The sequence below is a fragment of the Ictalurus punctatus genome, chromosome 2 (genome assembly GCF_001660625.3).
Source record: "Ictalurus punctatus breed USDA103 chromosome 2, Coco_2.0, whole genome shotgun sequence".
Lineage (NCBI taxonomy): Eukaryota > Metazoa > Chordata > Actinopteri > Siluriformes > Ictaluridae > Ictalurus > Ictalurus punctatus.
The window spans coordinates 13,819,749-13,963,927 of NC_030417.2; the positions used below are offsets into that span (position 1 = coordinate 13,819,749).

Consider the following 144,179-nt stretch of genomic DNA (forward strand, 5'->3'; position numbering starts at 1 on the left):
TGTGGGAATACACCTTACATTGGACAACAGTCCATCACAGGGCATCATACACACGTTTACTCATTGCTTCACATCGAGGGTCAACTTAGAGTAGCCAGTCCATCTACTGGCATGTTTTTGGGAGGTGAGAGAGAAACTGGAGACCACAGAGCAATCCCATTGTGGGCACATGCAAAACTCCACACCGACAACCTAAGCACAAGTTCAAACTGGGGATCCTGGAGCTGTCAGGTAGGAAAGCTACTCGCTGTGCCACCCCATTTAAATCATTTAGATTATTCTTGCTCAGCTGTTTGATGAGGTACATATTAACAACTCTTTTGCGCATTGAAATTGGCATTACGCATCTACAGCAATGTCATAGAATAGAATTAGGTTTAATAGAAAGAGAAATAGATGAGCAAAAACATTATTTCGCTGTGGACTGAACAGAGAAAATTCTTTGTTTTAAACCTATTAGTCCCTATCATTGGGAGAACACTGGGAGAAGTTCCCATCCATGGAGAATCCCAATTTTTCCAGAGCAATCCGGGAGCCAAGGGAGCAAAATGGATGGGTGGGGTGGTATTCTTTTTCTTCCCCGTCAATCACAGATACACCAGCCAATCATAGGCATCTGTAAGGTCATATATGCAGAAGAGGGCAGATAGAACGTTTCTCCCAGTGTGATATGCTGCCCTCTGATGCTGTATGAGTGACAGTACAAAAGATGAAGTTGTCCGGCTTCCTGTGACTCAGAGCAAGCACTTGCTAGCCTTCACTCTCCCTGGTTGGTATTTGTTGTATGATGAGGAGAACTGGCTGGGTGGTGTGAATTAGCAGGTGACCAAATTAGGGAGAAAAAAACATATCTATTAGTGTGGACAAGACTTCAGACCAGGGCTGGATTTGTCAGGGTGCTGGATTTGTCGAGGCTACATCTCCTCAGATTTTCCCTACCCTGCCCCATAACACTTGGATCAAAACTTCTTAAAGACTTTTCCCCTCATTGTCAAGTGCATTAATTCAATTCAAATACAGCTCGCTGCCTTGTTTCATTCAGCCTGCATGAGCTTGAAAATAATTATGTTGAAATCAACACAAGGTCTCCTGCGCTTTATGTAAGTCTTAAAGTCTTAAGTCACATCTTAAAATGATTCAGGAACATGTCGGGTCTGGGCAGTGGTGTAAAAAAATTACTTTCCTTCGAACGTATAGGACATATAGAAATTAAACTCATTATTGTTCACTTTTAAAATAAAATCTGCCACCAAACAATATTGCCATATTAACAACGTTGCCATAAAATATCATTATGACAGATCCACTAAAAAAAAAACAAGAACAAAAAACAGTATACCACCGTCCTCAAACATGGCTGTACAGTACTGAAAAGTAAAATGAAATGTAAACAAATCATATGGCAGGGAGCCTGCAGGTTCTCATTGTGATGCAAATAAACATTAGATTTCACTGGCAGGCATGACTATAGAAGACATTTTGACTGCACCCCCAATCAAGAAAGGCTAAATAGGATTCATTTATGTTTACATCATTTATCAAGCACCCTTATGTAGAATGACTTACAGAAGTCATTACACATCCTCATGCTAGTTCACTATGTCAGGGACTGAGAGTACCATCAATCTAAATCCCTGTTGGGGAGGATAGGAGAAAAGTACATTATGAATGACAGTACGGACAAAGAGGATTTGAACTCACAACCTCCTTTGTTGGAAGCCAGATGTTACAGATTTATGGCACAAGAATGCCATGCGTCTGACATGTTCAGCATCCAAATTTGGCCAGAGGTGATCCTGATCATCTCTGGACCAGGTACATTAACCTAAAACTCTCATGAACTCTTTATTCAGCACATACAACACATGAAGAGTTGCTTTGCTTTGTGTGTGTGTGAGAGAGAGAGAGAGAGAGAGAGAGAGAGAGCGTTTACAGGTAGTTTGCGTAAGTGCGTGCGTGCGCGCATGAGTGCGTACTTACAGGTAACGCGCGCGCCCCACGGTTTGCCGGTGCATCGCTACTGAAAGTCCGAACAGGCTTCCGGGTGTGCGTCCCTCTTTTACCACCGCAAAGCGAGAGTCCAGGTTAAAACCCGCACACACATCACAATACATAACCACAAAAAGCACAGTCCGGACCGTCCGAAGATGTGACGTCATTGTGCGGACCATCTTTAAATAACCCCAAGTGCCTGGGGAGCCTTCTTCTCGTAACAAGTGCGAACCGGTTAATGTCCAAGTCCAAGTACTGTGAAGAAGAGGAGGAGAAAGCGCATGCACACACGCACACAAGCACACAGCCCCTCCCACGTGTGTTTGCTATAGGAGGAGTTCAAAAGGATCTCTCACGGAGAGAAAGCTACGACTTACTAAATCACTGGGAGGGGAGTCGGGGGGCTACAGGTACTCGAACACCTACCTTTATACCCATTGATGTCCATAGTGCGCCTTTTAAAAGTCTTGTTTTTTATCCCCCAGACTTGCACAGTGTCAGAATACTGGAACACGTGCTAGGAGAAATTCAAACCGCGCCTTCAGGCTACAAAAAAAAAAGATCACAGTCACACCCGTGCAAAACGTGCTGGTGTGTAGGTGTGCATGTCATGCCTCCATCTATGTTTTCAATCGAGCTGTTGAAATTAATAATAAATAAATAATAATAATAGGGTGAAGTCAGCTAAAATGGGCCATCATTTAAAATGGGCCAGATAAGGTTGGAGCGTCACAGCCTTTTAGGTTTTTACAGCCAATCACAAGAACTGATCTTAAATTGTTTTTACAACATTAGTTGACATATAACAATAGTTTTGTTTGGTCTAAGGTTCTTAAAGTGGGCAGGGCACAGTGTTATATGAAGCATGTCAGAGAAATTGTATGGTAAGCCAGCATGGCATGGTAAATTTTATTCATCACTAATAAGGGTGATAGAACAATTATAAGTAAGCTTACCAATGAAGCAAACAGTCTATGAACAATGTTTTGACAGGCTATTTTAAATAAAACATTTACATTTAAAAAGAAACTTTGATTTTTGTGGAAAAAAAAGTCATTTTATGTAGTTAAGCTAAAATGGGCCACAATTTTCAGCTAAAATGGGCACATACACACACTCTTACACAGAAATTATACAGAAATTGAGGGTGAAAAATAGGTTCATAAGCCTAGATATATATCCATACAAAATCTTTTTTTAATACTTTGCATTGCAGACAGTATGGCAGGAGGACAGGCAAAGAAAGGAAAAAGAGAGAGGAGAAGAGAAAGGGAAAGGAAGATGTCAGTACAACCTGTGGAGAAAGGACAGAATGAGGCGTGCCATTAATGAATACCAGGAGACAGTTGAGAGAGGGCAAACATTAAATGTTCCTTTTTAGCAACGGCTTGGAACATTCCAAAGACCACTTTGCATAGGTGCATTAGTGGCAAAGTTGCTGGCTCTGGCTATGCATCTGGGAGGAAGCAGTACCTGTCAGAGGAATCTGAGAAAGAACTGGCCAGTCTTATCAAGCTCCTCTCCAAAACAGGCTTCCCCATTACCAAAAGAGATGCCCAGGGAATTGCATTGAATTATGCAAAGACCAATCATATCAAAGGCTTCTCTGAAGTAATTACTGGTTTCTAAATTTTTTTAAAGCAGAATCCAGACCTCAGCATCAGGACACCAGAGGTCTTTTCAGCAGCAAGAGCAGCAGGGTTGAACCCTGGTGTGGTAGGAAAGTGGTTTCAACAGTATGAAGACCTGCTGGAGGAACTTGCAATCAGAGATGTTCCATCACATCTCTGGAAATGCGATGGACTGTATTTGGCCTGCAAGACCAGTTTTGCTCTACCCCTGTGGTTGGATGAGGTGGGTAAACCCTGTGTAGAGGTAACTGCTGGGGAGAAAGGAGAGACCACGATAGCCCTTGCAGCATTTAATGCAGCGGGAAAAAATTTGAGTGTGTTGTTGTCAGTGCAAATTTGAAATTAATAATAAATTTTAAAATATAATAGGCTTCATCAAACAAGTAATATGCAACCGGGTTCTGGGGGGAAAGGAAGCAAATGGAAAATAAATGAATTCAAGCAAAAATGCATTGTACATCTTTGTTATGTTAAAAAAAGAACAAAGCAGTTAAATAATTCCTGCTGAAATGATGCATAAAAGACACAACACTACATTCACATTTGTGAGTGAAGACCTTATCCATCCAATAACTGTGGACTGTCGTTTTGACCTACTTAAAACCATTTGTGTCCTCAAATTGAAATGCAGAATTTTGTTTGTTTGTTTTTTTTCGGCAGGGGGGTTGTAAACAACAATGCAGAAAAAAGTCATTCAAAAAGAATAAGCTATTTGCACAGCAAAATCCCTAGTGTTGATTTAACACCCAGAGTATTGAATTTACACCCTACAGTATTTATATAAGTCCACTGGACACAAATAAACACTCCGGGTGTTAATTCAACACTGGGGATTTTACTGTGTACATGAACAAATTTGGATTCACATTGGGAGTGGCAAAAGCTACAAGGATTGTTTTTTTTTTTTAAAAAATCTCCAAATGTAGTAGCTGCAGTAATTCTGTAGGGTGAATTCAGGTAAGGGACAGTTTAACTTAGCAGCACTTGTGGCCTGATAAGTGGAAGTCCAAACTTATGTTACCAAGCCCTTGCAGAGGAACTGCTTGAAAGAAATGAAACGTCACGTGAGAGCATATAAGGGGATTTGGTCATCATCAAACAGGAAGATCTTAAGTGGTTTTTTTGTTGTAGTAGTTTTTTTGTTTTTTTTTTACACATACTTGCATGAAGTGTATGCAGCATTCATGAGGTGTACTACTATTTAAAAAAGCATTAATTTAGTATTTAGTTCCAAATCCCCTGCCTATGTTAATAACTGAATCATTTTCCAGATGTGCATGGTTTGGTCATTTGGAACAGCATGATTCAGGTTAATTGAGACATCCTTAAAATATGTTAAGTGGAGAGAGGAAAAGTGAAGAGATATAATGGATGAAACACCCAACTGTGGTTAAATCTGCATTAAATTGTATATGAAGCATCTTAATAAGCAGAAGAATAAGGTAGATTGGGAAATATATGCAGAGTATGCAGAGATTTTTACTTTGTATACCCTGTCCGTATAATTTTTGAGATTGTTGTTTAATGTGTGTTGTGTTAAAACTCCAGTGTTGTGCTGCAACTAAAACAAATGAATTTTGAAAAGTTTCTGTCCTTTTACTGGTGGGGTTTTACTTTGATTATTACTCAAAGTAAAACCCCAAATCTGTTCATACTGAATTTGAGAAAAGATTGGTTATGGATTTGTAAAATCCTGAAGATTTCCTAAACCCTGTTATTCTTGTTATTGGTGTCAGAAATAGAAGGTTACTTAATATTACCAACATCTTAATATGTAGTAAATTGTACTTAGTCTACTACGTTTATGGAACATTCGAATATGTTGATGATGAATTGTTTTTCCAATCCCGCTGAAATTTGATTTATAGAGTATATTATTAAGTATGCTACAAACAAGTAAAGGTTTAAACATGGCATTGAGGATGAAAGTGAAAGCCAGTAAATTGTGTTCCAAATCACCGAGGTGTCCGAAATGACCAAAAACCTCATTAAAAAATTTTTTTTTTCTTGACAAACAAGTTCGCCACCCCTTTTTTTTTCTTTTCTTTTCTTTTTTTAAGAATTTAATGGAAAAATGTAGCTAGAGTCAGTAACTTGAGAATTTCAGACTTGCATCAAGTGTTGGGTATTTTGGAGGGTTTTTTTTTTTTAATAGTAAGAAAGCTTAGACTGTCCCAATATTTTCTGTATTCATCATATAACATGAAGCATTACCCAAGGTTTTGCTTCTATAATAGAGAACCCAGGTGCTACTGCATCAAAAAGTTAACACACAGCCCTGTTTTGGGAAAGCACCGCCCAAAGAACAAGACAGGAAGAAGTGAATGGTGTTTGCCTTAACCCTTTCCCAGTTGGTAGAGAATCTTTCTTCATGTCTGTACAAATTGAGACACTTTTTTGTTTGCCACTTCTCCTACAGCATTTTGTCTTTTGGTTGAGCTACAAAAGATAAATGAGAAAAAAATCAAATTTGGGTTGGATTAAATATTAATAGAGCTGTAAGGTGTTGAATACAAAGCGGAACAACACTTCCTCTCTCCTTCTCTCTCTCCTTCTCTCTCTCTCTCTCTCCTCTCTCTCTCACTCTCTCTCTCTCTAAAGGGAAGTAGTGACTTAGCCAGTGTTAAGCAATACGATACAGTGTTGTTATGGTAAGGCATTATTATCTAGTTAAACATTCCATAAGTTAACTCACCACCTCATGTGGATGCTGTGAAATTAAATTGAGTTTTAATGTGGAATTTATGGCATACACAAGCTTTAATGGTGTATACTTGAAAAAGTGTGAGTGTATTTCATACTTGTCATGTCACAGCAAGCTAGTGACTCCATTTCCCAGAATGCACCACAAACTACAAACATGGCTGACGATGACTTGAACTCTAAAACTACACACAGACACCTTCACCTTCCCCAGAAGACTCACACACACCTGTTCCCAATCAGACTTGCAATCACATCACATTTTCAAAGAGACTGTTCATGCACTAGAACTTTGTGAAGTAAACCAACAGTTGATCCAGTCTCTGTTGTTACCAAGCCGTTCTATTGTGTTGCAACTCTGGTTCTGATTCTTTTTTGCCCTTGACTCTGATTATCTGCCTTACCTGCTCTAGTCTGTGTGCCTGATAGTTTGACTACTGCCTGTCCTTGTTGTTGATTTTGCCTTGCCATTTGGATTATATTCTCTTCAATAAAAGTTCTTAGCTGCACTTGCATCCGTCTCAACCTCCGTTACATGATGTTACCATGTAGCACACTGCGCATCTAAACATCTATTGAACAACTGGAAATTCAAACCTGAACATATCACATTTATACTGTATTATATTTTTTAATATATTTATGGGAAAAATAAAACACACCCTCCTTCAGTTCTGTGTGTTTATTAATCAGGGCCTAAATAGCAATTGTGTGGTCCTCACCAACTTCTATAAATAAACAAATAATCTCAGGTGACAACAACAACAAAAAACAGAACAGATTTCAATATATAGTAAACCAACATGAAAAAGCATGTAGGTGTGAAAAAAGTACACCCTATAATTCAGTAACATATAGAACCACCATTAGCAACAATAACTAAAAAAGTTTATCAATCTCTCAAATGGTTTTGGAAAAACCTTTGCTCAATCTTTTTTGCAACATTGTTTCAGTTCATTAATATTCGAGGGCATTCATTTATGCACAGCACAATTAAGATCCCACCACAGCATTTCAGTGGGGTTGAGGTCTGGACTTTGGCTTGACCATTCCAACACCTTCATTTTTCTTTCTTCTTTAGCCATTCCAATGGTGTGCTTGGGATCGTTGCCCTGTTGCATGACCCAGAGTTCATGGGATAGGCTCCAGATCCACTATGATCCAGATAAAACAGGTCCTGAAGTTGAATTAATGAATTTTCTTATATCAAGGATTCAAAGCTTGAATATGAACACATACCGTACATCATCACCCATTATTACCAGAATTATTGTTGGTGTCTCTGGCAGGAGATAAATGCAATTCCAGAACAATATGAGCGTGAGAGACAACCAAAATAAACAATACGCTGTGTAGTGATGGACCTCAGGAACTAGAGAAAAACAATTACTGCAGTTCTGTCTGATAGAATAATCAGAAAGGGAAAGATCATTAATTATTTTAAACAGGAAGTTGTTTAATCAGTGACTGAACTTTTGTGTGTGTGTGTGTGTGTGTGTGTGTGTGTGTGTGTGTGTGTGTGTGATTACAAGCACAAGAGTTACAGTTCCAAAATCACAGCACAATCTCAGAACAAAGGCTGAGGCTATAATTATACTGTGAGTAATGTCCTTTCTCTCTCATTGTAATCACTGTGTGTCACTGACAGGCACAAATAATCGAGCCCAGAGTCTTGCACATCATTCCTGTTTTATGGAATTTGTTCCCCCGATTTATGTACTTTTTTAATACTCTCATTACCCCCCACCCTACCCCACCCCACCCCCTACTCCATCACCTTCAGCTAACCCCCCCACCCCCCCCCCCCCCGCACCACCCCTCCCATTGCTCCAAGGAACCACCCCCGTGGGGCTATAACAGGAAGAAAATGAGAAGGAAGTGAGGGTGGTGATTGTGTTCACGTTTCCTGTGCTGCTCAGAATAAAAAAAAAAATTAAAAACCCTGCCAAACTTCATTAACTGACACACACACTGTAAACACATACTGTGCACACAACACAGAGCGTGTGCATGTGTAGCCTATTCTAAGGGAATATTTTATATAAAATGTTAAATAATAGTATTACTAATGTAATATACTACTATTTCTACTATACAATCACTGTTTTAGAAAGCAGTACTTAGACATCAGTGAAGATACCTGCAATAAAACAGTTTGAGAGAGATTTTGAAGGCCCACATCACAATATTTCCAGGATTCTGTCATATGCTAACAGTCACTAACACCAATGGGTTAGTATGTGACTACAGCAGCTATTCCTCATCATCAATATAATATCAAGTCAAAAACAATTGCAAATAATTTTTGTCCTCTCTTCCCCATTGTTGCCAATCAGTATTTTTTCAGACTGTCGCATAGGAATGATACATGAACAGTATGCTGCCTTCAGACATCTGCCAGATGAAGACATCTAAGAAATTAGCCTTCTATACAAACATTAAACTTTATTCAATAAAATAAATTATTTCATTCCTACAGAAGCCCTAAAGCCCTTAAGTTGTGGGGGGAAAAGTGTTATGTCATTATCTCAATTTAATATCTTGTTATTTTGACTTAATAACTCATTATTCAGATTATTTCGACTTACTTTCTGGGAAACAAATATTCAAAATAAGAATTATAAGAGAGTATTGAATAAATTAGTCCCATTTACAGATTGTAGGCTTTCAAATATTAAGTCGAAGTAGCAACATATGTCAAAATAGATAGTGACACGAAATAATGAGAAGTAAAAAATAATGACATGTTCTTTGTAGGGACACGCTGTTTTACAAAAATAATCCACGCCTGGGTGGAATTACCACTCCAAAGTATGATTTATTTTTGCATAACAGCAAGGCCTGAATTGTGTTATTTACTGACTGTTCCAAAGCACTGATAGTGGAAACTCCTCCCATAAATATTCATGAAACATCTCCTAACCTTTATGGTAAAGTATCTACCATAGAGAGCGCATGGTGGCTTACTGGTTAGCACATTCACCTCACAAAGCCAGGTTTGGGGGTTTGATTTACCTGTACTGTGGGGGTTTCCTCCGGGTACCTTGGTTTCATACACCAATCCAAAGACATGCATGGTAGGCTGATTGGCATGTCCAAATGGCTGCATGCTACAAATCTAAACTTTTTTAAAAACCATTTTATCATTTATCTTAGAGCCAGAACTACTGTCAGTGCTGTACTTTTATAGAAATGTAATGCACAATTTTTGAGTCTATGCCATCAATGTCATCCTGCCCTGCCACAATCTATGGTCACAAGCTGATGGTGTAGCTTAATGCATGTGTGATTTGCATGTGTGATTTGTGTGTGATGAACAGACTTTACTCTTAATCATTCTAATTCAGAGCAACAGTTTGTGTATTTATCACACACCCATATTCCCTTGTCTAGTGATCTGAATTATAAACTTGTCCTCTGCAAAGGACACAAGAGATGCTATGAGTAGTGACAGGCCACTGCTTGAAATATGAACATGGAAGCTGTATTTTTTAAGTACTACCCCTGAATAAAAAGAAGAGGAAGTCACCTTGGTTGGTAAAAAACCTCAGCCTGGTTCTATCTTTATCTCTCTCTCTCTCTCTCTCTCTCTCTCTCTCTCTCTCTCTCTCTCAACCTCTTTGTCTTGTGTGACTTTGATCTTTGCAGCCGTTTAACTCCCAGAAGGCTTTTCTGTGCAGTAATTACCCCCATAAGACACACACACACACACACACACACACACACACACACACCACACCACACTACAGTGGTTTAGATCAGAGATCAGTCTGATTGTCCTTTTTGTTTCTGCAGATGTGTCATAAACCTGACACACTGCATTGGTGGCTTGTATTAACACACACACACACACACACACACACACACACACACACACACACACACACACGCACGCACACACACAGGTGTTCTAAGGTCTGTTTCTGTCACAGAGGTGATGTTCAGCTCTTTTTTTTCATCTCAGAAGAAAAGGGGAAAAAACTTGTGAACCTGTGAACTTTACATAAAAATGTTCATGTTTGCAAAGATTAAGTAGCAGGTGGATGTTTGTGGTGTACAGTATACACACTGGTCCCCAATATGACAGACAAACCAAAGAGCTAGGCAATTCTCAGCGACATGAGGCAGGCAAATGGTCCAGTGAGCTTTAAACATGGAATAAAGTAGATAACAGGTGCATATCAATCAGCTCCCTAGCTCAGTAGTCAGGGAACTGGTCAGGGAGTCGGCCATTGTAAGGGCTGTCTCAGTCGCAAAATTCTTAAAGTGTGGTGTTCGCTCCCTAAAAAAATCCCACAGTGCACCCCAAAAACCAGGGAGCATCAATGCTCACTATGTTCCCTTACTGGATATGACGCCATATTTTCTGAAGCCTCTCAGCTTGAAAATAAAATGGCAGACGAACTCTCAGCCAACTGCATCTACAAATGTAGTTGTTGTTGTAGTTCTCAAATCATTTCTTAGAGTAGTTTAGCGATTTTGTCCTGTAGGCAGTTTGGTTGAGTCTTATGACTTTTAAGTGTTTAATGATGTTTAAAAAATCCACTAGCTAGCATACAATCCTGCTTGAAGGTCCATGACAGAAACACGTGCATTTAAGCTAATAAATTTATATGACATATAACGTGAAAAAGATATCGGTCCTGCCTGCTGTTGATAAACGCCAGTGGTGTCGTTTTACAAAGCGAGTATGTAGTCATGTCTCTGGAAATTGAGTCATAGGTGTCCCAATGTCTAGTGAGCCAGGAACCTGACCAGTGCCCAAACTTGTTATACTGATACGATATACTGATTCACAACCTGATTGAGACACAAGCTGATTGAGACACACCCAAGTAAATGTGGCTATGGTTAAAAAAAAAAAAAAAAAAAACAGTCCAGGTTATTTAAAAGGAGGTGCATGGTTTTAAACAGGTGAATCCCATTAGCATTCAGGTGATGTTGACTGTGGATAAGGAGGAGTGGAGGTCATGTAATAAGGTTGTGTGCTGAGGATCATTGATGTTTAAGTCTAACATAAGGAGGAAACCTAAGCATGATGGGAGTTTGGCGCATGATTTTGGTGGAAGCTTATTGGTTACTCAAATACCACATACAGGACACTAGGACACCTAAATGCTTTTTCCTCTGAGCTGATTTAAAAATAATCCCTGACACTGTGCTTATGTACATGTGCAGTATACACAGCGTAGCGTAGTCAACGTAATTAGTGAATTAGTGTAAGCCAGGAGCGGCGTAGAGATATCTGCGAGCCATTTGTTTTAGGTAATTACCAGATTGAGGAATGCGGATGAGCTGGTGATTACCGACGACAGGAAGTGCATAATCAGATTAGTTTATGAACAGAGAACAGAAAGTTTAACAAGCAGAAGAGACAGAGGACACAAGTGCTTATTCATACCATGTTTATTAGTGCATAAACACAAGTGCTCACAGGTTAAAAGAAGAGTTGGCAGGTGGACGGAATATGTCCCAGAATTACCACAGTCTATATTTATAAACCTCATCTTTCAGTCGCTCTCTCCTCTGAGACACCGTCATGCCAGAGTCCAGAAAATCATAGTGTTTATGGATGCCACACAAAATACGGTTTTGTATTTGGGTCAAATTTGTTACCACAGCACTCAAATTCACATTTGCATTTAAAACAGATACTTTCTCTGCAGTTATGTATAAAACTGATAAAACATGGGCTACAAACAAGCTTTGTGATGTCACATAAAGCCTAAACATCATGCTCAAATTATTCATTAAATTAAATAAAAATGTCCTGCACACAGCACTTCTAACAACAGACATTACCAGAAATCAGATTTACAGAAATTTGAGAAATTTCACCCAGAAAATCATTGAGTAAAACGGTTCTGCTTAATGATATTTTTGAAAACATATTTTTACAACAAATGTCTGTCCACATGAGCGGCGTTTTCAAAAATATCTCTCAAAAAAGGCAAAAATGATTAGAAAATGCGCACACAACCACACCAGCCCAGTGATCGCATGTCATATACTGTTATGTTGTAGTCCTAGCGCATTCATAACAAAGATGTGAGACTGAAACGTTTACGCTTTGACATGTCTTTTTTTAAACAGTAAAACGCGGAAACAGTTTTCAGAAACAAGAAATTCAGATGTCTTAATTGTTAGTCGCCTGCCAAACTACCACTGCTGGGCCTGAGAACATGGCCCTTAACCCTTAGTTGCTCAGTTGTACAAATGAAATAAAATGCAAGTTACTCTGGATAAGGGCGTCTGTCAAATGTTGTAAAAGTAACTGTGAAAATGGTGTTTTAAAATTCTTCCATATTGGAGGACCTTGAAAAAGCTTCATTTTCATTAACTTGTAAATACAGAAGCGCAAGAGGCCATGCATTATTATAATTTTTTTCTTTCGTGTTTTCTCATGAGCTCGACTTAATGTTCTCTGTGATCTTGTCATAACAAAAGTTCTTTTCTCATGATCACAACTTCATCCTTTTGTGTTCTCGACATAACAACATGTTGGTTTTATTGTTCTGGAGGCAGCAAAAGCGTATCGCAATCCCACAGGATGAAAAAAACTCGTTTTTAGTTTGATCAGGCACTCACTCAAGCTGAAACAGCTCTACGTCTGTCAGGGACTGACAACTTCCACATTAGTGCCTGACAATTGATCAGGGGATACGCTTCTCTCTTAATGCAGAGATAAAGTCCATCTCTACAGTAGGCAATTATTAAATTTATGATGGCTATGGTGATGGCGATGGCAATGACATCAGCCTGCATGCAACACCAGTCCCATTCACAAAGTATGAGATTTTCTCGTGATAAAATTACGTCATGAGAAAATAGCTTTTTGTTATGTCGAGATCCAAGAAAACAACTTTTTGTTATGTGGAGATTATGAGCAAATTCAGTTGTGATTGCAAGAAAACAAGAACAAAAAATATAATAATTCATGGCCTCTTAGGACTTCCATACATAAATGGCATGTGCACATCATGTGAATGTCAAGGACAAAGAGAAAAATATGTTTGGACGGGACCTTATACTATATAAGACAGGAGCATATACTATAAAATGACTTACATACTGTTTATCTAATTAGTTAGAGGATATACTGTATATTATGATTCACTTTGCGCTAATATAGCAGAAAATTCCATGAACACAATAGTCACAATGCCTAATAGTGTAATAGGAGTAACTGGACAAACAAAAGCTGCTTATACATACTCATGCATTATTCTTCCATGCTAATGAGGATGTTCTTGATATATATATATATATATATATATATATATATATATATATATATATATATATATATTTCAATATCCTTTGCACGCACGGTGAGTAAAGTGTCTCTAACCATCTTGTGTGGCAGGAAATTGTCACAGCACAGGGAGACAGTGAACACATTCACACGCAAGCTAATCATCAGCATTACTGACGCATGTGTAGCCTTGATAATGTGTGAAACAAACCACAGAGGGTAAAAAAAAAACCCACATCGTTGTGTGACACACTGGACACACAGACACGCGCACACATACACAAACACTTTTATACGCATGCAATATTAATACATACACTGTGTTTAATTGTCCTAACTTTAGTACATGACTGTCACAGTTACTAGGTGAACTGAGATTCAGCTGTGAAATAGGTGTGTGCGAGGAAACAGAGAACTGAAAACAGCGCACCAGCATTTAAATCTGAAACTAACTTTTGTTCAACTAAATTCTGTCCCAACCCAAATAATAAAAACCCCTAACCTTCCTAATGAAGTGATGTATGGTGAATGGCAGTGGCTTTTGCCTCCATTGTTTATATAAAGTCTGATTTGCTATCCAAATTCTGACATTGTCACTGTCACTATCACCCGGTGATGTGGAGCGAAAGCAAAGAGTACAATGAAGAACTCTATTCACTAAACCACAGCTTGATCTCACTACTGTGCTCAAGTAAGAACCACAGCAGGAGAACCCATGCAGAACATTTCATGAACATGAAATAAATTTAACGAACTACTGAAAGTGCTTGTTTACCAGCACAAAAATCTTTGGAAAGGTAGGGTCTATGTGTAGGGTCTGTCAAAGTTACTCAGAAGTGTTGGATTTATTTATTTATTTATTTTGGACGGATTTAAGAAACCAGCATGTTCCATATATCCATCCATTTTCCATACAGCTTATCCTACACAGGGTTGCGGGGGAGCCTGGAGCCTAATCTAGGGAACTCGGGGCACAAGGTTGGGAACACCCTGTCACCCCATTGCAGGGCACAATCGCACACGTTTACACTCTACGGAGACCATTCGGAAATGACAACCAGTCTACAATGCATGTGTTTGGATTGGGTTAGGAAGCCAGAGTACCCAGAGGAAACCCCGAAAACAAGGGGAGAACATGCACACAGGGCAGAGGTGGGATTCAAACCCCCAACCCTGGAGGTGTGAGGCAAACGTGCCAACCATTAAACAGCAATAAAAAAAAATTCTGATTAATTTACCCACAATATCATCTTATTATTTCTATTTAGATTGATTTTACATTTCTTCCCCAAGATACATGTAAAAATTTCTGACAGAAATTTACACTAAAATAAATTTACCTAAATAAATTCCCATTTATTTATTTATTTATTTATTTATTTATTTATTTATTGCTTGCTTGCACCTTAGTGCCTCCCAAGAATAGTGCTTTTTTAAGAACATTTAGTTTGTAATTAAACTTCTCTGTATTTTCACAACATTTATTTATTTAAGTATTATAATAAAAAAAATATTGTCTTTTATTATTTTTTGATTAACTTTGTGTCACAATTCTGTTTGGGTGCATTGGGTCCAATCTGCACTATTTTGTGAAAAAGCGCTATTAGTTACCACTTCTAATTATAATCTCTACTTCATGATAGTGTGCCAGTCAGCCACTTTTAACTTACTTATAACAGCATACTGGTTGTTCTGAATGACTCATATTAAATTAACATGAGCCTAACAGACATGTGGTAAATTGGCTAGCTAGCCAATTTTCTGCGCAATGCTGCTTTTAGTCATGTGGTGTCTGATTTAATTAACACTGATCACTGAGGGGGCTATGAAACAGGCTAACATGAGAGATTCAAAAAACTAATTTATTCTTGTGCTATTGATGGCTAACAAGAGTTTTCTATTTGTTTTGTGTTATTGCTTGTGACTGGTTGCTATATTAACAACTGGTAAGGCTTATACATAATAAGGCCAAAAGTATGTGGACACCTGACCATCACACCCATATTTTGGGGGGGGTCTTCGACCAAAAAGTTGGAAACACATGTCTTTATGCTGTAGCTTTATACTTTTTTTTTCTGCAACTTCTGTACGTAAGTGGCCTACCAGTGCCCCTGTGCACAAACGGAGGTCTGTAAAGACATGATTTGCCCTGCACAGAACCCTGACCTCAACCCCACTAAACACCTTTGGGATGAATTGAATTGGAATACCAATTTCTTGCCAGACATCAGTGCCGGTTGTGCTTTTGTGGCTCAATGGGCAAATCCCAACAGCCACAGTCCAAAATCTAGTGAAAAGCCTTCTCAGAAGCATGGAGCCTGTTATAGCAGTGAAGGGGAAACAACTCAATATTAATACACATTGTTTTGGAAAGGGATGTGCAGTGAACAGGTGTCCACATACTATTTGACATATAGTATAACAATATTAAGCCCATGGGCTTGGTCAGGCCCAATAAAGGTTTATTCAAATCATCCTGTGGGCTAAAATAATAAAAGATTCAGAAAACAATTACAGTATATGGCCAAATGTATGTGAATACCTGACCATGACCCCCATGTCAGGGCCTTCCCCAAACCTTTGGAGTTGGACAAATATGATTTTCTAGAACATCTTTAGGCTTTAGCATTATGATTTCCCTTCACTGCAACTAAAGGACCCAGCGCAATCCTGTTTCAGCATGATGTGCACAATGCAAGATTCATAAAGACATGGTTAGCCAAGGTTGGTGTGGAACAGAGGATGAGGCTTCAACCTCATTGAACACCTTTGGAATGAACTGGAATGCCAATTGCATGCCAGGCCTCCTGTCCCAACATCACTACCTGACCTCACTAATGCTCTTGTGGCTGAATGGGCAAATTCCTACAGCCACATTCCAAAATGTATTGGAAAGCCTTCACAGAAGTGTGGAGGCTGTTTTTGCAGCAATGGGGGAGGGGGACCCATATTAATACAATGCCTTTGGAATAGGACGTTCAACATGCACATATCGGTGTAGTGGTCAGGTGTTAACATACTTTCATTGCCATGAACGCCTCTACTGACAAAACATACCAATGATAATTCTTCTAAAACTTTATTTATTTATTTATTTATTTATTTATTTATTTATTTAATCTAGCCCATGTGACATTTGACTAATTCTAATGTGGCTTGTTACATAAAGTGACCCCTGGCTTATATTCTGCACCCATATAAAGAGGCTTGTAGACACAATCTGTTTAAGCTTATAGACACAACCTGTTTCAGTGCAATAGAAAGAAAACCAAGGGTTTGCTTGACCATCATGTAAGCATTGTTGTATGTGCATATATGGTGTGTGTGTGTGTGTGGTTGTGTATTGTGGGCTGCAGTGAGAAGACGGGTGCAGACTGTGGCTGTCAGACTTTGTGACAAATGAGCAGAGACGACTCTGTTCCCAGGGAAGAGAGAGTATTTGTCCTATGCCTGTATTATATCACACACACACACACACACACACACACACACACACACACACACACACACACACACAGAGTAAAATAAAATAAAATGTGAGATATGGGTGCATGTAATTAAAATAGACAAGAGTAAGCAGTTGCATAGACAGTGCGTCCACTCACTAGACATCCTTAATGGATTCTAGTCGAGGCCATGTCCCCGCAGTAATGATGTCAGTGCCATTCTCTCTGTTTGTGTGTTCATGTGTGTGTGTGTGTGTGTGTGTGTGTGTGTGTGTGTATACGCTATTAGAGAGTCCATTATAAGGGGATATGGTGAATAAGTAAATAAGAGCTTACCATACAGACTCCATTCAAACTTTGTTTTGTAGTTAATCTGCCTATAAACAAAAACGGCAGTTTTAAAAATAAACTTTCCACAATAAACATTATAGAAAATTTCACCACTAAAATATTCTCACTGAAATCTGTTCAATTTAAATTCAAACAGCGAGCTGATGATGTCATAAAGGGCAATGACCAATCAGGAGGTTCAATTAAACATACATTCCACTGAACTACACACATCAAAACCTAATATATTACTCATTGTAATTAAACTCTTTGTTTCTTTCTTTCTTTCTTTCTCATGGTTTCAAACTTTCTAACTATTATTTTGACACTGACCTGCTGCAGTGCATTGTGGGAACTGAATACAACATTCATTGATCTGCATTCAGACAAGAATACAGTATAATATAGTGTAGAGTTGTAGATGAGGATTTTACATTAAAGTGCCACTTTTGTGTATCTGGCTCCACCTAATGGATACCACGGGGCATAACACTTGCTGAGGTAATTAATTATCCATCCATCCAGCCATCCATTTTCTATACCGCTTATCCTACTGGGTTGCAGAGAACCTGGAACCTATCCCAGGGAGCATAGGGCACAAGGCGGGGTACACCTAAAACGGGATGCCAGTCCATTGCAGGGCACACTCACACACACATTCACACACCCATTCATACACTACGGACACTTTGGACGTGCCAGTCAGCCTACCATGCATGTCTTTGGTCTGGAGGAGGGAATCCCCACAGAACGGGGAGAACGTGCAAGCTCCATGCAAGTGGGAATGGGAATCGAACCCCCAACCCTGGAGGTGTGAGGCGAACGTGCTAAACACTAAGCCCGGTAATTAATGCACCCAATAATTAATCAGTACACCTGAAATTTCAGGTGTCTTATTATATTAGGACTTGATTAGCATTCTACCATAGAAGTAAACTGAACCCATTGTCATGTTCATGGAACAGTATCATGCTGGAAATAGCCATTATAAGATGGGTAAACTGTGTCCATAAAGGGTTGAACATGGTCAGCAACAATGTTTTGGTGTTGAGGTGCTTGATTGGTATTAAGGGGCACAATGTGTGCCATGAAAGTGATCCCCACGACATTACACTACCACAGTTAGTCTGAACTCGACACAAGGCATGTTGGGTCCATGGTGACACTGTCGATGCCAAATTCTTACCATACCATCTACAGAAATCAACATTCATTAGACCAGGCGACATTTTTCCAGATTACTGTCCAGTTTCAGTAATCCTGTGCCCACTGTAGTAAACTATATTATTCCTGTTCCTGTTCTTTGCTGATAGGAAGCCAAGCCTGGCAGCTTTAAGGTTTGACGTGTTGTTTGTTCTGATATGCTTTTTCTGCTCACCACTATAAAGAGTGGTTATTTGAGTTACTGTACCCTTCCTGCTGGCTTGGAACCAGTTTGGCGCTCACTAGATGTTTTTTTGTTTTTTCATGCCATTCTGTATAAAAATTTCAGTTTCTGAAATACTGCACCAACAAACATCCTATGGTGAAAGTCACTGAAATCCCCCCCCCCCCCCATTTTGATGTTTGACGTGAACATTAACTAGAGCTCTCAACCCGTACCTGCATGATTTTTTGCATTGCGCTACTGCAAACACATACACACAAACGACAACAATACTGTGAAATCCTCTGTGTAATCACACAACCTAGAGAAAGATGTACAGTTGAAACAAGTTTACATACGCTTTGCAGAATCTGCAAAATGATCATTTTATTTTATTTAAAAAGAGGGATCATAAAAATTGCATTGTTTTTTTAAAATTATTATTTAGTACAGCCCTGAATAAGCTATTTCACATTACAGATGTTTTCATACAGTCCACAAGACACAATAATAACTGAATTTACACAAATGAACCAGTTAAAACGTTTACACGCTTTATTATTAATACTGTGTGTCATTACCTGGATGATCAGTGACTGTTTTTATGTTTTGTGATACTTGTTCATGAGTCCCTTGTTTGTCCTGAACAGTTAAACTGCCCACTGATCTTCAGAAAAATCCTCCAGGTCCTGCAACATTCTTTGCTTTTCCAGCATCTTCTGCATATTTGACCCCTTTCCATCAGTGGCTATATGACTTTGAGAACTTTTCACACTGAGGACAACTGAGGGACTTGTACACAACTATTACAAAAGGTGCAAACATTCACTTATGCTCAAGAAGGCAACATGATACATTAAGAGCCAGGGGGGTGTAAACTGTTGAGGAGGATGATCTGTGTAAATTGTTCTTGTGATTTTGTTTAAAGATAAATTTTTAATACTGCCCTTTAGAAGCTACATAAGATATTTACATGTTTCACAGAAAACAAATTTGTAACAATTTATACTGATCATCCTGTTCAAAATGTTACATCACTCTTTAATGTATTGGGTTGCCTTCTTGAGAATTAGTGAATGTTTGCACCTTTTGTAATAATTGTGCATGAGTCCCTCAGTTGTCCTCAGTGTGAAAAGATGGGACCTCAACTGTAAGTCACACAAGGCCATTCTGATGCAAGTCTGGAGCACAGGATTTACATTAAAGCCTTGTGGTTGAATTGATTATTGCCCAAGTTCAAATCATTGTGCTCATTGTAAATTGGCTGATATTAGCCTTCTATGAACCCCAGGTTTCATATAAACTACAGTTATATATGTAATGAGCATTATATTACCCACTGCCTTTGGTGCAGACTGCACTGGAACAACCGAATGGAACCAGCATTTTCACCCAAATCCCCACAGCTACTGGGCATTACGAGTACACAGTAATGCCAAATGGACTGGCCAATGTCCCAGCTGTGTTCCAGTTCCTGGACTACAATTTTTACCATCTTCTTTGACTGTCTTTATGTACTGCATTTATTCACTGTGTTCATTATCAGTTTTTATTCAGTCACTGAGTTCATTCAGTGAGTTTGTTTGCTGTGTTATTCATTATGTTGGTTCACCATATTTATTCACTATCTTTGTTCGCTGTGTTGGCTCATTGTGTTTATTCACTGTCCTATTCACTGCTTCATCACTTTTTCATACTTTGCAATAACCATTAATCCTAATGTGCCCTTTGAAGACAGCTGTTCTTAAGCAGAATTCCAAAATATACAGTATCCGTCATAAATAGGCAGCAAAGGGGGCCGTGTGGAATAGTGTATTTCAAAGCATCTATGATTATACCAGTATGGTGCATGTTGAACAACTAATTTTACCCGGGCATGACTATGCTGCCCAAACATGCTGCCTAACTAGTTAACCTCCAATCTAATGGAACAAAAGAGGAGCGGTGTCATTTTGAAGCGCTCTCAATAAAAATACAGGTATATGTGTAACAATATGTGTGTTAGATATTGTGATGCGTCATGTGAATACCTACGAGCTAACACGAATGAATTAACATTATTCTGATTCAGTTTGTGATAGTGATACAGATTCCCATTCAGTTTGTGATTTTGTTTTTGTTTGGGATACAAATTCAGGTTTGGGGTTGGCTGATGTTTTAGATTATGATTCATATTGCAATTCACACAATTCATTTTGACAGCTTTGCACACACACACACACATACACACACACACACACATACACACACTTGTGCAAAATAATGACAGTTTAATGACACTTTATTTAAATAACCAATGAACTAAACACTGTTCACCTGAATGGTATAAAAATATAAAACTATCATTTATGCAATAAAATACTGTAAAATACGTTAATACAGTAAATGGTTAAGGTCCTGATCAGATAAGAATAAACTGATACTTGCCTGATCAGGACCGTAAGCATGTAATAATTAATACTACAAATAAATTATTAACAAAAGGACTTTAAAAGTGTTTTAAATGTGACATTTGTCAAATAAAACACAGTTAAAACACAGTTTCAGTGATTATAACCATAATAATACTTCACTAAGTATTTTTGTAAAGGTGCCTGTGTGTCGAGATGTTTGAGGAAAGAAGGTGTTTTGAGAAACTACTCTATAAATGCATGTGGAATTAATTAATACTGGCAGCTTCAGAGACATTTGAGTGTCTTCAGCCTCATACACAAACACACACAGAGGCACGCAGAGAATGGTGTTTATCGATCAAGAAGTACTCTCTCACCTTCCCCTCTCTGACTCTCACTCTTCAGGTCAGCGAAGACCTGTGTGAAGTAGCGTGGATCAGCATTTAGCTTTAGCATGTTAGCACTGGTGCAGTGGATGATCTGCAGACACCTATCCCAGAATGCATCTTTGTCCTGTTGCAATAGAAAGGGCTTTAGTGGGTATGAGATCTCACTGCCCATGTAAGAATAGCTCAAGTATAGGCAGGTGAGCAGTTCTAGGCGCAGCTCGCGTTCACTCCCCACCTCCGCCGAAACCACTGCGCGGCACAGCATGTAGAGAAAGACCATGCTTGGCGGCGAGATAAAGGCCTGTTCCTGCCAGCCCTGCAGCAAGAGGGCACGGTCCACTGCATGCAGCCAAAGTGCAGGGTCACCTGGTGATAGACGCTTGAGTCGGTAACACCGACGGCACAGAAACTCACCCAGACTGCGCAGCAGCTCGCTTGTTGACGCCTGTACCAAGATCCGCTTTGATGATCTGGAACCTTCCGAGCCATCCTGATCCTGATCCTCAAGGGCAGCGCTCACAGCAATATCACTGGTGGTTTTTGAATTTGGAACATTTAGCCCTCCCTCTTGCGCAAACACTGACAGGTTAGCATAGGACTGAGACTTCTTCAGATTTAGGTTGCCATCGAGGCTTACACTAACCCTAACGGCGCTCTCCTCCTGACTCCCTCCTCCTGCATCGAGCTTCTTTGACCCTTTCCGTCTTGCCGAAACAGCTACAATTCGTTTCCATGGAAACACGCCAATGACTGATGAGCGTTTGGTGTTCCTGCTGTTCTGTGCCGCCTCGTCACACAGCGCTGCCTTACGGTAGCCTGGTGACACTGACAGCGTTGTTCCCATGATACTCAGCGCTCATACAGTGATGCAGGGGATGATTCTTGTCCCTCAGGCCAAGTCACAATGTGACTGCTGAACTCAGTCTGCACCTTAAACAAAGGTTGATTAAATTAACTCCCACTGATCATTAACATTCCAGGAGATATAGTGCAAAAATATGAACCATTTTTACAATCAGCAAAGACTGAATAAAAATCACAAACACCAATTGAAATCCCAGATCCCATTGATCGAGTGGTATCATCAGTCCACAATTAGTTATTTATAGAAACAGTGACAGAGCTGTAGTGAAATTGTTATTTCTGTAGTAACTGAATCAGCTCGACGCAGTGTGGTAACAGAGCTGTTGTGGAATTGTTGTTTCTATAGTAACTGAAAGTTTCTAAATTTCTAAAGTAACTGAAACGTTTGATTGTTATAATTCTATTAAGATTCTAACATAATTGAATCAACTCGATGCAGTGCGGTGGCAGAATAGTAATAAAATAGTTTCTAAAGTAACTGAAACTCATTATAGCAACGAGAGCCGCAGCTCTGTGAAGTTTAAAACAATAACTCGAAGCAGTGTGGTTTTGCCCGACGTACTGTGAAGGTGTTTTAAACGCGATAAATATTTTGTTTTAAGCTCAAAGTACTGTGGATAGGTAGACCATTTTAAAATATAATACAAAAAAACCTGACATAGTGTGGTTTTGTCTGACATACTGTGGCAGTGTTACATTTTAAAATTGTTCGTGTTAGTGTATTTGAACTTGAAAGGCCCGATGGAGTGTGGCTGTCCAACACAGACAGACATTCAAGTTCTGAAGTCCAACGTAGTGTGACTGTTTTGTTTGTTTACATCAGATGTGCTGGAGCTATGAATAAATAGACTAACAGATATCTGAAAGTAACTAGATAACGTGTAGTCATTGAAAGAATAAGTGAATAGCTATTGAATTACTGTACATAATTCAATAAGATTTTGAGACTGGAAGAGCTGATCGTTAAGTACATAGCCAAGCATGGCTCACAGGGAATGTATGACAGGATAGAGAATGTTGCTGAAAAGCCGTATGAGTGGACTATCTCCCGGTTTGAAAATTATCCCAAAATGCCTAGAAATCAAAAAGGAAAAGTTGCAACAGTGTGAGAGTGTGTGACAGGAATGTATAAAGACTTCTTGCCAACAGCATTCCTGAGGTATTATGGTGCTATAGCAACCAGCTCATCCACGGACCACCTAACAGAAGATCTACAAGTAAATCATCCCAGAGGAACCACGATCAGGCAGAAGTTATTGGGGTTAGTGGAGAGTGTGCTTGGAGTTATCTGGAAGAATCTGGGAATATCCGGTTAGATTAGTGCACAAGAACTCTGCAAGAATGAACTCAAGCTTAAGGACTTGTGGGGCTGCAGGTTTTGCAAACAGATGCTTATATACAAGAAGGACTACAGGAAGAAGAAGAGACTGTATTGGATGTTCACACCATTGCATCTGCCCTATCTGTCAACACTTGTCAAAAAAAAGGCTTGCAACAATATGCAACTACGACCCTTCTCTATCACTTCTCTATCCTTGTCAATTGTAGCCCGTTAAATTTCACCTCATTTTATATGAGACTAGAGCCAACATGGTCTATAGGAAATTAATACTATCAATATGTAAATGTTACCCAACAGACAAGGTAATTGAATCCAGAGGAACAACTAGATTTTGGGGAAAATATTCCAGAATTTGATTTTGAGTTACCAAAACTAGACAATATGCTAATGTCATTGATGCAAAAGAAAGATAGTCACATTGTTAAAGCACAGCAAGGTCTTGAAGAGAAGAACAAGGTTCTGACAAACTAAATGTATGACGGAGACTTAGCTATAGCCTATTTGGGTTTAATTTTGGATGTAACCTTCAAAACTGCTGTTTGCATATGAATTATCATTATTTGCCAATGCATTATATTATGCTGTTTGTGTTGTGTACGATGCCAAATTGCAGATAACTCAATAATAACCATAGGACCTTCCTACTGGCTGTGATGGTTCTTGAATGCCTCTCTTCCTAACCCAAGAAACATTTTATATAATACCAAATTATAAGAGTAATCCTGTGACAAGTTTGGCCTAATTGGAGGGAGCAGTAACCAGTGTGCATGAGGTGATGACTCAATGACAGGTAACATTCTCCAGTGGCCAAAGGACAACCTAACGCAGGGCTTCACTGCCACCGGGCACTTTCCCAATACGGGAAGTGTAAAGGGAGTGGATGTGATGCTTCTTTTGGGCCAAGCGCATCAAAGGCATCAAAGGAGGGACTGTAAGAAATTACAGCCTGCCTCTAAACAGATTCCCCTCCAAGGTAGTTGATGGAAAAAGCTCATCTCTTTAAAAGGCTGAATTATCAAAGGGACAATTTACCTCAATCTCAGCAATATATATATAATACCACCTAAAGTGACATTCACTCAGTTACAGCATGGGAGCGGCAGTGGGATATTAAGAACCATCCCTGAACAAAGGGTTATGTGACCGTAATTATCATTCAGAAAGACATCTGTCTTGACAATCCTATCACTTCACCATTTGGAGTTACACGTATAATGAAATCAGTACTATGAGAACAGAAAGTGCTCACATCAAATGATATCCTTAATTTTATATTTAGAGCAAACCTTCATTTACATTACGTAAAGTAAACCTGGGGTGAAATATAGTATAAAATATCTGTGCTGATATTGTTTGGGGTTCACTTTAACTCAGATGAACCCGAAGTGCTTCATGTACTGTGTCACTGCCATGCTGCAATAAAGTTATTCTTCATTGAGATCTTCAACAGTATCATAATTTTTTCTTATAAAACGTACTTATGAATGTCGCAGGGGTGTCGCAGGAAGTTCCTAAGGGGAGCAGGATAAAAGGGTGTCACACTAAGACGTCATATGGAACATCTCATTCGGCTCACGCTAATATTACATTTTGTGCAATTATACAACTGTAAACTAATTGACACTATAAGCTGCCATTGATGCAATTGAGGATAAAATCATAAATCTGACTCTGTTTTCTGACAAACATTGAAATCATCCAACTTGCTAGCCATCATGATAGATAAATCTATTAGCATTTCCCCGATACTATCGTCAATCATCTGAAACCTAATACCGGCAATACTTACAGCCACAGCCACGATCTGTCTACCGGCCAAAGTGTAAAATTGTAGTGTAGGTGAAATAGAATAAAGAAAGCAGCAATGGACACAAATATAATAATAATATATAAACAAATTTTACTAGATGTACAGTAACTGCATTCCTACAAGTATAGTGACAATACACAAATGTAGGTTCTCTTGATAAGCAATTACGTTCCAGTGGGCTAATCTACTTGAGCTATATTCACTCCCCAGGGTGGTGGAGTGTGGATGTGGGGGGGTATGAGTCACTTACTGACAGCTGCGTCCCCCTGATTTTCAAAATGGCTGCCACGGCATTGCTAGAAATATTATACCCATAACTATATTAATTGTGGAAGCCACTGCCATTTTCACAATCAGGTTTTATATATATATATATATATATATATATATATATATATATATATATATATATATATATACATATATACATATATATATATATATATATATATATGATCTGACACAAGCTGTGAAATCTGAGTTTTTGGAAAGTTTAGGGTACAACTGGTATTTACAGGTAAGATTAGCTCTTCCCACTTTACATACACACAGAAAAAAATTGTCATGAAGCAGGCCTCTGGAGATGGACACTGAAATTTGTATGACCAGTTATTTTTTACAGACGGTGGCAACGCAACCAACATTTTTAGGTTTCATAGTAGGAAGGCTTCATAAGACATGTATAAAATTATAACTTTTCTGCATTCATGACTAAGATCAAGTCCTTGATCTGTTAGAGCTAGGCCATAATAATAATAATAATAGGAAATGTGGCTAGTATATTATTCATTACTGTCTATTTATACACTATTAACTACAATAACATCTTTATTTTAAAACAAAAATCAATATTACATCTGTCAGTGGTGTGCTAACTTCACCTCCTAACTAAACAGAACAGTGCTAGCCACTAGCTTAGCTTGCTAATGCTAACTGGATTTATTACTCCAAATATTAAAAAATAGAAAGACTTTCATATACCAAGTATAATTTTGGCAACGAATAAGTATACTGTAAAACAAAAGAAAACAGAGTCAGCTATTGAAACTGCTGCTGTTGCAGTCAGATAGCGTAACTTTGCCTAGCTCATTTGCTACAGGGCCAAAAAAACCCCCAAAAAAAACAGCCATGTTGGATTGTAATTATAAGGATAAATGGGATGTTAGTTACACTAAACTTATTATTATTATTATTATTATTATTATTATTATTATTATTATTATAGTGAAGAAAATAACAATAACCACACAAACAGTAAACTGCATTATGTCTATACTGCACCAGCTGCATTATTTGTATATGATACAGGAACATTAACGCTAGAAAATTTTAATTATCTCCCTGAATTTAAAAATGTCTAATAAGGTAAGGTATATGTAATATAATGATTTTATACACATGTTGGTTTAATTTCTGACCTACAAATGTAACATGACCCTAAGTGCATGAACACTAGCATCATTTTGTGAGTCTCCTCAAAATTAGAAACACTGTTGTATACCACATTTACTAATAATATATTTAAGGCCTGGCTCTTCCAGTATGCTACCAGGAGTCATGTGGCTACTCACTATGGCAACACTGGAAGGAGTCGAGAGGCAAGTGAACAAACACGTTTGGCTCAGAATTACACCAAGCTTAACGTCAGTCGGGCTATACATAAGGTCTGGACAGTTACAGCTACCCCTATCATCAGTGGTGGAAGAGTTCAAGGTGGCAAAGTGCAGGGCTGTGATGGTGTACAGAGATTTTAGTGATGAAAAGATCAGAGGTGCAGGTGTCCCCACAAGATCAGGACAGAAGTGGGCAGCATCAGTGGCAGAGGCAGAAAGCATGCTGAAGTTGAGGGACATCACTGGGAACCTGTGCAATAGGAGACAAGAACTTGGAACTACCCACTTCCAGCAGTGGGGGAAAGCAGACCCAAGGCAGAGAAGAGACATGATCTAAGCTGAGGTTCGACACCTGGAGGAGGAAGGGCTAAGGTCCAGGGCTGTGGAACATGGAGTTCAAGGAGCCTGGACAAAGTGGGAAATGCCAAAATAGAAGATAACATGGCCTGAACTTTGGAGACTATAGCCCTTTCAATTCTCTTTCCTGCTCCAATCAGTGTACGATACTCTTCCAACAGCACAGGTGTGGAATGAGGTAGGACCAAATGTGCAAGCTATGTAGAGGGAGAGGCATGTTAATGCACATACAGGCAGGGTGTAAGATTGGGAAGATACAGATGGCATCATGAGATGACGGAAAAACTATCAAACCTACATGAAACCGTCTCCATCCATTAAGTTCATCAGGGAGGGGGAGAAAGCATCCTCCTCCAAAAAGACCAAGAAGAGCCTCCTGCCGGCAGAACAATCATGGGAGATGTGGGTGGACCTGGGAAGAAAACTACAGTTTCCCCAGGTCGTCCAAACATCCCTGAGCCCTGACATGTTCAAATGGTCTGTGGAGGTAAGGAGGATCATCCTAATGGGAAGACGGTCCCATGGGAAGACGGATGTGAAGAGACCTCGGAAAGGAAAGCCACCAAGTACCAGGACCTGGTCCAATAATGCAGGGATAAAAGATGGCCGGCCTGACTTTTCCCAATTGAGGTTGGCTGTAGGGGGTTCCCTGCACAATCCGTGTGGAAGACACTCACAGCCTTGGGAGTAGCAACAAGGCAGATGAAGATTTCTGTGTGCAGGTTGGGGGAGGCAGCTGAAAGACCATCTTGAAGACTCTGGAATAGACGGGAGGAGTTGAGCTGGAAGCCGGGAGAAGATGGGCAGTGACTGACCATCACTGCTGACCCACCAACTGGAGGGCGTTGAGGTTTATGGTCGAAACATCTGATGAAAGTTGGATAGCACTTGACGACATCTTCTCCTGGCTGAAAGCTACAGTCATAAGTAAATGACTGAAGGTGTTAGCATCTAGATGTATTCAATAGTTGTATACTATATATTTGAAAACTAATTATTAGTCTACTACTGCACTATTATTAGTCTACTGTTGTACTGTAAAACAAAAGAAAACTGTTGCTGCTGCAGCTAGGTAACCTCAGTCTTGCCTATCTCATTTGCATTAGCCTGTTTGCTAAACTGACAAAAAACAGCCATGTTGGAATTGTAATTGTAATTATAAGGATAAATGGGATATTAGTTACAGTAATCTATTATTATTATTATTATTATTATTATTATTATTATTATTATGTTTGCATATCCATGCAAACAGTAAACTGCATTATGGCATTTCTGCACCAGCTGCATTATTTGTACTCTAATCTATGGCAGTGTAACACAGGAACATTAACCCAATATATATATATATATATATATATATATATATATATATATATATATATATATATATATATATATATATATAATTTTTTATTTTTTTAACACAATTTCAGGCCTTTAAGCACATGGTGGTTTAATTTCTGACCTACACTCAAAAAAACCCTAAGTGCATGAACACTAGCATCATCTCCTGATTCTCCTCATGAATCATTAATAACTTTAATATTGAGGTCTAATCCTGCATTACACGTTGTCCATGATGTTGAGCAAAATAACAACAATGATGCAGAAACAATACACTCACCATCCAGGGGGATTTCCGCGATAATGTTCAGTTTAATGCTCGTGCATGTTCCCGGTTGTGTTCAAGACTCCTCTCACTGCAGCCTCGAATCAACGATCTGAAACCAGCAAAGCCGTTAACGTACGTGTGTGTGTGTATGTACGCGCGTGCGCTTCCACCAACTGCATTCTGCATTAAAGCTCTGCTTGCACGTGTCTCTATTTCTATTATCTGATATATGTTTTTACATCAGCACGCGCAGGATGCACATCTCATTTTGATGTCTGAAGCATAATTAAATCCTGCGCGCCGTTATTACCCATCCACATAATGACGACGACGATAATTAAATATGATGGTGGTGATGATGTTGTTGATGATGACGATGATGACGAACTGCTTAACGCAACAAACAATAATAATAATAATAAAAAATCCAGAATGCACGCGCTAAAAGGTAGAGTATTAGAGAGGAGTAAAAGATGTGACTCTAACAGAGAGGGAGGGGAGGGGAGGGGGTATGATATAGGGAGCAGAGGCAGGGGAGGGAGGAGAGAAAGAGAGGGATCAAGAGGAAAGGAGGTGATGGGGGATAGAGAAAAGCGGGAGGGGGGGGGGGGGGGGTTAGGGGAAGGGAAATAGAGCGATACAGGTGATGTTATTATTTATAACCAGCATCAAACTGCTGTAGCAGTTTGTGTATTAATCTCTCAGTTTAAATTTAAATGTGATGTCACATCACACAACCCCATTGTTGGATATTTTTCTATAACAGCACATCCCTTTGTGTTTTGTTCCTCTTATACCATAGCAGTTTGCCAATGATTACAATTCTTCGTTTATTAATGAACAATACATTGTATATTTTTCCCCATTTTTAGTTGAGGACATTTAATGTCATAGTTACAGTAGCTAGTAGTTTGCTATGTTGTTGTTTTTACATTCAAAGGAACCCTCATTCCATCAGCTGCCTCTGTTTTTTTTCTCTCTTTTGAAATTAATAAGACAAAAAAAAAATTGCAGTGCAGCTTGCATGTTATTGAGAAAATAGAAATTCTCCATACAGAAGGCTCTCCCGTACCAGAAATCTTACAGACAGTATACAGTATCTAACAAAAGTGAGTACACTGCTCACATTTTTGTAAATATTTGACTATATCTTTTCATGTGACAACACTGAAGAAATGACACTTTGCTACAATGTAAAGTAGTGAGTGTACAGCATGTGTAACAGTGTAAATTTGCTGTCCCCTCTAAATAACTCAACACACAGCCATTAATGTCTAAACCGCTGGCAACAAAAGTGAGTACACCCCTAAGTGAAAATGTCCAAATTGGACCCAAAGTGTCAATATTTTGTGTGGCCACCATTATTTTCCAGCACTGCCTTAACCCTCTTGGGCATGGAGTTCACCAGAGCTTCACAGGTTGCCACTGGAGTCCTCTTCCACTCCTCCATGACAACATCATAGAGCTGGTGGATGTTAGAGACCTTGTGCTCCTCCACCTTCCGTTTGAGAATGCCCCACAGATGCCCAATAGGGTTTAGGTCTGGAGAAATGCTTGGCCAGTCAATCACCTTCACCCTCAGCTTTAGCTAGGCCGTGGTCGTCTTGGAGGTGTTTTTGGGGTCGTTATCATGCTGGAATACTGCCCTGCGGCCCAGTCTCCAAAGGGAGGGGATCATGCTCTGCTTCAGTATGTCACAGTACATGTTGGCATTCATGGTTCCCTCAATGAACTGTAGCTCCCCAGTGCCAGCAGCACTCATGCAGCCCCAGACCATGACACACCCACCACCATGCTTGACTGTAGGCAAGACACACTTGTCTTTGGACTCCTCACCTGGTTGCCGCCACACACGCTTGACACCATCTGAACCAAATAAGTTTATCTTGGTCTCATCAGACCACAGGACATGGTTCCAGTAATCGATGTCCTTAGTCTGCTTGTCTTCAGCAAACTGTTTGCGGGCTTTCTTGTGCATCATGTTTAGAAGAGGCTTCCTTCTGGGACGACAGCCATGCAGACCAATTTGATGCAGTGTGCGGCGTATGGTCTGAGCACTGACAGGCTGACCCCCCACCCCTTCAACCTCTGCAGCAATGCTGGCAGCACTCATACGTCTATTTCCCAAAGACAGCCTCTGGATATGACGGTGAGCACGTGCACTCAACTTCTTTGGTCGACCATGGCGAGGCCTGTTGTGAGTGGAACCTGTCTTGGTAAACTGCTGTATGGTCTTGGCCACCGTGCTGCAGCTCAGTGTCAGGGTCTTGGCAATCTTCTTATAGCCTAGGTCATCTTTATTTAGAGCAACAATTCTTTTTTTCAAATCCTCAGAGAGTTCTTTGCCATGAGGTGCCATGTTGAACTTCCAGTGACAAGTATGAGGGAGTGTGAGAGCGATGACACCAAATTTAACACTCCTGCTCCCCATTCACAACTGAGACCTTGTAACACTAACAAGTCACATGACACCGGGGAGTGGAAATGGCTAATTGGGCCCAATATGGACATTTTCACTTAGGGGTGTACTCACTTTTGTTGCCAGCGGTTTACACATTAATGGCTGTGTGTTGAGTTATTTAGAGGGGACAGCAAATTTACACTGTTATACAAGCTGTACACTCACTACTTTACATTGTAGCAAAGTGTCATTTCTTCAGTGTTGTCACATGAAAAGATATAATCAAATATTTACACAAATGTGAGGGGTGTACACACTTTTCTGAGATACTGTAGCTCTGACAGTTGAGATTCCTTTCATAAATGTAAAGCAAACATCTCCTTACAGAAACTTCATCAAAACTTCAATAACACAATTTTTTTAAATCCCTTTATTATTAGCCTTCATGTAATAATTATGTAGAGCACCCCCGGCCACACACACACACACACACACACACACACACACACACACACACATACACACACACACACAAGTCCCTGAGAATTTGTTACTATACGCTCACCATCCACTTTATTAGGAGCGCCTGTACATTCATGCAGTTATCTAATCAGCCAATCATGTGGCAGCAGTGCAATACAAAGACATCATGCAGATACAAGTCAAGAGCTTCGGGTAATGTTCACATCAAACATGAGAATGGAGAAAATGTCTGATCTCTGTGACTTGGATCATGGCATGGATGATGGTTTACAACCGTGGTGAGCAGAAAAGCATCTCAGCATCCACAGAACATCAAACCTTGAGGTGGATGGGCTACAACAGCAGAAGACTACATCAGGTTCCACTCCTGTCAGCCAAGAACAAGAATCTTAAGCCATCATGGGTACAGGCTCATCGAAAGTGGACCATTGAAGATTAGAAGAAAGAAAAAAACACTGGTCTTTTTCCAGTCTTCAACTGCCCAGTTTGGTGAGTCTGTGCCCATGATAGCCTCAGATCCCTGTTCTTGGCTGACAGGAGTGGAACCTAATGTGGTCTTCTCCTGTTGTAGCCCATCTATCTCAAAGTTTGATGTGCTCACCATGCTTGTAAAGAGTGCATGTTTTAGTTACTATAGACTTACTGTCAGCTTAAACCAGTCTGGTCATTCTCCTGTTCAGTTTCAGGCTGCAGATCCTCCACTCCCAGGATGTTTTCTGCACCATTCTGTGTCAAATCTCGAGTCTGTTGTGAGTGAAAATCCCAGGAGATCAGCAGTTTCTGAAATATTCAAACCAGCCAAAGTCAAAGTCACTGATTAAGGTCACAAAGATCACAATAATTTTATTTATTGTTAATATAATTAAATATTATTTCAAAAATAATAGCTACAAGATTGATTTATTTCAGAGTGTATTTACTGTATCAGATTTTCAGTGGGTCAAATGTTTACATACACTTTCCTAGTATTTGGTGGAATTGCCTTTTAATTGCTTGAACTTGAATCAGAACACTTGGGGTAGCTTTCCACAATACTTGATTTCCCCATTTTCCACCCGATGTATTCCCCATTCATTCTGACAGTACTGGTCAGAGACACATTTGTGGGCCTCCTTGCTCAGACGATCTTTTTCAGTTCAGTCCATAATTCTAAGAGATTCAGGTCAAGGCTTTGTGATGGCCACTTTCACTTTGTTGTCTTTAAGCCATTTTGTTACAACTTTGGACGTCTGCTTAGGCTCACTGTCTTTCTGCAGCCCCAACTGCATCAAGTTTTAACTTTCCGGCTGATGTCTTGAGGTGTTGTTTCAGTATTTCTAGATAATCCTATTTCTTTATGATGCCATTCTGAAGTGCACCGGTCCCCTTACCAGCAAGACACACTCACAACTTGCACCCACCCTCATGCTTCACTGTTGAGGTAGTGTACTTGGGATTAAAAGCCTCACGCTTTTTTCCTCCATGCATAACAATGATCATTATGCCAAAACAGATACATTTTTGTTTTATCTAACCAGAGACCCCTCTAAAAGGCTAGGTCTTTGTCCTAGTCATAAACTGCAAACATCTGTCTGTAGTAGGAGGTTCTTCCTTTCAGGCTATCCTTTCAGGTCCTTTGTCGTTGTCTTGTGGTTCAGTTTAACCTTTCATACCAAAGTTTGTTCATTCCTGGGAGTTAACTTGTGCCTGCTTATTGAACAATTTAGTGATTTTTATATTTGCACACAATTGTTTTTACAGATGCTCATTGTACCTTAGATGTATGTACATGTACAGTAAATTAAACAAAGGCATTTTAAATATTAAATAAATCTTTTATGCAGCAGTATTCTGGGGTAGTGGTATCAAAGCAGGAGATACCAGCAAACTAAACAAACTGATATGGAAAGCTGGACAAGTCATTAGGACCAGTCTCGACTCACTGGAATCAGTTTTGCACGACAGGATGCTGGCTAAACAGCTGAACATTCATGAACATTGTCTCTCACCTCATCCATGAACACCTAGTCATGCAGCACAGCACGTTCAGCTCCAGACTGATCCAGCAACAGTGCAGCAATGAATGCTAAAGGAAGTCCTTCATACCCACCACTATCAGATTGTACAACTCATCCACTCTGTGTTAGCTGTGCAATAACATTTTTCACATTCTGCCACATTGTATTTATTATTATTATTTATTCATTTTCTTATGGAAACACTAATAATGATCGTAATGACGTATGATCATCACCTGCACAACAACCATTTTATGTACTTTTGTTCCTACATATATTTTTTTTTATCTTATTTTATACATATGGGTGCTATCATCTGTGTTCTCTGTGCATTGTCTGTTTCTCTGTCATTTGTTGCTTATTGTACTGCTGCAGCAAAACAATATACAGTATCTCACAAAAGTGAGTACACCCCTCACATTTGTGTAAATATTTGATTATATCTTTTCATGTGACAACACTGAAGAAATGACACTTTGCTACAATGTAAAGTAGTGAGTGTACAGCTTGTTTAACAGTGTAAATTTGCTGTCCCCTAAAAATAACTCAACACACAGCCATTAATGTGTAAACCGCTGGCAATAAAAGTGAGTACACCCCTAAGTGAAAATGTCCATATTGGGCCCAATTAGCCATTTTCCATCCCCGGTGTCATGTGACTTGTTAGTGTTACAAGGTCTCAGGTGTGAATGGGGAGCAGGAGTGTTAAATTTGGTGTCATCGCTCTCACACTCTCTCATACTGGTCACTGGAAGTTCAACATGGCACCTCATGGCAAAGAACTCTCTGAGGATCTGAAAAAAAGAATTGTTGTTCTACATAAAGATGGCCTAGGCTGAAACTGAGCTGCAGTACGGTGGCCAAGACCATACAGCGGTTTAACAGGACAGGTTCCACTCACAACAGGCCTCGCCATGGTCGACCAAAGAAGTTGTGTGCACATGCTCAGCGTCATATCCAGAGGTTGTCTTTGGGAAATATACATACGAGTGCTGCCAGCATTGCTGCAAAGGTTGAAAGGGTGGGGGTGGAGTGGGGGGGTCAGCCTGGCAAAGCTCAGACCATACGCCACACACTGCATCAAATTGGTCACATGGCTGTCGTCCCAGAAGGAAGATTCTTCTAAAGATGATGCACAAGAAAGCCCACAAACAGTTTGCTGAAGACAAGCAGACTAAGGACATGGATTACTGGAACCATGTACTGTGCTCTGATGAGACCAAGATAAACTTATTTGGTTCAGATGGTGTGGCAGCGTGTGTGTGTGTGGCAGCAACCAGGTGAGGAGTACAAAGACAAGTGTGTCTTGCCTACAGTCAAGCATGGTGGTGTGAGTGTCATGGTCTGGGGCTGCATGAGTGCTGCCGGCACTGGGGAGCTACAGTTCACTGAGGGAACCATGAATGCCAACATGTACTGTGACATACTGAAGCAGAGCATCATCCCCTCCCTTCGGAGGCTGGGCCGCAGGGCAGTATTCCAGCATGATAAAGACCCCAAACACACCTCCAAGACGACCACTGCATTGCTAAAGAAGCTGAGCGTGAAGGTATCCCTATTGAGCATCTGTGGGGCATCCTCAAATGGAAGGTGGAGGAGCACATGGTCTCTAACATCCACCAGCTCCGAGATGTCGTCATGGAGGAGTAGAAGAGGATTCCAGTGGCAACCTGTGAAGCTCTGGTGAACTCCATGCCCAAGAGGGTTAAGGCAATGCTGGAACATAATGGTGGCCACACAAAATATTGTCACTTTGGGCCCAATATGGACATTTTCACTTAGGGGTGTACTCACTTTTGTTGCCAGTGGTTTAGACATTAATGGCTGTGTGTTGAGTTATTTTTTAGGGGACAGCAAATTTACACTGTTAAACAAGCTGTACACTCACTACTTTACATTGTAGCAAACTGTCATTTCTTCAGTGTTGTCACATGAAAAGACAATCAAATATTTACAAAAATGTGAGGTGTGTACTCACTTTTGTGAGATACTGTATATCCATCTATTTATCTATCTATCTATGTGAAGGACTGTTGATGAGGGTTAGTGTTACAAATGGGATTAATATTGTATTCGGCTAAAATTCATAACTTGTCAATTCCACCCTTCTAGGAAAAACTAAGAAAATGCCCCTCAACTCTGAATTCTTACTCAGGGACTGGGGTCTCCTCAATTTCAAGCTTAGCAAGTGACATCAAATCAGCATGGCTGTACCCAGCATCAGCATTAAACAACGTAGCACTTCTTACCTTTAAATGAGCTGTGATGTATATACAGCCAATATCAAAATCGTCATACAGACATATCAGCTTGTTAAAAAAATAACATTGAATATACAGGCCATCGAAGAGAATGAAGGCACAGATTTAGCGCTATGTTCAGTGTGCGTGCAGGTGCGGTGGGGCGTGTTGAGACGTGTTGCGAACATCGAATTCAGAATGACCTTATTTTTTCCATAAAATGTTACATTTCCCCAGTTTAAACATTTGATATGTTTTCCATGTTCTATTGTGAATAACATATCGGTTTATGAGGTTTGCAAATAATTGTTTTCTGTTTTTATTTACATTTTACACAGCGTCCTTTTGGAGAGAGAGAGAGAGAGAGAGAGAGAGAGAGAGCGCCCTCTGCTGGCCTCCGGCACTCACTCATTTACGTCAGACATTAACCGGGTTTTACAGGCTGAAGTAGCAGATTCACAGCACTTGTTTTCTGCATGCATACTGACCAATCCAGTAATTCTGACGCTGTATGTGCACGTGCTATCTCCAGAGGACTCTTTTTTGAGGTGTTTCCCTCGTTCCTAAGGTCTTCAGCACTTGACCCGGAACATAGGTCGTATCAGTTGTTTAAATTAACCCAGACACCCGTATGTCACACATCTAAGTATTTTTTTTATTGTAGTGTGTGACGTAAGGGTACGTTATGGATACTACACAGACCCAAAGAAACATTCCGACAATAAATAATACGACAAACAACATTGGTCTGTTATAATGTATCTGGCCATTTGAGAGAGCTCTTGGACAATAATGTTTTACTCAGTGTTTACTCAATGTCCTAGGGGGTTGTTCTGTATTATTCGTCTCCCCCGTGTCCAGATTCAGAGTCGGATGTTTGTACTCTAACTTCCGGGCTCTTGCTACGTCATTACGCACCCGTCGGCTTCATCTGCCGGAGCAAATCTTTACTGGTGTCGCGTTTTAGATTGGACATTGATGACTGTTGCACTTTCTGTGGCTCACACCATGAGACTTTTCTTACTTTACTTTATCTATACTTTATTATTTATAGAACAATTCTTTGTGTGTGTGTGTGTGTGTGTGTGTGTGTGTGTGTGTGTGTGTGTTGTTCTTCTTTATTTTAATTTATTTATTCATTTATTTTTCTCTATATTTATTTGTCTTTTACTTATTAACCAAATGTTTGTATCATTTTATTTTATTTTTACTTTATTGCAATTAAATCTAAAATAACATAATGTACTGCTGGAGGTGACGCAGCCTCATTACTCGGTCTGTTGCTATTGTATTCCGGGGATGTATATATTTCCGCTATTCATGCTTCATGGCCTTGCGGGTGTCCTGACGTTACATCCTACCTGTCAGATTGTGCTACCAGGGATTACTGCGCATGCGCACATCAATATTGCGTCATTTTTATCCCGCTGAACAACACGCCCATAATTTTTTACTACTAGCGCGTGGATTTGGGATTTTTTGCACTGGAAAATCACCCTACCTGTTTATTTTATATTGGTATGACAATCTGATGTGGTATTTTGCACTGTACAATCATCCTACCATTGCCTAATAAGAATGCTCGGCAAAGTTACACTGAATTATTTTAAGTAGTCACAGACGAGAAGCAGAAACCAGCAGTAGGATTTTTCGATGTGGTACGATGATGGATCGATAGATAGAGCTATACTTGTGCGCTACGGTAGGAAAATCTGACTAGGTAGGACAAATCGACAGAACGAGGTACCTTCCTCGATTCCTAGTTCCTCCCTCTCTGAGGAAAGAAAGGCGAGGAAGCAGGAATAGCAGGATAGAATGATGAACTTGATATAATGATTAAAAATGGCGCATAGATGACACAGTGTCTGCTGAGCGCGTGCAATGCCTTCTTTCTCCGTGTGTGTGTGTGTGTGTGTTTCTCTTTCTCTCTCTCTCTCTCTCTCTCTCTCTCTCTCTCTTATAAACACGACATTAAAACAGTGCAGGTCAGGGCAGCATGCATGCGTGTGTCTTGATTAACAGGATCGCACGTACAGAGGCAATCTGGCTTCCCGTCTCGCGCTGCAGTTTTGTGTCGCTGTCCTTTCCTCTAGTGCTGAAAAGGTGCGCTTCACTTCTCTAGCGATGGGCCCGCCCCTCTCTGCACACGCTATGCTCTGATTGGTGAATGTCACATCTCACTTCACTGGAATAGACAACGCTACTGATAACGACTTTACAGGGGTCTAGACTAAATAAATACACTGCAGTAATTTGAGAAAACGTATTAAATTGTTGTTTTTTTAGGGTCGGAATAAACAGCAAAAAACAGTCAGTAACCGATTCCTAAAAGAAGTAGGCATATAGCAACTCAAATATCTAAAATAATAATAATAATAATAATAATAATAATAACACCGCCAGGGTCGGGGTTCGATTCCCGCGGCTCTGTGTGTGTGGAGTTTGCATGTTCTCCCCGTGCTGCGGGGGTTTCCTCTGGATACTCCGTTTCCTCACCCAGTCCAAAAACATGCATGGTAGCGTGTCTAAAGTGTCCGTAGTGTATGAATGGGTGTGTGAATGTTTGTGTGATTGTGTGCCCTGCGATGGATTGGCACCCTGTCCAGGGTGTACCCCGCCTTGTGCCCGATGCTCCCCGGGATAGGCTCCAGGTTCCCCCGCGACCCTGAAAAGGAGTAAACGGTTGAAGATGGATGGATGGATGGATAATAATAATAATAATAATAATAATAATAATAATAATAATAATAATAATAATAAAACACTCATAATGTTTATTTTTATGTTGTGCTTAATTAATTTCGATAAATAAAGAATCTTTTTCATTTTCATTTGATATCCTTTATACGTCTACAGCCTGTAAGTAAAAGGGCCAAGAACCTGTGTCTTGTGGACATAAGCTATAGACAAGTAAATACATATTAAACATCCATAGACAGGCTGAGTTATACATGTTTTAAAAATACAAAATTCATTTTCTGAAGTGTATTTGACGATAATTGAAAATGATTTGTAATCAAATGCTTTGTGTTCTGCATGTGTGCGTTTTCAAAATACCATAGGCTACATCTTGTAAACTGGCACTCTCAAAGTATTTTTGTAACATTATTTTTTCTTACTTACTTTCGACACATTTACACATCTGTAATGAAATGAGGTGTTCATAGTGTACAAATTACTATTATTATCATTACTTTTATTCTTATTTTTCTTTTCCTGTTATATAATTTTAAAGACATTTTTCTATTCTATTCCTATTTAATGTGTATTTTCTTATCTGTTGTGTGTAACTGAGCTGCTGTAACGAGGGAATTTCCCCAGTGTGGGATCAATAAAGTTGACCTTATCTTATCTTTATAATTTGGCTCATTTAATAAAAAAAATGTAATAATAATGATAATAATAATGCAGGCCTGTCGCGTATTATGTAAATACCGTTTCCATGCATTTCTGGCCATCCTCAAGAATCACATTTGTTATTGAGATAAAATGGTGTTCATGTAGCCTATGAATGTATTCATAGTGCACTTGTGTTTTATGATCCTGAGTGAAAGTATTGTGAGTCACAATGAACAAACAATATTTTGGTCAAATGTTTTGGTTAAAATCAGTATTTCACTCCTCTGTTTAAAAAAACAAAACCACATCCAGGGCAATGAATCCTGACAGCTCAGGGTGACATTCAGCCGCCTCGCGTGCCGACGACCAATCAGAACGGTGAAGGGGGTTGGGGGCGGAGCTATGCCTGAGAAGCGGTGCGAAGTGAAATAACGCAGGTGGAGCAGCAGCAGAGTCACTCAACGCAAAGATGGCGACCCGGGTAAGACCCAGAGCTCACTTCGATATTTAACACTCATCAGTGTGCGGGTGAAATCTGTTTACTGTAATATACTTGAGTGTGAGTGCGTGTGTGTGAGCGCGAAGGGAAGGTCAGTCATGAGCGCGCGGATGTAGAACGAGATGAGGTGTCGTTTCTGCCTCTCGGATGATAACGGAAGTGCGGTGAAATGCACATCAGTACTGTTTGCAATAATGACCCTTCAAAATGGTGTTATCATACTGTTAATGCTTATTGTGTGTGTGTGTGTGTGTGTGTGTGTGTGTGTGTGTGTGTGTGTGTCCATCTGCAGCCTAAACCAGGCGATACTGCTGCATTTTGTGCTTACCATTTTGTGCTGATAACGTCACGTATTAAGCCTAATTAATTATGAACGATTATTGATCAATTATTAACAGCTTTGTATTTGATCTGGTCAAATCTGGTTAAATCCCAAACCAACGCAATAAACTGTGTGTCACCTATATTGCACACTATACTATACAGCACACCTATACTGCACACTATTATTGGGACTGGGACACAACCTAAGTAAACAGATCCCTATTATGTAATCGTGGTTTACTTGACGCTGATGTGGGTTTAGTAACAGATCAGTCAGTGTGTGTGTGAGTGTTAAGTGGATTGAAACATCACATGGTTCAAGCCTGTGATTCAAGTCGGTAACCAGGGAAATAAACTGATATATAAACAAAGATTATGCCTTCATTTGTACTGTAGTCGGATTTACACTCTAATTGTAAAATGGGTTCCATTTTAAATCCTGTGTTTCACTGTGCTAGTTTTTTTTTTTTTTTAACTTGTCACACTGTATGAGAGCAAAATAAAACCTTAGACGTATGCGATATGATAACGTGTTCACCATGTCAGATTGGGCAGTGAAGATCCTCCGACGATAGACTTACGATTAAAGGAAATCAAATGAACAGCCTCTTTACGTCATCAGACAGCGCGATCCGGCGTTGCATAAACAAATATTGTTCAAATTGAGCTTGGTATTGAGGATATTTTCTGTCCAATAGCATGTTTTGTTTACATGTCGCCATTGTCACATAGTTGTCTCATGAGTTCCGCATAATTTTGCGCTGTCCTCCTCTTGGTGGCTTTTAGATGAGCGTTGTAGCAGTGGTCAAATTCTAAGATTTTATTTAAAAATAGATTTTAAAAAATACTGACACTGACAGTTTGCATTGGCTGTGTTTGGTCCCAAATTGGCCACCGGTGAGCATTTCACAGTGTAAAGCCAGTTTAAGTTGCATTACATGCATTTAATAAAACAAGTAAATCTGGTTTTACACTATACAACCTTTGGCCTGATTTGGCTTTAACAGTCAAAAATCAATCAATCCATCCATTTTCTATACTGCTTATCCTACTGGTTCACGGGGAACCTGGGGCTTATACCAAGGAGCATCGCCACCAAGTAGGTGTATGAAAACAATGCATAGTGAAGCGAGTGCTGTAGAGTAAAACATCCAAATATACAATGAAGAGTATTAAAGTTGTTACCATGTATGATGCATTGCATGATGACAGCAACACTATTTAAGATATCAATACTCCTTTTGCAATCTTGTCTCAACAATATTGTGTCCAAGTTTGAAGCGATTCGTGTAAATATAAGAAGACTATTTGAAAGCTTATTTTAAGTGACACACTTCCTGCTGCCAGTTGGTGGCGCTATGTGACTCACAATAGTCACATCCATGTGCTCAGCCACCAGTACCAAACATACAGATCAAGTTTCATCTAAATCACTCACTGCATGCAGAAGATATGAGACACTTCCTGTTTCCTTTTTTCACCATAAATTTATTGCCTTGCCATGGTGAAACCATTTGAGATATCAAAAATCACTTCGCAGTTTGCATATTTAATGTTTTGGCGTAATGTTGATCAAGTTTGGTGACAGTCACATGAATGCAATAGGAGAAGTATTTAAAAATGCAGAGCCTGCAATTTTCAAAAAAATCCACATGAAATCCAAAATGGAAGACTTCCTGTTGGGCAGAACTAATGAATTTGAAACTTGTCTGGCCTGATGAGAACAATATACTTGCTGAGTTTGGTGACTGTAGATAAAACTGACAACACCAATTTAGTCAAAAGGGGGCGCTACTGAAAGCCTCTTCCAAATAATTGTGTGTGTGTGTGTGTGTGTGTGTGTGTGTGTGTGTGTGTGTGTGTGCGCGCGCGTTATACTAAACAGCCAAATCATTTCTTTTATACAAACTGCAGGGTTTGCCTCAGCTGATCGATGCACTGTTTCCTATTTCAGCACTTTGTGTTTGTGTGTCTGTGTGTGTGTGTGTGTGTGTGTGTGTGTGTGTGTGTGTGTGTGTGTGTGTGTGTGAGAGAGAGAGAGAGAGAAAGAGAGAGAAATAGTATAGAGAAACCTGTATGGTGGTTTTTGTAAAGATGCAGAAACTGTCAGCATTTCTCCTATACCTCACACTACGGATTATACACAACAACTACACAACAACAGAACCACACAATTACAAAACTGTCCAGATATACAAATACCCTACTACACAACCCTACTACCCTACTACTGTCATTTATTTCCGGACAGTGAATGGATATTGCAAGACATTCTATACAAATATGTGTGTCAGACGTTTTGGCCACAGTTTAGGGAAGGCCCACACATGGGGTGATGGTCCGTTATCCACAAACTTTTGGCCACATAGTGTAGCTACACAACAATGCAGCGACAGTTCTGTAAGTGAACCTTGATAGCATCTCTTTTAAAACAGAGTTTTATTATAGATCTTTTTTTTTTATATACTTATTTGCTCACTCGCTTCTCTGTGTGGAGACACACAGTTTGGCATTGTAAACACATTTACCTTTTCATCCACATTTCGCTCTTACTGCTTAGAACAGTTGTATCTAATGTTTGCTACATACATTAGATCAGTCGTAAAAATGATATGTTTCACTTGAATATCACAATATATCATCTTATACATTGCATGTTGTGGTTTTTTGAATGTCTTATCTTTTAATAGCACTACATGCTTATTCTAATAACTTCATAAAGAAAAATGTTCAAATAGTCACACTTATTCACCTGTAAAATGACCTAAAAACTCTAAGTCATAATCCTAAAACCATAACCCCAAATTCTAAATTCTACCCACAGATTTGAAACCCTAATTTTAAACCCTGAATTCAAGCACGTGCTGTAAACCTATATCCTCACACTGAAACCTAAGCCTAAATTCCTAAAAAGCCAACAATCATAATCCTGAACTCTCGTCTTGAACTCTTACAATAGATCATAAACTGCAGCCCACTGGGTTGTTTTAGTCCTACAGTCAGTCTGCTTTGTTTTTGTTGTTGTTCAGTGCAGGAGCAGATGATATTAAAAGATATAGTCTTATTTAATAAACAGATACTCCTCCTCCCACATAAATGTCATATATTTGCACACATTGTCTTTTCAATCAGTTTACAGTTTTATCACTTTATGTTAAAAGCTGCAAGGAAATCTTTTATCTTTTACATTTTTATTACATGCATTTATTTAACCGTTATAATAGTGACATTTATAAGGATGCATGCTTACAAAACACAGCACTGAAACTGTCTGAGCTTTTATTATTATTATTATTATTATTATTATTATTATTATTATTATTATTTCTATTACATTTTCTGTTCCCATGGTTTGCTTGCGTTGGTCCTCAAGCTTAGATTTTTGAAGGTATGTATGAGTAATTAGGCATTAGTGCTAGTGATTGAGACTGTGGTGCCTAAACTCAGTTAACTTTAACCCTGTAGACAACTGCTGGATCACCTGATACTGCTGAGAGAGAGAGAGAGAGAGAGAGAGAAAGAGACAGATACAGAGAATGACTGACTGACTTATAGGGTGGTGCATGGGAGTGATAGGATATTGTATAGGGATGGTAGGGCAGAGAGTGGAAGTGGGGATAGGGCAGAAATATAAATCTAATAGTGTGGAGTATGGAGTTCACGGGCTGGCATATAGTGTTGGTAGGATGACTTGATATATATATAGCTTGTTTGTTGGAGTATGAAGGTAATAAGGTGAGGTATGGACTTGAAATGAGGGAATGTGGAAATGATAACATGGAGTATAAAGTGGATCGTGCATAGTATGGCTCTAATAAGGCGATAAGGAGATACAGTGGGGGGAAATAAGTATTGAACTGTCAACATTTTTTTCAGTAAATATATTTCCAATAAGGTTATTCACTTGAAATTTTCACCAGACATCAGTATTAACTCAAGAAATCCGGAAATATAAAGAATTCACAAAATTAAAGTCCATATATAAAGTTATGTGTAATAAAGTGGAATGAGACAGGAAAAAAAAGTATTGATCTTGCTAAGAAAACACAGTTCTCCAAGGCAAGGTAAGGCAAGAAACCAGCTGAAATCCGTAATAATTATACCCCATCTGTGCAAATTAATATCAGCTGGGTTAGTAAATCGATGGTCTATAAAAAGGCTTTTTGTTACCAAGGCGTGTCGTGGAAATTAGACAACACTCGCAGACTTGTCCTCTGAAGGTAAAAAGGTTTATTGCAGAAAGAATAATAGAATAGAATAATGAGAGCACTCTGAAGCCCTTGTACTAAACCACTACTATATATGAAATGCAGAGCATGACATAATTCTGTGTACTGTCACAAATCAAGGATGGGCTCGGAAGCAATTGCAGTATATAACATTTATTTAAACAATCAAAGAACAAAACTAAGACAACTAGGCAAAATACTGTGGCATGAAACAAAACACGGGAACACAAACGTCTAAGACAACGAAAGACAGTGAATCAGTGCAGACAATGGCTATATATACACATGAGTGCTCATTAACCAAAACGTGAATCAGGTGCAGGTGGTCATGTGACATGTAGTGCAGTGCAGTGGCTGGTGGGAAGTGGAGTCCAGAGCTTCCTGATACGTGACATGTACCGATAAGAAGCAGTTTGAGGCAGTTCGAACAGGCTTTGTTTTAGGATTTTGGAAGATGTTTAGACTAACCTTGAACAGAAGAATATGTTTGTGTCTCTGTAAGCAGATAAACATTCTGTACTCATCTCTGTGACATGGCATGGCCTTCTTAGGCGTTATCATCTGATTAGAATGAAATAGAACAAGAACAAAACTATTACAAAGTAAAAATTAGTAATTTCCCTCACATTTCTCTCATTTTAAAATTAACAGAGAAATTACTATGCTGTGAGTACATCAGAACTTCAGAATCCTTTCACAGTTCAACTGAATTCATCATAAAACAGAAATAATGAAGGTGCTAAGGCTGTTTTTGCCGATATAAAGTATCCTGTCATCAAGCAAGCTCATTTAGGGTGAAATGAGAATCGTCATGGTCAAAGAAATATTTACAATAGGTGTGAAATGGATGTCAATGGGTCGTCCTCGTCAGTGTTGCTGAGAGAATCTGATACCCAGTCAGGTTTAGGATATAAGTCAGGTTGGTAATCAAAGGGATAGTAATCAGTCTTTGTCAACATCAGCGTTTGGTCATTAGTGATTTCAACGAGCGTGAGAGAATGCTCCAAACGAGAGAAATAATACAAGGCAAAATGAGCAAGACAAGAAGAATCATTGTACCTATTGGTAGACAGACGGTTAACATCCACGAGCCTCATCCCCCGAGTACTGAGTCCAGCCAATCAAACCCCATCCTGCTAGTCTGTGGAGGGTTGCGTTTCACAGACCGCATGTGTTCAATGATAGAATACCCATTATGTGTCTGCGTGACGAGGGGACGTATGACGTTGTGTGGGTAGCACTGTTGGCAATGATTCTTATGACCAAAGGTGATACAGAACGGTTTACAGAGGCGGCCAATATCTTGGCATACGGGCTTTTAACTACTAATTGTCGTCCAATATGCAGCAATAGTCTACTAAAGAAGTTCGTGGGCTTATGTGGGACCTATAGAAATCACGTCGCCTTAGGCACTTAGTCTCGTCACCACAATCAGCTAAATACCAAATTTTGGTAAAAGTGTGTGTGTCATGCACTCTTTCTAATAATGGCTCACAAAAGGTGTGCCATTATCACTGGAGATTATCATTATCACTACCGCGTCTGAGTCCTGTTTGAACGACGGGATGTGGCCTTCTCTACCTTCAAACCTCAACCCATGTTATGAGTTGCGCAAACAGCGTAAACAATTTTATTTATTTATTTTTTTTAATTATTTTTTTGAGTAATTAGAGAAACTAATACTTTGTCGCAGCTATCATTCCCCCTTTTGACCAATGGTCCCTGCCATGCGTCAACTTTGAAGACAAGGACAGCCCTGGGGGCATCGCCAAACTCCGTCAACAACCGTGCAGCCTGCTTTGCCCCACACAGCCTTTTCCTCATCTGTAGCTCGTGGTTGGAGGTCTGAAAGCTGTAAAGAAGGAGTGATTTTTTTTTTTTTGAGTTTTTGGGACCATAGATGCAGCCACTTGCTTTGCTGCACTGTCCGATCGAGCGTTTCTTAGGAAAACAGGGTCTAATTTGTTAGTGTGTGCATCACATTTGCATGCTGCAATAGTTTTGCGGAGTAGGACTGCAGACAGTAGCTCAGAGACTGGTTTGTGGTGGGCTGTGAACTCATCAGGAATTTCCTGTCTTTCCAAATTGTCCCAGAATCATGTACTACCTCAAAGGCATATCTACTGTCTGTGTAGATATTTACTGACTGTCCCTCAGCATGTCTTCATGCCTCTATGAGGACATACAGTTCAGCTGCTTGTGCTGAAAGGTTTGAGGGGAGACTTCCTGACAGACCATCTTGTGTGCGGTTACTACTGCATAGCCCACTCGATTTTTACCTGTCTCTGGGTCATGTGATGCAGACCCGTCCACAAAAAGGATCAAATCTGGGTTTTCCAATGGAACATCTTTCAGGTCGACTCTAGGAGAGCAGAGATCGTTAGTCAGTACAACACAATCATGTGGTTCCCCGTCTCCCTCTGTTGGAAGGAGAGTAGCAGGGTTAAGGACAGTACATCGTTTTATAGTGATATTCGGCATGTCTAATAGTATAGTGTTATGGTGCAGCCACCGTTGGGTGGAAAGGTGTGAGGTTTTCTGTTCAAGTAGGAGTAACAACACCTCATGTGGAACCAAGAGGTTCAATTCTGAGTAACCTACCAGGTCTCTGGATGCCACCACAGCTTTCTCAGCTGGTGCTACTGCATGTACACATGGGGGAAATTCTGCAGCGACTGAATCCAACTTGCCTGAGAATGAGCTGTCCAACCTGTCACATATGCCATCTCTCTGAGTGGTGCTTCTAGAATGGTATGTTTTAGAATGAAAGTTCTGTGATACGAACACATACCTAGGATAGATAGAACCCATTTCTTTGTCCGAAGCTTGGGAATCTTCTGTATTGCAGATACTTTTTCACCTGAGAGTTTCTTTCCCTTTGCATAAATGTCATGACCCAAGAAATCTCACTTCTTGTTGTACATACTGTAATTTGGAGAGACTGGCTTTGTGGCCTTCTTAGGCAAGATGCTGCAACAATTTAATGGTGCCAGTTTCACACTGTGCCCTGGAGAAAGTGGTAGAGATGCTAAACTGTCCTTTAGCATTTGGTTGTATATCGTTAGTGACTCATAATACCCTTAACACAAGCGAGTGAAAGTGTAAGGACGTACGTCAAATATGAATGCAAACCGAAACTGATTGTCTTTATCAAGAGATACACCGAAAAAACGCATTAGTTAAATCTACGACTGAAAACCATTCACTATTTGTGGGAACCTGGCTTAATATAGTGTAAGAATTTGTCATGTCTGGAGCTCTCTGTTTGACTGCTGCATTAACGCTTGCAAATCTTGTACAAATCTCCATTCATCAGGTTGTAGGATTGTTGTTGTTTTTTTTTTGCTTCTCACACTGGAAATATTGGAGTGCGCACTGACGAATCAGGACAGGACAGGTGTGGGGCTTGTACCAAGGTTCAGAAACATTCCCTTGTCATGACAAGTGACATCCCGGTTAACCTTGCACATTTCCTGAAAGAAATTTTTATAAACTCCCAGTGTCGGCCTGTATCATTTGTTGGAGGTGGGTTTCTGTTCCCAATCTGTAATTTTCCCACTCTCACATAATCTAACCCACAATCCCACATCTTTCTACTGTTTGTTCTTTATTTTGGCTAATGAGACGTGGGGCACTGATTCTGCAACTGCGTGTCACTCAATTTGACTGAACATGCACAAAATTTGTCACACCAATATAAGTACAGTCTTCACTTTCTGGGATATCCATAAACCATTCTTTCTCAAAAATAAAGTCTCTACCTTCATGCACTTGCACTGTGCAATGAAGGGCAGAGGACAGTATAAAATCAACATAGTTGTCCTTCATCTTATCATGTGCCAACGTCAAGAAACGAGCACAGGCTCTAGGCTTGTTATGCATGGACCATTGATAAGCACAGAGCTCTGTTTCTTTAACAAATGAAGTTCCCAAACATGAGTCATCAGTTATTGTTACTCCCTGAGGTGGGGACATCAAATTTAAGTGTAAAACACACATTAAGTCCCTGCCCAGTAGATTCCTAAATAAAATTAGTAATTGGTGGGTTACTCTTTTCCATTTTTCACATTCACAAACTAGCGGTTCAGAGAAAGGTTCTAATACTGAATGCCCTGTCACACCCAAGGAGTGCAGTGAGCATGAACTCGTTTTTGGGGATTCTTTTAATTCGCAGTTTTGTATTACTGAATACATGGCTCCTCATTCTACCAAAAATGTGAAACTTTGCACATTAACTACAAGAGACATACATGGTAACTGTGTAAAAGGAGAGGCATTATACTTTAAAAGGTTAAGGGTCATGACTGGTTCAGACATTTGTGAATTGTCAGTCTGGCTAATGTTGGATGTGGGTGTGTGCATATATTCCTGTTTTTTGTGAGCTAACTGATAGTTTGGGTGTCTGATGTCACCTCTTCTGTTCCCAGGTGCTTCGCCCTTCCCTTAGCTCCGCCCATCAGTTCACTTCTGCTCTGGACAGTCTCTTGCAAATGTCCAACTTTTTTGCAGATTTAACAGTTTAATCCTGGTCCATAGCCCTGATGGCCAGGTCTTCCTCGTCTGCGTGCTTTTGGTTTTCCTCTCCTCTCCATCTTTCTTTCCTTTGCCTCTTGTAGGAGCTTCTCCGCAGGGATTGCATACCTCTCCACTTGTGTGAGGTTTCCAGTGTCCCAAGTGATACATTGTTGTTTGACTATAGCTGCATTTTCTGGTTTCATGCCGTTCATAAAGCTGTTTCTGAGATGTGCCTCCCATGCTGTGACGGCTACCTGCCCATCTGCCAGAGCGTCGGGTTTCGCCAAGCCTGAGTTTGCATCATGGAGCTCAGTGAGCCGGGACAGGTACTGTGATACAGTCTCTGAGTCTTGTTGTTTACACATCGCTATTTTTGTCATGTCCATTCGCACAGGAAAGGTGTTCGTCAGCCTCTGCTGGAGCGCCGTGATTTGTGCTCTGTACCTTGTGTTGACTCCATCATCCCACTGTGGGTTGATCAGGCGGACATCGTTCTCTGGGTGTTCACGTGAAACCTTGACGCAGTCCATGCCAAGTTATGCCATGAGCAGTCGTTGTAATTCATGAGTGGTGGGTCTGAATTCTCTGCAGAATACCTGAAGTTCATCCACAAACTTTCGTCCTCCTACTTTGCGGAGAGCCGGCAGATGCATCATGCTGCTCCTGATGTCTTCCAGTGTCCAGGGTCTGTGAACTAGCATAGGGCCTCCTTCTCCGGCCACTTCTAACATTGAGGCATTTACCACACCGTGCACTGTCCCTTCTCTGTCCGATTTTGTTGTTCTGAAGACCTCAGGCAGCAATGTTGTTGGTCCCTTCACTTGGGATCTCGTGTGTAATGCCAATGGTGAAGATAGGACAGCTGGTGCATAGTTCGGTGGGGGTTGGTGGCTCAGTTCTGACAGGTTCGGATGGAGTAGCATAGGCTGGGCTGCTTCATCGTGAGGAGGTGCCTCTGAAACAGCAGGTTCCTCCCTCCTAACTGGCTGTAGGCGTTGTGGTGGGGCGGAGTTCAGGTCGGGATCGGGTTTCTGCAATTTAGCACACTGAGAAACAGTTGAGGGCCCTGCCTGACATTTTTTCTCTCTTTCATGTGCCTCGCGCTGCCATTCAGCAAATGCCTTCCAGTCAGCCAAAAACTGCACTTCACTTTTTGTTTTAGGGGTCTCTCTCTCTCTACTTTGTCTCCAAATTAAGTTTCAGTTGTACTGTCTGAGACTAAAACTACCTTTTTCTGGGAAAGCAGATTCTTTAATCCATACATCATATTGGTTCAAACATCCTTCCCCATAATTCACACGCATAAACATGATATTAAGATCAAGAGATGAGCACCCTGTACATGCCATAGCATGTTTCTCAGGATGTGCTTTGCAACATGTTTCCCCCATATTTTTTTTTTCTTTTTACAGCTTCTATAACTTTCAAAGTTTTAATCAATTTAACATGCTATGAAAATCAAGTGAATATGCATTCTCGTGCACTGACAGAAAAGGTTCAAAATGTGTGCCAAATCTCTAGACATTTAATTAATCATATAACTTATAGGTTCAATAGAGCAAACCTTAAGAATGTAAAACAGTTTACCTGTGAGGGCGAGTCCACATACAGCAATTTGGCAGGACTTACAGTTTTCTCTTCCCTTCTTCTTTTTTTAAATAATAATTTCTTTTTTTAATTATTATTATTATTATTATTATTATTATTATTATTATTATTATTATTATTTATCTCAGTAAAATTTAATTGTGCGTTAAATTTGCCAAATATATCATGTACTGCTGATATGATGGAATGAGTCAATGGGGCATGCCACTTGATAATAATCCACCGTTAAAATACTGCACCTCTTGCGCTTCTTAATAAGTACTCTCTTTACTTATTTATTCCTTGAAACGGACTCTTTCCGTTTATTTTTAATGTTATTATCTTTCTCTCTCTATATATATACCCATCGGTATATATCTTAGTTTTGAAGCTGTGATCTAAGAAACACCAATATCTCTGTCGTCGCAGAGGCGAAGTTCCTGGAACTTCTTATAAGAAATCGCTCCATGTAATATGTCTCTCAATGTAATACGCGCATTTCTTATATCATTGACTCCCTTCCATACAGACAGCAATACACAATGACTTCATAAAATTCTAATTCTAATTCTAAATTCTTGATGATTCCTACCAGTCAGTGGTAAGGCTGCATTGGTCTTTCACTCTGCACAATAAAGGGCAAACCGCCTAGCATCAACAAATACTTCAGCTTGAAACTTTTCCATGAGCGTCCTCTGGTTTGCTTGTTGTCCAAAAAAGCTGAAAAGACTCGTGCAGGTCTGACAGGATGGAGCATGGAGAAGATGGGAAGGAGTATAGAGCTGATAGCACGGAGTGTGGGACTAATAGCGTGGACTGTGGATCTAAGCATGGAGTATGTAAATGACAAAGCGGAATCTGTGTGTATGGAATGTGGAATGTCTGAAATATGTAGCTTGTATGTTGGAGTATGGAGTGTGAAGAAGATGGTGGAGTATGGAGGTTTTAGAGCAAGTGTGTTGTGCTGATAGGCTGCAGTAGGCTGGGTAGTCTGTTGTGGTGATATCACAATTTGCGATCGATTGATCAAATTGATCCTAAACGCGATCCTTGTTGGCCAGCAAAGCCCTGTTAGTCTGCAAAACCGGGACGTGTAACTGAGATTTAATGGAGAGATTGGCTGTTTGCCAGTACTGCAGTAACTCCCTCTTCTGGGATTTATGGTGTTTTTGTGCCTTTCCTCTCCCTCAGCTCAAAAAATATGTTTCCATCCATCCAAATGTCACTTGAGCAATTAGTGCATAATAGTAAAAGTGCATTTCCATCAACAAGATGGAATAATTACTCATCGGATAAAACAATCACACCCATGTCACACAGTTACCTTAGTTGGCATGATACTGTGAAACACTATTTAGCCCATTTGTCATGGTAACCATGAAAGTTTTATTGTGACTGCTGAATGCTTAAACTAACTAACTAACATGACTAACTAGCACCACACAAAATATACATTACAGTACCATATGATTTGGGACATGGCCATGCAAAAACAAGAACAAATACCCACTATATTGCGTGTGTGTGTGTGTGTCAGAGAGAGAGAGAGAGAGAGAGAGTGAGTGAGTGAGTGGTGTTATTAAGGCCTTAGTGGGTGGAGGATCTTGAAAATGGAAAATAGTTTACCATGAGCGCAAAACCACACATATTAACACCACATTGCTGATCCATTTGGTTGATGGATGTTCTGCTTCCCCTGCTTAAGAAATCTTAATGTTCTTTATATTTGTGTACGTAGATTGCCCTACTAAGTACTAAGTGTGTCGACAGGATTTTCATTAAAAGCGTTTAATGAATAAGATTCTTGGGATGAGTAAATTACAGGGAAGTGCATAATACATTAGGGCAGTGGTCTTCAAACTTATCTGCAAAAGCCAGGTGTGGCTTCAGGCTTTCATTCAAGCCAAATAGGAGGCATACGTGATAGTTGATTGGAGACCAAGATGAACTGATTAAACAAGTGGAATCAGGTGTGACCTCTGATTCTTTGGTTCGTGGTTGGAATGAAAGATTAATGCCAGACTGGCTAGTTTTCCTGGCAGATCCTGTCAAGCTCAATCAGATAGGATGGGAAGCATCTGTGAATTGCCATCTTCAGGTCTCTCCACAGATGTTCTCTGGGGTAGAAACTTGTCCCGAAGCCACACCAGCATTGTCTTGGCTGTATGCTTTGTGTTGTTGTTGTGGAGAAAGTTGAACCATCACCCCAGTCTGAGGTTGTGTGTGAGGTTGGAGCAGGTTTTCTTAAAGTAGCTCTCTGCATTTTGCTGCATTCATTATTTCTTCAATTCTGACTAGTCTTCCTGTCCCTACCACTGAGAAGCACCTACATAGAATGATGCTGCCACCACCATGCTTCACCATAGTGAAGTTATTAACCAGTTGATAAGCAGAACCTGGCATTTGCCATATATAGTCTATGAAGTTCAGCCCAAAGAGTTACATTTTTGTTTCATCAGTCCAGAGAATCTTTTTCCTCATGCTCTCAGAGTCCTTTAAGTGCCTGCTATATGCCTTTTAATTACTAGTGACTTCTGTTTAACCACTCTACCACAAAAGACTGATTGATGGAGTATTTCTGGTTGTCCTTCCTGCAGGTTCTCCCATCTCTACTGAGAACTTCTGAAGCTCTTTTAGAGTAGTCATAGGGTTCTTGTTCATTTCACCACAGCTGGACTCCAGTCAAGTTCTAGAGATAGCTCAAGATAATAAAAATAAACAGATGCACCTTTGTTCAGTTTGGAGTAGCTAAGGATCTGGCTACTTAGGTTCGTTATATTCCAGAAAGTCAGAAATGTTTCCCGAAAAGGTTTTCTACTTCAAAGCTGGGATGCAGTGCTGCTGCTAGTCAAAATGGGGTCCTTTAAGCAGCATTTCATTATAATGCCTTTGCACAGTACATGGTCTACATGAGCCATATGGAGTGGTGGCTCTATTGATAAAACTGTATTTCTTTTGTGAATTTATGGCCAGTTTATGTAAAAATATAGATCTTTGTATGGAAATAGGTTTTAATTTGTAGCTTAGGAAGGCAATGTTTAGGTCAGCTACTGGAGCAAACCACTGATGATAGACATAAAAAAAAAAAAAATTAAGAGTATGCCTCCGCGCTTCCTAGTGGCACAAGATTTGTGGGTGGGAGGGATGACACTTTTCCACTGTCAATCACAGTGACACTAGCCAACAGTGAACTCCTGTATGAGGAAGAGGTTAGATACCTCTTTCCGCCAAGCATGTTACATTGCGCTCCAGTCCAAAGACATGCATGGCAGGCTGATTGGCATGTCTAAAGTGTCCGTAGTAGTGAATGTGTATGTGATTGTGCCCTACGATGGATCGGCACCCTGTCCAGGGTGTATCCCGCCTCGTGCCCGATGCTCCCTGGGATAGGCTCCAGGTTCCCCCGTGACCCTGGAAAGTATAAGCGGTATAGAAGATGGATGGATGTTACATTGCATGAGAAGTCAAAAAGATGCAGTTAAGGAAGAAGGAGAAAGCACATGTTAGCATATGTCAGCACATGTGTCACCCTCTGCGGTTGGCATATGATAAGGGAGAGCTTGCTGGTGAGTGACCAAATTGGGGAGAAAATCTGAGAAAAAAGTGCATACGTCCTATTTGTATCTGTATTTGTATCTAAAATTCTGTTACGTCCCTAACTTACATACATATCAACAAAATGGTGCAGTGTGCTATATAGTAAACAGGGTGTGGTTTGAGACAGAGCATCAGTTTTGAGATTAATAACAGTGAGCCCCTTTATACTCATTGAATTAATATTCGATAAAGATAATTACAATGTGTGTGGAAAGTGTTGACAGTATTATTTTATTACAAATAAAAGATCACCTTCTCACCCCTCCACATCACTCACTCTCTTTCTGTGTGTGTCTCTCAGACGATGCAAGCGGCTCGATGCCCTACTGATGAGCTGTCATTAACAAACTGCGCAGTGGTGAGTGAGAAGGACCTGCAGTCTGGACAGTGAGTATTACTGTAATATAACATACCATATTTTATTAAACAGAAGACTGATACAGTATTTGGACCAAAGAAGGCATTTAAATAACTACGACTTGTAAAAATGCTGAATTCTTTTCGTATATAGGTAAGGAACTTTGAAAAACAGTGTTGAGCAAAAGTAAAGAAGCACAAATTAAACAAATAAACAACTGGGGAAAAAAAACATTAACAAGAACAATTAAGAGATGTTCCTTTTATCTCCTATTTTGGAGGGAGATTCTCATCTGCATAGAGGAACCCATGGTTGTTGAATGTTTGCACAAGTTTTGAAGAGTCCGAGAATTTATTAGATTTTGTAATTGTGAAAAAAATTAGAGTATTAATATAACCACTGATTTGCCTTACAGCCAAAACTATTATCAGAGCTGCTGTTTCAGAAACTTAATCAACACCCTCTGACCAATCAGAATTGAGAATTCACCAGCACTGTGGTGTAATCTTATTAAATTTAATTGTACGCCATACAGCGGTGATCCTGGGGCTCACGTCTGTGAATTTTCTGTGCATGTTCTCCATGTGCATGTGTGGGTTTCCTCTGTGTTCTCTGGTTTCCTCACATCTCCCAAAAACATGCTTTAGGTGAAATAGTTCAACTAAATTTTCCCTAGGTGTTTACTTGGTACCAAGGTGTATCCACCGTGACCCTGACCATGAATGGTTACTAAAGAGGAATGACTGAATTAGTGATTGTGTAATTCTCATCTTTCTGCAGGCATGTGAGTGTTAAAACCACTCCAAACCACAAGTTTGTGTTCACAGTGAAGAGTCATCACACGGTAACACCTGGAACTGTAGCATTCAGCTTACCACAGGTATATATAAAGACACACACACACACACACACACACACACACACACACACATCTCCACCAAAACACTTGAATTCACTGGATTCTAACTCACAAACATCCGTCAGTGGGGCCAACACTTTTCTACTGTGCCACTCAAGTACCCTAAAAACTCATTTATTTTGAGGATACTTGCCAAATGCTAGGCTTTACCCTTAGTTAGTGTTCTTACTAGTTAATCAGCTATTTTGAGAGTGTTCGGGCTGATAGAGGATGTGTATTTACGCTTAATCACAGCTACACAGGAAACAGCAAGTAGTTGATTAACTCGAACAGTAAACTGTGTTCTCAGGGTTGTATTCAGAGTTGAGTTTGACGTACCGTGAGGATTTAATTAATAAATTGTGCAGGTTGGCATTCAGACCTCAATCATAACTACACAGAGTTTGCCTAAAACAGATGTGTCTCAGTTACATGCAATTCTGACCTTCTGAATATTTTTACTGTGTGATATTTGCAAAGCACCGTCCAGTGCTACTGTCTGACAGTTTGATGTAACTACAATATGCAGATAGATAGATTGATAGATAGATAGATTGTTAGATATACTTTATAGATCTCATGAGGGAAATTGTTACAGTATGTTACAGCAGCATAAAGAATAATAACGAAATTAAAAGCAGAATTGCAGATCTGCAAAAAACACTGAATATTAATTAAAGATATATATGTGGTCCTCACATACAATGTCAGTGGTTAAGACATTGGACTACTGATTCAGAAGGTCATGGGTTAAAATCCCTGCACTGCCAAGCTGCCACTGTTGGAGCCTTAATCATTACATTTACATTTTTGGTATTTGGCAGATGCCCTTATCCAGAACGATTAAGGGTTAAGGGCCTTGCTCAAGGGCCCAACAATGGCAGCAGTGGGGTTTGAACTCATGACCTTCTGAGCAGTAAACCAACACCTTAACCAAAAGGTGAGAGATAAATGTAAGTCGCTCTGGATAAGGGCGTCTCCCAAATGCCGTAAATGTAAATAAACAGTATGTACAGATGGTTGTGCAGTAGTGGGTTCACCTATCACACAGAGATGAGCTGTTGTACAGTGTTATTTCCTAAAAGGTTTTTTATGGCAGTGGTGCTGAATGAATTTGTTGGAAAATGAGCTCTGCTGTCTTCGTAGTGTATCATGAAGGGGCTGGGATGGATTATCCATGATGTCGAGCAGTATGTTCAGTGCCCTCCTTCTCCTCAGTGACTCAAATGTCTTCAGGTTTTATCCAACGATAGTTTCGGCCTTGCGAATGAGTTTATTGATCCTGCTGAAATCTCGGACACAGATGCTGCTGCCCCAGCAGACCACAGCATAGTAGATGCAATCACAGTCTGGTAGACGATAGCCAGCATCTTGGTGAATACATTGAAAGATCTGAGCTTTCTCAGAAAATGGAATCTGTCCATCCCCTTCTTGTACACAGCATCCGAGTTGGTCCCCCAGTCCAGTCTGTTGTTCAAGTGAACACCCAAGTACATGTAGTGTCACAGTAAAACCTATATTTTGGGCTGTAAATACACCCAAAATACTATGAAATGCCATTCAAGGCCAATATTACATACATAAATATGACAATTCATTAATAGTATCGTAATATCATCTCTGTAAAGTCCAAGAAAATGCCATTAGAGGAGACAGCATCTTAGAGACATTGCTTATGTGGAAGACTATACTCCTTATAAAATTATAAACAATATTTAATTAAAGTGAACTGCAAGTGCTGCTTGGTCAAAGTGTCCTTCAAACATTGGGCAGTTTGTCTCTGAGGTGTGAACTACACACAGGTGATTTTCGTAATCTGAATGGGGCACCTAGAAAATTGACTTAAGCAGCTGCGTGACCCGACTTGGAATACGAGGACGTTTCCTCACATATTGACTTAACTATTGGACTGAAGTCACAGACTCTGAATATAGCCCTCACTCTAAACTTTTTAACCTGTTTTATAAAAGCTCAGGGCAGTTACACTGTGCTTTATCTCTCTGACAGAGGAAATGGGCCGGACTCTCTATTGGACAGGAAGTGGAAGGTTTGAATTATAAGACAGCTAATATTTTGGCATAATTTATTGAAAAATTATTGGGTTAGAATTAATTTTATTTTAATTTCTCCCCTGTTTTTAGTAACAAACTATAATTTTGACAAATCAAAGCAATGTATCGGTGCAATGATGATCGAGATTGACTTCCTGCAGAAGAAAAGCACTGACACATCCCCATATGATTCTGATAAAATGGCAAGTGAATTCATTCAGCAGTTCAATAACCAGGCCTTCACCGTGGGACAGCAGGTACAAACTATTTTATATAGTACATTTATTATTTTACATATTTCATTAATTATGTATGTATTACACTTGTGTAACACTATTATTTAACTCAAATTGGCTTATGGGCAGATAGAATTTTTGACTGTTTTGAAAAGCGTTTTGAATAGTTCTTGTCTCCAAAAACTATATATTGCAGCATTTATTTATACTTTTTATATTTTTATTATTATTATAGTAGTTATTTTAATTATCATGATCCATTATTGTGTCACCTTTCAGACTTTAGCTTAATTGTTCTAGTGATAAGTGGGTATCAGTTGGGCATAATCTCCAAGTCTCTAAGTCTAATAAACTAAGTCTCCTTATTAGTTAATATCTGAACTTTGTGCATAGTTAAACATGGCAGATGTTTAACAAAGGAACGCATACTCACAGTCCAGGCAGACCAAGATCCAGGCCAGACACCCAAACAAAGGCTAGTGCCTAGGACAGCAAACGATCATTTTAAATAAAGAAATAAAACTTAGCAATAAAGAGAGAAGAAATCTGAAAATGTCTTATTACATATACACATGCAAGACCCCCACACATTAACCAGACAGGAGGATAATTGCACAGATTCATAACACAATAATGAGAAGATGTAAATTGCAATCAGATGAGGCCTTTTGGCTCAGATCAATATATCAACAATTATCAAGGGCATGTTTAGTGCAGAGCTGGAAACCAGGAAATGAAACAGGAAGGTCTTATGACAGTAAATACTGTGTGTAGTTTTATTGGTCATACTTTAAAGCATGTGGAGCTGCATTTAAAAATAAATAAGCTGTACAAAGTCATTATTATTTATTATTATGGGAATGCATAATATTAAAGGTGCCGTAACTAACATTATTTACTGCATTAGGTAATATTACAGAATCATGATCTTAAGCATTAATAAACCACAAGTTATCAAATGTTAAGAAAGTAAGGTGTCATATGCACTAATTATCGTTTGTTTAAATGTTAATGAAATACATCTGCATTGACTAATCTTAATTAAATCCATAACAAAAAAAAGCATTAATTAGCAAAAATTCATTTATGTTCCATAATGTTGATAACTTATTGTACTGTACTCTGGTCTCCAGGTGTAAATATTGAAAATATGCCAGTTAACATTTTGGTTAATGATGGTCAATGTAGATTTAGTTCAGTTCATTATGAAACAGGACTCAAGACAGGAAGTAAGCTCAGGGGTGAGGTCTTTATTTGGACTTAAGTCTTGCAGCAGAAAACCTATCCCTCAACTTGGGATGAGACATGAAGCACAAAACTTAGAACAGGACTATACCTAGGAACACTAGCTTAACTCAGGTACGAAACATTCACCTCAGGCAAGAACGTTCACTTAACTCAGGCAAGAACACTCATTTAACTCAGGCAAGAACACTCATTTAACTCAGGCAAGAACACTCATTTAACTCAGGCAAGAACACATTTAACTCAGGCAAGAACACATTTAACTCCAGCATGGCATGAACACTTAACTATGACAAGGCATAAGCACTCTTAGCTGATGCATAGCATGAACACTCTTAGCTGAGGCATAGCATGAACACTCTTAGCTGAGGCATAGCATGAACACTCTTAACTATGGCAGGGCATAAACTAAGGAACAGGAAAACAGACAGAGCATGGCAACATCACAACCTGGCATCATTCTTCATTCCGTCTTCTTCACCGTTAGTCCGTTCTCCACTTTACTTTAATGCCACGCAATGTGCGCAGCAACAGGAGGGGTTTAAATAACCAGCCTTCTCTTAATTGCCAACAGCTGGCAACACTTGACACAGTCTTAGCATCCCTGTGCATTTCAAGCAGGTGCACGCTCTGAAGCCACTCGTCCACGTTGTCGCCACAGCGCCATCTGCCGGCGAGATCGTGACAAAACCATTATTAGAGGACAAGGCACTTAATTTCAATGTTGTGAATTTGCTACACTAATTTGGGAGGGTCTGTGGAACATTCTGACCAAATTTGGGCCAAGTGCTGCCACGCTCTAGCACCACCATCGAGTCAAATTTGACACACATCATCTCCGGAGTAAGCCTCACAGAAGTTATTAAAAGATTTTTTAATATTCCAAGCAATTTGTCTATAATGGCCCAACGAATCTGACAGTGAAGCCACCAAACAGGAAGTGAGACTGTATCTTAGCAATAACTTTGCACACTGGCACAAAACTTGGTAGGCAAATTCAGGACCATTCCCTGAGTATATGCAAAAAAAATTATGACAGTGTCATTTACTGTTCAAAAGTTACAATATCATGCCAAAAATGCTTCCATCTAAGGGCCATTTTTGCTACTCCTCCAATTTTTGTCCAATCTTCACCAAATTTGGCTTACATCATCATGAGACCTGTCCAAACAAAAGTTATCATAGGAACTCTGAAATTAAAAATTGTTCTCCCATAAGAGACTGGCAAATGCATGAAGCTAAAAATTATTCTTGAATCCCTTTGCGTATAGTTATGGCTCTGATTTCTTGTGATTGCTTATGCAAAAATTGTAGTGTGAATGTGCAGCTCACTGAGTCTGGGTGCTTGCCACCCAAAAATGCTGTTTTTATTATTATTATTATTATTATTATTATTATTATTATTATTATTACAGCTACTAGTATCTATACATACTATAGATAGTTCAGTATTGACACACTGATTGTGCATGTATGTATCTCTGTTTGTGTGTGTGTGTGTGTGTAGTTGGTGTTCAGTTTCTGTGATAAACTTTTTGGCCTGGCAGTGAAGAATATTGAGGCAATGGATGCGAGCATACTGAAGGGAGAGACAGCGACTGGAAAAAAACAAAAGGTTTATATATCTCTCTGCCTATCAGTCTACTGGTCTGTTTATAACAGTTAAGATTTTAACTCTTATGTGTATTTTGTAATATAATAAAAGGACATAAATAAAACGATGAGTGTGAGAACATGACCATAACAGAAGTTCAGTAACTTTAATTTAACAAAACCAGCTACATTGTTATTTTTGTTAAACCTGAGCAACAGTCTGTTTGTTTAAACACAGCACAATCACATTACACCTTTATTTCGATTTTTTGTATCTGTACAGATTGAGATTGGTCTGTTGGTGGGTAACAGTCAGGTGATCTTTGAGAAAGCCGAAAGTTCCTCCCTTACACTTGTTGGTAAGTTTTGCTTTATGAAGATAGTTTTAAACGTGAGCTTGAATCTCACACACTGAAATATGGCCTCTTTCTCCATTTGTTGTACATCAGGGAAGGCCAAAACCAAAGAAGCACGTCAGACAATTATTAATCCGGACTGGAACTTTGAGCGCATGGGCATCGGCGGCCTGGATAAAGAGTTTTCAGACATCTTCCGGAGAGCATTCGCCTCACGAGTCTTTCCTCCTGACATAGTGGAACAGATGGGTACACTGTCTTATTACATTTCAGCTCCGCATGTAGTCTACTACTGTCCTGAATCAGTTATTACTTTTCTATGGATTTGTAAAGTATTGGTCAAATAATACAAGTGAAACCCCTAGTGTAGATACTTTCTTATAAGACAGTGAGAAACAGTGATCAGGAGGGTCACGAGTAAGCCACGCACAAAAACAAAACAAAATCGGCTCATGGCAATTTTTCCCACATTGTTGATGTGTTTATACATGAGTGTGCTCTATGTCTCACTCTCTGCAGGATGTAAGCATGTTAAAGGTATTCTCCTCTTCGGTCCTCCTGGTTGTGGTAAGACTCTGATGGCGAGACAGGTCGGTAAGATGTTGAACGCCCGTGAGCCGAAAGTCGTAAACGGACCAGAGATTCTCAATAAGTATGTCGGAGAGTCTGAGGCCAACATCAGGAAACTGTTCGCTGATGCTGAGGAGGAGCAGAAGAGGGTAGGTAACAAATAAACACACAAACATGCTCACAGTCACTCAGTTAACTTCCCAGGTTATATCTCTGATGGAAGTGTTCTTATTAGATTTGCCATTTGGGGAAATTTGGAATGGAGTCTTAATCTTTACTCCTTGTCTTTTTGTGTTAATATATTGCTCTCTCTCTCTCTCTCTCTCTCTCTCTCTCTCTCTCTCTCTCTCTCTCGCACACACGCACACTTTGTTTGTGTGCGTGTGTATGGTAGTTGGGTGCTAACAGCGGGCTGCACATTATCATTTTTGATGAGTTGGATGCCATCTGTAAGCAGCGTGGTACAGCAGCAAGCAGCACCGGAGTCCATGACACTGTGGTCAATCAGCTGCTATCCAAAATTGACGGTGTGGAGCAACTCAACAATATCCTTGTTATAGGTATACAACACAGACACACAAACAAACAATACACTGTACTACAGTATGTAACATTGAGGAGCACTCCAATTGTATTCATTCTGTTCCTTCATTTCATTGTACACTGAAGACAATAAAGGAGCTTTATGTCTCTCCGTCTGTACTTTATTGCATGTTACTGTGCAGTGCATAATGTCACTGTATTTCAGCTTTATCCCTCATTGAACATCAGCAGCTTTAAACTGATTACGTTTCACACTTCTCGTTTTCCTCTGTTGTCATTTTACAGGAATGACTAACAGACCCGATCTAATAGACGATGCTTTGATGAGACCCGGCAGGTTTGAAGTGAAAATGGAGATCGGTAAGATCTTAATAACATCTTTATAATACTTTCCTCTTATATTATCAGGTAGAACCATTTTTTTTTAATTAAGACTTTTTATTTCTGTGAAGAATCACAGCAGTTGTCTTTCCACTGCGGGAGTAAATAATCAAAAAAGCCAGTCACATCAAAATCTTAAGTAAGGTTGTCTTGACAGTTATATAGTATATATGACAAAAATTTAGAGAGGACTTTATACCCATTTTATCAACCAAATTCAAACCAGGGTGCAACTAGACCAGGTTGAGGTCTAAAGAAATGATTGATTCATTGACCAGGGCAGACATATTAAAAAAAGACCTTTGTTGAGGCCCAGATGTCATACAGAGGCTCAAAGGTCATTCAGACCTCTGCAGAGTTGTGTTTTCATCCCTGGCTAATAGGAGAAATGGCAAGAAAGCCTGCCTCAGAGATTAACCAGTCTTACCTTTTTAATCAAACCTTATTGAATAGATTCAACACTCGCAATACAAACAATCATACATATTTACAATATAGAGATACACATATTTGTACCATACAAAGTATATATAAAATGCACACATATCTGTACATAGCACATATTTACACCTATTTACACAACATGTACACAAAAAAAAATTCCATACATTAGGTAAAGCCAAAACTCCCCAGCAAAATGTAATCAAAAATCCAACATACTCAATCTATAACAAAAAAAAAGTGTTTGATTGACTAATCTATGGTGAAAATGCTAATACAATGTGTTTCATTTCAGTTGAGGCACGATGATGAAGAAGTGCAATAGCAAATCGATTTCCTATTGCTTTTTAAACATGGCAGAACCATGTTAAAACTTGTTAAACACTGAAAATGCTCTGTCAAAAAGACTTCGCATCTTATTTGTGTTGTTCATGAAAATGCAATTTTAAATATATGTTTTGAAATTGAATTTGAATTATGTCACAAATTCTGCACACTTCAGCATCAGCATTTTCTACTTAGCTTTCGAATTTGAATAAAGTCCAGAATATGCTGACATACTTTTCACTTGGATATTTTTGGAGATTACTTACAAACCACCCTTCCACACCTCCATCGTGTAATCCTACTCACCGTGTCTCATTCCCTCGTTCCTGCAGGTCTGCCGGATGAGAAGGGTCGCCTCCAGATCCTCAGCATTCACACGGCTAAAATGCGTGAGTTTAACCTGCTAGCATCGGATGTGGACCTGAAGGAACTGTCAATTGAAACAAAGAACTACAGTGGTGCTGAACTGGAGGGATTAGTGAGAGCTGCACAATCAACCGCCATGAACCGACACATCAAGGTTAATAACACAGCACAGAGAAATACAACACAGTAACACTATAACATACACAAAAAGCAAAACGAAAGCAAAAAACAAATAAATAAACCCAGTTGAACACTGAAACACAATAGGGGGACATCCCAAATGTTTTATTCTTCTTTCATCACAGAAAACATTTGCCAACACTAATAGTTTGATTATTTACTAAAGAACGACATGTTATACATTATATCCATTTATACTTAAATTTAATTATTTGGAACCTCCATGGAACAAGTTCTTTCCTATTTCACTTACATTATAGCAGCTAGAAACAGTCATTTCCTCAGCAGCCTCTCCTTCTATTTCCCTCTCTTGATGTCTCTTAAAGTTCCAGCTTTACCTCTAGCTGTTACAAAGCTCTGACACTGGAGTCTCCTTCAAAAAATGCTAAATAAACATCTCTTCAAAGAAAAATTCACTATATCAGCAATTACAAATGTTTTCAAAAATCTGTTTATGTGGCATGCCTGGCCATACTAGTCCCTGTTCAATTTGCTACTATGGAAATTATAATGTATTCAAAGAAATCTAATATAAATCTCTAATTTGCCTTGCAGCTATAACTGTGGATGGTTGTATTCGGGAATTTTGGGAACATGTGGCTGCTTACATTTGGGCCACAACACCAGATATTGCCATAACCGGTTCTTTTATATCTAAGATAAATATTTACCCAGCAATTATCTGACATCTGAGCCACATTTGGGAAAATGTGCAACCCTCTATAACCATATGTGCAACAATTGTGGTCCGATTGTGTCCAGCTGAAAGTGCTCTATCTTTCTCAGTGTTCCACTGGTTTATGGGGTATGGAAAATCGTTGTTGAATGTGTGTGTGTTTAGGCCACAGCCACAGTGGAAGTAGACCTGGAGAAAGCTGAGAAGCTGCAGGTGTGCAGAGCTGATTTTATGGGATCGCTAAACAATGACATCAAACCTGTGAGTACGATATAGCATTACGACTCCCGCATTTCATCTGCTTTTGTTTTGAGAGAATAGTGCTCAGTGGTTCATTTTATCGATGTTGATTTTGTCTGTTCCAGGCGTTTGGTACGAATCAGGAGGATTATGCGAGCTACATTATGAACGGCATTATTAAATGGGGCGATCCAGTGAGTCATGTGCTGGATGATGGAGAGCTGCTTGTTCAACAAACCAAGAACAGCGACAGAACTCCGCTGGTATCCGTGCTGGTTGAAGGTCAGGATAAATCACATATATTTTAAAGATACATATTTAGAAATATAAAAGAATTGGATCAGCTAGGCTCATTATATGGCCTATGGAAGAGTCAAAGTTTGAACAAGACAGCCAGTAACATTAGCTACCATTAAGTCTTCAGTAAAACAAAGCAAGGGTGGCTCAGTGGTTACGGTTCTCACTTACTGTCCAGTAGATTTTGAGTTTAAATTACAAACTGTAATTCATGGCTGACTGTGCACTCTGATCTCAACTTGCTAATGGGCTGGAAAATGCAAACTATACATAAATGTGATAAAAAAGACAGTCTTTCTTTCTTTCTTTTAGGTTAGTTCAAGGTAAAATCCACCCTGAAACACATTAAATATGTTTATATTGAAATAATTGTGATCATGTTGGTGATACTTTGTAGGTTGGTGCCATATTTTCATTATTCATGTGGGAAGTTAGTGGTTTTCTGACATGCTGATGACACAGTGCAATGTTGCTAGTGCAGTTACAATGGCATATAATACAAGAAGAAATTTCAACGATCTCAAACCGTTAGTCAGGGCTGGGTGGGTGGGTTTTTTTTCATGATACAACAAAAGAGCTTCTTTTCTCACTCACCATTTTCCAGCAACATTCAATGTAATATTAATGAGAAATCCAGCATAGAAGAAGTGGAGATATCGGCGCAAACACTGGACTCCAGGTTCCAGAATGCTATGCGGAATACGATGAGGTTAATAATGGTATTAGCGTGAAAGGCGCTGTCAAATTGTATCTGTCAAATGGCATTGTTGTTAATATAGGAAACGGTTGACCAAAGTGAGAATACACCAACATATTGACGAAAGGACTTTTCATGTAACAAAGTCAACTCATTAATTATAATGAACAATATGCAAATTGTTCTGGGTGGATTTTCCATTTAACTATATTAGTAAATGTTAGTTAGATGCTACTATACATAGGACTGTGTTATTGCCTTAAGTATTGGTTCTTATGCCCAAGGTGTCACTTATATTTTGGAGCTTGACTCGACTCACTGTTCAGGCGTACACCCAATGCATGGAAGGACTATTTTCCCCGATGATGGACTGTTTTAATTCTGAGACCAGGTGTTAGACACACCAGACACAACATGCTGAGCCTGACCTCTTCCTTGTTTATAAACTAATGATAATATCTGATCCAAGCCTCTGACAGTGATTGACATTTGACCTTATAACGACATTAAAACCCTCAGGCAAAAATAAATAGATAAATAAAAATAACACAGTCAAAGATGTCTGTTTTATAAGCGAACAATTAAATATTTTTATTTAGTTAATTTTTATACTGTGTACAGATTATATTCTGTCTGACAGAAATTTTATTTTGTCTGTTGATTTTCAGGTCCTTCTCACAGCGGGAAAACGGCGTTAGCTGCTAAAATCGCAGAAGATTCAGAGTTTCCTTTCATTAAGATCTGCAGCCCTGATAAAATGATCGGCTTCTCCGAGATTTCAAAATGTCAAGCCATCAAAAAGGTCTGTTATCATCAGTAACATAATAACTAATACTGAATCATTTAATGTACAATTCTAATGCAAGGAGCTGAAAGTGATTTAGAGTGATTAACATAAACATTAAATGTTTAATAAGACACATTATATTTTTAAAGGGAGAGAATGAAAGGTGGCAAAAGAGTGAGAATGTAAAAGCAAAAGAGAAAAAAAAAAAGCAATAAAGAAAAGTGTATAGAAGAAGACAGAATGAAAGTATGAAAATTATCGATAGAAAATCATTTTTCGTTTAGTTGGCCTGTGACAACTTTTACATGCGTTCATTAAAAGATTGATAAATGAGGCTGAATATCTACAAAAACGTTAGAACAGAGAAGCAGTTTAGTCTGGACTTGTCACAGAAGTTGTCCAATCTCACACACAGTTATCACAAGATCAGTCAGATCCTCACTTCCTACATGGAAACGTCAGATCATTCTTTACTCTGTGTGTGTGTGTGTGTGTGTGTGCTTTACAACACAGATTTTTGATGATGCTTATAAGTCCCAGCTCAGCTGTGTGGTGGTGGACGACATTGAGCGCCTGCTGGGTGAGTCTCACACACACTCTGTTAGTGTGTTTGTGTTGTGGTTTTCATTGCGATAATCTGCATATATGAATTTTCCATACAACGATCCACAGATTACGTTCCCATTGGCCCAAGATTCTCTAACCTCGTCCTCCAAGCACTGCTGGTTTTACTGAAGAAAGCACCACCTCATGTGTGTATCACGCTGATCTTTAATATTTAGTGTGTGTATGTGTGTATAGGTTGTGTATAACGTGTGTATGTGAATAACGTGTGCAGGGCCGTAAGCTGCTCATCATCGGCACCACAAGTCGTAAAGACGTCCTGCAGGAGATGGGGATGCTCGACGCCTTCAGCACTACCATACACATCCCCAACATCAGCAACGGAAACCACCTGGTGGAGGCGCTAGAGGTCTTTCACTGACCATACCGTACTCCCTGGGTGGGAAGGGATGTGATACTAGGCAGCTGAGGGCATCTGTGAGCTCATGTATACCGAAGAGAGCAAGTCTATGACATTGCATGAGCACCAGAAAAAAGCAGTAGCTTCACGTATCATAAGAAGAGAGTAGAAGCTTACATGCAATAGCAGGGAATTACCTAGTGGGTGGGAACTGGTTAAAACAGGTAGGATGATATATACCGTGACAATTACAAGTTGTTTTGGTGTAAATATTAGTAATAAAATAATAATAACGGATCACATCATTTCCAGGTGTAACCTGCTCCAGAACTTGTAAAGCATTTTATGAAAAGGTGAATCCAATTTAAACAAAACCAAACTAAAATCATGCAACACCAACTAATCAAATTTACTCATAAATTCAATGAATTCAAATCCAAACACCTAAAGCAAATTAACCCAATTAACCCCAAACCATTTAACAAAATTGTTCTAAGCCAAACAGTCAACACGTATGAACATGAAAAAACGAAATAACCAAATGAATTAGAGTAGTCCACACACACAAACACACCTTTCTTTATTTAATTTTGCTTTTTTTTGTGGAATCTGAGTGTGTGTACATGTATTCAGCCCTTTGTGAAACACCTAATGGATTAAATGTCCTCATAAGACAGGGTATTGTGCCCTGCACTGGACTGGCACCCAGTCCAGGGTATACCCCACCTTGTGCCCAAAGCTCCCTGGGATAGGCTCCAGGTTCCCCGTGACGTTGAAGGATAAGTGGTATAGATGGATGGATGGATAATACAGGGTGTCCCAAAAAGTCTCCATACATAGGGGAAATTAACACTTTTTAGCAAAATGTCTTCCAAAGTTTTTCATACTTTCATATATTTATATAAATCAAACAAAGAATATACATTATATACAGCATCTACACTGTGTATACAGTAATAGTTGTCAATGGAATGTGGTAAAACCAGCGTGTGTATGTGTGTGTAGCTGTTGGGCAGCTTCACGGATGCAGAAAGAGCAACTATCGCCCAGCAGGTAAAGGGAAAGAAAGTGTGGATTGGAATTAAGAAACTCCTCATGCTCATCGAGATGTCCCTGCAGGTAAGATCATCTCATTTACGAATCTTTAAAAAACTTTAGTAAACTGGTATTAATATCAGACAAGCAAACATGAAGTGCTGAGACAGTATTGAGTTTATAATATATGTGTTTATCTGCAGATGGATCAGGAGTATCGTGTCAGCAAATTCCTCTCTCTGCTGCGGGATGAGGGAGCGTGAGTACTCTAAACATTTCTATTTAGATATTATTGATATTTTATTTAAACCTAATCCTCTACAGTGTGACCTTACAACCTGAAGAAATAAAGCTACTGTCACACACACGCTTACTGTTACATACCTATACAAGCTCCTCGGCTGTACTACTTTTGACCGCAGTGTTGTAGGACGCATGTATTTGTAAATCCCTGTTCATTTAAGTCTAACAGCTCTGTCTGAAAATTGCTATGCAGAGGCACAGCAGCACAGGAACATCATGTTCTAAAGGAACATTTTCTCCTATGACTCAATATTTTGTTTTAAATTTTTTTTTTTTAAAAATAGCAAATAAATAAATAAATAAATAAATAAAAATCACATTTAATTTTTATTTTATTTTAATCAAGGCTTTACTTTTAATTAATACAACAAATAATGTTAGTAAAGAAAACATTTTTGTACCATTTACAAAAAATGGGGGAAATAAGTATTATATGTGTCAACATTTTTTTCAGTAAATATATTACCAATGAGGTTATTCACAGGAACGTTTTGTCACGTTTCGAGGTTGAGGCAGAAGCAAATCGCAGATATATAACATTTATTATAATAAACGAACAACAAAACAGACACTAAGACAACTAGGCAAGATACTGTGGCATGAAACAAAACACGGGATCATGGAACATGGAGTCTAAGACAACGAAAGACAGAAACAGTGCAGACAATGACTATATATACACACACACACACACACACACACACACACACACACACACACACACAAGAGTGCTCATTAACAGAACGTGAATCAGGTGCAGGTGGTCATGTGACAAGTAGTGCAGTGCAATGGCTGATGGGAACTGGAGTCCAGAGTTTCCTGATACATGACAGAACCCTCCCCCCAAGGGCGCTACTCCCAGAGGAGTAATTTTGGGGGCCCAAAATTACACGCCCTCCATCTGGTGGTCTTGGCCCCCTGGGCAAAATGTCCCCAGCAAAACGAGGAGGCTGAGCGGCTTCCACAACGGAGCAGGGAGGCAGAGGGACGTCCTCGGCGAAGCATGAAAGCGGAACGACACCCCCGGCGGAGCATGAAAGTGGAGCGACGCCTGCGTGGCAGAACAGCAGGACAACTTCCTCCACAGGACAGGAGAGGGAAGCAATGATGAGGGAATCAGGGAAGCTCTCCACGGAGCATGAGGGGGGAACGATGTCCTTCATCGAGCAGGAAGGGGGAGCGACATACTGCGCACGGCAAGGAAGAGGAACGACGTCCGCGGCCGAGCAGGAAGGCAGGGCGACGTCCGCGGCCGAGCAGGAAGGCAGGGCGACGTCCGCGGCCGAGCAGGAAGAGGAACGACGTCCGCGGCCGAGCAGGAAGGCAGGGCGACGTCCGCGGCCGAGCAGGAAGGCAGGGCGACGTCCGCGGCCGAGCAGGAAGGCAGGGCGACGTCCGCGGCCGAGCAGGAAGGCAGGGCGACGTCCGCGGCCGAGCAGGAAGGCAGGGCGACGTCCGCGGCCGAGCAGGAAGGCACCGCGACGTCCGCGGCCGAGCAGGAAGGCACCGCGACGTCCGCGGCCGAGCAGGAAGGCACCGCGACGTCCTCGGCCGAGCAGGAAGGCACCGCGACGTCCTTGGCCGAGCAGGAAGGCACCGCGGCATTGAGCGCGAGGTTGTTGAACGGAGGGGAATTCTTGAGTCCGTCAGGAGACAGAGCAACGTCCTCAGACGAGCGGGCAGGCTGAACAAGATCCATAATAGGGGAGGGAGGGCGGGAGATGGTATTAGCCCCAACCGCAGTCTCCCCCCCAGTTGGCGTGGCATGGCGTAGTCCTTCATAAACATGGGCGGTGAATTAGAGGCCTGGTAACCTGGAGACCTGCTGCACAGAGGCATTGAGTGCAGGGTTGTAGAACAGAGGGGAGTACTTGAGTCCGGCAGGTTCCTGATCCATGACAGATCTGCTGCTCCTGATTGTAGGTCTTTCGTTCGGTCACGTTTAGAGGTTGAGGCAGAAGCAATCGCAGATATATAACATTTATTATAATAAACGAACAACAAAACATAGACACTAAGACAACTAGGCAAGCTACTGTGGCATGAAACAAAACACAGGAACTCAGTAGTCTAAGACAACAAAAGACAGAGAAACAGTCCAGACAATGAGTATATATACACAAGAGTGCTCATTAACAGAACGTGAATCAGGTGCAGGTGGTCATGTGACAAGTAGTGCAGTGCAGTGGCTGATGGGAACTGGAGTCCAGAGTTTCCTGATACATGACACTTTTCACCAGACTGTGGTATTAACTCAAGAAATCCACACACATAATGAAATCCAAACATTAAAGTCCATAACTGAAGTATCAATTTACTAATCCAGCTAATATTAACTTGTACAGATAAATAATATAATCATTTTCTAACTACTTACGGATTTCAGCTGGTTCCTTGACTTACTTCGCATTCAATACTTATTTCCCCCACTGTAATATTGCAGTATTGACATTCAATAGATCTTCAGTAGTTTCTTCATGAAAGTCTTGTTTAGATTGTTTCCGGCCCAGAAATTTGCTCTGCCCCCAGACAGTACAGAGCTCCTCAGCTCTGTCCAGATCCACAAAGCATTAATAGTTTTAATAGAGGTGATGGGATTGGCTAATGGGTAGAAAGGCTTATTAGTGTTTTCATTATGTTTTCATTCACCTCGCCAATATTTTGTAAAAAAAAAAAAAATAAAATAATAAAAAATATGTAAAATGACAAACTGCGCCTTTAATGTTGGTTTGTTTTGTTTTTTGTAAATGTCGTAATCATCAGGTTGGATGAGAGCAATCACATCCTAATTTAACATCTCCATGCCTACTGGTAAGACAACTAATCATGGAAAAGCTGTACTTTTAGAGTAGATATATTAGAAATAGTAATAGTAATATGTAATAATTTGATTAGTTAATTTATGTCTGATAAATACCTAACACTTCAAGCTCGAACTGTAGTGCAGTTTAGAAGCTGATTGGCAAACAAACTGTTGGGCCTTAATGTCACTAGTTTACAATTAAAGAGATCAATTTTAACTCCATTTCCCAGTTGTCATTCCATTTTATATTAAGTATAGATTCTTATTTACAATTTTAACAAATTTAAATGACTTCTGCCATCATCTCTGAAAGATGCCCATTTTGCACAGCAGAGGTATTCAAACTGTGGGAAGTGCAGGTGAGGAATGAGATGGAAAATACCAGAAATATTTAAAAGACTGTACCTGCCAACCTGTACGTGTTTTTCGTAGGAGCTCCGTGTTTTTAACATCACACCGTGCTCCAAAATATGCCAAAAGCTGTCTTTTTTTCAGGAAAAAATAAACCAACAGATTTGTGCAGGCGTTTTGAACTCGCTTTAGAGTGGTCCAGGAATGAGTCCTAACACCCGGAAATGAGTTAGCATTTTAGCACTTCCAGTTCCATCGTCCCAAAGTCAGTGGGGTTTTTTTTTAAATGGGTTTTTGGTTAAATGCCTGAAATAAGGTCTGTGGTTAATACAAGCTCAAGATATTTTCACGTTTTATTCTACGACATCAAATACATCAGTAATACCCAACTCGTGATTTTTTTAAAGCTTATACTTGTTTTGAAAAAGACGGTTGCTAACGAGTGGCTAAATGAGACTACGGAGGTTGACGGGAAAATTAAACATCATCATGCGGAAGAGGAAAACTCATCTACTACATCCTCGTCGTGTTAATACTTGCACGCTTGCAAACTATTTCAACTCAAACTTTCCAACTTATAGATTTATCTTTTTATAGTATTTTCAATAAAGATTGAAAGAGTTGTCGGAAGTTTAGTAGTTGTGACGTTGAAGTCATATGATCGTGGTGTAGTTTGTTTATAGCCTTACGTTAACTTTTTACTTCTGGCGATTGTATTCAGGCTTCAAAATTCATAAACGTTGTGGGCTTTTTTGTGAAGATTAACGAATCAAAACGTGTAAGAATCATAAACTTTTATCGGCCACAGAGCTTATTTTCTGCAATAATCCAAAAGGCAGTGGAAAATCCTATTGGCTTTTTGTCAAGGGAACCAGGGTGATGCTAACTTCCAGGTTGGCCTACAAAAATGCATCATCCTTGCAGCATTCTGTTAACTGACACTCTATGCAAGCCTTGCTTTTTGTCAAGGTGAATTGAGAATGTTTTGTGTTACAAAAATGGTCCAAAATGGCACTTTTTGACCAAAGGCAAACATTTTGTTAAAAAAAAAGTTTAAATACACCTGCAAGAAAGTGTTAAATGTATCACTGTACAAATGAAGTGGATGATAATGATAACTGGACAGTAGTTTCCACTCATGTGATGGTTGGGGAGGAGTTGCAAGTTCTGGGATGTGAAGCTCATGAGCGAAAAGTTTTAATTTGTCTGCAGGGTTTTTTTTTTCAGACCAGCTTCTTGCTTAGCTAATCCTTGACTAGATTAGCAGCTGTTACTTTTAACACCCTGACACATCCTAGTGTTTTATTCCTCTTACACCACATCAATTTTACAACATTTACATTTTTTCATTTATTACAGAACGACATGTCATACTTTTATTCGTTCATAGTTATATTTAATAGGGATGCACCGAAATGAAAATTCTTGGCCGAAGCCGAATATAATGAAAAACTTGGCCGGAGGCCGAATATCGAACACGTTTTTTCGCGTTTTTTCGCGTTTTTTCCATTTATTTTACCATTTTTTTCACCATTGCATAAATTAAATAGTCAAAATGTGCTTTTTACTATTTTGTCTTGCTTTTCAAAGAAAAAAAATCAATTACAAAAACTACAATTTCAAAATATTTATTTAACACTGAACATTTTTTTTCATTCCAGCAGGCATAGGCTACCAACAAGGTGCAATATAACTTTAAATAAATAAATGAGTAAAATAAAAATATTTTGATGTGGTCATCTTTGAGCCCCACTTGAATAGCCTATGTTAGGCCTATAACTGACTGCTTAAAGAATGGAACACTCTGTAGCCTACAACAAAAACGTGCATTAAAAAGTGCATTACCAAGAGTGCAAAAAATGGTTCTATTCAGTTCTATACGCTGATTATATTGGGGATATATACCACTCGCGTCCCTGTACACCTCGCGGAGTATTATAGTAGATATAGTATAGTTAGATACGTTGTTAATGTTATGTTCCCTTAAATAAATGCGTCTTTACCTGCTTCCGTACTCTACTCCCTTACGTCTCGCGACGTGACAGAATACTCCGGAACAGAAACAAAACAAACGCACGTGTCCACAGTAAACAATGTCATGGTTGTCAACATCCGAAGAGCATGCACTCGTGCACATAGCTCATGTATGCGCACACCCCCTCATCGCTCCAAGCGTGCTGCTGGAAGTGGAGGTCGTGAAATTCGCGCATCCCACTCTGGTCGCTAGGCTATTTGGCACGTCATCAAACACGTCATTGTTCGGTCAAATTTATTCGGCCGAACACCGAAAGTGCTTTTTTTGCTATTTTCGGCTAAATAATTTCGGTTGCCGAACATTCAGTGCATCCCTAATATTTAACATTGTGGAATGACTACGCAGATTTGGGACGTCATCATAAAACGAATTCAGCCAAAGCCCCCTTGGATTCACGTGTATCGAACATGAGTACAGCTAAAAGTAGCTTCAGCAACCTTCTATAGAAACTAGTGACTAGTTCTATAGTAACTAGTGTTGATGTACACAAGAAACAGACTGCTTATTAGCAATTTATACAAACACACCTTGCTTTGTTTGTAGCCTCATTGCTTGCATGTCGGCAATGTAGCACACAGAATAATGATTTTCGTAAAACAGCTATTAAACAAGAACAAACAGGTTATGTCTGTTGTCATGACCCGACTTTTTTGTACTATTGTACACGAGACAGCAAAATGATGTAGAAATAGGGTTACAGAGTATGACAGTTTTTCTCTCTTTCTCTTCAGAGATCACGGCTTCTAAGAGGAAAGAGTGAAGCTCCGACTCACACCTCATCATTCTTTACCCTTCGTCGTAACCCCCTCACACACACACAAACCACACTGTGTGTAGTGTCTTGTGCTTTGTGAGCTACTGTTCTGGATATTTAATAAATACAGTATATAAAGATGTACAAACTCATCACTATACACACTATTCTGTATTGTGCATGTGTGTGTGAATGTGTCATATATTTAGAGCTTCTATATCATGCAGGTGGGTGATATGTGAGTGAAATCTTGAAATCTAAGTGCGTAGTTGTGTTGTAACACACACTGACGATGTTACATTGATGACTGAGTTGTGGTGTACATTTACACTGTGCTCTGTGTGTGTGTGTGTGTGTGTGTGTGTGTGTGTTAGAGCTTTAATCAGGACTGAAATGTTGATCGTGATAATGTTCTATCCGACCTGACCTGGCCCACCACACCAGAGACTAAGAGATCACCAGAGATCTAGATTTTAAAATCCAAAGCTAGTGTTACAGGAGCACCTCTTAGCACTGGTTAGCAGATCTTTACAGACTCTTTCTTGTCATCTTTTACCAGTTATCCCCTTGTTCATACATACGAAATGATGGTTAAACGTACACCTAAAAAAAAACCTTTTTTAACTGCTTTAAAAGTTACAAGAGTCACAGATGTTCACTTGTGCTTTTATTGTCTGTTATATGTGCTAAGCTAGCTAATTTAGAATAATTAGGTGTTAGCTAGCTAGCTGATTCTCTCTGCCAAGTTTAGCTGGCGATGTTAGTGCGCTAGAGTTGGCTGTTTTATGTGATGAGGTTAATTAGTCTCAGCTCTCTAAACCACCATGCAACTGAGTAACTGTGTACACAATGTCGATGTGGAGCGCTAGAGCTCATTTGTAGTTAGACTAGTCTGCTAACTTTTAAACAACATTGTCAATCCGCGCACATGAACACTACAGAACACTGAGTTCAGGGGTTTTCATTTAAATGTATGATTTAAATGCATGATTTAAACTTGTGCTGTGTCAGCTTTATTATGGAGCAAACTATGGGCTGTAAGGGATAAAATGCAAGTCAAAACCTGTTAAATGTGTGAGTGTGTGTGTTTAGATGGTGGGATGGAAAACTTTCAACCTGAGAAGTATTTGACAAACAAATGGTTCAGTCAGCCAGCTCAAGCTTTAGTGTGTGTGTATGTGTGTGTGAGTGCGTGTGTCCTGAAGCCAGTGTTTATATCACCCGAGTATTTTGATGTGTATAAAATGAACAATCTGAAATATAATCTCTCTCCCTGTCTTGCTCTAGTGTCTCTCACTTTCTAAATCCACCATGTGTGTGTGTGTAAGAGAGTGAGATTGTAATGTTGTTTGGTGTGTATTAAATATTGTTTAGTAATGATCAATGATGACTTATTTATTTGGCTTGTGTACTGCTCAGTGATTAGTGCTTGATGTTCACAGATGTGATGTCATGAATATTAATATTGTGTTACTGCAATAAACACACACAGACAGAAACCATGGCTCGACTCAGTTATCATGCAAATTTGGATTATTATTTTAGTTAGATACAGTTACATTTACAGAGCGCTTTTCTAGACACTCATGGTGCTTTACATGGGGGGGGGGGGGGGGGGGGGGGTATTTTTAATGACCACAGAGTCAGGACCTCAGTTTACCATCATCCAACAGACGGTGCTGTTTTTTCCAGTATAGTGTCCCCATCACTACACTGGGGCATTAGGACCCACACAGACCACAGGGTGAGTGCCCCCTGCTGGCTTCACTAATACCATTTCCAGCAGAAACCTTAATTTTCCTGAGGAGGTCTACCATCCAGGCTCAATCCTGCTTAGCTTCAGTGGGAAACCAGGCGAGAACTGCAGGGAGATATGGATCTGGCACATGGCTTGTGGCTTTTGAGTGTGTTAGTTAGGAATTCTCCATATGCAATCTGGGAATAAATAACGGTTTATGCCAGAAATGTTGCATCGCCACATCATGTCAATTGTTCCAAGGATAGGCACTGTATCCACCGACCAGGATGAAGCGGTTACTGAAGATGAAGGAGTGTCTTTTATCCAGTAAAATGTATTAAGAGTTAAAGTTGCATTGCTCAAATGCTTTATTGATACCAAAAGTAAAAAGAAAAAAAGCCATTGCCAAACAGAGACACGAAATAATGAAACAACCCAACAATTATTCATTCACTCACCTTCCTTCTGTAAACGCTTTATCCTGGTCAGGTTCATGGTGGATCTGGATCCACAGAGTGTGAGAAAGGAATACAATCTGGTCCATCACAGTCCATTCAATCACATCTAGGGGCAATTTAGCATAGCCAGTACACCTACCACTATTTTTGGGAGATGGGAGAAACTGAGGAAACCTGGAGGAAACCTACACAAACGTGAGGAGAAGATGCAAAACTCCACACAGGAAGTAATCTGACCTGTGAATCGAACTGGGACCCTGGAGCTATGATGCGGCAACACGACCAGCTACTCCACTGTACCAACAAATATAATTTGAAAGTCAGCTTTTTTTTTTTTAGACCTTTAGTTATTATATACAGGATGTCCCAAAAGTGTCCATACATAGGGGACTCTATGCCAGCACCATGTCGGTTGTGCCTTCGTCAGAGGATGTTCGTGGACATGGTTGGTCCGCAATAAAAAGTGTTAATTTCTCCTATGTATGGAGACTTTTGGGACACCCTGTATTTTAGCTTTTTAGTCTCCTGATTGGTTTCATCTCATTTTATCTTTTTTGGATGGATGGATTGATGGATAGATAGACAGATAGATAGATAGATATGGTTGTACCATGATCCTGACCAGGATAAGGCTGACTATTTCTGTTTATGGTATTTAAATTCATTTGAATTGGAATTATTTCTATAGCAAATACAACATATCAGAAGACAATTACACATGGCATAAAACAGTAAATAAAGTTGAATTTAGTTGAATTATATCAGCCAACCCATACATGTAGTGTCAATTTGTAAGTTTTGTAGATTTGAGATGTAGAGGTCTCATTGGTTTTGGGTGACCTGTAAGCAGACACCTTTCATTATTACTGAGAGTGCTTTGCATTAAAGAGCAAAGATTTCAACAGTTAGGGGGAAAAAACCTGAACAGACACAACTATGACATAAATACAAATGACTGACAAAATGCTATAGTTTATTTAACATTTTTACACACACGGAGATGAGATTATATATATATAATGGGTCCATCAGAAAAGTCCTAGTGTGCACAATAGCCCACACACGCTTGATCTCAAGTTCTAAACACGTGGAGTCTAATTTAGCGTCTTAGTGGTGTTACAGTTCCGTCTGACATCACATCCTGTTGTGAGATGATGTATTTTCAGTTATTAACTATCATACCAGTCCAGGAAGAGCAGAGAGAAGGAGCACATGACCAGGAAAAAGAGGATCCAGACTCGGAAACCTGCGTTATTCTTAATTGCCTGAAAGATGAAGGGGAAATTTCACATTAACGTATAATACTTCAGAATATGTCATGCGTAATGCTTTTGAATGTGAAATTGAGGTTTTATGTTTATGAAAGCCTAACAAGTGTGTAAGGGTTTATAAAAAGTAGCCTGAATTGAGAGTTTAAGGATGTGTGAAATGAGAAACGTACAATATCCATTCAAATAAAACATTAAAAGCTGTGAATTGAGAGCACAAAGCAGTATCTTTAATATATCTGTAAGTAATGAGGTATCTGTAAGTAATACGGAGTATAACTAGTGTTAAGAAAACTGCTTTGTGTCTATATGCTGCATTTGTGCGTGAGTGTTACCTCTCGAATGTCTTCATTGCCTTCTTTAACGTTTTCTGTGGCTCCAACAACCAGCTGATGGATATTATCAATTTCTGTCTCCTACATCACACACACAAAAGACACCTTAATTCTAGTACTGTACGGCTCATGCACCCAGAAATGAGCGCACACGCACAACCACCCACACACATACCTGCTGCAGAACTTTCTCACTAAAAATCTCCTGCAGCCGAGAGATCTCCACCACCTTACCTTCAATCTGCCTGTAAACACACACAAGGGTTAACTCAATAGAGTAATAGAGTCTCAATAAAATACAGTGCTGTGAAAAAGTATTTATGCATTCTGATTTCTTCTGTTTTTGTGTACATCTCATCCTAAATTGTTTCAGAAATTAAAACTAAATCTAATATAAAACAAAGGCAGCCTGAGTAAACACAAAATGCAGTTTTTAAATAATGTTATTTATTGAAGCAATCCAATCACAACTGGGAAAGTGTGAACATTTATTTTCCCCCATAGTTAGTAATTCCCCAAATCTATGGAACTGCATTCATAATGGGGTTCAGCTGCACCAGACACAACCAGGCCTGATTACTGCAAACCCTGTTCAATCAGATCAACACTTAAATAGAACTTTTTCGGCAGCATGAAGCTGGTTAAAAGGTCTTACCCAGTAACACACTATGCCAAAGTTCAAGGATATTCCAGAAATGATGAGGAAGAAGGTGATTGAAATACGTCAGTCTGGGAAAGTTTACAAAGCTATTTCAAAGGCTCTGGGACTCCAAAGAACCACAGTGAGAACCATTATCTCCAGATGGAAAAACTCGGCACAGAAGTGGCTGACCTTTCAAACGTCCTCCAAGAGCACAGCAATGACTCATCCAGAAAGTCACAAAAGAGCAAGAGGACAACACCAAAGCACCTACATCCCTCTCTTACATCAATAAAGGTCACTGTTCATGACTCCACTATCAGAAAGACACTGGGCAAAAATGGAAGAGATGCTAGGTGAAAACCACTGCTAACCCAGAAGAACATTAAGGCTTGTTTGAAATTTGCCAAAACACACCTTGATGATCCTCAAAGCTTTTGAGAGAATGTTCTGTGGACTGATGAGTTGAAAGTGGAACTGTTTGGAAGACAGGGGTCCCGTTACATCTGGTATAAACCAAATACAGAATTCCACAAAAAGAACTTCATACCTATGGTCAAGCATGGTGGAGGAAGTGTGATGGTGTGAGGATGCTTTGCTGCTTCAGGGCCTTGGCAACTTGCAATAATTGAGGGAAACAACATCTGCTCTATACCAGAAAATCCTAAAGGAGAATGTCCGATCTTCAGTCTGTAAATTGAAACTCAAGCGCAACTGGATTATGCAGCAAGACAATCATCCAAAGGATAGGAGTAAGTCCTATTCCTAGAAGTAAGTGAAAGACTGATCTCCAGTTATCTGGTTGCAGTTATTGCTGCTAAAGGTGGTACAACCAGATTTTAAGGGGCAATTAGTTTTGCAGATTAGAGATAGGTGTTGGATAACTTTTGTTGCGTCAATAAAATAAATAAATAACTGCATTGAGTGTTTAATAAGGTTGCCTTGGTTTTATGTTGCACTTCGTTTGAAGATCTAAAACTATTTAGTATGAGATATACACACAAAGAGAAGAAATCAGGATGGGGCAAATATCTTTTCACCAAACTGTATATACACTTTGTTTACTGATGCGTTCAATGACATTTGTTTTGTTAACAATTAAGACCTTATAGAGTTTGCCACTGTTTAGCTTAACATAGCTATCTAGTTTATTCAGAGCTAAATCAGTGACTGCTCAGCTCAGGCTAGTTATATCTATCTGAACAAAACAGCGATCAGTGTGGGTAGGTTAGCCTGGCTAAAAAGTAGACACACACTAAGGTATCCACTATGCTAAAAGTCTTACTCCTGCTAAAACAAGCATCAATCCAGATCCTACTCCTGCCATCCTGAGCCTTCTATCCAAATCCTACTCCTGACATGCTGAGTGGTCAATTCAGAGCCTACTTCTGCCATCCTGAGCCTTCTATCCAGATCCTACTCCTGCCATCCATAGTAGTCAAATCAGATCATACTCCTGCCATCCTGAGCCTTCCTCGCAGAGCTAAACCAAATACTATATACCTCTATTCCTGTTTTGAGGTCCACAAGCTGCTGCCCCTGTTCAGATCCTACTCCTGCTACCCAGATCTTACTCCTGCTCTCTTGCGTCTTTCATGCAGATCCTACTCTTGCCATACTAGGCCTTCCATATGGACTCCTGCCATCCAGATCCTCTATGCCATCCTGAGCTTTCACGCCACATCCTACTCCTGCCATCCCGAGCCTTCAATCTGGCCCCAGCCGAGACATGAACACACAAGCATGCACACACAAGGTTTCAGAAGATCCTGCTATCCAGATGGTAACTGCTGCTGTCTTTCGTCTTTCACACAGATCCTACTCCTGCCATCCTGAGCCTTCTGTCATCAATTCAGGTCCTACATGCACTATCCTGTTCTTGCCATGCACATCTTACTGCTGCTATCAACATCCTATTCTTGCCATTCAGAGCCTTTCATCCAGATCCTATTCCTGCATGTAAGACCTTCCTAACCAACTGCCAACTGCAACAAACCTGTCTCCTAAACCTAATTAATGTCTGTAAGGCTGCTTTAAGATCATCTGTATATTAAAATGTGTTATAATGGAATATATTATTTCTATTTTATAATTTAAAAAGTGCTTGGCACTTCCACACAGTACTATGTGTGTGTGTGTGTGTGTCTTACCTTACTTCATCCACCAGGCTATTCATCTCACTCACCAGCCTCTGATTCTCCTGCTCAAACTGAACACAGATACACACATCAATGAACAGGGTGACACAAACTAACTGTGTGTGTGTGTGTGTGTGTGTGTGCGCATGCATGTATATACCATCTGAATTTCCTCAGGCGAGAGCTCGTCCTCCACTCTGCTGTCCTCCCACAGGTCAACACCACTATCACATGTTGGCTTCTCTATAACCACGAATATGCAAACATGCATTATATATTTTAATGCTTTTATTTGGATTTATACCACAGTACTGCTGAATCCTCTATTCTGATTGGTCAGGTTTATATTAATGCACTTGTTCTAATATCTTATCGTTTCTTTAGTAACAGCTAATTCATAGGGATGTGCTACATACTCTAAGGCTAATAATAAACAGCAGTGTTATTTAACAAAGAAAAACATATAATCTTCGATCTGGTAGAGCTCTCTAGAAGGAGAAGTATATTTTATTTTTATGGAAGGAGTGTCCAGTGTGAGCACTTTGTAACAGTCAGTACGCTGCTTTAACATAAAAAAAATTTTAATAAATAAAAAGATGCACGTTTGTAAATGGATGTGTGCCCCTTACCACTGCTTTCCTCCGGTACAGTTCTCTCTGTATCTTCACTCTGAGGTTTTTCCACTTTGATTTTCTGTTCTGGTTCCAGCCGAGACCTGAACATACAGACATGCACACACAAGGTTTCGGAATGGTCTCCCCGCCACGCAGTATATACAATAAAGCTGTCATGAGTGTGATGTGTGACTCACAGTCTCTTCTTATCCACCACTCTCTTCACACGGATCGCTCTTTGCTCCGAGTACAGCTTACACACACCTGCAGAAACAAACAAACCCACATGCTCATACAAAGGAGGAAGCTGGGTAAAATTAATAAAGTTATACAAAAATTGTTTTTAAATAAACTAAGTCTATTACCATATATTGGAATAGTAATAATATTGTCCAGACAATACATTTTTTTGTAGTATATAGATAAAATTATTCAGTGTGGAGGGTGCTGGACATTTTGAAGGAAATTTAAATTGCCTAAAACAGGATACTAAATGCTGTGATTAATGAATCATGGGTAATACACCTGATGAAGAGAAAAAACATGATTTAGAAAGATGCTGTGCATGTTTTTGCTGCCACTTCTCACTTTGTTAATCTCTTTTTTTCCTGTATTCATGTTTGCTCTTGCATCTGTTTTCTGTTTATTAGTTTTCGTGTATGATCATTTTTTTAAATTATTCCTAGTGTCAGTATTGAAATTGAAAACCATATAAATAATAGGCTTTTCTTACAGACTATTAAACAGAAACCATGTGACTGGTACACAGACCAAAGCTTGTGAGCCACACACGAGGGCCCAAGGATAATAAGTACAAGACGTAGTACCCACAGGTTAAAAGGTTCAAAGAGATATAGCTGTTTAAGTCCAAAGCACATAAACTCCCCAAGGTGGAAAAGAAATTGTTAACCCCTAGCCGTTCCATAATGAAACGCATTATATTAGGGATCTACTGGAGGCTGGGGTGAAAGGGAAGGAAAGGTTTGAAAAAGGAGAAACACAGATAAGATCAACAGGGAGTCGTAAAACCCACTAATTGAAAGAACAGGCAGCCTTGCTGAAGCAAGGTATCTGGAGAACAGCCTGCCGAATATCAGATTCCATTGTCTGATGGTCCTTTGGGATCATAGTGGCCCAGTACATAGTACTGTTTCTCTTGTTACCTCTTGGGTATAAGTAGGACTAGCAGCTGGGCCAAGTCGCTACAGTAGAAAGACTGGCTCATGAAGGAAGAGTAGCAAGGACTGAAACTGACACTTGGGGGTTGTACTGATAGTACCCCCAATTACCCAACAAGAATACTTGGAAATCGGCAAGTCTACTAATATGAAAGGTACCTTATGACCCCCAACAATTCTGCCCATCAGAGAATGCCTCAAGACTTGACAAATATGGGTTGGCATTGAGGGGAATACCCACATGACAAAACTGGGAGAAGCACACCAAGATGCGAAGAGACGTTTACAACTACAGCCCCCACTACTATGAAAAGGTGCAAAGGGGATATGAGAGATGGAGAATACTCCCCTGTGGTAGCCTCAGACTCCCACAACTGAGTCACCTTGGAGGAGATCCAGATACACTGGGAAAAAGGAGGGTTAAGGTTAGGGAAATTTCGTATCTATCTTAATTAATAACCACTTGAGGCATCCTAGATGAACAAAAGGAGAACACATGAGTCTGGGTGGAAGCTGGGCTGAATAACATGGGGCAAGCATTCACGAGCATTCTCTCTGGAGCTTGGGAAGGCATGAAGATATCAGCACAGAGTTTATCCCTCAATACATTTTATAATAAACAAATCCTGTCCAGTGTATAGGCTGATATTGGATCAAACAGGCTTGAATTAACACTGGCAGTTATGGGCAGGCATGTGAGTGGGTTGGAAGAGGATTTCATGCCAGAAACAGAGGAGCACATTCTGGAGGAATGACACAAATATAGTATAAAAATAGCGGGTGTTGGAACGTGTTAAAAGCATACAATTACTCTGCCCTGGAACAGTTCAGTGAAGAGCTCCAAGCGGACGTTGGGGGAGCCAAAATAATATTGCATGCAGTAGGTGGCAGTAATGCTCCTAAAGAATAAGATGCCATTAAAACGAAGATCTGCTCTGCGTTTCTACCTTTAAGGTAGACTTCTATCAGGTCCAGCACGGCCCCACGGTGCTGCTTCATCTGAGCAGAGATCACCGTCTTCTCTGCTATAAACACACACACACAGGACCACTTTCAATATAAAATAGACATTTATGATTTGAAATGACATGACAAATTGATGCACTGATGTGTATGTTTTGTGTGTGTGTGTGTGTGTGTGTGTGTGTGTGTGTGTATTTACCTTCAGTTCTCAGCTGTTTGATGGCATCTGAACATGTTCTCATGAAGATCTGAGCATCCTGATCAATCTGGTCTCTCTCACAGTCTGTCATGCGAGTCACATCTGAGGAGAGTAAACTACACACACACACACACACACACACACATACACATACACACACACACACACTCTCTCTCTTTAATCGTCTAAATATAAACTGTTTCTAAACTGAATAACTGGGGCTAAAATTTCAGACTATGTTTATCCACACTCCTATTTAACTCTTCTCACTTCAGCGGCTGTGCCGAGCCATTTGGTGGTGGGTTTTTTTTTTTTCATGTATGTGTTTTTAATGGAAAAAAAATTTATTCATTTTAAATTCTTTCTGCCATTCCTCTCTGATGAAAGTTCATTTAGGGGAGGAGGGTGGGTGTGTTATGAGGAGATTTTCAAGGACTTTAGTCTGAAAAACTCAAAGTCAGACTCAAAGTGCTTGTGTGTTAAATAAGTTAATAGGGCACCTACGCGCTAGGGATCATAACTGCTTGAATAATACAATTAGGGAGGGGCGAGAGGGTTTGGGGGAGACGGGACTGGCATTTGATCGCCTGAGCTCTGTTTTAGACAGCTCTGATGGTGACTTGTGCTGTGTATTTTCCAGAAGACGGGCTCTTGGGGAATAACAAATCAGTTACAGGAAGTTCACACCTGCACCTCAAATTTCAGGCTCACCTGCCGGCGTTCACATAGTCCTTTCTGTGCTGCAGCAGGAAATCCTTTAGCTTGGTGATGTTGGAGATCTGAAGACAGAAACAGAAGGATTAAGTGTTACACGCCAACAAGTTCATGTGTTAACTCCAAGACTGGTTTGGTGTTTACACTCGATTTTTATTTTGTGCTGATATGGGGGAACAAAAGAAAAAGAAAAAAAAAAACCACAAAGACTCTAGCTCAAATCATAAGACTCTAGCTCAAATCAGCTAACTAACTACCCTAGTATACTACATCAAACTTATTATAGCTCCAAAGATGAAAATCTGCCTGCAGTCACAGTTAAAGTGTGACGTCACATCGCATACCGTTGAATGTCCCAGTATAGTCGGTTGTTATTTGTACTTAGATTGCAGCATCGGAGCAATGGCACTGACATAGTTTTCAATTCAATCTGTCCGATTAAGTGTCCACCATCAAGCAAAAGAAAACAAATAAGGTCAAATTAAAGCTTGACAGTGTTTTATAAAAAGAAGAAATTGTGATGTAAATCATAGAACAGATCACACAACTGATTGTCTGCCCTTGCCCAGTGTGCAGGGAGGGCTCATTCTGTTTCCACTGTCACACACACACACACACACACACACACACACACACACACACACACACCAAGCTATGTTCAGCGAGACCCAGTTTGACAGCTGACAGCAGGATTATTTACAGAGCTCAGCGTGTCAGTGTTTAACAGCCGTAATCACACCGTTTACTGAATTACTGCACTACCTCAACGACTCCAATTACACACTAACACTGAGACTGTGTGTGTGTGTGTCTCACCCTGTGTCAGCATTCTTAAGGCTTTAAGATACGTGCTTACAACATCACATTCTGGGCAAAAAAATTTAAAGGATCGAGACCTCTAACTAACTATTTATACCATTTACACATACACAACACTGCAATTATATTGAACACAATGCAATTGCGACAAAAAAATAATAAAAATGCCAATGTCATCACTTACTTAATTATCGCAACGTCCAATACTGTGATAGAGTTTAACAAATAATATAGTATGCAGCTCTATTGAAGTTCCTCACTGTATACAGTCACAATAATTGTTTAGCACAATGCTGTTGAATTCTCGATTCTGATTGGTCTGAGTGCTGAAAGGCAAAAATCACAGGTACACTAGATATAAAACATCTACACACCCCTATTAATAATTGCTGGTTTTTGTGGTGTAAAAATCAATAATAATAATAATCATGCATTTTATTTATTTAAGGCGGCTTTCAAATCACTCAAGGTCACCATACATCAAGAACAAAAAGTAGCAATAATGACAATGTCAAAGTAGTAAATAACAATAAACACCAATGTCAATAAACCATAAAAGAGAAAAGCGACAATTACAAACATAACAACTGTAAGAATAACAAAAAACAGAAAGTGTTAGATTCGCATGCAGACAGTAATCATGAAGGGTACGCTATTCTGAATGAGTGAGTTTTGAGTCTGATTTTAAATTGGGATTACGAGTCTGAAATACGGATGTTAACTGGGAGAGAATTCCAAAGACGAGGAGCAAAAGAACTAAAAGCCCAGCGGCCCATGGTGGTTAGACGAGCAGAGAGTGTACGGAGGAGACCCAGTGAAGAGGATTGGAGAGTTCAAGATGGGGTGTAGAGATCTGCAAGGTAAGGTGGAGCGAGGTTATGAAGAGATTTGGAAGTGAGGAGGAGAATTTTGAATTCAATTGGGAATTTGATATGGAACCAATGAAGCTGTTGACAACAATATGTTATGTAGATGGAATAATGTTATATAGCACTCAAGACAACTGAAAAGAGAAACAAATTTTCGAGGGAAAATAAAAGAAAGGGAAAAAACTTAGTTACTTGGTTATAAGCGTGCATACCACTTAACTAACACTTTTGCTTGTAATTGCAGCACTCAGTCTTTTTGGGAAGGAGTCTTACCAACCTAGCACAAATCTTGATTTTGGTCATTTTATTCCATTCCTCCTTGCAAGAAAGGAATGCTCCAGATCTATCAAACTGTGAGCGGATCTCCTGTGCACAGTCCTCTGCAAGTCATTCAACAGGATTTCAATAGGAGTTAGATCTAGGCTCTGACTGGGCCGTTCCAAATCACCGATCATCTTCTGAAGCCATCCCTTTGTTGATTTGGATGAGTGCTTTGGGGTTCTTATTGCTATGGAAGGTGAAATTAAACTTCATTTTTCTTCAGCTGTCTAGCAGATGCCTGCAGTTTTTGTGCTAAAACAGACTGGTATGTGGAGTAATCAATGATTCCCTCTGTTTTGACTCGCGCTCTAGTCCCAGCTGAAGAAAAGCAGCCCCGTACTACGACACTGCCACCACCGTGCATCACTGTAGGTATGGTGATCTCTGGGTGATTGTGAAGTTGTCTTGTCTAATCTTGTTTTTGCATCAATATTTAACTAATTAAATTTAACACACTGAATTATGTTTTTTTTTTTAAGTTGACATAGGTCTCATCGGACCATGCCATATTTTGCCACATGGTTTGGAGTGATTTAGGTGAACTTGGATGGGTTTGTTTGGCTTTTTTTGTGAGAAAGGGCTTTTTTTTTCTAGCCAGCACACCCCATACATTTACATTTATTAATTTAGCAAACACAACTTACAAATTAGCAAATACAAGCAAAGCGATATATCAAACTGAGAACAATACAAGTAGCGCTACCATACAAGATTTATAATAGAGTTCACTGAGTAGGCACTACTAAGTGTCGGTCGTTAATCAATCGCAGATTGCGTGAGGGAATGTAAGCCTCAAGGAGAGTGTTGAGGTAGGACGGTGCTGTTCCAGACAATGTCTTGTAGGTGAGCATCAAGGCCTTGAATTTGATACGGGTGACTACAGGAAGCCAGTTGAGGGAGATGAAGAGGGGTGTGACATGAGTTTTCTTGGGCTGGTTGAAGACGAGACGTGCTGCTGCATTCTGAATCATCTGAAGGGATTTGATGGAACTGGCTGGGCGGCCTGAGAGTAGGGAGTTGCAGTAGTCCAGTTTTGAGATAACAGGAGCCTGTACTAATAGCTGTGAAGCCTGATCAGTGAGATAGAGTCTAATTTTCTTGATGTTGTACAGGATGAACCTACAAGACCGTGCAGTTGTTGAAATTCATAAGAATATGAAACACGGTCACATGCAGGTAGGGAGCCGCACTTTCCTGATATTGCTGCAGATCATTTAATGTTCCTGTAGATCTCTTGGCAGCCTCCCTGATAGGTTTTCATCTTGTCCTTGAATGTTGTTGGCTGCTATATCACATTAAAAATGGGAAAAGATCTGACATGACTGATCTTGTTTTGTTTGTTTCTACGTCACTAAAACCTCCGATTTTAACAGGTGTGTGTAGACCTTTTATATACATCCATCCATCCATCTTCTACCGCTTACTTCTTTTCAGGGTCACGGGGAACTTGAAGCCTATCCCAGGCAGCATCAGGCACAAGGCGGGGTACACCCTGGACAGGGTGCCAGTCCATCGCAGGGCCCTTTTATATACACTGTATGTAAAATGTTTGGGGGTTTTTTTGCACCTGGAGAACTCTAACTGAGAATATAACCAGGGGAAAGGGAGAGACAATGGAAGGTAGGTAGGTAGGGACAAGAAGGAACAGGGGAACAAGGGTGCGAGGCAGTGACGGGGAGAAACTGTGAGGGAGCAAGCTAAGAAAGGCAGCACACAGGAAAAGAGCAAGGGAATGAGGGAATAAGGAAGCAAAGAGAAAAGGCAGTGAGAGAGCGAACATGGGAAGAGGGTGAGGGAGGGAGAACAGGAGAGAGGAAAGGACGTAACAGGGAGAGGTAGAGACTTCGGACCAAAAAACGCAGACTCAGAAAATGGTTGTGTGTTAAATAACTAAACATGGTGTCTACTCGCTAGGGGCTATAACTGCTTCAATAACACAATTAGAGAGAATAATCTTAGAGTTAATTGTGCACACACGATAAAAAATACATTTAAAAAACAATAATAAATGTTCATATTACAATAACTGCCTTTTTCATCACAGCTTATGATAGCAATATGGGATTTTAATCGAGTGACAGAGCCCCATGTTTACACACTCACACCTTACAATCCTAATGAGGACATTTCATAGTTATTAATACAATTATTTAATGCTATGCTACACCCAAATATAACACTAGCATTAACCTCAGTAACCAAAAGTAACTTTTTTGGCTTTCAGTTTAAATATATATATATATATATATATATATATATATATATATATATATATATATATATATACACACACACACACGTTTTCCTCATGGGGACCAATGAAATGTCTCTACAAGGTCCAACCTGTCAGATATTCCTACTCTTGTGGGGACATTTGGTTGATAAAAACATGCCCACACACACAGGCACACACTGAGTAAGTCAGCTCAGACTGGTGGGCGTCTTGTCCCCTGTGTATGTGTGTGTGTGTGTGTGTGTGTGTGTGTGTGTGTCTGATTCCCACAGCTCAGCGTGAGGTCACAGGGATCAATTGCACCAGTAATTTAAGTCTCTAAAGACCAAAGTAATACTAAACAGACCGTGTGTGTGTGTGTGTGTCTGTGTGTGTGTTGGGGGGCCGAAGGAGACAGTCTGCCTGGCTACGTTTAATCTCATCATCAGGGACCCCCACTTTACCCCTCTCTCTCTCTCTCTCTCTCTCTCTCTCTCTCTCTCTCTCTCTCTCGCACACACACACACACACGATTTTATCTTTACATGAAAAACAAATGTGCTGAAACAGTTTTGCATGACAGACAGAAGGTTTTACACACACACACACACACACACACACACACAGTCACTCTGTCCGTTCAGTTTAGTGTAGCTTATTTACAAGAGAATCTCTTTGTGTCTCTCTGTCTTTCCCCAACTGTCTCCCTCTCAGTCTCTCTGTCTCCCTCAGTCTCTCTCTCTCTCTGTCTGTCTCTCTCTCAGTCTCTCGCTCCCTCAGTCTCTCTGTCTGTCTGTATGTCTCAGTCTCCCCCAGTCTCTCTCTCCCTCAGTCTCTCTCCAGGTGTTTCTGAAACTGAAGGTCGATGCCCCGATGCCATGCTACCTACGCTGTCTCATTAACCAGTTGTCTCAGAAGGCAGTGTTTTGATAGCTTTCAGCAGTGAAGGGAGACTTAGAATAATATATTATATATATACACACACACGTACATATACTTATATATATATGATGAATAAAACTATACGGATTATACTCACTAATGGCATAATATGAATGACCACTTTAGTTACCAGCTCATTATCTATTAATTGCACTGATTAAATATACAAATGAATATTTCTTGGTAGGAAAAAATACAAGATTATCAATTTAATTAAGTCATTCATTCATTCATTCATTCAAACTTTTGTCCACCCCTTTTGTTAGTGTCTCCCTGAGTCTGTGTCGCTTTCTCCACACTATCTCTGTACATGAATTTCCATCTCCCTCTCTTTCTCTGTCTGTCTCCCTCTCTCTATCTATCTGTCTCCATCTAACTCCTTCTTATTCCCTGTCTGACTCGCTCTCCCCACCTCTCTCTCTGTGTGTGTAATTTATTCAGTCTGAACAGTAATTCGCAGAGGTTTTTTGTGTGATTGTTGCAGCCAAAAATGTTTGATTTTGCTGCGTTTTTTTTTTTTGTTCGTTTGTTTTTTGTGCATTCTTTTGCAGAAACCAACTTCAAATGCACGAAATTGTTTTGCACGGTCTTTCGCAGTGATGTTTTTTGGTAAACGAGACTGTTTAGCTGTACTCTTGTTTGACGCATGTGAATCGAAGAGAGATTTGACTGAATGCGCGTCGTGATGATGTCACATGACGCGTCTTGGCCCAAATCTGCGGAAAATCTGTGGTCGTTTGGAAAAATCGCAAGCTCCTCCGAATATCATGGAGTCTGCTTGATTTTGCGTTCATTTCTGCGATCGCAAAATCGTGAAATCCTGGAGATGTTGTTTATTAGTCTCTTCTTTAAACACAGAAGGAATGAGAAAGGAAGAAAAGAAGAGAAAAGATGTAATCGAGTATTTGCAAAGAAATAACACATATGACTCATTATTTCTCTGGGGAAGGCACTTGGTATCATGGTATATAAAATAACACTTTAACAAAAAGGCCAGGCATACAAAAGCAAACATTGTAGAATATATATAGAAATAAAATTCCCAGCGTATACAGAAAGTGTGATTTTGTACAATTTAATTGGAAAACACTAATGACTAACACATGCACGCATACTGAAGGTGTTTTCACACTTGATCTGTTTTAGCGCTCCAAGTGGTCTCTCAGTAGGTGCGTTTACATGGACAACGATAATCCGATATTAACCCGATTAAGACGATACTCTGATTAAGACACTACTATGAAAACAGCAATTATTGATTACCTTAAGCCAACTAAAGTTATACTCCAAGTAAACACAAATCGAATTAAGACGTGTGGAGTATTCCTGTTTTAGTGTATTATAGATGTGCATTACAGACATGTACACACCTTAATCACACTATTAACGTCGTGTGGGAGTTTTCACCACATTTTACGACACGACACATACACACACAGTGCTCAATCGTTCGACGGCAAATAAGAGAGCACGGCTGTGTCCGAAATCGCGTACTTACCTGCTATATAGTAGGAGAAATACATGTATATAGTAGGAGAAATACGTCTATCTTGGCTACTATATAGACGGTAAGTATGTCGTTTCGGACGCAGCCTACGGCTTTAAGCAGTCGTCTATTTGCACGCACAGCATGACAAATAATCAACTGCACTTGAAGCGTTCGTAAAATTAAAAATAAAACACCCAAAACTGTATACGGTCCCATAACGAAGACCAACTGTATGTCGATACGTAAAATTCTGGAGGGGGCGTGGGGATATAATGACGTGAGCTGTTAATCGATCTATGTTCTATAACATGTAAAACGGGAACATGAAAGGAATATTCTAAAAGCGACTCATGTAAACACCTTAATCACAATATTGTCTTATTCAGAATAAGATCAATAATTAGATTATTGCTGTCCATGTAAACATAGTCAACCATGACTCAGCATTATTTGTACAAATGAACTTAAAACCTTCTAAAATGTCCCACAAGCAAACCGTACTTAGTCCACCTCTAGAGATGCTAGCAGTGCAGTTTATTTGTGTTCGGTTGGTCACGTCTTGTGAAAACAAAATGGTCTGCATCCCGTCTTGTTGCATGGTTAAATGGTGTGTAGTCTACACGCAGCTACAGTTTTCTGTCACCTTGCAGATGACAACCAAATGGGAGAAAAACACCACTAATGGCTGGCCGTGAGGTCGTTTTTGTCAAACAAGAAATTAAGCAGTGCAGGGTTGGAGCAGCACAGAATAGTACAAGCGAACAGAAATGTTGAGGAACTGGAAATGATGCTATTGAGCCTAGTTAGATAGTAAGGCAGCAGTAATAATAATAAGAAGAAGAAGAATTCTTATCATTATGTTTTTTAAATTCAGTTGTTGTTTTTTTTTTTTTTAACCATTTGAATGTTAATATCCACATGCATTATGATACATGTGGAGATTGAGTTCTAAAGAACAGTGATGTGGACATCACGTGGTCTGTGAGTACATCAATCGGGAAAAGGTCCCAAGATGACTCTTGAGCTAGTGTCTTTCTAGATGCACTTTAACAGGACTGTGTGTTTTGCTTAAGAACTATGTCAACACACCTTAAATCACTACGATAAGTCTACAAGCAGACACAAGTAAGCAACAACAAAAACGCATAAATAAGATAAGCACACCTATCATTATTTCAGACCAGGGTTTTTTGCTGCTCTGCCTTCCTATAGAAAGGCTAAGCTAGTTAGCATTTAGCACAACAAAAGCCTCACCACTTCCTTGGCTTTGCTGGAGAAGCTGTTCTTCGGTCGGTTTCTCCGCACGAGCTCATCCTTGGCACTCTCCGGTCCCACACCGATCGCCTTGTTGCGCGTCTTCACCGTTTTCACGCTCGCCTTGAACAGCAGAGTGATGTCCACCGCCATTACTGCATCAACACAGACACGTCATCCCGCGCCGGCACGTCGCTGCGCTTACGTCATACCCCTGCGACAAGCATGCGGCTCTGCACTGATTTGCACGGAAACGTGTAACCGCGAAAACAAGCAAAAATAATTGCCGGAACTAAATATTGTTTAACACATGATTCATTATATTTTATTACTGTATCTGACTGATTATGATTATATAGCTGCAGTCGACACAACACAGAGATATGACGTGATGTTTCTTAAATGCGCTGTCAATAAGCGGCCACAAGAGGTCGCGTTTCAATTCTGTCTTTACAGTGGTTAAGCCCCCTTGTGCAGTTCCCTTCCAAAACTATTGCAATATAGAAATATAGAAGGCATACCACAAGATGCAAACCACTCATGAGCAGTAAGAATCGGAAAGTCCGATTGGAATTTGCAAAGAAATGCAGAGATGATCCACAAAAGTACTGAAACCAAGATTAATCTCTACCAAAGTGTGGAGAAAGAAAGGATGTGCTCATGATCTAAAAGATACAAGCTCATCTATGAAGCATGGTGGAGGTAGTGTCATGGCTTGGCTTGCTTGGCTGCTTCTGGAACAACCTCACTAATCTTTATTGATTATGTAAGTCATGATGGTAGCAGCAGAATGAATTCAGAAGTTTACAGGAATATTTTGCCTGCCAATTTACAGAGAAATGCATCCAAATTAATCGGGAGGAACTTTATAATGCAGCAAGACAATGATCCAAAACACACTACCAACTCAACCCAGAGGACTTCATTGAGGGGGGAAAAGTGGAAGGTTTTAGACTGGCCAAGTCAGTCACCAGACCTTAACCCAGTTGAGCATCATTTCACCTTCTGAAGAGGAGACTAAATGGAGAACCCCCCACCCCAAAACAAGCAACAACTGAAAGAAGCTGCAGTACAAGCTTGAAAAGCCTCACAAAAGAAGAAACCAACAATCTGATGATGTCAGTGAGTGACAGTTATTGCAAGAAAAAAATATGCATCCAAATATTCAGTGTTATTTACTTTAATTTACTTCGAGACTTATCTGTTCCTATACTTTTGCTCACCTAAAAATTGGGTGGTCTGTTACAAAAGGTTCTATTTTTTGTGTTGTTTAATGCATCTAGATGTTCACACCAGGAAATAAAAGCTGAAATCCTAAACTTTCGTTTCATATCCATCTTTTGATCTCAAACCCAAAAGTCTTTGATGTATAGCACAAACAAATAAATTGGCCTCGACGTTCCAATACTTTCAGAGGGGACTGTATATCTTAAAAAGCCACACCAGTTAAAACCGAACAAAAAGCACAAATGAAACTTTATCTCTGATTTTAATTATGTCTAGACTGTTCCTTTATTTCCAAAACAAACCAAAAAAAATGGTAGACTTAAAGGAAAACTCCACACATCAAATACATTTATTTATTCATGATTATATTTATAATGTTCTTAATGATTTTGGTGCTAATTCGTTAGCTGATGCTGCATTTTCATTATTCCTGTGAGAAGTTAACAGTTGTGTCCCGTCCTGACGTCACAGGGGGACATTATAAGCACAGTTACAATAGCATCTAATCATTATAAACAAGGGTAACAGTCAGGTTTCACTGTAAGTTCCCCCCAAAAAAAGCACAAGAGCTACTTTTCTCACACGCCAATATCAAGCAACGTTTAATGTCAAATTCATGAGAAAGCCAATGTAGACAGCACAGTTATACGACAAGTTGTAGCAGAGACTCAGCTCAGCTAGTTAGCGGACTACAAGATGACAAGCACAATGGTGTTGATGGTTGGTTAGCATGAAATCTGAAGCTTTGGTAGCTGATCTGGACAAGAAGAAATCTATGGCAGTTGAACAGCATTGCGGGTAAAATGTAGCAAACTGAAAATTTAACAACATATTGAAAGAAGTTTGAGTAAAATGAATGTAGCGGTCAAAAAAATTACTCAAGTAAGACTCGTCTTGTGTAAAAGTCATCTTGTGGGAAAAAAAAAAAAAGAAATTCCATTGCAAATTACTTTTTTTTTTTTTTTTTTTTTTTTTTTTTTACACAGTCTCGATTATCAATAGCTGGCTACCTAAATAAGCCAAATGCTGTTGGGGTTTTAGTAGCTTGCTAGGTTCGTTAGCTAGCTACCTAGCTCATGCTAATTCATACAAGTTTCTAGCTACATTGTAAAGATGCCCCTTACACATTATCCTGAGCATTACTTATAGGCTGTAGCAGCACTTAGACATATTTAACACAACAGGCATTAGTTACTGAACATCATAGTAACATCTTACACTTAGGACAGAGCTTTTGTACTGTAAAACATGAAAAGATCTGGTTAGCTAGTCTAACTCACTCCACTAACTAATGGCTTGCCTGTACATGTTTCCATAGCTATGAAATGCTGATTTCCCACTGGGTTTGGATCGGTGTTTACTTTGAAGAGTTTAAAACGGAAGATACTTGATAAATTGGGTAACTGCTTATCTGTCTTCGCTGTCTCAGACATTGCTGCTTCTTACTAAGCATTTGGTGCATGAAGTGTAGACTTTCGGCAGGAAACGGTTTTGTTTTGAGTCAGCCTCGAATTATTGTATGTTTTTCTCTGTAATATTGGTCGAAAATAAAAGCAGCGTCAAGTACTGTAACAAGAGTACATGTAGTTCATTACGTTCCAAACAATTATGACCAATGGGGCATGACAACAGGTCCCTCTTAATTTGCTCCTGTGTAGAGGAGACAGTATACAATCTCTACTCCCCACACACACTCTCTCTGTCTGTCGCAGTCTCTAGTGAATTCTGAAAGGCCTGTTTAACAAAGTACTGACACAGACCGTATGTTTATGTTTATACACACACACACACACACACACACACACACACACACACACACACACAGTTAACATGCCGTTGAAATGGAGTTGGAGCAGATCAGATTTCACTGATAAACCATCAATACACTCATTCAGGCCGCAAACACAAATACACACATGACAAGGGTTTCTGCTTCTACTTTCGAAGCAGGCCTGTCCATAATCCTGTCATAAACACTGTGTGTGTGTGTGTGTGTGTGTGTGTGTGTGTGTGTGAGAGAGAGAGAGAGAGAGAGAGAGAGAGAGAGAGAGAGAGAGAGAGAGTGCGTGTGTGTGTTAACGAAGTGTACCTGAAGTGTTTTTAAAAGTTTGCTGCCTCATTAGGGTGTCATGGCAGTGAGTAGAAAAACATTTACACAACCTCCCACTGAGTCAACACACACACACACACACACGCGCGCACACACACACAGAGGCTGTTGTTACAATAATTAGGCTAAATCCAACAGGTTGACTTTTGGACACAAGTGTGTTGGCATTAACATTAATGTGAATTAGCACTGCACTGTTTCAAAATCGATTGAACATCTGTCACAATGTTAAATAATGTGTCCTTTTGTAATCCAAATTAACTTAACGAAGAGGTATTTTTTGATGACCTAGAAGGAACGCTAACTTATTATTATTAGTTGTAGTGGTAGTTCTATTCTACTAATAGTAGTAGTGGAAGGTTATAATTATTTTATATTTTACATTTATGGCATTTGGCAGACGCCCTTATCCAGAGCAACTTTTGTCTCATTCATACCTCTGAGCAATTGAGAGTTAAGGGCCTTGCTCAAGGGCCCAGCAGTGGAAGCTTGGCAGTGCTGGGGTTTGAACTCATGATTTTCCGAGCAGTTTAAATTATTAAATAGTATTGTTTATTATTATTTATTAAATATCAAATAATTCACAAAAATACTCTGCTCTCATGGATATCAAACAATTGCAAACAAATCACAGGTTTATAAAAAAATATATATCTTTGTTCAATATATGTGTGCAACAATTAATGGCACCCCTATGAATTCATATGAGAAAAATATATTTGATGTATATTCCCATTGATATTTTAAAAAGTTTTAGTACACCTGGGTGACTAAGAACAGGAAATTGTTCAACCCTGACTTCCTGTTTCACAGGGGTACACTGTAAAACCGGATAAATTTTAAAGTTGATTAAATCAATTTCTTTAAGCCATATACACTTAAATATAACAACAATTTATTTTAAATTACAAAGTTTGAGTTAAATTTTCATTATATTTAAGTGTATTTGACTTAAAGAAATTGATTTATCAACTGAAAAATTTTGAGGTAATTAGTTTCCTCAAATTTTTTGAGTTAAATGAACTATCCAGTTTTACAGTGTATAAATATGAGGTAACACATAGGCCAAATTCCCTTAGTCATTCATAACAACGGAGAAGACCAAGGAATATAGCTGTGATGTGCAGCAAAAGGTTGTTGAGCTTAACAAAATGGGAAGTGTCTGTAAGAAAATAGCACAAGCATTGAAAATGCCCATTTCCACCATCAGGACAATAATTAAGAAGTTCCAGTCAACTGGAAATGTTATGAATCAACCTGGAATTGAACGTGTGTCTATATTGTCTCAACACACTGTGAAGAGGATGATTCAAGTGGCCAAAAAATCTCCAAGGATCACAGCTGGAGAATTGAAGAAGTTTGTTGCATCTTGGGGTCAGAAAGTCTCCAAAACTACAATCCGAAGTCACCTACATCACCACAAGTTGTTTGTTTACTTAAGGGTTTCAAGAAAAAAGCCTCTACTCTCATCCAAAAACAAACTCAAGCATCTTCAGTTTGCCAGACACTACTGGAACTTCAAATGGAATCAGGTTCTATGGTTAGATGAAACCAAAATTGAGCTTTTTGGCAATAAACACCAGAGGTGGTTTTGGTGCACACAGAGAGGTAGCCATATGGAAAAGTACCTCATGCCCACAGTTAAATATGGTGGTGGCTCAATGTTTTGGGGCTGTTTTTCTGCCAGAGGACCTGGACATTTTGTTAGAATACATGGCATCATGGACTCTATCAAATATCAACAGATATTAAATGAAAACCTGACTGCCTCTGCCAGAAAGCTTAAAATGGGTCGTGGTTGGATCTTCCAGCAGGACAATGATCCAAAACATACATCAAAATCAACACAAAAATGGTTTACTCACCACACAATCCAGGTCCTGCCATGGCCATCCCAATCCCCTGACTTGAAACCCATAGAAAACCTGTGAGGTGAACTTAAGAGGAGAGTCCACTAGCATGGACCTTGAAATTAGAAGGATCTGGAGAGATTCTGTATGGAGGAATGGTCTCAGATCCCTTACCATGTATTCTTCAACCTCATCAGGCATTATAGGAGAAGACTCAGGAGAAGAGCTGTTATCTTGGCAAAGGGAGATAACACAAATTATTGACTTAAAAGGTGCCAATATTAGTTGAGGGCACTGTATGTGGTAGTACCACATAGAACTACACACACACACTTGCACACACTGTACTGGTGGTCCAATGTCTTCAGACTGAAGCGCTTCATAATGAATATGAATGAGACGTCTGATTACTGACCAGCAGACACATAGACACACCCATAACTAAGCATGAATATGCAACCCTGCTTACATGTATACACATCCATACCCAAACGATGGATGTGTGTGAAAGGAGAGAACTTGAATTTGAGTCTCATTGCTCTCTCTCATTACACCAGAGTCTGTTTGTGCTCCAAGATTTCCTTAAAACTCACATACACTTCAGTAAGAACAAAAGAATCAGTTGTTATTTCTTTATACCATTAATGCCTTATCGTTTCTATAGTAACAACTCATTCACAGGGACGTGTATAAACAATAAACAGATTTTAAAAATGTGTCGTCATTCAACAAAGAAAAACATATAATCATAAATGTGGTGAAGTTTTATGTAAGGAGATGTTTGTTCATTGTTTAAGGAAGGAGTCTCCAGTGTCAGCATTTTGTAAATGTCAGAAAGTTTTCCACCAAGGGATAGTCTTCAGGAAGGAAGATCATATTTAATAATATGAATTATGTTAAAAATGTTAATGTTGGCAAATTGCTTGGGTATAATTACTATGGAAAATACTTGAGTAAGTGTACTTCTTTACTGTGCTTAGGTATTATTCAGGGGCTATTTATACTGTACTTGAGTATTATTGAAATTGAACATTACATTTTCAAGAAAAATAACCTTACTTTTTTACTCCTTACATTTGTATTTAGATGTTTAAAGTAATCATAATTGGCTGAGCAGCAAGTAAAATTCTAACTCATGTTAAATATAAGTCAGTTACTATATTGGCTACTATATTACTATATTCTGACTAATTAGCACTTTCATTTCTGCATCAGGAGGATTAGAGGCAATGATGGTTTCCTCCACCTCTTTCTCATATTCTGCTCTCCACTGTAGACGTCTAATTTCATCTAAATGTCTAATCCCATAATAAAAGTTACTTTTCATATGAAAACATGACATTACTTTAAGATCATCAGTTAAAAACTTTTACTTTTTAGTAGTTTAGTACCATTCACTTTCACTTTTCTTTGGCGCACAATAAATAACTTTCCAGCTAAATGTTATTAGCTGTGGTCTTAAAACCATACACTATTTACTACTGAGGTCCTTCGGCAAACTTTTTACACCAGTTAAAAAAATTTCCACAGCCATTAAACATTAATTTTATGAAATAAAATGAGCAAGGAAGTTTAGCCTGACTAATATGCTGCTTACATTGTGTATCGCTGTAATATTTAATGTTGCTCATCTTCCCTTGCTTGTTTTATTCCACAATTTGGCATACAAACATCAGCATCCATTTACTCCTAAACAGAAGCACAGCAACACATTGCGATCAGAAACACAATTCTGTACAAAATGGAAAAGAATGGAACGCAAACCACTCTATCCTTTACAACATCATCAGCTTCAAGTTCCCCAACATTCCATCAGTGGATTTAAATGAGTAAGTTGAATGAGACACATGGAGTAAGACTTTGACACCTTGTCTATACTTTCATTTAAACATCATTTCTCTGTTCTTTTTTCCACTTCTGGTTCTAGCAGCCATTCCCTCACTAGCCTCTGGTTTTGTTTTTCTTTCTTTTGAAGTTAATAAGTAAAAAAAAAAAGTAGCTTGTCATATTACTAAGAAACCGTAAAGTGCAAAATCCTCCTCCCTGAAGTCTTTTCTGTGGTGGAAAATTGACTGAGTGAAAAATTCCTAGTATGATAATTGTCTGACCCAAAATGGTGGTCTTCAGTACGTTAGGGCATCTGCTTATAGCTTCCCATCTGACACAGGAGACCATTAACATTGTATAACACTGCAGTTCGCTACACTGCTATAGCACAACATTAAGCATAGAACTATTTAAATATCACTACAGATATATCATCACAGACAGACTAAACGCCAGCAACTCTGTGTGTGTGTGTGTGTGTGTGTGTGTGTGTGTGTGTGTGTGTGTGTGTGTGTGTGTGTATGTGTGTGTGTGTGCCTTATGGTCATTACTGATGGCGCTAATAGGAGTGTTTATGGCAGATTAAACTGCCATGTCCGTGATGAAAGCTCTGTCCAAACATACAGGACGCTTCACTGCTGGTTCCCATTTATATGCCCCCCCAACCTTCCCCACTCACACACACACACACACACACACACTCACTCACGCACACGCACACACACACAGATGTAAATCATATGAAGGGGTAGTGGTGTGTTTGGCGCCAGCTGGGACTGCACTGAGTAACCAGATCCACTTTATCACAGTGCTGCATGTCACTGCTGACAGAGAAACAAAGAGATGGAGAGACCAAAAGAGAGAGAGAGTTTAAAATAGTGCTTTATGCTCTATTCCCTGCAAAGGGGAAAGTGCATCTGTAACCACTAGGCTGCATGGTTTGGACTAACCAATTGCTTTGGGCCACAGTCGTACAGGGAGTCCCATGAAGTGGATGCCAAACTGAAATTGATGTAAAGTTCATTTACAGATGAAGCTTTTGTAGAGCCTATACTATTAAAAGCCTAATAAATCATTTTGATTCCACAGTGCTGTTGAATTCTCGAATCTGATTGGTCAGAAGTTGTCGATTAATTTTCTATAACAGCAGCTCTGAAAGCCCTTCCAGCTCCAAGGAAAATTACACGGTTATATTAATGTGTTCATTCTAAAATGTTATTCTTTCTATAGTAACAACTACTACAGAGATTGTATGGTGAACTCTCCACATAAAGAGATTATTTTTAAGCGATTCATTGTTGAGATGGCAAACATTTTAGAACAAATGAGACTCACACTTATCGACACATTCTAGAGCAGTTGAGACACACTTATTGAAACATTCTAGAACAAATGAGACTCACACTTATCGACACATTCTAGAACAGTTGAGACTCACACCTATCGAAACATTCTAGAACAGTGAGACTCACACTTATCAAAACATTCTAGAACAAATGAGACTCACACTTATCGAAACATTCTAAAACAGTTGAGACACACATCAAAACATTCTAGAACAAATGAGATTCACACTTATCAAAACATTCTAGAACAGTTGAGACTCATACTTATTGAAATATTCTAGAACAAATGAGACTCACAACTTATCGAAACATTCTAGAACAGTTGAGATTCAGACTTATCGAAACATTCTAGAACAAATGAGACTCACAACTTATCGAAACATTCTAGAACAGTTGAGACTCACACTTATCGAAACATTCTAGAACAAATGAGACTCACACTTATCGAAACATTCTAAAACAGTTGAGACACACATCAAAACATTCTAGAACAAATGAGATTCACACTTATCAAAACATTCTAGAACAGTTGAGACTCATACTTATCGAAATATTCTAGAACAAATGAGACTCGCAACTTATCGAAACATTCTAGAACAGTTGAGATTCAGACTTATCGAAACATTCTAGAACAAATGAGACTCACAACTTATCGAAACATTCTAGAACAGTTGAGACTCACACTTATCGAAACATTCTAGAACAAATGAGACTCACACTTATCGAAACATTCTAAAACATTTGAGACACACTTATCGAAACATTCTAGAACAAATGAGACTCACACTTATCAAAACATTCTAGAACAGTTGAGACTCACACTTATCGAAACATTCTAGAACAGTTGAGACTCACATTTATCGAAACATTCTAGAACAAATGAGACTCACATTTATCGAAACATTCTAGAACAGTTGAGACTCACACTTATCGAAACATTCTAGAACAAATGAACAGTTGAGACACACTTATCGAAACATTCTAGAACATGTGAGATTTGCACTTATTGGTGCATCTTGGAACCAAGACTTACACTTATTATAGCACTCAAGAACAGCTGATATTCACACTTACTGGAATATTCTAGAACTGAGAATCACACTTATTGCAACATTCTAGAACAGAGACTCATACTTTTTAGATCATTCTAGAACACCTGACCCTCATACTTCTTGGATCTAGAAGAAAGACTCACACTTATAAGAGCATTCCAGAACATCTGAGACACACTTATTGGAATATTCTAAAACTGAGACTCACATTTAATGTAACATTCTAAAACAATTGAGACAAGCGCATTTGAATATTCTGGAACAGCTGAGACTCACACTTATTGGTGCATCCTGGAACCAAGACTCATATTTATTATAGCACTCTAGAGCAGCTGAGATTCACACTTACTAGAATATTTTAGAACTGAGAATCACACTTATTGAAACATTCTACTACACATTCTACAACAACTGTGACTCACACACTGTCCTAAATGTTTTTCTCTAAATGTTCCTTACACTGGATAACCAACAGCACACACCCTATTCACTTTATAGGACACATAAACACAATTACATCATCAGTCCTAAATAATAGTCCCAAAAAATAGTGTGTCCCAAACCACACACTAATTACAGTATAATCTACGCAAATATTATCACAGATGTCTAACTGTCATCAGTTCACAATCTTGTTATGGTGTGTGTGTGTGTGTGTGTGCGCGCGCATGTGTGTGCGTGTGTGTGCGTGCGTGCATGTGTGCCTGGTTATCCACAGTAATTTTCAGCTGTATAAAATTCTGCAGAAACAAAATCACCACATACACACACACACACCAGCTTATCTCAGCTCTTCATATGGTCTCGTATGAATCCACCAATCAAGGCAAACTATAAATCTGTCCCTGTATATCACACATACACTCCCACACAGTTGTGTGTGGTTTCTATCATAAAGCTCAGTGAGCCTATTGCGGAATAATAAAAATCACACCCACACGCGCACACACACACACACACACACACACACACACACACACACACACACACACACAGAGCTAGGAACAGGTTGATTCAACTGAGAATGTTGACTTTCTCTCCATTTAGCCCATTTGGATTGATCATGATTAGTAAATTTAGCATATAATTTTGATCTCTGTTGGCACCTAAACTGAAATTAAACTCTGAGCTAGCATAGTGCAAGTGCTAATTCAACAGCTACACTGAAATTAAACCACATGATAACATAGCACTAGTGCTAAGTGAATCACTAACCAAGTTCTAACCAGGTATTAAACTCATTGCTAGTGTAACAGTAGTGTTAATGTGACCCACTCTGTAGGGAACCCAGCACTTCTCTTCCCTGCTGCAGCAATGAAAACGACTCTGTTCTTTTCACTGAAATATCATCATCATTACTGTTTCATCAATCAGTTTAATACACAATAGAACAATACAGCACCTTATTCTACATACAAAGCTGTCTGTCTCACTCTGTCTCTCTTTCTGTCTCTCTCTTCCTTCCTTTTGTCACCTGTCTTTTCACCTGATTATTCACATTTACCTTTCACCCTACTCTTATTCCTTGTTTCATGGTCTCTCTGTTCTTCTCTATGTGTGTGCCCTGCTTTTTGTTCCCCCTCTTTCTCCCTAAGACTGGTAATGATGCAGAAACTTGAAGAGAGTGATGCATTTGTGTGTGTGTGTGTGTGTGTGTGTGTGTGTGTGTGTGTGTGTGTGTGTGTGCTTTATGTCAGGTCTAGCAGACTCAAGTATGTCCTCACAATCATACGTGCACTTGACTAGTGACTTGTCCAGACTATTTTTAGAAGTGGGCCACAAGAGTAGTCCTGAACATGGACTATTGACAAATGATAAAATCTGGATTTCCATTGTGGTTATATGACAAGGTTGCATAACTTTTCCAGCAGTCTAAGACACAGAGTTAATTATCTGCACTGTAGCATTTGACAAGATGCAGCCATTGCATCCATCAGGACAATCGTCATCAGGGACAAAATCAGAAGGATACATTAATTGGATATAAGCTGCAGAATGCTTGCTCTACTTTGGTTGGGAGGAATACAGCATTGCTTTACAAAAAAAAACAAATAAAAAACAGGTAACATATGTCCTGTCCCAATAGACATTGTTGGTATTCCATTGCACCCTTAGCATTACATTGCTCCCTTTTCTATGGTCGCCTGCCAAAACCAGTTTAAAATGCTGAGCAAAATATATAAACGACATTTTAAAAGACATCTCAGAAAAGCAATGCTTCTGGGGGCTTTATGGAAGTTACTGACTTCCCAACACAGGTGTAGTCTACATATTACTGGCATCCATCAATGATCAAGCACAACTTGCATGGCCACAAGTCCTTCAACAAGGGGTTATAATAAAGGTCAAGGCAACCAGTATGCATTAAATATTCATTCATTCATTTTACTTCCACTTTCCTTGTGGTGGTCATTGAGTCTACAGGCTGAGAATGTCAGTCCAGTCTATCCCCAGCCACAGATTCCAGCTCCTCTTGGGGATTTCCAGATGTTCCCAAGCCAACTGTGAGAGCAAGTCTCTCCAGCAGGTCCTGGGTCTGTCACAGGGTTTTCATCCAGTGGCACAAGCTTGAAACGTACACCTCTACTATGAGCTGATCAGGGGACATATTTGTAAGGTACCCAAACCAACTCAACTGGTTCCTCTCAATTCTGAGAAGCAGCAGCTCTAGTGTGAATTATCAAGCTTCTCATCCTATCACAGAGAATAAGCCCAATATCTGCATGCTGTCTTTTTCTATCTTTGAAAAATAACATCCCAAGAAATTCTGCCTTGGGCAAGATCTCTCCTCTCACCTGAAGGCCTGTGCTCCTCTAGTGTCTTACTCTTCAACTCTTATTTCAGAAGATTTACTTTTTCCTCTCATCTCAGTCTCCATTCTTATCCTCTCAAACCCCCCATTCACATATCCCAACCCCTCCATCACTCATCACAATTCCTTCACTTTGCATCCAAACTTCTTTCCTTTCATCCCAACCTCTCCCATTCAATCCTAACCCCTACTCTATTCATCCCATCAACATCTCCTCATTAATCCCAACCCCTCCCCCCTTCAGCCTCATCTTGCATCCTTTCATCCAGCATCTTTGGCATGAGTCCTTCCACAACCAGCCTCTACAGGATCCAAGTTTACCCTCTCTACCACTTGGTCACCAGTCCCAACCAGCAGTGCTTCCTCTAGTCCTGTCTTGCCTCTGCTTGCATAGAAGACAGAGTAATGTCTTCTGAGGTGCAGACATCACCCTCCCTTCTTTATACCACCACTCCACTGGCCCTATCAAACCTCAAACTCACTCCAGCAGTCTCTTGTAGACAGAATGAGGACTAAGCACTGAACCTTGTGGAGCTCCTTATGGAGCTGATGTGGACCTATAATCCCAGGTAGGATTTTAAACATCAAACATTGAAACATTGCTTAGCTAATATTCTGCTCTACTGGCTATATGCTGAACATGGCACAATAATTTCTTAAATAAGTGCTTTACCTAAAAGGTAGAACCAAATTAACCTAATTTCACTGTGCCTCAGTATATTTTATTATTAGAATGTGTATGAGGTATGGTTTGCATAGACTAGTCAGCTAATACATACTAGTTGCTGCTGTGTTGGGGGGGTATTTTTCTGTCCTTTTAAGCTAAATAAAATGTCAATAAAATCATTGCACTGTTGCATAGTGAATTTCCTCATGACTTGCACTGTGTAAAAGACCACAGTTTTTGCTGTAGATTGAACATCACCATCCAATCCCATTCGGCTAGTTTAGAGCCTGTCATCCAATCCAGACTCGTTTAGACTCAAGGCCAGAGCTGAGCATGATGGCTCAACTCATGAAACATTATCAGCCTGGAAAAACCTCCCAAATGCGGGCATAGTCCAACAATAGCATCCTCCATCCAAGGAACCCCGCTGAGCTATAAGGAGGGCTTACAGCTGACAGACATGAGCTTTCATGCTGCACAGTCTCAGATCCAGAATCAATGATTTCAGCTGCCAGAGCATCCACCAAGTGTTGGAGCTGTGTATAAAGGCTGAAAGATTAAACTATTTTACCCCATATGTTTGGACACAGCACATTTACCCTCAGACTGGTAAAAACGTAATGAATTGCCAAGGAAAACTGATCTCAGAGAGAATGCGCACATATCTCAGTGAACTCACACATCAGCAAACTGAGTGTGACAGAGGTCAGAGGTCACTGTGACTGTGGGTGAAGCAGTAGGGGGGATCGGTGGGAGAGCTGAAAGCAGTGTAGCAGTAATCAAGCAGAGCAGAGCTCGAAGCCATGACATCATGACATCACACATCATGCTGTGGGGTACACTAAAGAACAGAAATGCTACACATACAGCATTTTCTGTGTGCATGTGTGTGTGTGTATGTATGATACAGAATAGCACTCAGCATAACAATGTTATGACATCACACATCATGTTTCACTGTGAGGCAAAGCATCTAAAATATGTACGTGTGTTTACATAAAAGCCTTGCACACCAAAATGCATGCATTAACAGAAAGCAATTTAACAGCAAAAAAAAAATATGATCACGTGTGCAAAGGTGTTTCACCATCATTAAAAAAACACCTTTTTTGTGGGTAAAGCATAATTTTATGGCACTGATTATTAGAAAAGTAAATCAGAAGTTCCATACATTTATTAATTAACAAGTTCCATTGCATTTATTTTAATGATAGAAAGACAGAGGAAGAGAAATCACTCAATATATGAGCCAAACCAAAACCCAGACTCACTCACAGGTCACGAATCTGCAGCTCACACTCAGTTCATTCTGTCTCCGACTGTTAAATGGATGGTTCTTTGCTGTAAATTTGCTGTAAACCTAAGAATAACTAAATGTAAGCAAATGTCATTTGCTCAGTTAATGCCTACAGTATATTAGTCCATATTGTTGAAACTAATCACAACTAGCTGGAATTCTGGATATTTCTTGGGACAAAACATTATCCGCATTCTGTTTTTAACCTTGCACCAACAAATTTTCTCTCTCTCAGTCGTAGTTATCCTCCTTCTTGGATGCTTGATTTGGACTGGCCAAGTTCTACCTGCCTGAACATTTGCTTGCACAAGACTATGAAGATGCAGATTGCTTTTTCTCTCTGATATTAGCATTAGTTTTTTAATCGTTTTTGCAGTTATAACAATATGGGTTTGGGGTTTTTTTTGCTTGTTGGATAGCTTGCTAATATTAGCAAGGTTATTAAATTAGCCATGAATGGTGATTATATGTTAATTTCCATTTTAGTTAGCTAGCTACCTCTAAGCTGATGTACTTTACAAAAGTATATCTAATACCATATTATTAGCTTACTGAATGACTATCATAAACTTTACTGCCAATCCTATTGAGCCAAATAGGGACAGTAAGTCAGCCATACACTGCAACAAATGCAAATGATTTAAAGAAACCTCTATGCTTCATCAAGTCAATAATTGTTCGTCAGGGTTCATTGGCTGAATTATCACCCACATATTTAACAAATTTAAACAGATGTTTTCTCTCTTTCAACATAGGGCCAGGAAATACTGTATATGTAGTAGCCTATATGTACTGCAGTACATTCTCTGAGGTGAATTATTTAAATTCAGTTGAAATTCCGAGCCAATGTGTTCTCTTACTCCTTAAAAATTGGTCGCAAAAAATACCATCAGCACTGTTTATTTTATTTCACTATGTGTGAGTTATATTTTTATTTTCTTAGGCATGATTTGCAATTTATCTAATGAAGTCCAAGCATATCGTTCTGGAACACAGTGGATTTTGTTAGTATTTTTAAGGGTCCAAGTACTTTTCTAGAAATATATATATGTACAGTCTGTAGTCCACATCTGTACTGTATGTGTTGGACAATAGTTTCTGTTTAGCTTATGGATACACTCTTAAAACAGATGTGTTAAAAATAACACATCATGTGAAAATCCTGTGAAGAAATGACCTGCTTGTCTAGTAAAGGACAACACATTTTGTGTTGTTTTCAGCACAGTCTGTGTGTTACTACATTTCCACGCAAAGATGTGTTAAAAAATAACACAAAAATAACACAGAGGTGTGTTGTTTATACTTTTTTCCCCTACAATTATCCTAAAATGCTATTTGTTTGTGTGCTAAAATTCTACTAAAATGCTCACAAAATAAACAAACAAAAGCATGAAATTCAGGTGACATTTATTAAAATTATTTAAACATTTGACCGATGTAAGAATTGGAGTTGATGCATCTTCTTACAGATCTCCCTCCATCTGGGAAGACAGGAGTCAGACTCCCTTTCTTTTGAAAAGCTGTAAAAGAGCAAAAAGGGTGTTGGTTAATTGTTTGCTACAAAATATGGACAAATACCTTTGGGCTTGAGAAATTGCGTTACAGAATCCCAAATTGTTCACTCTCCTAAGGAACAAAATGGTGCTGTAGACTCACCAGGAAAATCTAGCTAAATTGCAAATATTTATTTTCCAGCCTTTTGCACCTCACCAACAATTTTTTTGCTCAACCTAATTAAGTCAACCAACATTACAGAGATCGTGGAAAGCATTGCAACCTACTGTATCCCCATCCTCTCTTTTTGTCACGTTAACCTTGTGAAGAATTTTTGGCCTCGAAATTACTGAGTAATGTCGTTAGCCACTGACTGTCTGCAACTGTTAACCAGCATTAACATTCACCCAATACATGAAGAAACACGGCTCTAACACATCCTCCTAATGCTAATTACTACAGTTTGCCTTGTCCAAAACACTTGCTAAATGTAGTAAACATTAACCCACTCTCTGTATTACACCATGGTGCATACTGTAGCTGTAATGCTACGTTATCGTTAACTTTCAAAAAGGGAAAGGGCATGTCTAACATTACCGCAAGCTGTATGCTAAAGTAATGTTATCAACTCAGTTGAGCGTCTAGGTTAGTATCACTCATCCCTACTGTGATTGGTGACATCATCCAGTTAGCTAACCCTAACTCGGAGCCTCAGATAAGATGCAGACCCAGAGAATTATATAATATCCTCAGTCCATATTTCACAGCCAACATAAACACATGACACTAGTAGTGTAACACCAACACTGAGGAAGCAGTACATGATATTCACTTTTGAAGCTGTCATGATAGGTAAAATTAATTATCACTCGCTGAGTTTACGATTTCAAGAGCTCCCTGCCTAAATATCACAAACTCGGCCAGGCATTTTCAGCAGCATTAACGCTAAATAGTGATGAACCTATGGTCATTTGGTTTCCTCGCCTCAGGACTCAGACTCCAACGTCACAATCAAAAGGTCAAAGCAACAAACATTCACTTTGAGGCGAGTTCAGAGTTGGATGACGACGTCAGCAGCTCAGTCCGCAACGTGATTGGACGATCATTTAACACATTGGTTACTCGTGAAATTTTTTACTTGTTTAAAAAAAACACATTTATTGTATAATTTAACACAACATGTGTTGAAATAGTAATAACACGAAAACTGTGTAGGATATTAACACATCCTTTCTGAGAGTGAATACTATGTTAAATCGTTGCAATTGTTGCAGTATTATTAAAAATAACAGTTAACAGAGTATTAAAAATGACAACAATTAGTCTACTGTAAAATAAGCCTAACTGACTTTTTTATTGCTAATATATGACTTTTTATTTGCTTTGTTGTTATGACAATAATTAGAATGCCAATAACTTATGCAACTTATTGTTAAATGTTTAGACAAAAATAACTTATGCAAGTTACTGTTAAGTTACTGATCATAATAGTTTATGATCATAAACTGCAGTTTTTAACAGGATTTTTTTTAAACAGTGAAGTTGCTGTGTATGTCTGTGTGCTTTGCATGTTAAAACCTTGTGCAGTTTCATGCCTCACTTCAGTGAATGCCATGAACACACACTGACACATGACACCCATGAACATCAGCAGAGTTCAACAAGCTCAACTCTAATTGGTGAAGAGACACATCTAATATGCAGTCACGCATGGTGTGCGTGAGCTCGCGAACTGAAATGTCAGTGCAATATATAACAATAAGAATTTGTCCCAATGACTTTCACCATTAGGTCATAATGATAATCTACGACCGAGCGCGAGGCCCTATCATGGTCGCACTCGGGCCGGGAGAGCGCGCTGTTTAAATCCTGGCGTGATAAATCTGCTGCACAAATTAAACAATAAAGAGCTGTCCGATCGGGGGTTAATTATGAGGCGCGCGGGGCCGCAGGGGCGGGGCGGGAGAGTCATCCGTCAGCGGGCGAGGTGTGGTGAAGCGGCGCGCGCCACATGTGGTGAGCGACTGATAAGAGCGCTCGCGCCGATCAGCAGATTCTCGCGCCTCATAAATCTGATCTAGTAACACACTGAGCCGAAATCAAGAGAGCCGTAACGGACTAATTAACTCACATTCACTGTGTATGTGTGTGTGTGTGTGTGTGTGAGAGAGAGAGAGAGAGAGAGAGAGAGAGAGAGAGAGAGAGCTTTTTCTAAAGTAAGTTGAGGGGCGTGGTCAGCATGTTGGACTATTAGTTTCCCTTACAGCAATGTTATTCACTCAGTAGGAATGGTTTATGGCCTACTTCCGGGTACACTTACTCGAGGCGAGCAGTCGTATAAGTGTCTACAGTGTTGGCAGTTCTTTTAAGAGGAAATGTTTGCAATGCTTGCCTAAAAAGTAGCTATTAGTCTGCAGATTACGTCATACTATAAACGTCATAATTATTTGCATATCAGAACGTATTACATGATATATAGAATAGAGTAGAGTTTTATTGGAATAGACAAAAATATATAGATTATAACATATTACTTATAGAAAGAAGAAGTCTTTCATCACTAAGTATATACATCCATCCATTTCATTTTCCATATCATTTATCCTACACAGGGTTGCGAGTGAGCCTGGAGCCTATCCCAGGGAAATCTGGGCATATGTCAGGAGACACCTTGCACAGGGTGCCAATCCATCGCAGGGCACAATCGCAGGGACAATTGTATACGTACAATTTGGAAATGCCAAGCAGCCTACAACGCATGTCTTTGGACTAGGGGAGGAAACCCTCGAAGCACGGATAGAGCATGCAAGCTCACGCAGACACAGGGAGGAGGCGGGATTCAAACCCCCAACCCCGAAGGTGTGAGACAAACATGTTAACCACTGAACCACCGATATTTAAATAATTTAAAAATATATATATATAAATTATCAAGAACACTGCCATGAACACACACTGGTAGTGAGTAGTCAGAACATAGACACAAATGAAACAGTCACCGACGGAAGCAGTAGCTTTTATTACTTTTATTAGAATAAACAATGGTGATCAGTGATTGGTCGTTGGGAACTTAATCTTTACACATTGGTAGTGAGTCGATCGAACCTGCTCTTTCATCTCCTTTAAACAGCAGATGTGATGAGAGCTGGACAGTCTTATCAAGTGCAGGACAGTCTCTAACATCTCACATACTGTACGTCTAGGCTCTTTTTTTTTTTTTATTTAATTAAGTTCGCTAAAGGGGTCTAAAAAAAGTGACCAAATCTAACAACAAATTCACTCTAAAACGAATTCACTCTTACAGGTAACATGAACATGTCCACTAGGAGGCAGAACATTTAAAACTAAATGACAGTTTTACAGTCACTGCAGAATGGATAGAGAAATAGTACGCACTTCCGGGTTCTACATCACAGATTGGGATTGGAAATTTCCTTTTGAAGGGTTGTGGTTTTAATATTTTTGTGCTACAGGAAAAGGGGTTGTATGCTAAGCAGGTTGATGGTGTGGATAGAGACAAACTACCAAACTGGTTTGTGGCTTGAGTGCCTATTCTTTGAAGACCTTACAAGTCACCTAAAGCCTATGAACATTGCACAAACGAATGAGTACAGGACTTGTAGCTCTAAAAGAAGCCAAAATGTCGATTTCAACCAGCTAACGTTACAGGTCTCCACAGTGACTTTGTTAATGTTTGCCCTATGCATGACATGCTGTTAGGATTTTTTAGGTGTGCATTTCAGCCTGTCCATGCACCTCTACCCATAAACCCTTTCTTTTCAAAATTCAAACATGAGCCAGCCCTTAATCAGTGTTCAAGCTTAATATCTGGCTGCATGAGAGTAAAACCGCCTGCTCCCACACTTTGGCTGCATTTACACTGCAGGTCTTGATGCCCAATTCCGATTTGTTGACTATATCTGGGGGGGTTTGACGACCAGCTTACATCATATTTTAAAAGTGACCCAAATCCGATATCTGCATTTACACTATATTCTTTGTGAAACAACCCAAGGTAGATGTCAGAGGAAAAACTTAGGCTGAAAAGGAAGTAAAAAGAGTGCAATTTGCAATGGACACAGATAAAAATATAATACATGCTTTTGCTTTCCACACCATATTTAAAGGTAAGCAAAACACCAGCCTAAGGCAGAGATAAAAGCAGAGCGCCCTTGTTGCAGCCTGGGCGAATGTAGCAATGATCGCTGCTACATCGGTTCAGAGGGGCGTGTGGATGCGGCAAAGGACTCAAGATTGGTGGGATCAAGTTGTTGAAACCTGGGGTCAGGAACAGTGGGTCAGCAATGTTTGTATGAGACAAGAAACTTGTGTGCACGGTTGTCATCAAGGCTCTCTAATGAGGATACGACCTTTCCAAAGGCGATCTTAGTGCAAAAGCATGTAGGAGTTTGACTATGGTGGCTTGCTACAGGAGCTGGTTATCGCACACTGCCACATCTGTTTGGCATAAAATTTATGCAACTTCAGCATGACTCCACTGGGTTGATACTTGACCCTCCATTGTGCCATGAGAGTTGTGTTTTCGTGGTTGGTGTCCACCTGAAATGATGTCATTCGCCACCGTCGCTTTTTCAATGACGTACGACTCGCATTGACAGGGGAATATCCGATCTGTCCGCTTACATGGCAGGTGCAAATGCATGTCTTCGATACATATCAGATTTATTTCCACATATGAATGAGTCCTGAAACGGATCTGAGCATTTCGGAATCCATGTGCTTTTTTCCTGCTTACACGTTCATGGGTCATATGCGTTCTGCGCTACATGGGAGGAAAAAATTGGAATTGGGTCACTTGAACCATGTAGTGTAAATGCTGCCTTAGTTGTATCCCAGTTCTGATGCATTCCTCTCATAAAGTGTGCTGCTGCTGCGTGTGTGTGTGTGTGTGTGTGTGTGTGAGAGAGAGAGAGAGAGAGAGAGAGAGAGAGAGAGAGAGAGATTTGTTACTATTGCTCATTATGCTCTATTCAGTGCACGAAGCTATAACGGCACTCCTGTATTGAGCGTATATAAACCCTATATTTTCCCCCCGACTTCACTTAATTAGTGTAATTAGATTAATGACAAAGTGTGAGCTGCAAAATTAAGATAATTCAGCGTGCGGACTCCTCTAATTAAAAAAAAAATCCCAGAGTGTCAAACAGAGGTCAATTCCCTCCTGTGTAAAGGCGTGCAGTGACTTCCTGCAAGGGTTAAACACACACAGACACACACACACACACACACACACACACACACACAAACACTGCCATATAGAATGACTTTAATGTTACATACATATATACAAGCACATTTATTGAATATTTATTGTGCATATATATCAGCCACAACATTAAATCCACCTGCCTAATATTGTGTAGGTCTCCCCTTGTGCCACTAAAACATCTCTGACCTGTTGAGGCATGGACTCCACGAGACCTCTGAAGGTGTGCTGTGATCTCTGGCACCAAGAGGTTAGCAGCAGATCCTTTAAGTCCTTTAACTTGCAAGGTGGGGCATCCATGGATTGGACTTGTTTGTCCAGCATGTCCCACAGATACGCGATTGGATTCAGATCTGAGGAATTTGGAGTCCAGGTCAACACCTTGAACTCTTTGTCATGTTCCTCAAACCATTCCTGAACAATTTTTTGCAGTGTGGCAGGGAGTATTATCCTGCTGAAAGAGGCCACCGCTATTAGGGAATAATGTTGCCATGAGTGTGTACTTGGTCTGCAACAATGTTTAGGTAGGTGGTACATGTCAAAGTAACATCTACATGAATGCCTGGACCCAAGGTTTCCCAGCAGAACATTGCCCAGAGAATCACATTGCCTCCGCTGGTTTGCATTCTTCCCATAGTGCATCCTGGTGCCAGATTCTTACTGTTGCCCATTTTTCCTGCTTTCAACACATCCACTTCGAGATCTGACTGTTCACTTGCTGCCTAATATATCCCACCCCTTGACAGGTGCCATTGTAAAGAGATAATCAATGTTATTCATATATGTATGTATGTATAAAAACACACACACACTTCTGAATTCAAAACTATCTACCAGTCACTGATGTCATGCTAAGTAAGAGAAGATACTCTACAGCTACATCTGCACTTAAAAATAAATATAATAAACAATCATGCCTGGAATGTCAGTGCGCAAGTCTCACATCAACCCAGGAAGTTCAGTGTAAGCCTATATTAAAATGCCATATATAGCAGAAATTGTGTGTGTGTGTGTGTGTGTGTGTGTGTGTGTGTGTGTGTGTGTGTGTTAAATAGCCGCAAGGACTACGTAAAAGTGGCTCTTTACGCCTGATTGAGCTAACTGCTTTGAAATAGGAGACATTATCCGTAATTACAGAGATCTTCAGGACGGGCCTTTCATCTGAAGCGCGCGCATCAGAGACGCTGCTATCACATTAATTAGGGTCGCTACATTCCACCCATTAGACACACACACACCCACACCCACACACACACACCCACACACACTCACACACAAACACACACACTCACACAACAGTTGAGTTTTAAACCTAAATGTTGTCCTAGCTCATAATCACAGAAACAAAGAGAGACATTGTACACACACACACACACACATACATACACATACACACACACACACACACACACACACACACACACATCTGCACACACTTTAATCGGAGCCATGTGTCCTGGGACGCTGAATCATTCCCGTTTTACTACACTACCGAGGGCAAACGGTTCCCAGCAGCGGTCTTTGATATCCGCATGCTCTTTTAAAGTCCGAATGGAGGGACTTGTGCGTGAAAAGGGTTAAGACAGCTCGGCGCGAGGACAACAAAGGGCCTTTGTCATTGCTGTCCCTAGCCTCCTTTGTCCGATTAAAGGAAGAGTTTAGAAAGTCAAACAAAGCCTGAATTAGTCATTTACCATGGTTATTGTGCTGCGGTTCAGCCCTCATTTGTCACTCTGAGATAAATTTTTTAAAAATGAACCGGCACAGTATAGCCAGTGACTCTGAATTTCTGACGTCACAACACTTAAGAATAAAATAGAATGTGTGTTCTAGGGCACATACGTTTACTGGACTAGCACACCTCAGACAGCACACATTGAGCTAGAGAAACTTCAAAACGGTCATGCAGATCCCAAAACTTCAAAGTGCTACACACACACACACACACACACACAAACACACACACACACACACACACACACACACTCATTTTCCTCTAATGGGCCTGCAGTGTCTCCACACACGGTAATTGCAGATTTTATCCCCCTTAAATACCGGATGTGAGGTGGAGGAAATGCTAAATTAAGCGCTTTGCGTGTAATTTTATCAGCTACAAGCGATTAGTGTTTATTGGGAAAAAACTGCAGCCTGGAGTCACAGTGCAAGATTCCCAATGGACGTGTATGATACCCCAGATATGCCTACCCCATCCGCAGTAGGAAAAAAAACACATTTTGGGAAATGCACAGCTTCAGTAAAGAAGCTGGTTTGGACATTTGCCCTGTAGAGCTCTTTGAGTTGTCTTTGAGTTTATCTACAGATAAAAATATATATATATAAATTGAGGAAAAAGATTATAAATATGGACTATGGACTCAATCAGCTGCCTTTGCAAATGGCTTATTTACAAATGAAATTAGTAGCTTAACAGTGTTGTTTGTAGCAAGTATATAAAGATCTTGGATTCTGGGTGAGACCTGCGTTACTTGGTGATAGTAGTAGTAGAGGTGATATGACAAAAATATCATATAATTTTAATGCTTGAATATTTTCATGATGCATGATCCTGTATGTATGACTGTATATAACAGTCCCTCTAGGATTTCTGCGATTGCAGAAATTATCACAATATGAAGTAAATTCCGCAATATTCACAGGAGCTTACAATTTTTCAAAATTCCACAGATTTTCCTCAGATTTGGCCCAAGATGCGTCATGTGACGTAATCACAGCGTGCCATGTGACATCATCACAACGCGCATTCAGCCAAAGCCTCCTTCAATTCACCTGCATCGAACATGACTACAGCTAAAAGGTCTCATTTACCAACAAACATTACTGCAAAAGACCGTGCAAAACAATTTCGTTCAACTGCAGTTTCTGCAATTCAAGTAGTTTTCAGAACAAAATCTATTCAAAAAGCAGAACAAAATCTCTTCAAACTGCATCACAAATTTTTAAATAAGCAGTACCAAAATCAGACATTTCTGGCCACAACAATCACATAAAAACTCTGCAATAGAGACTTCAGCATATGGGATCAGCTTTATTCAGCAGCCTAAATGCTCATGTTGCAGAGCGTGTGAATAAAGAAAGTAAAGAAAGTGATAGCATTATAGCTAATTTTTTAATAGTAGCAGATCATGACACTAGATTTTGGTGAGGCAGGATGACATTACGAGCGAGACACAATTAAGTCAAGAGGCTATCGATTTTTTTTATCAATTACGGATTATTTTTAAACTTAAAACATTTTTGCCTTTCCAAGATTTGGAGAAGGTTATTCCTGCTTTTATCATATCGCGGATAGATTATTGTAATTCATTGTACTTGGGTCTTCCTCAGTCATCTCTTGCTCGTCTCCAGATGGTCCAAAATGCAGCTGCATGGCTGTTGACCAGGGAAAAGAAATATGATCATGTCACCCCAATTTTATCACCGCTCCATTGGCTCCCGGTCCATTTTGGGATCCAGCTTAAGATTCTGTTATTTGTCTTTAAAACTCTTAATGATCAAGCTCCTTCTTATCTCAAAGATCTTCTTAATCCACATTCATCTAGCAGATTTTTAAGATCTTCTCACCGGTTTCTTTTGTATGTCCCTCGATTCCATTTAAAAACTGGAATCAGTGGAATCAATTGCCACTGGATATCTGCCTTGCACCTTCTATTATCATTTTCAAAAAGAGGCTGAAAGCATATGTCTTCTCCCAGGCGTTTTAATCTAATTTTTACTATTGTTTATTGTCTGTATCTGTTTGGTTTTATTCTGTTTTCTATTGAACTTTTTTTTACTCTGTTCAGCACTTTGGTCAGCTTTGCTGTCTTTAAATGTGCTATATAAATCAAATTTACTTACTTTACTTACTATCATAATTGACTTATGCTGTAGCGCTTGTACAATCTGTGCACACAGATTTTAGCAACATTGCTGACCCAACTCCATCTCCCAGAAAAAGACCTGAAATCAGCCCAAAAATATTGAGGCATGAGAAAATATAGACATAGTCTTCTTATTTTCATCATCTTTTTCTCAGGCTTTGCATAGGTACCATGGTGCTCACGCACTTCTGATTTACAGACACTATCCTCTCCATAATCTCCTTTCCCTTTTTCCAATCTTTGCAATCTATCTTACAACAAAAATGGTTCTGTACACCATAGACACCCAGCATGCCCTTACACTTTGCCTTTATTTGTGTGAATTCATTAGATTTCATTCCAATTATTTACTATTTTAGAACTACATCTCTGATGCCACTGAGTATTTTTAAACTAGCCCAATTTTGTGCAAATATGTGAACCTGCCAACAATGTCAGTAACTCTCCAGACTGCCTCTTCTACTACACTGAAAATGCTCATTGCGTGAACATGTGGCAGTGTGATTCCTCCCCCAGTAGGCCTCTAATACAACTTCTTATTTTTGAGTGCTAGACGCCTTCGCTATAGCTATCAGTAATAATAATACTCACACACACTAAACACTTCTTCACCTCTAAACACTAATTTTAGTATAAACTCTCGTTCCATATTTTTGGAATATTAAGATATAAAATATATGTGCAAATCAGTGATAGAAGATGGACTGTAACGAGATAAGCACTTTTCTCTGCACTTCTGTACCTTGACCTAATGAGAAAAAATAAGACAAGAGGAATTTTTTTCTATATATATATAATATAACAAAAGGAGGCAAGGATAAGCCTAGGTGTGTCTAGGAAGGTATATAATATTTGTGGATTACTTTTATGCTGTAACACCACACCATAATTTAGTGTTTACACCTGCAATAGATACAAAAAATAGTCATTAAAATTTGGTGTATGATGGAGAAGGTTGGTGGAAACTTTTTTGTTTTTCAATCTTAGTGAACAAAAATGAGAGGAAGGATCCTGAACAAACAATATTTTTACACATTTTTACAAATGTTACTTATCGTGTTATATTCTGATATACCTTAAATGTTTGTGTCACATTTTGTATGTTATTTAAATTCATTTTTATTCATTCATTCATTTCAAAATTTGGTGTATATTTTGTGGACAATTACAGTTTTTGGATGTTGTTGGTTTTTTTTTTGGTTTTTTTTCTATTTACAATTTTACAAATTACATTAATACACTAAACATATTATTGCACTGTGCATTTTATGCAGCTTTATGTACAGCACTCACACTCTTTTCTCATCAGATAATCAGTGTGACATTAAAAAACATGGAAGTTCATATAGTAAGCCCATGCTCTATTTTGATTATTTCACTTTCTAGGGAAGATTCAGTGTTTTGGGGTTTGTTTCATTTTTTGCTCACAGCACATACAAACTGGAAAAACTGTCTTATCATGGCTACAATAAAATACTGTGTTCAGTGTGATACTTGAAATGTGTTGCAGTTCTATAGCTCACCTGGAATGCTGTGAAAATTTTTACTATATTAATATATGCCCTGTAATATTTATTTATACTGTATCAAAGAACCTTACCATATAACTCCAATAACACTGGCACAGTAAAGCACACAGTACTCTTAACTTTACTGTAAAACTATGGCATTACAGCAAGCAAAACTCAAGCACAGTAATCTGCTTGTAAACAGCTACACTTTAATGCTACTTTAAATTTAGGAATTTAAAAAATCTAATCCGAAATTGTTCTTAAACAAGACCTTTTGTATTGAGATTCCATTTAAAAACATTTAGCAGTATATGTACAGTACATTCAAATCCATAAGTACATAGTCTACCTTTTTCTGTATTCGTTTATTTTAGCAGGTTTTTATGGTAGAACTTGATTGTCCAATTGCACAATCTTACGTTTATTCTTATGTGAAACTGAACTGAAATGATTATTATGCTTTCATAAAGAAATTTTCTCAGGTTCTTTTTTTTAGGATTTTGAATCTTTCAAATTGATTTAAGGTGTATATTTGGCACACATTTGAACTTTAAAACGGGGTGGTTTTTCACAGTGATATACTATAACAAATATGTAGCCAGGTTTGCACTCGTAAACATTTCCATGAAAACGCTGTAAATATTAATTACAGTGACTCTGTGGCAAAGCTATAAAAGAGCGTCCAGGAATCTTGTCGCAAAGTTTCTTGAAATATGAATTGTTAGTTTTTCTTTTTTTTTTTTAAGTTCCCATGTAAAACTTTCTTTTAGAACTTAGAGTGCAAAAAATGTGCATGTGAAGCAAAATTTAAATGCCCCCCTGTGTGATTTTCAGTTCAATTGGATCCTAAATGTGTGTCTTCCGGTCAGTTACCGCCCCGCCTGTCTGTCTGCCTGCTTGTCTGTCTCTCCCTCACATCATTTTTTACTTTAATTGGTCAGTTAGAGGGGAAACCCGCCGGCCCTCCGTCATTACCGCGGTTTCGGCACACACACACACACACACACACACACACATGCTATGATCTGCTATTTTACTGCCTCCAAACCATGAACATTGTCCTCAAAATGAATTATTCACATCAGAATGCCAAAAAAATATGTGTCATAGAAATTTCTATTAGACAATTCAATAATTTTTGGATAATAAACCAAAAAGGTTTTTGATGTTTTTACCCTCAGTAAGGTCAAAGCAGATACAACTTTTGTGTATATTCATATGTTAAGCATACATACACATACATATACGTATATTTTATACTTATAAGTAATGATGTAAAACTCGTGATATTCTCAATGGCATATTTATAACTTTATCTCACTTTTGCGGGGAACAAAATAGATAGAACCAATTTAAAGGTGTTGTTTTCCATGTTGTATATATATGGAATCATGTTTGTAGACGTCCAGCTACTGTTGTGTGTATAGCATGGATTTGATTTGAAATTTTTTTGAATCCTTGACCAAGGCTTCCTTCTACTTATCATCCTTTGCCTCTAGCTAAACTATCTAACTCAGCCTCTTTGCATTATATTACTTACAAATAACATTTTTATTAGCCTATAGAAAAAGAGCACGCGCTTTATTGCTGATCCAAAAAAAATGCACGCGACGCACTGATTGAATTTGTTCCTGAGAGTAAACAACACTCGCGCTCGAAATGTCAGTCTGGAGAAGACTCCTGAGAACGTTTAAGCCACGCCTACCGTCTCTCTGCAACTTTCAGGACAGACTAAACTGTACTGTGAGATTGAAGGGAAACGTTGAAACCACGCCCACACGCGTTCTGATTGGACGGTTTTGGTTTTTAACTTTGCCGTCCGTGCGCGCGGTGGCTGAAATGAAAACTCGGCGATGCGCTCGTGCTAGGCTCGTGTTTGCACAGAGCGACTGTAACTTTATGGGCCCCGAACGGCTCGAGCATGAAAAGCGAGGACGTGACTTCTTCGCACGACATGCAGAGCCCGAAGCCTGGAGCCGCGGTGCTTCCGTTTAGCGTGGAGGCGCTCATGGCGGACCGGACACCGAGCCGGACTGACAAAACTGCCGTGTCGCGCGCACTCTGGTGCGAGGACGCATCCTCCTTCTCTTTCTCCTATTCGGTTGTGCGCGAGGGAGACGCGCCACTGGAGGCGAAGAGCCCTGAGCGCGCGGACCGGAGCTCGTGGACGGAGAATTCTCGTTTCTCCCCTCCGCCTCCAAGTAAGTGATAAGAGGAGGTTAATAGCTAATACAGTGAATTACGCAATTAAACCACTATAAAAGCGAATTAAATGTTAAAAAGTTACACTTAAAAATAGTTTTGTCGCCATAAGGGGAATGCACGCCAATATAATAATAATAATAATAATAATAATAATAATAATAATAATAATGGTGTTTATTAACTTTTACATTAGCACATTTATTAGCGTTCAGTGTTTATTATCCTCTACACAGTTTATCAGTAGGCTACTTATTGACACGTACAGTGATTATTACTGTGTTTATTGCCTACCATGTTTTTACAGTGTTTACAAGCTCTTCTTTATTAGTTCTTACAGTGTTTGTTTGTTCTTGCAGTGAAACACAGCTGTGCACATGTGAGAGTAAATCAAAACCGTAGGGCTGATTTAGTTCAACTCCGGATGTTGTCATTATGACGTGTAGTTGACATTGGGGTATTCCGGGCTTGTTTATCCCTTCATTTGTATCATCTTTAGGGCGGCTCAGTCCTCCCGCTTGTCCCCTGAGGAAACACAAGACCAACCGGAAGCCACGCACCCCGTTCACCACGTCCCAGCTGCTGGCACTGGAGCGGAAGTTCCGGCAGAAGCAGTACCTGTCAATCGCGGAGCGTGCCGAGTTCTCCAGCTCGCTCAGCCTGACGGAGACGCAGGTGAAAATCTGGTTCCAGAACCGGCGCGCGAAGGCCAAGAGGCTGCAGGAGGCCGAGCTCGAGAAGCTGAAGATGGCCGCCAAACCCATGCTGCCTCCGGGCACTTTCGGGATTTCCTTTCCGCTTGGGGCGCATGTACCCGCGTCCTACGGAGGCGGCGGCGGCGTGCACGCATTTCAGAGACCTTCAGTGCCCGTTTCACCCGTCGGACTGTACGCAGCAACGCACATGGGATACAGCATGTATCACTTAGCATGAAGCGCGTGCGAAATTGTCATTTTCACCCAGGGATTTAGAGGCATGATAAATCAGACGGAAAAATGGCGAGCATAAACACTTCCACTCATGCGCCACCAGAACCGACAACTAAGTCGCCAGGTGCCATTTCTATTCACATAAATCACTGAGTATGTGGCCATAAAGCACCTAAACACACACACACACACAATTTGTATATGCATTCATTGTAATGCGTTATAGGAAGATCATTTTCAGCACGAGCTTTCAACAATGCTACCCTTCGGAAGGGAGACAGTGAACTGTAAAATATTGTATATTAGGGGGGAAAAAGTTTTTATAATATGATTATATTTGTTGAATAAATTAACAATAAATTGTTTATTCTTTTGTTCCATGGCAAACAGAGTTTATTTATTTATATTTATGTTTGTTCGTTTTTTTTTTTTTTAAAAAGGGACTTAATCTGTTCGGTACTCTCTATCTATATCGTCACAAATATTAATGCTGTTATAGGATATATATTATTTATATTTAATGGGTTTAATCCACACATCAATAACTGTAAAATAAATAAATAAATAAATAAGGCAACAAATAATGTCAGCTCGGCCCTAATGTGTTTGTTTGTGGAAAGTTCAGGAATCAAACGCTTTGTGGCGCCAGTAAATACTCTAAATATAAATATAAGATCTTTATATATATATATATATATATATATATATATATATATATATATATATATATATATATATATATATATATATATATATATATATATATATAAATAATGAGCCTAATATTTGAATAGTTGGATTATGTTCTTTAAAAAACTGTAATGGTGGTTGGTGGGGGGGGTTTGAACCTTGGTTCAAGCACTAGGTCCGTGCTTTAAAGGACCTAGAAAATGTGGAACATAATTGGACCTTAAGGCTATTCCTTTACATTATTTATGTCTTGGGGACTTAAATAAGGACATAAAAATGTATAAACTGGCCCACTAGGATGAACGCTAGCTGTGTGGAAATTGATGTAATATATCTTTCTCCAGCATGGAGAATACGAACACTCATGAGCTGTGGGGTTTCTGATCTAATTGTGTTCTAAGGGCATCGTGGAGGTGTCATTAAAAGTGCGAGATATTTTGCACAATTTAGTTGCACCGTGCACTCTCAGTGGCGGAAAAAAGATTTAAACGTTTCCTTGTCACCGAATTGATAGGCCTAGCTTCAATGGTACATCATTGTACATTTAATGTGTATCTTTCACATAGAAACGGGGACATTAAATTCATAAAGCTACATAAATTGAACAAAGCTTTAAATGTATATATGCGCCTTTCTTAATAAAGGATAGTGAGTAGCCCGTAAAATAACATAAACTCATTAACAACATTAATAAACAAGAAATAAACATTCTCGCATTATTTCCATCTGCATCTGGAGACACAATAAGCAGCTTTCAAAACTGACAAACAAGAAATTGAGTGTTGAGCAGGGGTGCATTTCAAATTCCAGATGTTTCACTTCGCATGTCTGTCGTTATAAACCGCTCACACGGAGTTATATATAGTACATATGTGAACTGATTTTCAAATGAATTGATGGATGAATTGGTTAAATGCTTCTAAATGTATCAACTTCTCGTCTATTGGTTCTTCTTTGGGTAGGTTCTATTCATTATTATTATTATTATTATTATTATTATTATTATGAAGAAGAAGAAGAAGAAGAAGAAGAAGAAGAAGAACGCATCCAAACTGCTAGTCGCTCTAAAACAACTCAATAAGAAATTCAAAGTCAATAATAAATTTAATGCATAAGAATCTAAACAATAATTCGAAAAAAAAAGAAAAGAAAATGAGCGATGGAACAAAAAAGCCCCAACATTACTTAGTCCGTGGTTATACGTGTAAAGAGCCGTAGTGTCTCTTGCTGCGTAACAGATCTGAAAATGTTACCATACATACATAGTCAGTGAGAACATTTTAAACAAATTCCTTTTTTAATTCTTGCTTTAAAAAAGGAAAAAAATCACACAAATCGTACATATATACATAGTAATATACTGTACGTTTTCCCACGTGTTATTATATGAATACAATGGGATCACGTGCAAAAGTGCATCTCAGCCTGTGTAAACTGCACGTCAATTCAAGGAAACGTGAACAATATGGGATCACGTGTGATAATAAATTAATCTGAAGGAGAAAAAAATGACACCACGCATGCCCTACATGTGCAAAATTAGGGCGTGAAAATAAATGAATCATCTGGGGTAAAGAACAACAACAACAACAACAACAACAACAACAACAACAACAACAACAACAATAATAATAATAATAATATAATCACTTCTGAAAATAAAAACGCATGCCCTGTGTGTGTTGAAAAAAAATACGTGAAGAAATACAACTGAACACGTGAAAATAAAAGAATCGTGTAAAATCACATGAGAAAATAAAACGTGAAAAATGTGTGAAATATAAAATGAAAATTGTCTACGAATCACGTGTGCAATTTATTATTTTATTTTTTTTACATTATTCATATGTTACGTTCTTGGGGCTTTTTCGGTAAGCGTTGCAGACCAAGCATTAATGTTACACAGAGTTGCCAGATGAGGAATAAATAATCTACAGGGAGGTGTATGTGTAATTTAGCCACCATTTAAACCTACATTATACAGTAGATAGTGAATCCATGCTAACCCTACGTATGTATTTTAATTTGACGTTTCATTTGCACAATTTGCGTTGATGCACTGGTTGTATTATATTTTAGAGCTTATTTGTGTGCACACACACCACGCACATGCCACATTCCCTCAGCCTGGGTTCTGCACAACACTTGAGACGTACTCCAGCTGTGCATGTTCTGCTCTGTTCAGTGTGGTGTCGCAGGCTTTACGACAAGAACTCTCACTTAATCTGTTTTTACATCTAATGGAGGAGATTTGTTTATGGGAGAGGCATTAACAGGGTGGCCTCGTTCAGGCATGAAACACGGGGTAGCTGTAGAGTCATTGCCTCACAGTTTTGTATTTTAAAGCAATGTTTATAAGTTCATCATTAAACCGGACTACTTTAAAAAAAGAATGAAGTAAAGTCGATAATTCTTATTTAAAACAAAAAGCATTATTCGAGTTACAAAGCAGTTCTGACTTCTGTTTAAAATGTGTTTCATATACAACAGTGCACTTAAGCACTGTTTTGAAAGATAATTTCTCTCTCTCGCTCTCTCTCTCTGTGGGTAGCAGGTTCGCCTCACACCTCCAGGGTCGGAGGTTCGATTCCCACCACTGCCCTGTGTGTGTGGAGTTTGCATGTTCTTCCCTTACTGCGGGGGTTTCCTCCGGGTACTCCGGTTTCCTCCCCCAGTCCAAAGACATGCATGGTAGACTGACTGGCATGTCCAGTGTCCGTAGTGTATGAATGGGTGTGTGAATGGGTCTGTGAGTGTGCCCTGATGGATTGACATCCCGTCCAGGATGTACACCGGCTTGTGCCCCATGGTCCCTCAGATAGGCTCCAGGTTCCCCACAACCTTGTAGAATAAGCGGTATAGAAAATGGATGGATGGATGGATGGATAAAATATCAAGCATTCTGGACTGTAGCATTCTTTTTTTTTAATAAAATAGAATTAAATAAAAAGTAATGCCCATGGCCAACAACTCCTTTATTCTAACTTTCTCGAAGCATTTATTCTGGTACCATTTTTCAAAAATTTAAAAGTATTTTCTTCCTTATTCGGGTTTAGGTGCTTTGCCAGTGAGGATCAGAAAGATTAGACTGATACTGTCATCACTGCAAACAATACTATAACAGCTATATAACTATAACTGCATATATAGAGCTGCTTTAGAGCAATTTATCAAATTAAAACTTAAAAAAAACCATTTCTGACGTTTCTGATGTACAAGCACACATGGAGCCATTTTAGCCCCGTTTATACTGCTCATTAAAATAGATCAAAATACATTTAAAATCCTTAAGTGTATTTAAGACATCTAAATTAAAACAAATAAGTGTGTTTAGCTACATGTGCTGGAAGTACTGGGAGACGTGGTCTATTTTTCTGCATTAACAAAAAACATCATTCTCTGAGCTCTTGCTGGAGCACATCGGGCAGGAGGACTGGTACGTTGCATATGATACACGACTGAATCTCCCAAAAGCATTGCAAAAAAATCGTTGACTATAAATGAGCATTACATTACATTTTCTCCAACATTTAAGATCAGATTTGGATAAAAGTTTCTTCACATCCTAAAGGGGTTCTACGTGGACAACAAAACAATCTGGAACAAGTCGGACAACGGTATTTGTTGATTTGCTCTATTCTCCAATATTTACAGAAGGAGAAGAAAAGGGCCATGAAAGCCCCCTAGCGGCTGAACAGCAATAGTGCACCGGAAGAAGATGACAGGGCATCTAATAATAATGGTCATGTAATTAAACTTAAACTTCATAACTCATGTATGGTTTATGAGTGGTTACTGGCTGCAAACAGACAAATCTATGAGGACAGCTTCTTTTGATTAGTGACATCAATCAGGATGTAGCTTTGGTGTAGTTAAGCTATCCACATAGCTTATAATGTAAATATCTAGCTATACCTAGACTTTTAACATAGTTTGACTAGCATTAGCTAGCCAGATTTGGATGTGGCCTATGTGTAATTAGACATTGACCTCCATCCATTTTCTGTGGTGAGCCTGGAGCTGATCTCGGGGGACTCAGGGCAGAGGGCAGGGGATACCCTGGATGGGGTGCCAACCAATTGCAGGACACAATGTCTTTAAACTGGAGGAGGAAGCCTGAGTAACTAGAGGAAGCCATCAAAGCACAGGAAGAACGTGCACAAACAGGGAAGAGGCGGAAATCAAACCACCAAGCCCGGAGGTGTAAGGCAAACGTCCTAACCACTAAGCCACTGTGCCCCTCCCCAAGACATTGACCTCATTAATTCAAATGAGATGTATTATTATACTTACTCTACTTCATGTTAATATAATCTTTACTTACATCATGATGCTGTGAGTGTGTGTGCGATTGTGCCCTGCGATGGGTTGGCACCCCTTTCAGGTTGTCCCCTGCCTCGTGCCCCAAGTGCCCTGGGATGGGCTCCAGGCTATATACGACCCTGTGTAGGATAAGCAGTACAGTAAAAAGATGGATGGATGACAGTGTGGGTGTATCCTCATACAGACTTGCTCCTAGAGTTAGACAAAGAGAGAGCGAGAGAGACTAGGAGAGAAAGGTTCCTGTCCTTTGAAATTAAAATCTGAGCTTCCTATTGTACATCTTTCTGGACACAAGCTTCAGAATCTTAAAGGTTGCAGTCTCCAGATGGCTAAACAAACACTTGAGCACTATGATTCAATAGAGCATCAAAAAAGTTATGCAAGAGGTTTGTTTGAAGTCAATGACACAACTGCCGTTAATAGGGCCACTATGGCTCAACCAAGGGAGAAGTGGACAAGGGGAAGTTTTAAAAACAGGAATGAAGCACAGCTAGGTACCAGTGATCCTAGTTAAAAAATAAATAAATAAATAAATAAATAATACAGTGCCATGTGTTAATTCCACCAACAGAGGGCAGCAGTGTATAACATGAGAAACCACCAACTGTGCAGTGTGTAATGTGTATGCTAGTCTGACTGACTGAAGTCTGCAATGTAACAAAGGACAAAAAAAAAGTTTTTAAAACTAAAAGTTCACATAATTCCTGCACTTTACCAAGGTCACATTACTGCCAACATTTTAACCCTTTGTTGGACTTTCTCAGTGCAAACAAAACTGTAGAGTCTTGATTTTCCAATGTACTCGTGTGAATTATATGAGTATGGGTTAATCAGAGAAAAAGGCAGCTTGTTTCTTACTTAAAAAACATTCAGTGGCAAATCATCCATCAATTCAGCCACCACAAAAGATGTCATATGTGTCTTTTCCTGTAATGCAATATAATCTGATCGCAGATGTTTGATTTTTTCTATTTTAAAAAAAAATCCGAGTCTAGCTGTAAAAATAACAAACACTTCCAGTGAAAGCCAGCATAACTGTGAGTGTAGGTGGGTGCGTGGGATTCATGCAGAAAATCACCCAGCCAAATTTTGCAGAGAATACACCCAGTTTAATACAGCTTACAGCTACAGTGAGTGTACAGATACATAACAGGAGCAATTATTGATCTTTTATATATATATATATATATATATATATATATATATATATATATATATATATATATATATATATATATATTATACATTATACATAGATTTTATCATCATATTAGTGGTGCTCATTTTTTACTGAGGGGTCTGACCATGGGGTCTGCGCTCTCCTCCTGTTTAGTTAGCTCCCCATCTTATTCCATTGGTCAATATTTTGGTAGTTTGTTTAATATGAAAAATGTGCAAAACCCAGTAACCACCCAAAGCAAGTCACGTTCTGTATGCCACCTCGGTTCATTAGTAACAGACGTAAACATGAACTAGCTTTCCTATGTATTAGCATTATATTAAGCAGAGTAACTGGAAAACTAACATTAACTTGCATTATAAACACTGAACAGGTTAACTCACACACTAGATGTACATGTAGCATTGTAATGAACAATGCCTGGTTAAAATGGCCTATTAAAAGATGTTGTCTTGGGTATACGTTGGTCTTTCTTGGTCAACCCTGCTTTGACTAAGAAATATACATATTTATTGTCTTTTATTCAGTTTAACATCTTGTATATGACAAAAAAAAAGTTCTAGCATTGTAGTAAACAGCCTACTGGCATGAACTATCATCACTGTCATTAAACTAAACCCCATAAATAATAAACAGGCTAAAATATGAACTATCACTGTCATTAAAAGAAAACCCATAAAGAAATCACCCATGTTTATTTTATTTAACAATGTTAATGTGGTTGTTAGAGGAAATAAAAACGCTACTATTAAAGTCCACTACAGTTAGCTATAGCTAGTTACAGCTGACTGGCTAGCATTACACAACAGGGCTGTTATTGGAGTAGCATTACCATCATTAGCTCGGAAGTTGGGTAGTAATTGTAGTTACCCAGATTCATGCTATGTATAAAAGTTAATGTATTATATAAGCTAGTTACACTGAAAGACTACCAGAGAGTTTATTCTGGTAAAACTGAAAGTTATACTGAAGTGTATATGACCTCTGTGGTAAACAAGGAAGGTAATCGTTATGATGAGTAAAGCACTGTGTAGCCAAAGCTACTTGGGACAAAAAGAACTCAGTGTTTCATAACACTCTCTCTGAGGACCATTACACAATTTACACACAAGCAAGTATGTGAAGTGTGCGTGTGTGTGTGTGTGTGTGTGTGTGTGTGTGTGTGTGTGTGTGTGTGTGTGTGTTGTTGTTGTTAGGGTATAAATAAGCCACATTTTGTGTAAGCGCTCAGTGGCTATTTAAACTATTTCCTGTGGAAAGTTTTCCTTTGGCTGCTGGAATGCAGTTTCTCACACACACACATACACACACACACACACACACACACACACACATACACCATTATACACACAAAAGCAAGTTTGTGTGTGCGTGTGTGTGTATTTGCACATTTTCTGGTTAAAAAGAATTTGCTTTTCGTCCGTGTAGCATTTTTTATATTAAAAGTGTGTGTGTGTGTGTGTGTGCGTGTGTGTGTCTGTCTCAGCTTGTCTCCTCCAGTAGCTGCAGTGTGTCTTCTGCGTATCGTGGGTAACTGATTCCCGTGTCCAGAGCCTCACAGTCATTTGTCAGGTACACCAGATCCTAAACACACACACACACACACACACACACACACACACACACACAAACACAAACATACACACACACCATCTTATCATAAAAAATTGGCTACTGACACCATTATTAGTGTCACTTTTTTGTACTAGTAGAAATATACTGTATACACTGAATATACTGAAATATACTGAAGTAAAATGGAATCTGTAATGAGACATAGCTGCGCAGTGACAGTATTTTTTATTACCAGAATATAACACAGTGAAAAATATGGTACTCTTGTAGTAATAATATTGTGATAATGTAATCCAAATGTGGTGATCCTATCATGTATGATGAGATGGTGGTAATAAGCCGATAATATACCGATGTGGTGATAAAATGTGATAAAAGTACCATACCCGGTAGCATACACGGCTTATGATCTCGTAGAGTATGAGGATCTTGCGTTTCAACAAGACGATACGAGGTCGTGTCCTGCAATGAATCCCTGGCAGATTCTCCAACACATACAGGAAGTCTCGCAGCTTAGCCGTCACACAGGAATTCTGGATAAAGTATTCACATAAAGCATGCTGTGATAATAACCTATTAGATGAACACTTTCAGAAAGAAAATCTTATATCTGGCAAATTCTTAAAGCCTTTGTGTTCAAAGCAGATAAGTTTGAGAAGTTATAAATGAAGTTTAAAAAAAGCATAGTCCAAGGACATGTTTCTACAAATCTGACGGAGCATACACAGTTAGGTTAATTATTATTTGGACATTGACAAATTTATTGTCTACCACAGTATATTGGAGTTCTAAATAAATAATGAATATGGGAAGGCATTTTTAGTTTTAATTTGAGTGTATTTACATCCAAATCAGGTGAACAGTGTTGGAATTACAGAACTTTTTGAGGGACCAAAAGTAATTAGTGTCACGATTTCCCCTCGAGCTAGTGCTGTAGCATGCAGCGTACTCGGAAACCCGAAGCCCGAGCTTGATGCGCAAGCCTGATGCGCAAGCTCTTAACGAACACACGTTTTTGGGTCTTCAGTGACATTGACTTTGTTTACTTTCTACACGCGCTTTTGTTATGGGGTTTTTTCTGTCTCCACCCCTGTATTGTCATTGGTTGTTTCCCGTAAGTATGTCATCATTGTTCTCAGCTGTCTTGTGTAACACCCCTGATTACATTTGTCATTTAAACCCCTTGTGTCTCTTTGCACTTTGTGAAGTATTAGTGTTATCACCATATCAAGCATTTATACCCTGTTCCTCGGTTTGTTTCATGTTCCTTGATCTTGTTCTTGTTTCTCGTTCTCGATTCTTGCCTTGCCTAGCTTATGCCTGTTTGTAGATCGCCTGAACCATTGCCTGTTTTTTTGACCACGCTATTGTCTCATGATTCGGATTTGTCTGCCTGCCTCTCTTTATTAAAAGCTCTTTTCTGCACTTGCATCCGTCCCAACCTTCATTACAGTATAACCATGACAATTAGTCATGGTTATATTGCTCAGCTGTTCCATGGCCAAATGTGTGTTACTCCTTAATGATTTAATTTACAGGCAAGCAGATAAAATGTCTGAACTTTTTCCACCTTAATATAATATAGTAACCACCAAAATTCAAGTGAGAAACAAACAAACATTTTATGGAGAAAAAGAAACAACTTACAATAACCTGGATGAATAAATGTGCACATCCTTGAACAAACACCTTTTGCCTGTAATACAGCACTCAGTCTTTTTGGGTAAGAGTCTTCCAGCTTATCTCATCGTGATTTGGAAGTTTTACTCCACTCTTTCTTGCAAAAATTGCAAATTGAAAATCAAGTCATTCCACAGGTTTCCACATTCCACATTGCACAGTTGATTTTCTTCTTTGTTGATTTGGATTTGTTATCATGCTGGAAGGAGAAACTGTTCTTTCTCTTTAACTGTCTAAGAGAAATCTGAAGGTTTTGTGCCAAAACAGATTGGTATTGGCTATCCATGATAATCTTGACTAGGGCCCCAGTCCCAGCTGTAGAGATGCAGACCCATAGCATGATGCTGCTATCACCATGCTTCACCACAGGTATGGTGCTGTTTGGGTATTAAGCTCTTTTGTTTTTGCTCCAAACATATTATAGAATTATACTCTAAATGTTCTTCCTTGGTCTCAGCATACCATAACATATTTTGCCACATGGTTTGGGGTGAGTTGGGCTTGGATGTCTTTTTTCTGTGAAAAAGGGCTTCTGTCTGTCCAGCTTAACCCATAGCCTAGCCATGTGAAGAATATGATATTGTTATAAGATATTGTTGTCACGTGCAGGTAGTGACCAGTACTTGCCAGATATTCCTGCAGCTTTTTTAATGTTGCTGTAGGTGTATTGGTAGCCTCCCTGCTCAATTTTCTCCTTGTCCTTTCATCAGTTTTAGAGGGACGTCCTGTTCTTGGTAATGTCACTGTGGTGGCCCCATTTTCTCCACTTGTTGACGATGGGCTTCACAGTGTTCCTTGGTACATTTAATGTTTTGGAAATTCTCCTGATTAAAACCTTTTGACACCGAGTTCCTGTACATGCTTTGCTGACCATGGCTTCAGCAGTCAGATGAAACCAAGAAGATGTCAAGAAAATCCTACAGAAACAGCTGGTCTTAATTTGGGGTTAATCAGAATCACTTAATACATGACAGGTGTATGACAATTACTTTTGAACATGAGTTTGAATGTGACTGGTTAATTCTGAGCGCAGTATGTAGCACCAGGTTATTGTACTGTGAGTGTTTTTCTTTTTTTCCCGCCTAAAATGTTTCTATTTGAATTTTGTCTGTTGCTATACCACATTAAAGATCTGATTTATCTTGGTTTAATTATTTTCATCCCAAAAACCTGCAAAAAAAATTGTATATAGAAAATTGTAGCAAAAATAAAACATAGACATACAAACCACAGAAAGAGGGACAATCTTCGAAATGTAAACTATGTGAGCAAACTAGATGTAGCAATGAAAGATGGAGTCTAAGACGTATTTATACAAAGGGATAATGAGAAGCAGTTGAGTCGAATCAGCTGGCCAGTCAACAGCAGTTGTAGTGCCTGAGATTCCTAAGCAAAGGATTTCTGGAATTAGAGTTTCTGGGCTGTAGAGCATTTTCAACTTTGAGTTTAAATTCTCCAAAGCTCTGGTTTCGGTTATTGGACTAACAGCACTGAGACCCTTCCTGTAATGTCTAACATCAGTATTCACAAAACCCCCTCAACCACTGGCTGCAAAACAGCCCAATGTACCTCCACCAGAATTTAGAGTGGATGTCAGTGCTTTTTTTTCCCAGTGTAGTCCCCATTCCATCAAATGTGTCAGGGTGTGCATGCCCAAAAAGAGTTTTGGGGGTCCATCTACACAAAACATACAATTCCAATTGTAGTTCTAATGACACCATGAAATCAGACCATGTGCTTTGTAATATTCTGTCAGGAAGAGTAGCTTGGATCATGTGGATTTTTTATGTTCATATAACAATAATTCGTTGTTCGATATTATTATTATTATTATTATTATTATTATTATTGTTGTTGTTGTTGTTGTTGTTGTTTTGTTGTTGTTGTTGTTGTTGTTATAATTATTAATAAGTGACGTAATGGCTGGGTATGACATACTTACGTGAACGTCCAGAAACATTTTCGGGAAAATCTCAGCGCAGTCCTTCTATAAACAAAAAGAAAAACAGCAGGAGTGTGAGACGTGAACGCTGTGTGTGTGTGTGTGGTGTGTGTGTGTGTGTGTGTGTGTGCCGCTCACCGTGCGCGGGGACCTGTGCGTCTTCTCCAACACGTCCATGATCTCCTTACTGAGTTGGAGAGCGCGCGAGTAACAGGTCGGGGGCGCGCATTTTCCCACCCGCACTACACTCGAGAAGACGAGTACAAAGAAGATGAAAAAGCATTGAGCTGGTGCCGAACTCATTTCTGTGGAGTTGTTAGTATGCCTGCGGTGGTTCCTTCGGAAAGCAACTTCGGTCTGCAGGACAATGCGCTGCTTTGGTTTATAAGGGATCGTGATGTCAGAGGACGGAGGCGCGTGCATGTAGAATCCCTAGAATAAGCCAAACACCACGAATACCAAACATTAGCACCATTCATGTTTAGTGGTGAAGTGTGACTCATTTCCCTCTTGCTGGTTCTAAATCGTAGTTTAATCTAATTTGTTTATCTTATCTAAGTTGGCACAATTATGTGCTGCATGAAACTGCTACAATAACAACCTGTAGAGCTGCACACACTCACACTTACGCGAATGACGCGTGCATAATTGTGTGTGTGTGTGTGTGTGTGTGTGTGTGTCGCCATCTAGCGCCGCTTTGGACAAACTCAGCAAAAATATATATATATTTTTATATGTATATGCATACATATATATATATATATATATATATATATATATATATATATATATATATATATATATATATATATATATATGCTTTTATTTCCAGAAAATTTCTTAACAGGTGTAAATATTTGTATTAACATAAAAAGATTCAACAACGGAGACATGTTCACGCAGGTGAGCAGGCACTTTTGGCATATTTCTTCTGGTGTATTTCAGAATCAGGTCTGTTTAGTGTCCTAAGTTATTCCCAGATAGTAACATTGCTGTGGCCCAGATCCGGCCCACACCTGACACTCTCATCCGGCCCAAATACCGTGTGGAATGGTGGCAATTGGGCAGTCCGCTCCTGTTTGCCAGATCTGGACCACAAGCAAGCCATAGCAATGTCGCATGTCAGCCAAGAACAAAACAATTAAAGCAGAACTGGCCTAAATCTGGGCAACAGTTCATATGAATTCTGGCCTAGATCTGGCCCAGATCTGACACCTTTCTCCGGCCCATGTACAGCATGGAATGATGATACTTGGGCGGTCTGCTCCTGTTTGCAAACTCTGGGCCACAACCAAGCAATAGCAATGCCACAAGTAAGCCAAGAACAACCCATTCCGTTTCCTTATCTGGTCCAAATGCTACAATTATGGCACTTTGTCTGGTCTGGTCATGTCTGGTCATGTTTACCCAATGTGAACCACAAGCAGGCCACAGCATGGCCACACGTCAGCCAAGAACCATATAATAAATAAACCATAAACAAACCATATTTGTACCTTATCTGGGCCACAAATGTATGTATATTATATATATATATATATATATATATATATATATATATATATATATATATATATATATATATATATATAGTAATTTCAGACTTATACAAAATCAGGTAGGTGTGTGTAATGTGTCTGCTCATGTGTGTGTGTGTGTGTGTGTGTGTGTGTGTGTGTGTGTGTGTGTGTGCGTGTATGCTGTGACATTAAAAGTTTGGTGACTCATGGACTGAATATCAATTACACTCTAAGTAAGTGAATTCTGCATTAAGAATATTCAACCTACAGTATTTCCTGTCTCTCTCCACTGTGCCTGTCTAAAGCAGAAATGGCCAAAGGTATAATAATTTTTTAAAAACAAAAACAATGATTGTAACAATTCTCTTTTTAGTGCGAGAATTTTCCTGAACAGACTTCTGATCCCTACAAACCCTAAATAAAGTCAATCGCAGGGCAGGCCAATCCACAACTGATAAGTCGTAGTCTCATATCCAGATTAGCCTGTACCAACTTTGTTGCATTTTCATGTAATGGAAGCTGAAACAGAAGCTATTGCTGGTATTGCAGGTATTGCTTTCAAGAGAAAACAACAATCCAAATCGCAGGGCAAAGATCAAAAAGATTACAGGCAAAGGTCAGGCGATCATGCAAACAGACTGGAACAGGTTAAGCAGATAATTAGAGTTGGGGGCAAAACAGAATCAAAACCAGAAAACAGCAACAGAGAACAGCTTGGTATAGACAGAGACAATGGTAACTGAGCATATACTTTGCAAAGTCTGTATGGCTCTTTAATGAGTGGGTGAGTGTATGTGTGTGTGTGTGTGTGTGTGTGTGTGTGTGTGTGTGTGTGTGTGTGTGTGTGTTGTAGTTTGCGGCCATGTTTGTAGGCATCCTAACAATAGTAGCCCAGTGCTGTTCAAAAATATATAAGCCATATTTACCATTTCAAATGTGGGCCTTTTTTAGGCATACATGTAAATTAGCCAATGTCAGTGTTTTTTGATATTTAGGGCATATTTGCCATGTCAAATTTGGGCCCTGATTAACCAATGCTGACTGTGCCATATATCTGGCAAAAGTGGCCCAAATTTTTATTAATTATCTGGGCCATATTTGCCATACCATATGTGGGCCACTATATATATATATATATATATATATATATATATATATATATATATATATATATATATATATATATATATATATATATATATGTGGACATATACAGGCTAAAATGGACACAGGCTCACTAAAGTCTGGATGGTTGAAGACTGGTGTGTGTGATTGTGCCCTGCGATAGGTTGGCACCCTGTCCAGGGTGTCCCCTGCCCTGTACCCTAAGTCCTCTGGTATAGGATCCAGGCTCCCTGTAACTCTGTGTAGGATAAGCGACGCAGAAAAAGGATGGATGGATAAACAGGCAATGGATCAGTTGATCAACAAATAGGTATGTATTAGACTTGGGTAAGTAGGTAAACAATACATAAAGCATAGGTGAAAAAAAGTGAGTGAAACTCTTCAATGAACAAAATTATCACATTATAGTCTGGCTCACAGAAAGAGTCAGAAATGCAGGGCAGTCCTAAGAAGAACATAGAAGTGACAGGATGTTACTGGTGTGAAAAGAATTGTAATCAAATAATCTCATCACTATAAACCTGAATATTTCTCATAAAAAAATAAGTCAATGTTTAACTGTATAACAAAGGTTTCTGTTTACATACTTGTTAGATATTTACTATTTAAATTTTAATTTATTATTTAGAGTAATGCATTTGATTTAATGGAATGTAGCACGTTGAGGTACTTTTTATGATATGCAATGAATGAAAACTTGACATGTGACATAATATAACAAAAGATTTTAGTATGTGCCCAAGTGATGGTGTTATAGGTCATGAAGCATGTGAAGAAAACCAAGCTCTACAAGACATAAAAGCTAACAAAGTTAGTTGTTTATGTGCTCCTGGCATATATACTCTTTCCCTTCCCCCTTCATTTCTGTCTCTCTAGTCTTTCCCCACCCCTGGCTGTTCCTCTTTCTGACTCATCATGTAAACCCTCTCTCTCTCTCTCTCTCTCTCTCTCTCTCTCTCTCTCTCTCTCTCTCTCTCTTCCACTGAGTGAATGCAGGTTTCTCTCAGAGTGTAAATGTCCAGTGCAAGCAGCAGTTCGCTCTGTGATGGATCTATAATGGATGTATGAGGGCTGTACAATGACTGTATGATGATAGTGTGATGGCTGTATGACTGCTGTGTGATAAATATGATGTAGATGTGATGTAAATGTTGTCCTGCACTGTGGGATGTTGGTTCCCACTGTAAGGGAAATCCTGCGCGTGGGCTGAATGCACCGGAATATGGGCGTGAATCAGACACGCGAGTTGCCGGTGTTTGATCAAGATGAAGACGGTAAGGAGCTAGACTGACCACACACACACACACACACACACACACACACACACACACACACACACACACACACATAACTACTAATATGAGAAGGTACACTGATATGACTGTAAGGTTAGAGCAGCATCAGTGTGTAGGGAGTCTGAGTGGAGTCAGTTAAGTTATAGGAACCAGTTGTGTGTGTGTGTGTGTGTGTGTGTGTGTGTGTGTGTGTGTGTGTGTGTGTGTGTGTGTGTGTGTGTGTGTGAGAAAGGGAGGGAGAGAGAGAGAGAGAGAGAAAGAAAGAGAGAGAGAGAGATTAAATGTACATTTCTTTTCTGTTATTGTAGTCTCTGACTGGTTTATTTCCCTTTAATATTTTAGATACAAAATTAGACAGATAAATAGACAATTAGAAAGAGGAACACACATATATACAACGCAATGTCCCCATTGTGAGCGCAAAAGTGTATGCCCACTGAGTGTGTGTGTGTGTGTGTGTGCGTGTGTGCATGTGTATGTATGTATGTGTGTATGTATGTATGTGTTTGTATATGTGTGTATGTGTATGTGTATGGTGTGTGTGTGTGTGTGTGTGTGTGTGTGTGTGTGTGTGTGTTTGTATGGTGTATGTTTGTATGTGCATGTGTATGTATATATGTGTGTGTGTGTGTGTGTGTGTGTGTGTGTGTGTGCTGACTGGCTCTGATTGACAGCCGATGAACCATGCTCTACCTTGGTTTTGTCATACCAACTCTCACACCCTGACATTTACTTGTACGCAAACGCACACACAAACACACACACACACACACAGCTTTCCACGCATTCGTGTGCCCAATGGTCCAATGGAATAGATCCATGTAAGTGGATGACAATAATCAGAGGGATACAAACTCCAATTCTGCTCAAGTTCTCTGGGGTTCAAGGCTTTGTTGATATTATGCACCAACCATGTTGTCACTCTGACACAAGATGTTTGTTTGTCCTTGACCTTTCAGCAGCCTTTAACAGTCAGTAACAAGACGCTATCCATCCTCATGAGTCTTGGATTTAGTGGCACAGCACTGCAGTTATTTGCTACATCTGCTCCATGCAGACTCTACACTGGTGGTCCAAAAGGATCAGTACAGTGACCTTATCTGTTCTCTCTCTATACCTGCTCCCTTGGTGAGGTAATATCCTCACATGGGTTCTCATACCTCTGCTATGCTGATCAGATGCATCCTCATAACTTGTGATTTTTGTGACCTGGACAACTCTTGGATCACTCCATCTGGCAACCAACTATACTCTGGTTACTTCTGGTCAATCAACTATACTTCTCTCTTCACATTGCTAACCTGACTAGGTCATATTATATAATGATGGTGGGTCCCTGACCTAGTGAACTTACATGAGGATCTGTTTTTGATAAAGACTACAAAGCATGTCTGTAAGAACATCTGCTAAATGCTATTTATGTAAATGTAAATGTCTATTCCCTCTTAGATGGTTGAAAATGTAGACCCAACGTTTCAGAACGAAGGGTTCTACTCAAAATACTTCCTTGTTCAGAAGAAGGACAGCAGTTTCTGATTAGGTCTAGAAAGGGCTGAATTGGTTCCTAAAAGCCTTCCCTTTCCACATACTAAGCCACAGGACTGGATCACGTCGGTTGGTCTGTACAACTCCTACTTTCATGTGAATTAATCACAAACTGAAGACTGCAAGCTAGCAGTCCAGGAAACACTACTGATTGCAAGAGTGGGTCTTATTTGCCATTTGTGTAAACTGATCTGCAAATGATGTACACCTCTTCGACTGGACCTGGTACACTGCTCAGTTCCAAAAATTCTAACTGCCTGGTAGCATCTTAATGTAATATTTAGACTGGACAGCAGTCATCCTCAGACAAACTGTTCCGCTGTCACAGAGGAAAGACATGAGGTGATCCCTTGTCCAAAAAGAGATTTATCTGCAGGGTGGTGGATGCTCAGTCCCTACCATGGCATGCAACTCTACAAAGAGTGTCTCCTCCTCATGGGCATTACTTAGAAGGCACCACACCAGGTTGTTACTCTGCCACTGATACCTGGGTACCATGCACATCCTTCAGCTTCCACAAAATTAACATAAGCCCTTCAAACATCATCTTTGAACACCATTCCAGCTAGCCCAAAGGTGTGTCAGTTCCTTATATCATTGTGGCATGTCCTGTAGGCTAGTGCTTTATGTAATGAACCTTGTGAGAGAAGGTTCCGGGGAAATATCATACATCACTTTGTGACTTTGTTGGAAGGTCTTGGCATGCTTGCACATGTGCACAAGAAGGTATCCGTGTTAATCATGTTACTCCTCGTGGTCAATCTGACATTCGTAGAACCACAGTTATATACGTAACTAGCTTTCCTCCATTTTCCCCACACGTTTTTTGTAAGGATTTAAATTTTTCATTTGCATCCAGCATCTTTTCACATTCAAGTGAACAGACTTTTTCACCTGACAAACCTTTTTATTTGCATTTTGTCTGGGTGTTGCTTTAATGAGTTTTGTATGGCTGCATGTCAGGCAGACCATCACCAACCAGGCAGGCAAACAAGAACCACTCCTCAACATTATCAAGCACTGCAAGCTTGCCTGGTATACCCATGTAACCTGCCACAACTCTCTGGGCAAGACTATCCTCCAAGGCATAGCAGAGGGAACTCACTGAAGGGTCTCCCAACACAAATCCTGGTAGGACAATACCAAAGAATAGACTGGCCAAAGTCCAACTGCCCTGCTACCAGCTGCCAAAGACAGGAAACAGTGGAGAGTCTTAATTGACACTTCCATCCTGGCACCCCCACAACAACGGTCAAGTGAATGATGATGATGGTTGCATGATATGAAATAAAATATTGTTCTGTGAGTTTTTGGAAAAAGGGATGGCTGAATGGATGGATGGAATAAGGAACGTTTTAATATATACATAATGCTATGCATACATTAATACTTTTGCGTTATCTTTATTGTGACAAATTGTAGCTGATAAATCACATATACACAAATAAAAGAAAAAAAAAAAAAACAATATACATTGTGTTACTAAGGTTTTTGGCCAACACAAGCCACCAGAACAGCTTCAGTGCACACTGGCATTGATTTTACAAGCCTCTGGAACCATATTGGAGGAATGAATACCATTGTTCATCAAACATCATTGATGATGATGATGATGACGATGATGATGAGGAGGAGGAGGAGGACCATGGAGAGTGCTGTCTAACACGTTACACCAAACTCTCTCATAGGTGTTCAGTTTGGTTGAGATTTAGTGTTTGTAGAGACCATAGCACCCGATTGACATTATTTTCCTCCTCATCACACCATTCAGTGAGCCCTCATGCCTTGTAGATAGGGGCTGGGTCATCCTGGAAGAAGCCACTTCCATCAGAATAGAAATCTTTCATTATAGGATAAAGATCTTCAGTCAGAAATTAATTGTATTGAGTTTCAGTGACCCTTCCCTTTAACAAGTGTACCTGAACCATGCCAGAAAATGTCCCCTACAGTATAACAAAGTCACATTTATTACCCCTGTATTTGGTCTTTGTTATTTGGAGCAAGATTGAAACAGCATGTTTAGGGACTGTTTAAAGGGTTAATTCGCATGTTACATGTAGCATATATACATATATATGTATATATATATATATATATATATATATATATATATATATATATATATATATATATATATATATATATATTATTGTATTGCTTACATGCCTTCTCTCTTCAAGCTGCCTCTCTCTCTCTCTCTCTCTCTCTCTCTCTCTCTATGTCTTTTCCCTCCGTGTGTACATTTTGTTTCTCAGTTTCACACTTTTCCTTTCGCCCTCTATACTGGTCCTTCTCTCCTGCTTATCTGACTCTTTCTCTCCTGTTTTTTGTCCATTTGTGTATGCTCCTTTCATCCTGTCTCAGGGGTCGGAGCTTTTGTGCTGAACTGCTCACAGAGCAGATCTAAGCTTAAATCACATTAATTATTCATACACACACACGCACACACACACACACACACACACACACACACACACACACACACACACACACACACCACACAGGGACAAGGGGCTGTTTATCGTTCATAAATATTAGATTTCTATTTTCCTTTTTCTCACTGACATTTGGACTGTTTAATAATGTATACAGTGTATTCTTATGTAAAACATATGCATTCCTGACCCATCATAGTAGGGTGTGTTCCAAACACGTGCTTTAGGGTTTGTCCAGGACATCTTATATTGGTTTTTTATTTATTTGTTTAACTGTGTGCCTGCTGGTTTAACTGCTGGAAACTCAGGTAAAGAGAGGTTCTGACTTGTCAATTGATGGCATGGGAAAGCTGTCAGACAAAACCTGGTAGACCTAAACATGCAGAATGACTCTGTCTGGAATAATTTCAGCTTCCATTTCTAAGAAAGCTTCTCATGTCCTGGAGGAGAGAAGATACATGGAGTCCGAAGAGAGCTTAAAGACATTCCAGAAGAAAATGCAAATTCCAGCATAGTGGAGAATAGGGAGAATGGAAGGTTGCTAATCCAGTGTACAGAACTTGGAGAGGGCTCATAATCGTGTCTGCCAAAATATTCTGTGGGAAGTGCTTCAGGAATATGTGTCAGGGCTACAACTGCGTGGATGGACACTGGAATATGCAGCTTAATATATTTTTGAGTGTAGTCACTGATAGAATGAGATTACATATGGCCAAAATAGGGGGGGGGGGGGGGGGGGGGGGGGGGGTTTCTGAAGGGTGGCTGGAAATATTCTCTGTGATACAAGGAGGAGCTCAACACTCCTGAAGGAGTTCACGGTAGAGCTTCTGGGTTAAACCCCAACTGACGGGGTTTAGGCATCTGATAAGCATGTGTCATTAAGGGTATGGCAAGGTGTTGGCTGCTAGATAAGTGTAAATTAAATGATAAGTGTGAAATAAATTATGAGGGTATATATTTACCAGTGTTTAAGCTAAATCTAGCTGTCTAAATGCAATGCAGTATCATTAATTCACTGCATAAAACATTAATGTTGACAATGTGATTGTGTAAACTCCCTGCCAATGCAGAGAACAGGCTCCAGGAAGTATATATTGCAAGCCATATAACAAGCCTTTGATTCCAGACATGCACTTACACTTAACTGGATAACTCAGCTTTGTGTGATTTTAGATTCATATTAAAGCCATCCGTGTCGACTGAGTTCTATGTACAGATAGGGGATGCTTCTGCATGTGCAAGAATGTGAATTTGTGGGGGTTACTTAGTGAAATGGCATCACTGCTAATAATGATTGAGCTTGCAGCTAGAGGTTTACCCGTCAGGAGTGGACACTGGTAAGAGACCCTGATATTATCCCAGGGTTTGCTGGAGGGGTTATATCTCCTGACTGGCCTGAGAATAGCACATAGGTAGTGACAGATGTCTGGGCTTTCTTGGCTCTTGCTGTTATCATGGCAGTCCTTAGATCTAAGATCTAAATATTTCTATTAATATTACTAATATAACTATTTGTGATGTTCTTTCTCGCAGTGAACTTTGATCACTTCCAGATTCTCAGGGCCATTGGTAAAGGGAGTTTTGGTAAGGTAAGAACACACACACACACAACAGGCTGTGACATTAAAATGGTCATGTGTGCCTTTCTCAGTTTCTGGCTGACATTTAATAGAAATGTCACATTTAATTACAGACAATTAAAGCCATTATCTTCTTACACCAACCGTTTCTCTCTCCTTTTTCTATTACTCTAAACGCTCCTCTGAATGAACCTATCTGAAGTGACTCCATCTGAAAAAAATAATGTCATCAGACAGCACGCACTCAGGCTGCTCTGTCTCCACAATCATATTCTACTCCACTGAAAACGTACTGCCTTACATATGTATTCACCCCTCATGAACGTTTCCATAATATGTATTGTTATAACCTGGACACGAACTGGATTTCATTTGGATTTTACCATTTTATTTACAAAATATGGTTAATTAGGTTGATTGAAAAGGTTCATTAGACAAAATGCATACATTTGTGGGTTGCATAAGTATTCACCCCCCTGGATCAACTGCACCTTTGGCTGAATTAAAAGCTGCATACATTCATCTTGCCTTCAACCCTGACCAGTTTCTCAGTCACTGCTTATGAGAAGTATTACTACAATATGTTACTACCACCACGATACTTCACCATGGGAATGATGTTCTCAGGACATTGGGCATATATTGGGTTTCTGCCAAACTTTTGGACTTTGTGCCAAAGCCAAAAACCTTTCATCAGAACAGAATTTTTTTTCACACGTTTGATGAGTTTTTAACATGCTTTTTTGGCAAACCCTCTGGTTGCCATGTGAATGCCTTCTCCTATCTGAGCTGTGGATCTCTCTATCTCCTTCAGAGTTACCCTTGGTTGTTTGGTTGTTTTTTTGACTAATGCCCTCCTTACCTTGTCACTGACCTTTGGTGGATGGCCTCTTCTAGTCATG

General features: G+C 39.4%; 7 protein-coding genes across 13 annotated transcripts in view; 3 read left to right on the forward strand and 4 right to left on the reverse strand.

Moving 5' to 3' along the window:
- Positions 1-2,299, reverse strand: part of itga3a (integrin, alpha 3a) — a 58,083-nt gene extending 55,784 nt beyond the window's left edge. The window contains exon 1 of the mRNA XM_017452722.3: positions 1,981-2,299. Coding sequence (XP_017308211.1) covers positions 1,981-2,171 — 191 coding nt within the window. The 5' untranslated portion in view covers positions 2,172-2,299. The remainder of the gene's footprint in view (positions 1-1,980) is intronic.
- An 18,616-nt stretch (positions 2,300-20,915) lies between these two features.
- On the reverse strand, positions 20,916-36,380 carry LOC108275632 (cyclin-dependent kinase 5 activator 1). Of its 3 annotated transcripts, none has more exons than XM_017486545.3 (4): positions 36,237-36,380; positions 32,634-32,770; positions 29,119-29,215; positions 20,916-22,429 (listed from the first exon to the last, which is right to left on the reverse strand). In XM_017486545.3, exon 4 carries the CDS (start codon positions 22,347-22,349, stop codon positions 21,468-21,470), a length of 882 nt encoding a protein of 293 aa, XP_017342034.1. In that variant the 5' UTR covers positions 22,350-22,429; positions 29,119-29,215; positions 32,634-32,770; positions 36,237-36,380; the 3' UTR covers positions 20,916-21,467. The 3 variants fall into 3 exon arrangements, with proteins under 3 accessions (XP_017342034.1, XP_017342028.1, XP_017342042.1); XM_017486539.3 differs by having other exon boundaries at positions 20,916-22,435; XM_017486553.3 differs by lacking the exon at positions 29,119-29,215 and having other exon boundaries at positions 20,916-22,435.
- Positions 36,381-39,959: 3,579 nt separating this feature from the next.
- LOC108260232 (vesicle-fusing ATPase) lies at positions 39,960-76,303 on the forward strand. Of its 4 annotated transcripts, XR_008398341.1 has the most exons (24): positions 51,332-51,555; positions 54,619-54,704; positions 55,456-55,555; positions 57,581-57,620; positions 57,715-57,881; positions 60,613-60,720; positions 60,982-61,057; positions 61,148-61,303; positions 61,574-61,773; positions 62,019-62,184; positions 62,453-62,527; positions 63,649-63,836; positions 64,704-64,799; positions 64,904-65,060; positions 66,441-66,574; positions 67,073-67,139; positions 67,232-67,311; positions 67,398-67,532; positions 68,529-68,642; positions 68,762-68,817; positions 71,625-71,672; positions 74,782-74,879; positions 75,014-75,031; positions 75,179-76,303. XR_008398341.1 is itself a non-coding variant. In XM_017460353.3 (22 exons), exons 1-21 carry the CDS (start codon positions 40,036-40,038, stop codon positions 71,653-71,655), a joined length of 2,244 nt encoding a protein of 747 aa, XP_017315842.1. In that variant the 5' UTR covers positions 39,960-40,035; the 3' UTR covers positions 71,656-71,672; positions 74,782-76,303. The 4 variants fall into 4 exon arrangements, 3 of the variants coding, with proteins under 3 accessions (XP_017315842.1, XP_017315815.1, XP_017315824.1); XM_017460353.3 differs by lacking the exon at positions 51,332-51,555 and adding an exon at positions 39,960-40,047 and having other exon boundaries at positions 74,782-76,303; XM_017460326.3 differs by having other exon boundaries at positions 74,782-76,303.
- A 1,649-nt stretch (positions 76,304-77,952) lies between these two features.
- On the reverse strand, positions 77,953-93,149 carry stx18 (syntaxin 18). Its single transcript, XM_017460364.3, has 11 exons — positions 92,956-93,149; positions 85,047-85,114; positions 84,336-84,451; positions 84,121-84,198; positions 82,193-82,259; positions 82,011-82,096; positions 81,542-81,624; positions 81,394-81,452; positions 78,779-78,848; positions 78,604-78,684; positions 77,953-78,265 (listed from the first exon to the last, which is right to left on the reverse strand). Exons 1-11 carry the CDS (start codon positions 93,106-93,108, stop codon positions 78,170-78,172), a joined length of 957 nt encoding a protein of 318 aa, XP_017315853.1. The 5' UTR covers positions 93,109-93,149; the 3' UTR covers positions 77,953-78,169.
- A 27,930-nt stretch (positions 93,150-121,079) lies between these two features.
- On the forward strand, positions 121,080-122,765 carry msx1a (muscle segment homeobox 1a). Its single transcript, XM_017457699.3, has 2 exons — positions 121,080-121,457; positions 121,958-122,765. Exons 1-2 carry the CDS (start codon positions 121,178-121,180, stop codon positions 122,389-122,391), a joined length of 714 nt encoding a protein of 237 aa, XP_017313188.1. The 5' UTR covers positions 121,080-121,177; the 3' UTR covers positions 122,392-122,765.
- A 6,441-nt stretch (positions 122,766-129,206) lies between these two features.
- On the reverse strand, positions 129,207-134,375 carry LOC108258791 (cytokine-like protein 1). Its single transcript, XM_047151769.2, has 4 exons — positions 133,916-134,375; positions 133,778-133,822; positions 130,542-130,688; positions 129,207-130,164 (listed from the first exon to the last, which is right to left on the reverse strand). Exons 1-4 carry the CDS (start codon positions 134,198-134,200, stop codon positions 130,063-130,065), a joined length of 579 nt encoding a protein of 192 aa, XP_047007725.1. The 5' UTR covers positions 134,201-134,375; the 3' UTR covers positions 129,207-130,062.
- A 2,185-nt stretch (positions 134,376-136,560) lies between these two features.
- The window catches only part of LOC108258773 (serine/threonine-protein kinase 32B), a 15,198-nt gene continuing 7,579 nt past the window's right edge, over positions 136,561-144,179 (forward strand). Inside the window, exons 1-2 of one of the 2 annotated variants that reach the window (XM_017457686.3) lie at positions 136,561-136,732; positions 143,231-143,286. Coding sequence is in view for 1 of the 2 variants with exons in the window: in XM_017457677.3 (XP_017313166.1) it covers positions 137,633-137,696; positions 143,231-143,286 (120 nt within the window). In the remaining variant the exon portion in view is untranslated. Of the gene's footprint in view, positions 136,733-137,359; positions 137,697-143,230; positions 143,287-144,179 lie in introns of those variants that run through there. The other variant, XM_017457677.3, reaches the window with a different exon arrangement.

Bases quoted from the DNA above. Each gene is read 5' to 3' on its own strand.
- LOC108260232 (XM_017460326.3), top strand. From the start codon at position 51,469: ATGGAGCATGGAGAAGATGGGAAGGAGTATAGAGCTGATAGCACGGAG. The intron at 51,556-54,618 runs GTATGTAAATGA...TGTGTCTCTCAG, and splicing joins ACTGTGGATCTAAGCATGGA to ACGATGCAAGCGGCTCGATG. The intron at 62,185-62,452 runs GTATACAACACA...GTCATTTTACAG, and splicing joins CAACAATATCCTTGTTATAG to GAATGACTAACAGACCCGAT.
- msx1a (XM_017457699.3), top strand. From the start codon at position 121,178: ATGAAAAGCGAGGACGTGACTTCTTCGCACGACATGCAGAGCCCGAAG. The intron at 121,458-121,957 runs GTAAGTGATAAG...TATCATCTTTAG, and splicing joins TTTCTCCCCTCCGCCTCCAA to GGCGGCTCAGTCCTCCCGCT.
- LOC108275632 (XM_017486553.3), bottom strand. From the start codon at position 22,349: ATGGGAACAACGCTGTCAGTGTCACCAGGCTACCGTAAGGCAGCGCTG.
- LOC108258791 (XM_047151769.2), bottom strand. From the start codon at position 134,200: ATGCACGCGCCTCCGTCCTCTGACATCACGATCCCTTATAAACCAAAG. The intron at 133,823-133,915 runs GTGAGCGGCACA...TTTTGTTTATAG, and splicing joins CGCACAGGTCCCCGCGCACG to AAGGACTGCGCTGAGATTTT. The intron at 130,165-130,541 runs GTATGGTACTTT...GTGTGTGTTTAG, and splicing joins TAAGCCGTGTATGCTACCGG to GATCTGGTGTACCTGACAAA.
- stx18 (XM_017460364.3), bottom strand. From the start codon at position 93,108: ATGGCGGTGGACATCACTCTGCTGTTCAAGGCGAGCGTGAAAACGGTG. The intron at 84,199-84,335 runs GTAAATACACAC...GTGTGTTTATAG, and splicing joins CAAACAGCTGAGAACTGAAG to CAGAGAAGACGGTGATCTCT. The intron at 81,625-82,010 runs GTAAGGGGCACA...TCGTGGTTATAG, and splicing joins TGTACCGGAGGAAAGCAGTG to AGAAGCCAACATGTGATAGT.